The sequence below is a fragment of the Crotalus tigris genome, unplaced genomic scaffold, assembly GCF_016545835.1.
Source record: "Crotalus tigris isolate CLP2741 ecotype Arizona unplaced genomic scaffold, ASM1654583v1 scf7180000019802.547583, whole genome shotgun sequence".
NCBI lineage: Eukaryota > Metazoa > Chordata > Lepidosauria > Squamata > Viperidae > Crotalus > Crotalus tigris.
The window spans coordinates 115,963-260,141 of NW_024097717.1; the positions used below are offsets into that span (position 1 = coordinate 115,963).

The 144,179-nt window shown below is 35.8% G+C and overlaps 2 protein-coding genes across 9 annotated transcripts; one reads left to right on the forward strand and one right to left on the reverse strand.

Moving 5' to 3' along the window:
* Nucleotides 1-5,462: 5,462 nt before the first annotated feature.
* LOC120317736 (putative calmodulin-like protein 6) lies at nt 5,463-33,883 on the reverse strand. 2 transcript variants are annotated; one of them, XM_039364573.1, is made up of 3 exons: nt 30,385-33,883; nt 15,050-15,297; nt 5,463-6,094 (listed from the first exon to the last, which is right to left on the reverse strand). In XM_039364573.1, exons 1-3 carry the CDS (start codon nt 30,537-30,539, stop codon nt 5,850-5,852), a joined length of 648 nt encoding a protein of 215 aa, XP_039220507.1. In that variant the 5' UTR covers nt 30,540-33,883; the 3' UTR covers nt 5,463-5,849. The 2 variants fall into 2 exon arrangements, with proteins under 2 accessions (XP_039220507.1, XP_039220508.1); XM_039364574.1 differs by lacking the exon at nt 5,463-6,094 and adding an exon at nt 6,786-7,008.
* A 2,448-nt stretch (nt 33,884-36,331) lies between these two features.
* YTHDC2 (YTH domain containing 2) lies at nt 36,332-99,559 on the forward strand. 7 transcript variants are annotated; one of them, XR_005559306.1, is made up of 34 exons: nt 36,332-37,130; nt 38,302-38,392; nt 39,922-40,118; nt 41,320-41,519; nt 41,692-41,858; nt 43,743-43,845; nt 45,409-45,565; nt 48,661-48,768; nt 48,940-49,085; nt 49,895-50,030; nt 50,471-50,597; nt 52,112-52,177; nt 53,860-54,038; nt 54,634-54,730; nt 54,825-54,912; nt 55,002-55,082; nt 55,364-55,446; nt 55,701-55,806; nt 57,405-57,524; nt 57,646-57,918; nt 59,033-59,159; nt 60,008-60,213; nt 61,217-61,412; nt 62,499-62,608; nt 63,804-64,096; nt 65,078-65,140; nt 65,636-65,813; nt 69,224-69,427; nt 70,317-70,499; nt 70,776-70,878; nt 81,914-82,008; nt 90,416-90,504; nt 98,526-98,728; nt 99,417-99,559. XR_005559306.1 is itself a non-coding variant. In XM_039364571.1 (31 exons), exons 1-30 carry the CDS (start codon nt 36,923-36,925, stop codon nt 70,854-70,856), a joined length of 4,374 nt encoding a protein of 1,457 aa, XP_039220505.1. In that variant the 5' UTR covers nt 36,332-36,922; the 3' UTR covers nt 70,857-70,878; nt 81,914-85,024. The 7 variants fall into 7 exon arrangements, 2 of the variants coding, with proteins under 2 accessions (XP_039220505.1, XP_039220504.1); XR_005559305.1 differs by having other exon boundaries at nt 98,526-99,559; XR_005559308.1 differs by having other exon boundaries at nt 98,587-99,559.
* The last annotated feature ends 44,620 nt before the right edge of the window (nt 99,560-144,179 follow it).

The window sequence follows — 144,179 nt, forward strand, 5'->3', positions numbered from 1 at the left end:
ATATAAGTTTACACATACATGATACAACAGAGTTATCACTTTTAAAATCTGGAACCATTTAGCAACCATGTTTTTTTTAAAAAAATAAAAGTAAAGAAGATCTGTACTATAAAAAACAGTTTTCAAACATATGTTAGTTTTATCTTGGAAGAATTAAAAATTATTAGTTTTGAGTAACTGTATATATAAAGAAGCTTTGTTTTAGGCTCAAGTTGTTACCATTTACTACATTTTACTATTTATTTTTCACTAAACATTCTTTAGAAAATTAAAGCCATTATGGATATGTAGACACACAGAGTTGAGAGCCAATTTTTCAAATGTATGTCAAGTTTAATATTCTCTTTTTATGCAAATATTCTCTGCATGTCCCACTGCAAAAGACAATGCAATGCCAGGACAAAATTGGATCCTGATCCAAGGAAATGTAATGTTCTTTTGATTGGTCCCATATAGAAATATTTCTAAATGATCTAATTTTTTGGGGGGAAATATAAAAATATCCTGATTACTTTTTCACAGGAATTTCTAGAAAAATAAATAAAAATCCAGTGTTAAGCAGTTTTTTTATGGTAAAAGAACCATTATGCATAATTATAGAATTCAATCACGTATCATGGTGAAGGGAACAGACTGTTAAAACTCAACGCAGGAAGTTGATGGGCTTCATGTTTTGGGACTGTGTTATTTGCTGTGCTATCTCTCCCTTTGTTGTATCTATCCATACTCTTAGATTTGGTAGGAGAAGCATGCTCCAGGTTCCCTATAAAGTAAGGGAATGTTATCCAGTAGGACTAAGAAAGAAAGCCTTTTCTGTTGTGCTGACTGTGGAACTTCATTCACCCAGAAATTAGATTGACCCAATCCTCCTAGTCTTTCAAAAGGGCTCACAAATCTGGTTTTGTCATAATGTCTTGGGTCCAGATACCTGACTGGATTCTGTCATGGCTGTTTTAATTGTTGTTGCTTGTTTTTTGCTTGGTTGCCACGCATGTTATTTTGCTACTGTATACGGTTGTTATCTTATTTTTAAGCATTTTTAGCTTCCCAGAGTCATTTATTTGAGATGGGCAGCAACACAAATTGAATAAAGCCACAAATAAACAAATAAAAGGATGTATATTCTTACCTATATTTTTTTATATTTTAAATGAAAATTGTTTATGTAGATCGAAAAGCAAAAATAGAAATGTGGATGTCATCAGATCAAGCTCTGTGCTTCTTTATATTGTGAAAAAAAAATCAGAAGAAATGCTTTCTGTAAACCTGAGAAGAAAATCATACGTGTACACGTATTGGCATTTAATGTGGTATCTGTGTGAATGGGTTGTACTGTATATATACACACAGATCAAAATGCAGATGTATGTGGATATAATAGGCAACTTAAAACTAAGATCCTTTTCTAAGCATACATTCTAATGTTTCCATACCTCCTTGATGAAATAGCAGAGAGATTAATATTCACATAGCCCATATTTGGTTGCTGTTCAAATCAGAGCAGAAATGTGATTTTTTTTTTAAAAAGTACAATTTTGAAGTATACATTTCTTAAATAGGTAGTTTCCTTCTCTGTTTTCTTTTTTTAAATAATATCTGAATATTACCAGGTGCCCAGTCACCTTAGATAGAAAGATTTACCTCTCCCCGCCTCCCAAATAACCCAAAGATATGTACTTGGGAGCTAGAAACTGACTGGAATTATATAACAGTAACCCTCTGTATTTATTTACAAAAACCTTTGGGGGAAAACTAGTTATTCAAGAAAATAAAAAAATGTAATTAAAAAATATTTTGGGGCTTCTCTATTTTAAGCAAGGTGTTTTAACCACTGTGCTATTTCATTAATGCAGGTAAAACAAGATACACAAATATTTGTATGTATGATTAGCACTGGTTAAGTTGAAGGGGCAGTCCTTTTACTGCAAATTGGCCAATTAACTGATGATGTTAGCCTGCAGCAAACTGAAGCTATCTAGCCAAATGGACAGAAACATTTAAAGCAATATAACAGAAAAAAAAAATGAGCTTTGGAAATGGAACATAAAAACATGCATGAAGGTTGCTTGGAGAATCAGTGGAGAACTAAGAGAGAGCCACATCATTTATTTATACTCTCTAAAAACAGCTGCTATCCAGTTTTGATGATGAGATAAGCAATACATCATCATATGATTGGAATTCCCAACATATCTAGAAAACTGCAGATTGAAGAAGGCTACAGTAAGCTATATACCATGTTTTCCCAAAAATAAGACATGGTCTTATATTTTTTTTGCCTCCAAAAGAGGCAACAGGTCTTATTTTCAGGGGATGGCTTACCCGCTTAGCTTAGGACCACTGCAGCCAGGCCTCCCATGCCTCGACAGCTGTCTCACCTCGTTGAGCCACTTCTTCTGTGGCAGCTCGCTACCACTTGTGCACATTGCTCCTGGCCTCCATTTCATCATCCGTAAAGGCCTCTGCAGCTGAGAAACGAGCTCTGGATTGACAAGCATGGAGCCCCCGGCCTCCATTTCACCATCACAGGCCTTTTGGAAGAGCCTTGGATGGCAAAATAGAAACCAGAGACGATGTGCTTGAGTGGCGACGAGTAGCCACAGAAAAAGTGGGCCGGTGAGGCGAGATAGGTGTCGGGGTCTGGCTACAACTGTCCTAAGGTAAGTGGGTGCAGGGTGCATGGAGCAGCTGCTCCCCCCAGCCCTGCCCTAGCTTGATTTTTTACCCACGTACCTTGCTCCACCTCGTGCAACCAGGTGCAATGGAATGGGTGGGGTCTTAAGTAGGGCTCATTTTGGGGGTAGGGCTTATATTGGGAGCACATGTAAAAATCAAACCAGGTCTTACTTTCTGGTTAGGTCTTATTTTCAGGAGAAACATGGTGGTTGCCTAGTAATTTATGGTAATTAATTGATTTTGTTCTTTTTGTTGCCTTCATATCAGTCTTATCTCTTTGCATCTACATAGACAAGTCCTTACAGTTTTCATGGAAACATTTTCCAAAAATGGTATGTCACTGTCTTCTTACTCGGGGGCTGAGAAAGAGTGACTGACCAGTCATATAGCTAGCTTCCAAATTTAAGGCCAGACAACAATTCAGGTTTCCCTGTTTTAACCATTAAATCAAACTGATATTCTTGAAATGAAATTCTTGGAGAAAAAAGAAATGTAAGTTTAAAAAGTCAAGGAACTCTGAAAAAATTGGCTGTTGATGGGACAGAGCATTTGTATTTGATAGAAATAAAACTTAAATATGTTTACAATGTAATTAAGACCATCTTTAAATATAAATATATATATTTAAAATCTTTTAAATTTTAAGATCTGAATGGTCTTAATATTTTACATGTTTAACATAATAACCTGGCTTTGCTTGCAGTGAAAGATAATATTAGCAATGGCTTTTTATACAGCAAAAAAGCAATAAAGCAAGAAGTTTAGATGATACAGCCTATGTACAGTATGCCCTCTGCCAGTCACTTAGAAAAATACACTTAATGGAGACAACAATTAGCATTTGAACAGAAAAGATACTGAAAAACATGAAACAAATGAGATTCAACTGAAGCAATTCAAAGGAGCATGACAGTGATTCATTTTATAGTACAGTCTTGCAGTATAATTCTCAAAAATGGCAAGAAGTTTGTTATAGTGCTATTCTGCCTCATTATTATGCAAAGGAACCTTTCATATATTTCTTCCATTTATTTTCATAATACTTGAAAGAGTTGAACGGTTATTATGCAATTATGCAATAAAGTGAGACTCGTGTTCAGTATACATCAATTGTCAAATTTTATATATCAACCTCCTTATAATAATCACACACGCAGCAGAGTTTTCTGGAAAAAGAAAACATGTAGCCATCCTGACACAAGTTGAAACCAATTTTCTGTTGTTATACAGGCTTCCTTCGTGCAGACAATTGTGCTGTATATCACCACAACAAGAGACAAACCAAAAGCTCCCCCAATTTCAGATCACATAGCCAATGCTCCAATAGGAATATCAGATGCAAAATGTGACCATGTCAGGCTTAGGATGACCTGAGATAAGCCCAGGGCTGTCATGTTGGCCATGAACCCAAGCCACTCCAACTCCTAAGAAAGGGAGGTTGAAGTTCCCCAGAACCATAAATCTGGGGAACACCACTGTCAGCCCAGAAATGGAGTCGGGAAGGTTGCTATGCAGCAGGGATGTTGGTACTACAGCAACAATCCCAATGATCCCTACAAAGAACATTGGGACTACTGAAACTACCATTGTTAAGTTGGCACAGTCACGCCTTATTACAGAGTTCCCAGCTCTAATTACCATTGGTAAGCAAAGGCTTACCCGTATTCAGGAAAGCTCTTCCTTAGATAGAGAGGTACCAAGACCACATGCAGACTCCCAACCCTCTTCTATGGCCCCTAGATCTCTATCAGCACTGGCTGAAAACTGGCACCTCAGTTTTTCAGAATTTTGATAGAGAAAATATACACAAGCTGCAAGTTAAGTGTAGAAATGGGTTTAACAAAGTTCATCTGGACAAAGTGAAAATGAATATTTTTAAACTTAACTTATGCTGTGCCATTGTTCTATCCACTGTGGCCCTACAAAATGGTAAGCACAGCCCCTGACTAACAAAACCTATTCATCCTCCCTAGAGAAGTATATATCATGCACATACAGTGATGACACAACTGCCTTGAGTCCCTAAAAGAGAACTGGAATGAAGGATTGGATGCAAGAAATGTCTTGTCCATGGAAGAGTAAATGAGTGACTAAGTAAGTGACTCGATGGACAAAAAAAAGAAAGGTCTGAATAATTAAAATGGATGAATGCAACAACCTAATGTATCTTTCCAGACTTAGTTGCTTTAATGACTTAATGAACTTTAATGAACTACCATTCTAATTTATATGGTCACCTATGATTATATTAGATTCCTATGAGTATTTCCATTGATAATAAAAATAATAATAACACTCAGCTCATAAAATCATCTTACTTTTCCTAATGCTAGCTTGGGGATTCTGGGAGTTGGCGTTCAGACATCTTAAAACTGCTAAGATTGAGAATTCTGCCTTACCTGAGGTTATGGTATTAACATTTCTTTGACCTCTCTTGTATAAACTGGTTGTAATCTAATTACTCAGTTGGTTTTTAATGGATGTTTTGTTATTAAAAATCATCTTTAGGACAGCTCTCTATTTACATCTTTCCACTTTTCACAATTAATATTATTTCCCTGACAAAGAAGACACATCCATTCTGTCTTTTTTACTGTTGTCATTGTTGAAACACTTCTAAGCAATCTGATCAGTTCAGGACAAAAAAAAAGATTTTTGCCTAAATCTAGTTCTCTGCTGAGAGGTTTATTATATTTAGACATCAAGAACTTGCAGAGAAAGTAAATAAACACTGATATTTAAAGCAAAGTAAAATGAAATATTAAATAATGGAATGGATTAATTTCTGTATTACATAGACTTCTGTTGCAAGCTGACTAGTTTAATTTTTTTTTCAAGCACGACATTGCACCAATGATGTAGTTATAAAAATAAAATTAAGATTAAATAAAATTAAAATTATATGCTTGAGAGTCTTTCTTAAGTAATAGTAATAATGTGTAACAAAACCAATGCTTAGATGCAAATTTACAAAACCAAACAAACCAAAACGGGGATGGTCTCTCTGATAAAAGCATAGGGTTATTACTTTGGAGCTATCAGACGGGAGGGAATAGATACAGAAAACTCTTCTTGCAATCACATATGATATGTTTATAAAGCAGTTGCTTGATAACCTCTATGAATTGATGCAAAATACTATCTAAGTTGAGAGTGGGAGGAATATAACAGATTTAAAGAATTGTATCTGAAACAGTGGTACTTACAGTGTTGGCAAGTTCTAGATAACTTCCTCCGACTGAATTGCTTAGATTGGTGGCCTGTGTAAGCAATCTTTGAAGGGCAACTTGTTGATTCATAGTATTCCCACCATATTCAAATGCCTTTTGTAAAGTTGAACAACTGTGCAAATCAGGGCTTTGAAGATCTCTAGCTCCAGAGTCGTATTCCCAACTCTCTCTAGCTCCAGAAAGGGCACCTGGATAGATAGAAAAAGATATTTATTTATAAGAAGTGATGCAATAATTCCATACAAATATCTTCTGATTTTTTATAGTCTTTTTGTACTGACTCCCCTTTGTCTCTACAAGCATAGAGCAACTAGACCAGGGATGGGGAACCTTGGCTCTTTTATGATTTGTGGACTTCAACTCCCAGAATTCCTGAACCAGCATGGCTGGCTCAGGAATTCTGAGAGTTGAAGTCCACAAGTCATAAAAGAGCCAAGGGTCCCCACCCCTGAACTAGACATTGATCTGAATGAAGAATACCTTCTCCCCTCTCTGATTTCTAAATGCAAGTGGCTAATACCCAGCTGTCCTTAGGAATAAAATTTTAAGCAGCTAATAGAAAGTTTCTGAGACACAGAAAGTAATATAGAACTGTGTTGTGCATATATTTATGTGTCTCTAAGCCTGCATAACATGTGGTCTGAGAGTACTTTTAAAACAGGTACTTTTGTTTGCATATGTATATTAGTTATGGTTGTGCTGCTATATTTGTTTAAGGGATGATGTGAGAATTGGATGAGTACTTTCCCTCTAAATGGGAAGGACAATTTTTTCTTCTTTGTAATAGCAGTACTAATGACATATTCTCTCAAAATCCCAAAAGTACGATATATATAATAGAAATGAAAACAATATGGAACCATCCTTGCCTTGAAAAGTAAGCTGTTACATCAGAGGGAAGTTCCTATGGAGAATTCATGACTTCAGGCTCCTTCCCGTTACATCTCCCAATAGATGTACCTGAGCTATTTAGGCTAGTTAGGTAGATTAGATGAAGGAAAAGTGTCCTCTAGATAACCATCCCAGAGTCATTGACAGCTTTAAAGGATGTGACCAACATCTTAAAGTGAACTCAGAAGTATACTGGCATCCAAAGCAGCTCCTGCATCAAAGGTAAGACATGGCAGTGTTAAGACTGACCAAAAAAAATATAGGCCACTACATTTTAGATCAGGGGTCTTCAAACTTGGCCCTTTTATGACTTGTGGACTTCAACTCCCAGAATTCCTCAGCTAGCATGCCTGGCTGAAGAATTCTGGGAGCTGAAGTCCACAAGTCAAGTTTGAAGACCCCTGTTTTAGATCAACTGAAATTTCCTGGTAGCCTTCAAAGGAAGCCCTATCTTGGGCAAATTACAATAATTCAAATTAGATATTATAATGGCTTATCTACACCCTTTATTTGATGAAGAATAGAACAGAATATAATTCTTTATTGACCAAGTGTGATTGGACAAGTGAGTTGTAACAATGACAGTTTAAGTCTTAAAATTAAGTTTCATGACTGTCCTCATTGTATCTCATCCCAGTTAAGGCTAAACTGCTATACCAGTTGAAGTTGAATAAAGGCCCTCCTAAACACAGTCTTGCAGAACTCTTGAAGAGCACAGAAGTCCAGGAGGACCGCCAGACTGAGAATCTACTCTTCTTGTGGGAACACAATCACTAGAAAAGAAATATATAATTCAGCTGTCAAATTAACATCCATTCTATTTCTCTTGGGTTGAATCTACTTCACCCCATCCAGGCACTAAGATTCTGACTTTTTCCAAGCAATAAGGAGGACATCTACCACATTCCACATTTGGCCTGGTATAAAGATATACAATAGATATCATCAGCATATTGCTGATACTTCACTTAAACCAATGGATGACCTCTCTCAGCAGCTTTATGAAAATATTGACTGGGATAGAGGAGAGAACTATTATTTAGCAACCCATAATAGAGTATCTCTGAGTTTCATCAATAATTAAACCTATCCAAAGCTGTGATTCATTTTAACTATGGTTTATTGACTAAACCAGTATGAGTTTATATATTAACCATCATGTTTGTTGACATAAAGTGTAAGGAATTTGTATATAACATGAAGAAATCATGGATATAAGACAATGTGGCCTAGCACAATATGGAAAACAGTCAATGATTTCCAGTACTTTCTCCAAATGACACTACTCATTGTATATATCTTCTACCTCACACCCTCTGAACCTATAATCTTTCTGCAACAAAATAATTCAGTGTTATTCATTAGATCAGACATTTTGCTTTGAATGTGGCCCAAATTCTCCTTCCTTCCTTCCTTCCTTCCCTCCCTCCCTCCCTCCCTCCCTCTCTCCTCTTAAAGTTTTCATATCTCCCCTGGGATATCTGCCTATATTTATATTTAGCCTATATCCATATCAGGAATCTGCATGGAAGCTCCTTTTATTTTGGCATGGTCCTTATTGAGTAAGAATGCTGAAATATGGTGAAGAAGAACTATTAAACTTTATTATCCTCAGCTGAAGAGACTCTCCAGAAATTGAATGATTCCAGCATTAACATAAGGAATGGAAACTTTTCTTCCTGGGAACAAAATTTGATTTAAACATTCTTTATGGATCAATGGCAGAGTATCCCAAGGGTGAACTCACATTTGGGTCTCTAGTGGAGTATCAACTGTAGATTGCATGTTAGTTACAGCACTTTTGCCCTCCATTGCAAAGATTTTAGTGTGTCCTTTCATTGAGACAGTGATCACCTATCAAGAGTAGGCTCTTCTGTTTTTGACTCAACTGGTTCAAGTCAATTATTATTTATGATTTAGCCTTTACTGACAAATATATTATTCCTATCTGAAGAAACAGACTGGTCTCAATTTTTGTTGCCTCCTTGGCTAGTTTTTTGAGACAGTCTATATGAACAAATGATTATTCCCTTGAAATAATATCAATCTACCAGAGAATCATTAGACTTTCTCAAAAACACAGTCCATTCAGGCCCCCTTTTACATTGATCAATGTAAACCCCATTTTGACACAATTTTAACAAATGGCATAGCACAACCAAAGGACAGGTAATTCTTCCCCACCAGAACACCTGTATTATAACAACTCCCCCTCATATGAAAAAATTTACTCACTAAAAAAGAACTGTAAGGACTTTTAAAAGAAAAAAACATAGTTATGCTTTTAAGCAGAGTTCCTCAACCTTTAGGGTACCAGGAACCGGTTACACGGAGAGAGGTTTTTCCATGGACCGGAGGGGACATGGTTTTGTGTGCTGCCTGCATCCTGCTTCCCTTGTTTGTGCGGACCGGTTGCTGGCATGCCGTGACCCGGTACCGGTCCACAGACCTGGGGTTGGGAACCCCTGTATTATATAACCAATTCCAGTTACATATTACACATACATCATTCACTATCTTAAAAATTAGTGAAAAATAAATCAATGCATGAATATTGAAATGTTGTACTCTAACATTTCTTAAACAGAATCAAGATCATTTTCAGCAGACTGGTCAGCATAGCAATGGATAGTGAGAATTATAGGTCAGAAACATCTGGAAGAGCAAGGTTTACAATTTTCCGTAATAATAGCTACAAAGCTTTGGTAATATGTTTTTAGAGACAGCTGAGCAGAAAAACATTCCAGTTTCCATATTTTGAGAAAGATTACTTGTCATTGCCATTAAGTAATCAATAGAAATACTATGCATTTAATTTGTTTTCTGGCTGCTCTAACCCACAGCTTTGTGACCAATATTTTCCATATAATTTTAGCAGCATAAGCTAATGAGCTCCATTGAGATACCCTGGCTATAGTTATCCTTGTATTCATAACATCTCAGATTATTTACACGTTTGCCTTTGAAGGCTGTTCAGAAATCGCAGTTATTGGGAATGTTCCTTTCTTTCACATTAAATTTCTTCTGGTTCTGATGCCTTCCCCTGAGTTATTTCATCTTCTGAAAATAATAAACAGGCCTATTCAAATGTTTCACATGAATTCATGGAAGTGCACAAAAAATGTCTATTTTGGAATGATAAAAACAACTATGTTGTTTTCCAGGCTTGCACAGCTGCTTTGGAAGTTATCCTAACTGTCTCTGCAGTAGAAATAGCTCCCAAAGCCGTTTTGTGAGTTTGGAAAAAGAGATGGTGCTTTAACTATTAGAGAGGAGATGCTTTGTATGTAGCTCCACATATTCCATGTCTTTTGAAGGGTTAAATTGTAATTAGACATACAGAGTCTCTTCATTATACCACTTCATCTCATGTTTCTAATTGATGTTCACTTTGGTTCTTTTTGTTGTTGTTTATGCCAGGTGATCATACTTTTATTCATCCAACCCTTTTAGTTATGTAAGTCAGATTTCAAGCAGATATTCTTTTCCAACTGTTTAGCTGTGATTTGCTTTATTATACTATTTTAATTTTCAAGCAACTCTCAGTTGACAAGCATTTACAGTATGTAACATATACAGTATATTGCTAAAATCTCATTACTCAAAATTAAAATATAGGACCCAGAAACCAATTACTGGATATTTTAATATAACATAGATGGAACACAAGCATGTTGTTGGAAAGTTTCATGCTGCATCTTCTCTACTCATAACTACCATAATACCCATTTAATTACATCAGCATCTGAACAATTAAAGAACAGCTGCAGCACATTGAGCTGAGACAGGAGTTAAAGGCCAAAATCTTTATTGAATTCTATGCATAATGGTTATTTCGCTCCATATAATGTTAATTACTTTCAACTACAGCTGCACTGATGCATCAATAAAATACAATTTACTCAAAATGTAGTCATTGAAAAGTATCAAACTGCTGAAAAAGAAACCAACACAATACAAAAGTAAAACTATGACCACTATCCTAGATTCTACAAGAAAGTATTAGCAACGCTGTCTTTATAGTTTCATTGAACCCACATTGTTTTACTGAAGATTGAACAATGCAATTGTTGAAAGAAATAAAATGTAGGTTTTCCCAATAACTTAACTACTGCATGAAATAGGAAAACTGTCTTAGATTCATTCGGAATATGGTAATGGAGGTATATGAGTAAATTCAAGTATCATCTTGAATTTACTTTAGCTATACTCTTGAGATAAGTACGATTTCTGCCAAGTTTGATAAGAAAATAATTTTTTTCAAATTATGAAAAATATTTTCATAAATATTATGAAGTTAAGGAAAATTAAAAAATATATTTTACCAGTAAATTGTTTAGCTCTTTCATTTCATCTGTTGTAAAAATACTGAAGAAAGTAAATTATTTGGTGCAAATAGATTATATAATGATAAAAGATGAGATAGATTGTTACCTACAGTTCAGTACTTTCCAGAAAGATAGAAAGTGTCCATTATCCTGGAAAAAAAGCCTAGAGTAAGTTGGAAGTTGGTAGCATTAGGGAGCACCAGGATGGCTTCTAATTAACTGATTTTTACTTATTAGTCATTTTTGCCATTGTAGCCATTATAGAAATGGTTAGGTATCACATTGCAGCAGTTCTGAAATACATTCCGAATACACCTACAAAATCAAAATGTTTTGGGATCTTTTCTGAAAAATGTAAGAAAGGGGGAAGCAGGTCTTCCTTCCTTCCTTCCTTCCTTCCTTCCTTCCTTCCTTCCTTCCTTCCTTCCTTCCTTCCTTCCTTCCTTCCTCTCTTTCTTTCCTTCTTTTTTTACACTGATTGAGGAGTATTAGCTACATCAGGGGTCTTCAAACTTGGCCCTTTTATGACTTGATGGCTACATCGATCATTTTGGTCTAGTTTGGTCTAGTAGTTAAGGTACCAGGCTAGAAACCTGAAGACTGTGAGTTTTAGTCCCGGTTAATGTAAAAGCCAGACTAAAAATATATAAGTAAATAATCAATCCTTTTTCTTCTCTCTGCCAGATTACACAGCTGGAACTGACTGATGGTGAAAAGCACATATCCCAAAATGCCCCAAAGGGAAAAGGATGAAAAAGCTTTGGATTCCCAATCTTCTCCACTTCTCCAATCTCTTTTTACCAACCTCTGATTAAACTTTTTTTAGTAAGAAAGAAAAACCAGAAGAAAATATTAATTTATCACTTATGAAATGTGACATGTCCCCAGTAAGATCTGATGCATACAGGAATCCTCCACTTTTATTTATACTCTATCCATCCATCCATCCATCCATCCATCCATCCATCCATCCATCCATCCATGGATAACAGTATGCCATATAGGATAACACAAAGGACAGCCAACAGAACCTTTGGAAGCAGAAAAGAACAAATACATAATACAAACAATAGCTGTGCTTACATATGCAAAACTTATTATTATGACTGGTTATCTCTGCTTTGCTTTGCTTTACCTGTCTTCTTTTTTTAATGTGTTCCCCCCCCCCCCCAAGTACACTGCTCAATCAAACTGACACGGGGCAGCATGGAAATCTCATTAATAAAAATAGAAACTAGGCAAAAACTGCTTGGTGTATTTTCATGGTGTATGTTAATGCCTCAAGCATTCAGCTATTTTTATAAAGCAATTGGTTATTTTATTAACTGGTCTTAAAAGGATAGATATAAAATGGAAAAAAATATAATTTACCATAATGTATAATATAAATTCCCCAAGTTGTCCTGCCAATTCTTCATACATTAAATGAGCAATGTCAAAACCGTGATGTTTTTAATAGAACTTAAACAGACATTTCATTTATGTGATGGATTTTTTAAATAAGAAATGAGAAATTCATTAGAAAACATGATGGCTAGCTTTTATATAGGACTAGCAGTGTTTCTCAACCTTGACAATTTTAAGACATGTGGACTTCAACTCCCAGAATTCCACAGCCAGCAATGCTGGCTGTGGAATTCTGGAAGTTAAAGTCCACATGCCTTAAAATTGTCAAGGTTGAGAAACACTGGTAAGGGAAATGGAACTACATGATATTACGTAGGGAATATACTTTTCTCCTCCCTGCTCTACTGTTTTGAGATATAACCTAGGCAAGAAACATGCAGTCCTATAGATGTTCTTCAGTTCAAATCTCCCAGCATTTTTCACACTAACCATGGTAGCTACAAAGGTTTGGAAGTTCTATTTCAGCAACTTTTGAAAATTCACAGCATAACATAACATATTTATATATACTAAAAATGCAATACTGATAGCCACTTCACATTTTTTACAAATGCACAATTTTTGCAATCTATATGTTATTAACAAGCTACGGGTTGCAAAGTGCTTTCAACTTATATCAATAGTTTAAAAGAATATAACAGGCTACGTTATATAAAAGAATACACACAGGCTATGTAGGAAGGTAAAAAGTATGATTTTCATACAAAGTAGAAATGAAATGGCCTCAAGTTATCAAATAGAAGATAACAGACTAGGAAAAAAATCTAATTTCAGAGTCAGCAACATCGTATCTTTTAGAACTAATACTTCTACTACAAACTTCTTGAAGCCACTTTGGAAGGAGACCCTATAAGCCAGGCATGTCAAACTCACGACATCACATGACATCGTGTGACGTATTGGAGCTTTTTTCCCATTGCCAGCAATGGGGTGGGCGCGGTTTTGGGATGATGCGTCCGGCCCATGGGCTGGCAGTTTGACACCCCTGCTTTAAGCAATCAATGCAACCTCTTCCTTTCCTTTGTTGACTTTCCCCACTAGGAAAGCATTAAAGCACACCTGATCTTCCATCACAAAGGAAAACACTCTCAGCACATGAGTATGGGTGTGCATTGGAAGGAGATTCTTACTGTGTAGGAGACCAGAAGTATTAGGAGAAATTGTAGGCAGAAATGTGGAGCAGTTGCCAGGATAAAATGTAGCATAATAGGCACCTGTGAAGGAGAATTGGGGATAGACTCCAGCAAACCAATATCAGAATTCTTGAAAGAGAAAAGGGAGGCGGGCAGTATCTCTGTTCCAGCACAGATGGTGACAGTCTACACCAGCCAGTTGCTATTAAAGACACCTCTCTTTTTTGCCTCCCCCAAAGACTATGCAAAGCCAATGTTTCAGCACCACTGGCAAGAAGATGGCTAAATAGCAGCTAAAAACTTTGCAACAAGAAGAAAAAAGAACTGTTTTAGTATTCTTAGTATTCTAAGGATTCTTAGATAGCACATACAGCAGCCATAGAGATCAGTATAGGAATTGTATAGTGTAGATATAGGTTTAAAGGTAGGTATTAAGTGACAAGAAATAAGAGCTTTTTTTTGTAACAGCAGCCACACAGGAAAGATAAAGATATTATCCTTACTCGTGATGTCTATCTAAAAGACCCCCCTCATATTATATAAATAAAAAATAGTATTTTACAAATTAAAGGACAGGCTTCAAGTATAATATCTATTTGGAAGGCCACTTCTAGGCCATGCCTATACTCAGATGTTTTCTTTAAAAAACCCTGAAAAGTTGCAGCTCACTACTTTGGAAAAGTATCTAGCCCATCTATCACACAAGATATTTGCTAAATATTTTCAAATTGATAATTATGATCTTAAATGACATGTTTATAAATGCTCCAAAGTACTGCACACAAAAGTGAACAAACATCATTAAATACAGAAGAAAGTTTGAATAGCTTTGCATAGGATTGCACTTTTGTACAGAACTGCTGTCTTGAACAGGAGACAGGATCATACTGGAAGACCAGAAATAGTTGTAGGGTGGAACTTCAATATACCTTCTGGCCAAGGAATGATTTAAGATTGTGATGATCTCTATCGGAGTTACTTTAGGAGAGTGCTTATAACATGCTTTCAAAACTCCAGTTATGCCTAGTGATTTCTAATATAATATGCCTGCAGAAGACAGATTCTTAGGAACATGCAAAATAGTATTTTCTTTTCAGAGTTTTTAGTTTTAATAATTTAGGTTTTAAACATATTTATTGTAATTTACAACCCTGAGTTAGTTTGAACTGAGGTATAATTTAAAAGCAATCAGCACAGCTTGCAATAATATAGCTAATATTACAAGTATCGTGGTAGCTATTTCATACTGTATAGAACCAGATTTCAAAATATTTGATATCTATCAATCTTTTAAAAGAAATTAAATACATAAATATTGTACTTACAACTTACTTCCTAGTTGTATTGGATTTTAAGGTAATAGGTATAATTAAACCATACTGACCTAAACTGTTATTGCTGCTGGTTGGCCATGAAGCTATTCTATCCCTTAAAGTTTTCTTTTTACACGAGTCATCCAATTTCACAGAAAGCTCCACTTCTTCCTTCCTGATTTCTCCTACAAGTTGCATACGACATCGTGTGAAATCTTGAAAGGAAATTTTTCCATGTTCATCCGCACCAAGCTGATGCATGATCTCAATCACAGATTCTTCCATGTTCAGTTGGCGACACACCATCAGCAAATCATTCCTAAAGAAAGAAAAAATAAAACCCAAAATGAATGTAATTTAATAAAAAAATACCAATATGTCCACAGATATTTAAAATATAATAAAGTTACTGAAGGCTATTTTTTTTCTTAGTAAGAGAACTTAGAGATAACCAATTTAATCAGAGGAATAATGTCTGATTAAAAAAACAAATTTATATGCTCCAATATTTTTGCTAAAATCAGGATTCTGCCTATCCTATCTCATTTTTATTAAAAAGATTTGATGCTTTTTCAGATAAGAAGAAATGATACCATCTCTGAATTTATATGAGGGAAGAAGAATAGGGTGGTACAAAAGACAAAAATATTTTCTGAATCTTAAATTTTCCTTAATACATTCTGGATTCAAAACGTATATACTTCTCCCACATCCTCATCCCAGTTTACTAGCTGCAAAAGAGAATGCTCTATGACGATATTGGCAAATAACACCACAAATATTTCTCTATAATATATGTGCATTTTTATTTCTTTTAAAGTAGGCTGCAAAGTACTTGAAATACATTTCATGCATCCCCATACAAAAACGCTTTAAAAATATTCAGGACATGACTTCCGGTTTGCCATCGCAGCCACCACAGACACTGGAAGGCGAGCTCTGTCTTCCACGTTTGGTTTCGTTCCTCTGGGGGACCCTGGAAAGGGTCGAAAGTCACCCTGTAGGGACTACGAGCAAGGTGGGGACCCTCACTTGATCGCAGGAGGGCGGCAGCCCTTCCGCTCGATCAGGGCAGCCCTCCAAACCAGCAAAGAAAAGACCAGCCATAGCAATATGGCTTGTCACTAAGTTGCAGACAGCCAAAGTCAAATTTATCAGCAAGCACTTCTAAAGCAACGCGGATGAAACTGGGTGAGATCCGATCTTCTCTTTAAATTCTAAGTATTTTCTTTTCCTGTAAAAGCTGCCCAAAGTATCTTTTCCCCCTGTGAGGAGAGAAGGAAGGGAATTTCTACCCCACTCTGAGAATAGCAGCAACTGACTACCCAGGGGAGTTAAAGCACTAAAATAACAATTTTAATCTAATTGGATTCATATGTTTCTGAAACTTGGGGACCAAAAGTTTTCTTATTTTTACTGGAGACTTTTGTTTTTAATCTAAAAAAAAGAAATAAAACTGGAAAAAGGATTATAAAAGTTTTGGACTTAAAAAACTTTAAACAGCATTGGTGACATCTTGTGGCGAAGTTTGGTATTACAACTTGTTATTGCCTAAAAGAGACTTGGCTTGAAGCCCAGACTTCAGACAAAACTCTTTCGACCTTGACAGATACCATCTGTGAGAAACTCAACTGTAAAGAGAACTTTTGGGCAGCATAACTGGCCTGCTTGAACTATGAATGTAAATCTTTACTGACTTTCAGAGCTATATGTGGGGAATTGCTTTCCTATTTTTTTATCTGAGGAACATTGGTTATTATAGGAGATGATGAAATACCTTGGACTATAAAATCTTACTTGACAAACGACTTCTACTATAAAGACTACCTATAAACATGTGAAATAGAGGTCCCATACCTAGTTATAAAATTATTTTAACGTCTGATTTTAAAGTCCTCAACTTAACACATTATTAAGAGAATATGGATGAAGACCAGGAAAAGATCCTTTCCACGTTGAAAGCAATACATGGAACCATTATTTCAGCCTGTGACAAAATAAAATGCAACATAAAAGAACAAAATGCCAGCTTAGATATACAAACCCAAATTTTGATTACAACCAAAGAACTAACAATGCAGAAGATAACAGAAGTGGAACAATCAAATATTAAGACGGAGGACTCAATTGACCAACAAATACAGTTAATGGAAAATCCAGAAAAGGGAGTGACAACACTGAAAATGGAAAAGACTTTCTATATAAAGCAGAAGAAATTTGAGGAGAAAGAAGAACAGACTGAATGGAAGATAAACATATCAAGACAATCATGGGGAATGGAATAATAGGGAGATGATCTAACAGGCTAGTTAGCCCTTCCAAAAAAATGGCAACTAAATGGTCTCTCTTATTTCAATTAATATATATAATAATAGAGGGAGATCTATTTGATGATTCCACTGACATGGAAGACTAGTTGGCAAAGGAAGAAAGCCAGAATAAGACTGAAGAAAATTGGAGTTTTGATTTATTAGAGGGGATTTTATATTACTAATTAGAGGGGTAAAGGGAGAAGTTGAGATAAGGGGAATTTTGGTCATTAAATTTAAAATATTACAAAATTAGTTGAAAATAAGGATTTTATTTGTTTAATATTTAAAAATTAGATCCAAAAGAAAAAAAATGAATATGTTTGATTTATTGATTAACTCAGACAATATATATAATGGTTTTGATTTATTAAAGGGGATACTGTATTATTAATTAGATGATTTAATATGGTGGGAAATAGATAATTTTTTAAAAATAGAACAAGACTATACTCAAATAGATGTGTATTTTGAATATTAGATTCTGTTATGAATTGAGATAAGGGAAACTTTGGTTACCTAAAGCCTAGAAATTATAAATATCAAATATTAAATTTGAATATTGGTGGGAAACTAAAAATTAGTGAAAAATCAAGAACAGGACATGATTGTCTGTAAAGATTGAATGTAAAAGTAATTAAGATATAAATATGCTAAAAATTTATTGATAAATGTAATAATGGTATTTTTACTTAGTGGATATAACAAGAACTGTATTAGCTTAAATACGAGACAGTAGATATTAAGGGAAAAAGAGAGGAAATATTTGATGTTGTAACTTGAGATTTGTATTAAAGATTTTTGTATGTTATTGAACTATTGATTAACCCAGCCACCACGTTACTTTTTAAATACCTAAATGTAAAATTAGAAAATTAATAAAATATTATTTTTAAAAAAGTATTCAGGACACAAATAAAATGAAAAGTTATGAATATTTAAGGACACAGAGATTTCAAGTTTAACATCAAACTTTTCCTTCTGAAATATTAGGATTCTATTTTTTTTCTATTATTTCCTGCGCATGTTCCACACTTTTTTGTGAATTGAGTCTAATGTAACTTATTCTATAACTAGTTTTTAAATGTTGCATAGTAATATTGTTCAATGCCTTTCATATTGGAAAAATAGGTAATAAAATTGTCCATGATTGGTAAAAAAAAAAAAATCCCTGCAATGCTGGCTACTAGTAATATTTTGAAACATTTATATGAAGCAATTAATATACTAGCTTCTGATGTTTGTTCCAAGTATTCCTTTTCATCATTGCCTGCCTACTTTAGCCATTTATATTTGAATCTGAACAGAAGGAAAAGACTGGAAAAAAATGGTGACTGCTGTAATTCCTCTCTTTTGTCATTGATCACTCAGAGCAAGTAAACTATTAACACTAGTGATAAGAACTATCAAGAGTAGTGAAACAGGCTGCAGACAACCTTTTGGCATGCATATTAGCATAAGCCCAATAACACTGTTGTGATACCTTTCTACAGTATATTGCCAGAGCTGGATTAAAATTCAATCTTATGTTTCACAGAAGAACAAGAAGGAGATTTGGATGACTGGGAACTACAGTATAATTATTACAGATGTGCACAGAAATGGAAGAAACTTTCACAATAAAGGAATGGATTGTGAAGGTATTAGAATTGGCAGAAATTATAAAACTGACCTGCTTGGTCAGGAACAAAATAATAAGTATTTTAAGTACAATAAGACTGATAAGGTATTATGGCATTTCTGCTGAACATGAAAAAAAAAAGGAAATAATGATTTATAGATTTGATGAATTGAATACTTTATTTGGCCAAGTGTGATTAGACACACAAGGAGGGTCTAGGGCAACTCGGCACAGCCAGCTCACTGCTGCCAGCGTGCCTCTGCCAACTCACCATCACCAAGAAGCTGCAGGACAACTCCTTATGGCCAACTCATCACGGGGATAACTCACTGTGGGTGGCTGGAGAAAGAGCTGGGTGCGTGAACATGAGGGTTTGCAAAGAGCAGAGCGGTGGCAGCAGCTGGGAGCTTCCCATTATCACACCACCCACCATTGCCATCACTCTTGTGCCAAGCTCCAGGACAGCCCCACCGCCACCATCCCCAGCCTCCAGTCCAGAGGTGGTGGCAGTAGCTTGGGGTGTGAAAATGGGAGGCCCCTGGCCACCACTACCACTCTGCGTTCTGTCCACCGGCTTGCTTGCCCACCTGGCTCTCCCGTGAGCCACCTACAGTGAGTTATCTTCATGGCAAGTTGGCTGTGTGGAGTTGTCCTGCAGTGACTTGGCAGTGGTGAGTTGGCAAAGGCAACTTGGCAGTGATGAGCTGGCAGCGCCATGTTGTCCCATTTTGTACAAGGAATTTATCTCCAGTGCAGAAGTTCTCAGATATATGCAAAACAACAGAATAATGACAGTCATAATAACCTTTTTCATATTTTTTATATTTATTAATTTATGTAAATATTCTTAATGTAAAAATACTATATATAATTTTAATATAAAGTCTATCTATCTACCTACCTACCTACCAACCTACCTACCTACGTTTTAAACTTTTAAGAAGACAACAGTACCATAACACTGAATACACAGTGCTATTCACATAAATAATTCCATATATGAAGTAGCATATTTGTATTGGCAAGTTTGAAATAGTCTTTTTTTTTTAGCAATAGGACAAGAAAGAAGACTCTCAAGTAATATGTTTGAAGCTTTGTAGCTATCCTGTTTGTAAAATAATTTTCATGCTTTTCCTCCTATTATCTTTTTTATTATTCTGCTTATAAGCCTTGAGTTTGTCTTGATCCTTTATAGCTACTACATTAATTTATACTTTTTAAAATTAATTTAAATTTATATTTTAATTTAAAATTATTTTTAATAATTTAGCATAATAAAATGAAATAATATTAAATTAAAATTAATCTCTTATGAAACCAGGGTGAAAGTTGCTTGATAATTGGTTGCCCAGTACATTAGCTATGATGCCTTCTGAGAAACAATACTTAAATTCAACGCTGCCTTGATCTTGCATTTCTCTGTTATATTTTGAATCAAATAATGAATCCAATACTGACCTCAAAAGTAAGAACTGGCTCACGTTTAGCTTAATTTTCTGTCCCTCAAGAAACCGCATCTCAACATGTTTGAGCACCCTGGCTTTGTTGACAAAATTACTGCTATAATTTGGCTTCTATTGATCCATGTTCGAACTGGAACTCCAGTGGAAATTCATATATCATTAAATCAAATCAAATCTATATTCACTTACCCAACTACTTTTATGTTCAAGACTATTGGCAATCTTCTTTTGAATGGTGTATTCAAATAACTCATTCATTTTCAAAGCTGAACTGTTAAAGATTTTATGTCAAAATTTTGATTTCTAGAAAATTCCCAGAAACTGGGTAAGAGCCTCCTCTGTGGTATGAATTACAGTGTGCATTAACAGCAGAAATTACTTATATTTTATGTGTCAGTTTTTCAGTATACAAAGAGTCCTATTGTCTAGACTGGTCACTCTGGCTTGTGTGAAGATGTAGTCGTTAAATAGAATGATGCCCAGGCTTTATTGTATTTCTAGCCCTATTTAGAGATATTGATAAAAAGCAAATGTCCATCTATTTTTTTTTTTACCCTATTTCTTAGGCAACTTATTTCTTAGATTTGTACAAAGGTTCTGTCATTGCTAGCCATCTTGCCTAAAATATCCAATTACATGGTTTTATTTTGCTTTCTGCCACACTTGGCAGAAAAGAGAAAATAAAGGCTTGCCTATACTTTTTCCATTTTTTATAACTTCTGTTCTCATTTGTACTAATTTAAACTTGTTAGGAAAGCTTCTCAGAGAAAAAGCTTGGCATTTGGCCCACTATGAAAAGAACTCTTTGAACTTATAAAATGGAAGCAATCCAAAATAGAGTTTCATTATATTTCAAAGACATTCTACATAAGGATGTTCAATGGCATACTGTTATCAGTATTAAATAGTCCAAAAGATTGATTCTTGAATGTCCTTTTGTATATTTGCCAAATGTTATAGAGAACTTCAAGGATTATGTTTAAGCTTGGGGGAGGATGGAAAACAGTTCATAGGTCCAGCAGCCTTAATATGTGGGAGACCAAGAAAGAAGATGTAACTTCATCAACCTTCCCCAGCATTTCTCAAGTTTCAGCAATACCTTCTAAATCTCATTTATCGTCTGCAGTAAGAAATGTGGTTCTTAAAAAATGTCATCCATATACTATGCATTTGTATAAAGTCATTGAAACCCTTGTGTCACGTAACTTGATCTGTTCTTTTCTGTGTTTATGTATTCCTCACTAGAAGTCTCTGTATTCTCCACATACCCTTCAACCCCATTTCAGTTCTTAGCATTGAACAATTTTGCAGATCTTGTTCTCCTACATCATTTAATTTGATCTCCTGTAGATCAGTATCTCCCAAAACCATTCTTCCCAATTTTTAACAGGTGCAGCCAATTTCTTGCCAGGGATCTCTCATCTCAGAAATACTTTCCTACCTCTATCATGGGGCCTTTATTTTAAGATCTATACTTTTGTGGAATGAGACTTCTGTCTTTATTCCTCTCTGAACCCATTTGGAAAACACATTTGGCATCCTGAAAGATATTAGGATCTAGTTTCTTAATCAAGATATTTGTTTCCGGTTTGAAAACTGCTAGTTTGCAATTTGATCCCAAATTACATATAAAATTCATGTTATGATATAACTCAAATATAAAAATAATGGGTAAGAATTTTTACAAGGGAATATTTTAAATTAGTTGGTTTTTATGGTTGTTTTTAAGATTTTCAGAGATTTTCATTTACATATGACTTGCCCACAATATACATGTGACAAAATATACAACTGCAACATGTATAGGTAGTCCTCAATTTATGACCACAATTGGGCCCAAAATTTATGTTGCTAAGTGAGACAATCGTTAAGTGAGTTTTGACCAATTTTATAACCTTTCTTGCCACAGCTGTTAAGTGAATCACTGCAGTTGTTAAGTTAGTAACATGGTTGCAAAGTGCATCTGGTTTTCCTGTTGTCTTTGCTTGTCAGAAGACTGCAAATGGTGATCACATGACCCTGGGATACTGCAACTGTCATAAATATGAGTCAGTTCCCAAAAGTCTGAATTCTGACCATGTGAAGGCTGCAACAGTCATAAGTGTGAAAAACGGTCATAAATCCCTTTTTTCAGTGCCCCTGTAACTTTGAATGGTCACTAAATGAGTAAGTTGAGGATTACCTCAACTAAACAATGTATTAATTAAACAATGTTCCCAGATTCCTCCAAGGTATCTGAAATTTTAGCTTCTTTAAGAGATACCACATATTAAAAGAAATCAACAATTTAATTTTACAAGAAATTGAAAAGTGAAACTTAAATTATATATTTGGTGGAAAAAATAATTGAAATATTCAAGTTTGGAAAATGAAAGGGGGTGGGTATCAAAAAACATAACTTAACTTCTTGATTCACTTCTTGAGTTCATTTTTCAACATTTTTTCTCTTCTGTTTCTGAAATGGCTTTATGATTTAAAAATGAGAAATGCCGCAATAGATTTCCATGTGGTTAAAGGATTTAATTAATTCTACATTGACAATAAAGTGATTTTATATGGATTTTTTTCCTTTTTATTACGTTTTATTTTAATCATCATCATTGAATGTGGATTCTTTTCTTACTATAAAATCACTACTATAGGTTTTTTGTGAGTGTTTTTTTTAATTACACTATTAATCATTACATGCACACACATACATATCTGAAAGACCATTACTCTATTATGGCTCCCTCAGATGAAATTCCAGCCTTACCTGTCATCCACTGCATGAAAAACATTCTCCAACTGGTATGCACAATACTTGGGTTCTTTTTTTATTCTTTACAACACTAGGTGGAAACAAAGAGATCCTTTTCTATCCCTTCCTTGCCATTAAGTTGTCATTTTTATTTGTGTAGTCAAAATGCAGCAACTGAGTAAGTGATCTTGAAAAGCTAGTCAAAGCTTATGAAATTGAAGCAAGATTACCTCTTTCTCAAAGTTGTAAAATATTTGCTGCAATTATTGTCAAGCTTTTGGCATTGCCTCAACCTGAATGCAAGATTCTCACAGAACCTTTGTTAACCAGATTTATTGTTACAGCAATTTCAGCAACTGGATAAATTACCCATACAGAACTAATTCATCCCCTGAAATATCATAGGGTAGAGAGTAACACCATTTCTTCTTAACAACATTTGTGTTAAGTGTGATCAAAATGCAGTCCTCTTTGCGAATAATGAAAAACCTTGCAGTTGTTTATTTACCAAACCATCTCTATTTTATTAATCTACGAATACCCTGTAGTCGGAGAAACAACTAACCTATTTTATTAGCTACCTTTTACTAAAATAAGAAAGATAATGAGAAACAAGTCTGAAAAATTTATTATTGCTCCATGTTGCAACATGATGCTGCCATGTATGTGCAAATACACATTTCGTATATGAAGTGATATATGTACTATTAATGTAAACAAGAATCCACAGTATACACAGAAAAGTCAAGATAAAACATTGTTGTGAATTATCATTCTAAAAGAACAAAAGAAAGAAGTATAACACATAACTGAATTATTGTCATTCTAGTTCTTATCAATATAATTAACAACCTATAGTTTTTTTTAAAAAAAGGAGTTAGTATGCAAATTCATAATTATATATAAAGCTCTACATAAAAATCTGAAAAAACAATTTTAGTAAACTTTGAAAGCAATTATGAAGAAAAACATGCAAAACACCAACACAGCAATGCTGATATGATAATCACATCTTAAAATATAAAACTGCTTTATAAAATGTTAAGAACTTTATATTTTGTAGACAAGGCCACTTATATTAGCATTATAGGAAATTAACATGCATTGCTGGTCCAGCAAAAAAACAATTATATCCTGCAGACGTTTTTTCAGGTTTTTTTTTCCTAATCCATTTAACACTGTATTTGATCATTTTATTTTAATCATGAAAATATAAAACAAGTCGGAGAAAATGTAAATTTTGCCTTCCTTCCAATTACCTTCTCCCAGTATGTCTAATTTTAACGCCACTAATGTCACAGTTAAGAACTTACTTACCAACTTCTGTTTTTTTGAATAGATTCCCACCAAGATTACACTTGGAATCAGATCACTTTTAAACTTTAAAAAAAACACTAAAACATTTCTTTTCTATAGGCTCCTCTAAAATTTCTTTATAGTAAATTCTTGCTGAACTTTGATTATATAGGGCGGGGGTTTCCAACCCCTTGGCACGGTTAGGAACCAGGCTGCACAGCTGGAGACAAGTGAGTGAAGCTTCATCTATATTTGCAGCTGCTCCCCAGTGCTAGGCATCACCACCTCAGTTCCACCTCAGATCATCAGGCATTAGATTCTCATAGGAGTGCGACCCCCCTCCCGCGTGGAAAAATTGTCTTACATGAAACTGGTCCCTGGTGCTAAAAATATTGGAGACTGCTGATATAGGGATACCGATATTATTATATGTCATAGCTTGTCAGCTCAATTTATATTAGTTAGAATCATTATAATGAACAAGTGTTATAATTGTTGTTCTATAGTATCTGTTCTATGCTTAGTTGTAATAATAAATTATGAATATAATAAATTCTTATTCATCATTTTTTTAAAATCTACTTTAGCAGCTGCTACATTCTCTGACATGTAAGTTTGTCATTGAAGACTATCCAATTCTAAAATGCTCTACATGCAAAAGCTAGCTCGCATATTAATGGCCACCAGGGCATCCACCTGAGGCCAAAGAAAAGAGTTTAAGATAGATTAACAGGATCACCATCTTCCTCACTCGCCTCTCTTTCTGGCAAAGGTAGGCTAGGAGAAGAGCACAAGGAATAAGTAAAAAGAGAGAAAGAATCCTATTGCTCAAAATTTCATATGTGCCTTTAAAAATTAGTGGGAGCTGAGAAGAATGGAGAGGCTAGAAAGCATACATATACATGGAGTCCATGGGTTGTGTTCCTAGAGTTTAGAAGCTAATCATTAGAGATTTGGGATTATCTTTCTATATTTTTGCAGGAAACAATCTTTGAAACTGTGTCATATTTAATCCAAATTCCCTTTTTCTGAAATTATTAAAAATATTAACTCTCACTCCCAATAGGACAAATATAAAATATCATTTAAATAGGCATGGATATAAAAATATATTGAACTATTTAGAGTTTTAATTACACCTAATTTTTCTTATTTTATGCTCAAAACTGCAAGTTATTTTGACAACAGTTATTCAAATGTTCATTGTATTATAAGGAAATATTTTAAAGCATTAGTTCATTAGTTGAATTTTAAATTACACCCTTTACCGCCAAATGCAATTCCTTTTTAATATCAATAAGCAATTTTTTAAATCACATTTTAAAATGTCACCCTAACTATTCATAGTATGAAAATTAACTATTCTCTCTGGAGGTGCCTTTTCTCTCCATATGTAGTTTTTATTACCCAGCTAGTATTCAAAGAGTTTTCAATTTAATGTACCACAAAGGCTTTTCACAGCTGAGACACCTTATAACTTCATTAAGTATGCAAATAGCTTGTCTCCATACAGCAAATTAAATTGCATACAATAGGAAAGCACTTGGTTTAGAACAAGAATAAACACCAATTCTCCATAAAACTCATGTTTGTGAATGCTTTTAAGCCAAGAAACAACTTCATTCGCAAATGCACATGTGGAAAGAAGAGTACAAAATGCCTGCAAAATAGAAAATATGTTTAAGATTTAATATCCAGAATATAAAGGGTAAATTTCACACTTATAAGAAAATATATTCCTCACTAATTTGAATTTATATTTGCTTTCTTTTTAAAGCAGAGGAAGACATGTCTGAAAACTTGTATTTGGAAACAAGATAGTCAAAATAGGCTGGAGAGATCAGAGTTGACAGTATATATATTTATGGCACCTTCCCAGACATTCTATCCTGTGTTGCTGCAGATCCATATAAGAGGTTCCATACCCAAGTAAATAGCTAGTATCTGAAATGTGCTTCATTTGTAAGCTATTGTGCAAGAAGATTTAATGAACCTAAACTGTTTCATGACCAGTTAAAAAGGAAATGGCAATCATACTGATATAAGCAAGACAAGGGCTTGTACGTAGAAGTATGAGAAGAAATTATCATTTCTGAACAATGTGTTTACGGCAGGGAGGAAGACACACACACACACACACACACACACACACACAGAGAGAGAGAGAGAGAGAGAGAGAGAGAGAGAGAGAGAGAGAAATTTATCTTTAGATTTTTTTGACCCAGTATCTCAGAAATCTCAATCACTAAACAAAGCTTGTATTAAAATGATATCCTCGCTTAAGTCAACTGTAATCAAACCATGCATGAAAATTATAGAACAGTAACATCTTATGTTACTCTTCCCATTAAAGATTATTACTGTTTTGTATTTGGCTTAGGAATATTTAAGAATTCTGGCTGTGTATCTTCAGGGAAATCTCTAAATGAACAGATTGTCAGAATCAGTCACACGATGTTCAGCCTAATAACTCAATCCTAAATTCTTCAGGATAGAGCCAGACTGATGTAATGGTTAAGACATCAGGTTAGAAACTGAGAGACTGTGAGTTCTAGTTCTGCTTTAGGCATGATCTTGACCCTGATCTTGAGTCAGTCACACTCTCTAGGAAGCAGGCAGTGGCAAAACCCTTCAAAACTCTTGCCAAGAAAACTGCAGGGACTAGTCAAGGCAATTACCAGATATCAAGACTGACTCAAAGACACACACATGCACGCATAAACACGGCTTCTGAATGGGTGAAAAATGGCAGATTGATGTGCTTCCTTCTATTTTCTTAGAAATCTATCCTGAATGTATCAGCACCAAGTATATCAGTTAGGTAGACTATGTCTAAGGATAAACTTTATCCAGGATAGTTTTCTAAGAAGATATTTCAAGACTGGGCTGGTAAACTGCCATGAAGTGATAAATAGCTTTTTAGAGTGCTGGAGGGCAGGATACATTTCACAGTGAATGCAGCTAGGACTAAAACAATAACTGACTCATTTTAAATTATACTAGTGAATAATCAAAATTAATAGCATATATTTGTTTCTCCCAAATATTGTTATATTCAAAACTACAATTTAGTTGCAACTTTTGAAAGGACTGTAAAGATTGTACCCAAGGTTGGGGGGGATGGTGAGAGGGCTGTTCTGTGAATTCATGCCATGCCATGCACACATTTGAGTAGTTTCACAGAACATAGTAAAACTTGCTTTAAAATAGGTATTTTTATAATTGGTTGTAAGAGTTATACATTCTATTCTGTTTACAAAGTATTTACAAAACAATAATGTTGTTTTTAGATGGATACTTAAATATCATAACAGAATTTACAACTCTAAGAAGCAGTTCTAAAGATAGTTGCTCTCAAGCAAGTCATTTAATGGTAAAGTGTATGTATACAATTAACCATCATTTATAGCAGTAGCAACAACCCAAATCAATCCAGTGCAGATCTCTCTCTCTGTTTTCAATGAAATTGGATTATCACACCAAATAAATGACATGAATGTATTTTAATAGAACACCCCTCCAAAGAGCATTTTCCAAACATTTAAAAAACAAATGAAGCCAGAAATCAAAGCAATGAGAGTCACTGTGAAAAGAATTATGAGTTTCACTTAGAACAGAATGAAAAATGTAGGTTTTTTTGTTATGTACTCTGCAGAAACTGGGATTAGTTCATTTTCGTTGATAGTGTACTAGAAGTTCAGCCTTTTTCTTTTTTCTTTTATTTCTTCCTACTACAATGTAGGTAGTCCTCGACTTACAACAGTAATTGAGCCCAGAAATAGGGTTGTAAGTCGGGCCAATCATTAAGCAGGTTACCATGTGACTATATCTGATTTTACAACCATTTTTGCAATGGTCATTAAGTGAATCATAGTACTCATGAAACAAACACAGCCATTGTTAAGAAAACCCTTTGCCTGCAACGGTCCGTCACATGACCACAGGAACATTCCCCATCTCCAATAGTATCTATCAATCTCTGTCAATTCCTTTATAAAATGATACATGCATGCACAGTAAACATAGAACAATACTTTGTTAAATTGTAATTTTAGACATAGAGGGATTTAAGATAATGATCTTAAAGGGCTGATACTTGTCAAGGTAGCTGGATTCTAATCATTTCTCCTTTTTTAAGTGATGTCGAATATTTCAATTTGGTCCGTGAGAGCAAAATGTTTAAAAGCTAAAACTTGCTATTTATTCATCAGCCCGAGGTGTGTGTATGTGTGTGGGGGAAAGTTGCCTTATAATGTAATTTTAATGTGTAACATCAACTGAAGCATCCTGAAAAAGAAAGGAATTTTTCCCTAAATAAATCTGTGCATATTTTCAAAAATACATTTTCAGATTATATACTGAATACAATAAAACCATCATTTTTAAATGATCTTACCTCATCAGTTTGAACATTAAAGGAATTAAAAATATAAGAAGCTACTTTACTTTTCAAAACACTGTATACGTCAGTTATTCACAACAAATGAGAATTGTAAACCAAAGAGCATTAAGAATTTCAATATTTCATCAGTATGGAGGATAGTTTCATCCTGTGCATAAGTATTCTGGAAAAACCATCAAAGAGCAAACATCAAAGGATTCCATTATAGGTATTTGGTTTCCATTTACTATGCACTTCTGCTGACTAACAATCCAGTGATGTTCAAACTGCTTTTGACAGGTACTGCTTTTAACCATTTATAATTAACAGTGTATGTCCAGCTACACATTGATAGAACTCCCTAAGTAATTTATTACTGTACTTAAAAGTTTACCACCAATAACCATCTCCTGTCTTGCCTGAACACTCTTGTACCTTTTTATTTCTTAAGTCATATGCTTTTCAAAATCAACGAACAATAGTTTCAAAACTCTCTTAAAATTCACAGTACCTATGAATTCAAATCAGAAAGATATATTCGCCAAATATGAAATATGATGAGGTTGGATTCTTATGCTGAATTTACAATGCTCCTTTAGATCTATCCCTCTATTACAAAATGACACAGATTTTATGTTTCCTTATTTTTTATTTATACTTTTCAGTTCTTTAATTATGGCAGGACAGTCTGGAGCATAAACATTTCTGGGCTTCTTACATTTTTGTTGTGCTGAAAGGAGCTTTTACTACTGTATATTACATGTCACTATAAAGAATAGTCAATTAATTTTAGATATGTTGGGGGCTTGCAAGAATACCTTCCCCAATTCATACTTTGATTAGTTTTAAAATCTTAACCTGTGTAGTTTTAATATTTTAACATATTTTTCTACTTGTTTTATAATTTGTAAGCTACCCATAATCACCTTATAGGGGAGATGAGTGGCATAAAAATTTAATAAATAAAAATAAATAGATTCATTACTTATTGCAAAGCTAAAGGTAAGGATATGTAATGAGGAAAAAGTGAAACTGGAAACCTGTTCCCTTTTCATCTCCTTCAACTTCTGAGCAAATAAAACAGCTCAGTTTAATCTGAAGTAGCTCAACAGAGGTAACAACGAGAGGAAATACTAGTGTGGCATTTTTACCATTCCAACAAGTAATTCCAATCACATTCCTTACCCTTTTAAACTTAAAAAAGGGGCAAAGATCGCAGTCGGAATGCAAATCTTAAAAGAAACTTTTAAGAAACACGGACAAGAAACTGGGAGAGGCAAAATGGCTCGAAGGAGAAGAGCTTTTTCTGAGAACCATTTCTATTCGCTGGGAAAATGCCAGCGTGCCAGTCACTAAGCTAAGTAGTCAGAAGGTGCTCCGAGCTGGGCCCATTGGCAGAACTGAAGGCACCTCCCCTAGCCCACCATTCAGCGTGGGGCAAATCCCGATTCAGAAACTCCACTCAGAAACTTGCGAGGAAGTTGACCCGCACTTTACGGGGACTCATAGAGCACTTTACATCTCTTACAATGACATGCATAGGGATTGTTTGGCACGAAACGAAAGGTTGCAGCTGCCCTTCAGCTCTTCCCTCACCTGCTGATAAAGCCGTCGCCGTCCCCATCGCACGTCTGGAACAGGCGCCTCATCCTCTCCTCCTCGCCCGTGCTGGAAGTGTCGCTGCTGCTGCTCCCGGTGCTGCTCACGCTCACCTCTACCACCACTGCCGGGCCAGCCGCTGTCGCCATCATACGCTCTGCCCCGAAGAAGCGGCGACGGCGACTCAAGCCCGCTCAGGCGTCCAAGGCTCCCGGAACCTCCAACTCGCCAGGGACCCCCCGCGCGCTCCTCCCTCCCAGCTCAGCTGTCGCGCATACAAAGCACGAGAGGCGGCACAATGAAAACAAGTAGGGCGGGGAAATCCAGACCCTCCGCCGCTCCTTCTCGCGCACGAATTGAGCGCGGGCCGCCTCGTGCGCCAATCAGGCACATCCTAGGGACGGCGCGCGCATTGACTGGCGCAGGAGACCCGCTCTGGCCCTTTTCTTTGGAAGCAAAAGCCAGGAGTTCGTCGGCTTGCAACGGAAGAACACGGGAGAGTTGGGTGGAAGACGGTGGACGCAGAGGTGGAAGTTTGCGTGCTTATTTGTGATTTCGGCTCATTTTCTTGCGACATAAGCGAACGAACGGAATATCTTTCTGGAGCAAATGGAAAGAATACTGTATTTGTTTCCGTCTGCAGACTACATATAGATGGACGACTCCCGTAAAACATCGCTTCAGTCCGTAGTAGCAGTTACCTTTAAAAAAAAAGAGCCGCTGGCTTGGAGATTCGGTTTTCTTGGATCTTTTTTACTCCCAATAGAAATGCCTTTGATGCTTTTCCACAGTGAATGATTATTTGATGAATCCACAATTCAACTGTGTGATCCGTGCTGTTTGGTACACTGTCAACAGTGCACTGCATGTGAATTATGCTCGCAAAAGTTATGCTTGGGCTTGCTGATGATTTGCCTTGAGCAAAAATGTTTCTATCTGCGGTTCGTGCCAAACAACCATTATGTATGTCATATAAGAGATGTAAAAGTAAAAATGAATGAAATATTGCATCTGCCCAAAATGTACCTCTTTGTATTACATTATTCATTAACTATACTGTAATCGTAAATTTTCTTTGCCTTAAGTCAAATGTTTCTGACTATGTCTCTGATTTTTCTTGAAGTGATTAATGTTATTGCTGAGAAAAATATGAATGTTGCAAATGCATGTTTCATGAACATGGGATCAAATCTCCATCTTGATATATCAGTTAATTCATATTTTAAGTTTAAATAATTTTAGCCAATGTGGTGGCTTTTCATTTGTTTTTAATAGCTTTATTTTCTAAATGTTTTTCAGCAGCTGCACTGTACTTGAGTTTGTAAATAACAGAGTTGAAGTACCATAAAATGGTTTATAGAAGTGTTTTTGTTTCAGTACAGCACCATCTGTCTGGTTTATGGTACTCAAGTGGCATATGATGTTCTGCCCAGTTTATTTTTATGGAACAATTTCTCATCTTGGAGAGACTGTTTTATATCTTTTTAATAACTGTTTTTATTTTAAATAAAATAATTTTATATTAATATACATACCTCATCCCAATGGCAAATCATGTCTCTACACAGGTTGGTATCTGATAATCAACTATGTAGAGTGGATTTGGTTAATATTAACTTGGAATATGGAAGTATAACTGCTGAGATTTCAAGTTGCATACAGAAGTTATAGCACTAATATCTGCCCCATCTTTTTAAGTAACCACCTGGCTTCAGCAATAAATCAAAGACCTTCTGACATTTCATTGCTTAACCTAACTAATTGCTTTCACCAGTGTGAAAATTCTTAATCTTGGATGCATTAAAAACTTGATTGCAGACAACAGTGAAATCGTATATTTACCAAGAAGTGAAAGACTTATACTCAGTGGTTTACACTTGTGGTTTCCTTCTGCCCTTCCAAATTAATACCGGATGCAGAGTATTCTTATTTGAAAGCAGGAAGTTGTTGCAATTTACATAACACGATGTCTTTGACTTGGGAAATATTGATTCTTGCTTTGGTTACCTCAACACCGATAGATTATGTACCATCAAGTCAACGTTAACTCTTAGCAACTACATAGATTTTCTCCAGGAATAGATAAACCTGATTCTTCAGGTTTTCCAACAATGAAGCCATTACTGCCTTAATTGAATTCATCCATGTTGCTGCAGATCAACCTTATTTCCACATTTCTGAATTATAAATTACTCCAGAGACTTTCATCTTTGCATAAAAATGATCAAAGTATGATCATTTGAGCTTGGCCATTGGTGCCTTAATTCAAAAGTCTGAGTTGATTAGTTTAGCATGATGCATTTGTTGTTTGTTGCCTATTTCAAGTCTTACAACCACAAGCTCCAGAGTACAGTGCTCTTTTTATTTCACAAAAATGAGAAAAACTGGAACTTCTCAGACTCAGTTATATATGCATAAGACAAGCTATTAATTCAACACCATTATTTTCCTAGGTGGTGATCCTCAGCATCATTAAAAATGTTGAGTGTACTGTATACCTCAGCTAGTAAAAGGTACATTGTTATGCTATCTTTAATCAAGCAATTTTATATGTCACAATGGTTGGGATTATTTACAATTATTATCATAAACCATGATGTAAAAAACCAGTGGCAGTTGCACCATTTGCCAAAATTTGACAAACCACATTAGGAGAATTTAATTCTGATTTATGAGCACCTTGCATTTTGTTCCAAGTCATTTCGTCTCCTGATGACCTACATTGGTTTTCCAGCTGTATGCATATGTGTAAGATGCTTCTATAACAGTATAGAAAAGGCAACCTTCCCCCATAATGTAACATTAATAATACCCCTCTTCTATAGTCATACCCAAGCCATTATTTGGCCTGCAAACTTCCTTAGCAGAAAAACACTTAGTATTTTGAAGATGCACCTACCATAATTGCTTCAGAAAAGCAATCAAAGGAAACAAGTAGTACATTCCATGGGCAGATGATAGATGTAGAATTTTGATTGTTGTTTATAACTGATTATGGCTCATAGCTGCCATTTTGTGAAAGTTTGAACAAAACTTCTAAATCTATTCACCAGACTGAAAAGGTCTCCAACCTGTGGCCTTGTAAGGAACCACTCATGAATTTTACCAATCAATTACGTATCTTAACTCTACCTTTTCTTTTTTTAGAATATTTGCTTTTCCCAATTCTATATTTTTTCTAGTCACACATTTTCTCAATATATTTTTCCTTGATAATTCTAATTACATAATGTTTCTATTTCATATGCCTTCATCTAGCTACTGGCTATTTCTAAAAAAGGTTAAATATTCTGTGGAGCTAATAATTAGACTGTTTTCCAGCAAACAGGTTACCTCAATTTTGAAGCATATGTAGTTGCACTACCCTTGTTACTGCATTCTTATCAGGTTTTAATTCTTGGAATGTGTACTATTGTATGCTTGCAATTGGATTTGTTTTCCAGCATTGTGGTTAATCTCAGAAATGTCTTCCATCAAACTTCTTTACAATAAAATCCCTTCAGAGCATTTAATTACAAATCTTATCTTGACCTGTGTTTTATTTCTATTATTAGAAAGGGGCCATAACATTAAAAACATTGCAAAAACCAATTAGATCAGACTAAGTACCCATTTGATATAACATTCTGTTTTTCACAATAGCTAACCAAACAGTACACATATCAGGAAGGAGCAACCCTAACTTAAACAAAATAATGCCCTTATATTTATGCTCCCATTAGTGGAATTGGGAAAAATATATGATTTAGCAAGATTATCATATATCTGGATTTTTTCAAATAAATCCACTTTTTGCCATACTCACACTCTTTCTACCAGGTACAATCCCCCCTCCCCATGTCTAGAACTAAAGTGGCAGTGGTTGTCAGCTGAAGCATCCACAGATCTCATGGAGAATTCCTTTATCTATTCATCAGCTATGTTATTTTAACAAACTACATTTCTTTACTTGATTTTACAGGATAAGGGATGGGTACAATTGGTAAACATTTCAAAGATGGGCAAGGACTCTTCTGATCATGACTTCTGCCTGCTGATCCAGCAATGCTGATAATCCAGGGAAGTCAATGGTTGCACAGTAGCCATGAACTCGAGTAAACCCAACCTTGCTCCAAAGCAAGGAAGTTGAAATACAGCCTACCACCAGTTTAGCAGTAAGTAGGAACTAAAGGAAGAAGAAGCAGGAGGGCCAATATGCCTCCATCAATATGCTTTGTATTTGTGCGTATTGTGTCATGAAGGGTTAGAGTGCTAAATAGAGAGAGAAAGTAATAGCTATGATTTCTGTAAGAGGAAATTCCCAGGCCTTTCCCTCAATTGTTATCAATTTTACTTGAGTTACTGTGATCCTCTAATATCCTCTAGTAGGTGTCTGGAGAGATTACATGGGTAGCTTAATTTGGAGGTAGAGATTAATTCAGAGATCCAAGTTCCAAATTATATTGCATTTTACAGAACAAATCACTAATTGCTTAATGAGTGATGAGGACAAGCCAGTTAAGTACCAGAGAGATGTTCCCAATTAAAAAGCTCCTGGAATTAAAATTTTAAATAAATAGCGTAATAATATAAGAAATACACACATAAATATATTAAATAAAAAAGCCAAATGGATTATAAAATTTTATATCATACTTGACAACCCAAGCCCTGTTGGATCATCGTTTCAGAGATTTCTTTAACAGAAAAAAATGACCACAAATGGGCAACAAAACAGTGAGAGCAGGAGCAATTTCCAACTTCCCACTGAGTTTCCTTGTGGGAAGCTGGAAGGTAGCATCAGAAATCTTCCTTCCTTCCTTCCTTTCCTTCCTTCCTTCCCTCCCTCTCTCCCTCCCTCACATTCCTGACAGCTTTTGCATTCAGTTTGCTTGTGGGAAGCTTGCAGGGAGAAAATCAGTGGGGAAGCCAGCAGGAAGTAGCATGTCCATGTAAGTGGCTGCTACTGGGTAGGCGAACGACTAAGGGGTGCATGGAGGTGCAGGTCAGGAATGGTACTTGAGTACATGAGAGAGGTGCTATTGGGAAGGGAAGGGTGTGTAGGTGTGCACCAGAGATGCCATGTGGGTTGGAGAGGGCATGTGGATGGGCAGCATAAATTGGACAGAGTGTCTGGGGTGCACAGAAGATGCTATGCAGGTCAGATAGGTTATGGTATAGCACAGGTTAAGAATGGTGCATGGGGTCACGGGCATATACAAGGGGTGCTGTGCAGGTCAAGTAAGTGTGCGGTGTGGCAATGCGGATTAATAAGTATGGAAGGATACAGGGAATGGCATGAAGTCAGGGATGTCATGCAGGAGGGGATTGCCTGGGTTTATGAAAGATGCCTGGAAATGCTTGGGAGGGTACAAGAATTGCTATGCAGATTGGGAATGAGGCATAGGGGGTGGCACAGGTCAGGGTGTGTGGGAGTGCCCTAATGTGCCAAATAGATCAGGGAAAATGTGCATGGAGCAGCGCAGATCTGGGAGACGAGGTACATAGGAGTGAACAGGAAGTGCTGTGTGGATCAGGGGAGGCATACAAAGTGTAGTCTGAATATGAGAAGGCATGTGGGGGGGGGGTAGCACAGTTTGTGCATGTAGGTGCCTGGGCTGGGAAGAGAGCATGGGGTTCTTTTCTGTTTCTTTCTTCCTCTTTCCCTTTCTGTCCCTTTCATGCTGTTTCTCCCGAAAGCTTCTATGTTCAGCTGGATAGTTGGGTCTCTTTTTTTTTTATTGAAGCATAGACATCCAGTGATTCTGTAGATATAATAAAATATATACTAAAATATAACAGAGACTGGATTTTTTCTTAAGGTTAAATCAAGGGCTTCTATCCTCAGGATGACAGAAAACCCTACCAAGATGCCAAACTTTGATTTGGTTTAGCATGCTTTGTGAGGGCAGCCACTGTGATTTATTACTTAGTAGAAGTATGTTTCATTACTAAATAACTTATTAGGACAACGCTGGAAGTACGCCGGACATCATCATCTGAGCCACAAAGACTTATATGAAAATAAATGCATCCATCTGCATGGTGCCAGAAAAGGATGCGTTTTTGTTCTATTTATTTAACATGCTCAGAAGGCGATCTCCTTCGGAAGATTTCTGGATTCACATAACACGCTAACCATATTTTAAAAATCACCCTAATCACACAACACTCCAACTCGTATTTTAATTTAGCCCGCTCATAGGACCTAAAGCTTACAGTATTAGTGTCTATTTATTAGGCCAGAACGTGGCACCGACACATAAAACAGCCACCCTCAGTAAATCGAATCGTATTTGACTTGCAATAGAGTCGTGCCTGATGTTCAGAAGCGACCTCCCCTCATCAGCGCCAGCGCATAAGCCGGTTTCTTCTCTTTCTGCCATCCCTTTCCCGCCTGGGAGGCTGTGACGTCATTCCGCGCAGCCGAAAACTCCGCCCCTTGCGCTGCTCTTTTCAGTTTTTCGACGGAGTTTCGGGGTATTTCGGGCCTGGCGCCGCCCGACCCGGCTTCTAATGGCGGCGGCGAGCTTGAGTTCCTAGGCGGCGCTAGGAGATGTCCCGGCCGAATAGCATCTCGCCTCGGCCCTCGGGAAGCGGGTCCACAAGTGGAGGCCCCTCTACCGCTTCCGCCGCCGCCTCCTCCTCATCCTCCTGCTCCGGCGGTGGTCGCGCCAAGGGGCTGAAGGATATTCGTATTGATGAAGAAGTGAAAATCTCTGTGAATATCGCTCTGGAGCGGTTTCGATATGGGGACCAACGAGGTAAAGGCTCCTTATCCCGGAGGAGACCCACAGTTGATGGGGTCGTCCCTGCCTTGAACCAGGGTTGCCCTCCCCCCCCCCGCCGAGACAAGCTAATCCAGTGTTAAAAGGTTTGCAAATTAAGTGGTCCTTCCCGTTGGTTCTTACTGTGGATCGAGCTAGAAGTGCTCTCTCAGTGTATCCGACAAACAATGAGAATTGTTGTTCAACACAACTGGAGGATATCCCTTAGGAAGGCTTAATGGGAATAATCAATTGCTGGTGAACAACTGCCTGTATTGTTTTTTTACCCTTGAGGTCAAAAGAGATATATTTCTGTTGTGTAAAGGAGGCCAACCTTACCTCCCCTGCATTAATTACTCTAGGAAAGTACAGATGTCTTGGTTGCTGATTGTAGTTATTGCTGCAGAAATAATATAGCAGCATCAATAGACAGCATTTCTCAAGGACAACATTCAGTCTTCTTTTATCTATTAGTTACCTAAGGTCTTTCATTCTCTTGCAACTTACAAGGCAGTTTTCTTCCACTCCATAAAACTCTTTTAAAATACTTTTAATCAGATTCTTTAATACACAGTTGCTCATACTGATAATATTTTCAAATATTCAGAAATAAAAGATTTTTCTGCAGTTTTATATCAGGGGTATACTAAGGGAAGATCATCTGAGTTGAATCATTTGGCTTTGATATTTGCTATTGTTTGTGTGTGTTCGTGTGTAAACAGCAAGACCAAGCTGCAGATAAATAAGGCATGTTTCCAATTGTGCTGTCCCACATACCTTGAAAAGATAACAAGCAAGCGTGGTCATAAAGAAACCAGGAAGTTTACCAAGCCCTGAGTACCAAGCATTTCTTGGTTAAGAATTTATATACTTCTCTGATATAATATTTTTCATAGATTCATTTGTCCATTTATTTAAATGCCATGTAAAATAAAAGTAATTTACACATTTAGCAGTCAATAGTTTATTTTCTCCCCAGTGTATTACTAATCAAATTTGTTAATTGACATGTGATATAATTCTGTGTGTTCTATTCTGAAATAAGTTCCATGGGATTCAATGGAATTTTTCCAAAGGAGACTCCTTTCTCATCTTTGAGAAATATTTGTTCCTTTTTATGAATGAAAATAATCCCAGTGAATATTCCCGTTGTAATTTTCTCCTGCAGAAATGGATTTTCCTTCATCATTGACCAGCACTGAGAGAGCTTTTATTCATCGACTAAGTCAATCTCTTGGTTTGATTTCTAAAAGCAAAGGGTAAGTTGATATCTTATAAAATAAGCAGCTTCCATGTATTGCGAGTCAATGTGGATCATTCAAAATTAATATTTCTAATACAATTGTAGTTTTAAACTTCTGAAGTATATTTTGATGTTCTTCATGAGTTTAGTGTGCTTCTGTTTTAAATAGTGCTACATATAGTTACTGTATTGCTTTCAAGTCCTTGTTCATAATTCCTTGTTTAGATTGAATTGATAGCCAGATAACACTGGCTATCAATTTATCCTGTGCTGCTGCAATAAATATATTCATTTAGATCAGTGGTTCTCAACCTTTTTAATGCCGCGACCCCCAACCGGTCGTAAGTCGAGGACTACTCAACTGGTGCAGCACCGTTTGCAGAATGGGACTTTTGGCGGGCTCAGCAGGGCAGAGACAGCCTGGACAATTCCTATTGGCTTTTGAAAGCCAATAGAATTAGACTCTATTCAGGAGAGTCTATTCTATTGGCTTTCAAAAGCCAATAGAATAAAAGGGAGTAGCACAGCTAAGGAAAAGGGGAAAAAAATGGCGGAGTGCGTTGTTTGGTGACTCCCGTGAAATGGTCGTTGGACCCCAAATGGGGTCCCGACCCACAGGTTGAGAACCACTGATTTAGATTTTATACTATTTTATTATGTTAATATTTTTTTAAAAAAGTGATTATTAGATTAAGAATAGTATATTTAAGACATAAATTCTGTAGATGTTAGAAGTAAAATGCATTGAAATGAGCTGGACAGGATTTAACAGTAGGTTTTCTGGTCATTGACTATATAAAAATTCTTACTGTGTTTTATTCTGGGAATCTTTATCAGAGGCTAAAACTATATATAATTCTTTGAATAATCACAGTGAAGTTTCTTTAGTTATAAATAATTGTGGTACTCACTCATGATCTCAGTAGATGGCAGCATCTGACTGAGTATGTAAGATAACTAGGATCGCCCTGGTTAATGTTGAAATGGAAGATCACTAAGCACTGTAAACTAGACTGGGAAGTTAAAAACATTCCAGAAGTCAGCAGTGAAAAAACTTATATCAAGAAGACCGCATGGATGTATCAATGAAGATACCAAGATTCAAGCTCATTGAAAGCAGACTTTACTTTTACTCTTATGATTCTCATTAGTAAAATCTTAGATGTTCCTAAAAAGTTATTAATGCTTTAAAAAGTATGTGTTTAGAATGATAAATATTTCAGCTTATAGTATAAAAAGCCTTTCATAGAAACAAACTCAGTTCTATATATTTTAAATCCTATTCATTGAAATGTATACTAAGCATTTAAAATACAGTAGGGATTTGCTGTATTCAACTGTGTTGTGTTTGATTGTATTTCATAGTAGCTTATCTGTGCATTGTTAATTCAGAAATAATGAACTGTTATAGAGACCAAACTAAACAGAAACCTAGCATATTTTAATATTCTTTGAGATAATTATTTTATGTCTAGATATTCCGATTAATGTGAATGTATAAAGATCATTCCTGGTGATAAATACAACAGTGTGTCCATATTACAGGAAAGGAGCGAACAGATACCTAACTGTGAAGAAAAAAGATGGATCCGAATTGGCACATACAGTGATGACTTGTAGTTTGATTCCAAACACAAAGCATGCTATTAGAAGTTTAGTTCAAAGATTTCCTGTAACTAATAAAGAACGCACAGAACTTCTACCAAAGACAGAGAGGGGAAATGTATTTGCTGTTGAAGCTGGTAGGTTGAGTATACCCTGAAAAACTGCAGTATATTATGGCAGGAAAATATATTCCTGAAAGATATGCTTAGAAAATGTTACCATTACAGTCTGAGATTTTTATAAAGGTAATGATTGCTATCCTAATGAATGTAAGTTCAATCTATGTTGATGGTGCTGATTCACCATTTCCCCAATACTACTTTCTAGGGTTTTTTTTTTTTTTGGTTTTTTTTAAAGAATTCTCTAAACCACTAAAGAAGAAAAAAGGAGAGATTTGGTGGAATGCTTCCCTTTCCCTTTAATGAGTTCTAAACAAAACTCAGGATTCAGACCTATATTTTCAGTAGTAAGTAACAATAAGAGTTACAGAAATAACTTCATTAAGAATGGACATTAGGTGGAATTTGACATTGTTCAAGTAGGATTTCAGTACAGATTCCATATATCTTAAATTTTACTTTGAGGAGCCGGGGCCATACAGATGAGATTCTGAAGAAATCTGAGGAGCGCACCAGCCTGCTCTTTGATTCCTCAGAAACATTCTTGATTTTTTTCTACTATTGTAGTTTAAAGACCATTTTAAACTCTTTTTGTACCCTCCAAAAATAGCTATATGTTTTACTTCTGCCTCATGGTAGGCTTGAGCTTAGCTGTTTTAATCTCATAATCTTTACAATACTAAAAAAAGGTTTAAATCTACAGTTTTCCTATGTTTTGGAGCAACATACTGAACTCCCTTCTGTTCTAAAGTCTTAAATAATCCAAACTTGTCACAGACCAGGTAGTTTGGTGGCCACACAGGAAACAATTCATCACTGAAGCGATGAGACTAGTCCTCTAAAGCTTTCACGTGGGAGTGGAAGACAGGTTATATTAGTTCTGGCTGTTATTGTGTAATCACTAATCTATTTAGTATTTTGATCTTTTATTTGCCTCAGGTTTTCAGAATGAAAATGTAAATAAAGTATAGGTGTTCTCTATCCATTGTGAATAAATGGAATGTGTGTCTATTCTCAGGCTGAGCAATTCCTGTTTATTCACAATTATGTTCCACAGTGTTTTATTTATCAAAGATACTATTACAGTACAAGCTAAGTAATAGTTTGGTACTGTTGTGTTGTGTGATATTCAATTTCTATAACCAAATGGCTTATTTATGGCATGTTAAGAGTAGATAGATTTTCAGCTTAGCATAATCCTTATATTTTTTTCCCCTAGAGAATAGAGAAATGAGTAAAACAAGCGGGCGTCTTAACAGTGGCATCCCTCAGATCCCAGTGAAACGAGGAGAATCAGAATTTGATTCATTTCGGCAGTCTCTACCAGTTCATGAAAAGCAAGATGAAATTGTTAGAATTATTAAAGAAAATAAAGTAATTTTGATTGTGGGGGAAACTGGATCTGGAAAAACTACTCAGGTATGTTATATATAAGAAAAATTAGAAATGTGGAAAAGCTGTCCTAATAGATAAATAAATAGTTTTAATATTTTAAAATCAGCCAGTTTCAGACGGTAATATCATGTGATGTGGGATTTGTATATCTAGTTAACTGATTTTTTTTCTAATTACACTTATATTTTATGTTCAGATACCTCAATTTCTACTTGACGACTGTTACAAAAATGGTATACCATGTCGCATATTTTGCACTCAACCAAGACGGTTAGCAGCGATTGCTGTGGCTGAAAGAGTTGCTGCTGAAAGAAGAGAGAAGATTGGTCAGACTATTGGTTATCAGATCCGATTAGAAAGCAGGTCTCACCAAATGTTTTTTGTATACTTGGATTTTAGTATTTTAGGAGTCCTGCAGATTACAAATTGTGCAAGTAACAAGCTTTAGAGATAATCTCATCCTTTCCTTGGCACATTATTTTTTTCTTTTTAATCCTATCCCTCTATATCCCTCTTCTTTTGGAAGTGGGGAAAACTGATATACAAGTAGTCCTTGACTTACAACCATAAAGGAATCCAGAATTTCTGTCATACGTCAAGGCATCCATGTGACAGATGAAATGTTACGATCTTTTTTATGGCAATCATTAAATCAGTGGTTCTCAACCTTTCTAATGCCGCGACCCCATAATACAGTTCCCCATGTTGTGGTGACCCCCAACCACTTATACATCACCGGGTGCCAGGGGCGTGGCCAAAGAAAAGGGGAAAAAAATGGCGGACAGCCTTGTTTGGCGACCCCCATGAAATGGTCATTCGACCCCAAATGGGGTCCCGACCCATAGGTTGAGAACCACTGCATTAAATGAAACCATTGTCCATAATGATGTTTTTGCTGGAAACCAGAAGTAAATGCTATGGGACATTGCAAATGATCGTAAATGTGAACTGGTTGCCAAAAATCCAAAATGCGATCACATGACCATGGGGAGGCACCTGTGAGAATTTTGAATCTGGGTTATTGTCAGGTGTGAAAGATCAGGACAGTTTGTGATGTTCCAATTAAATTGATTTGTTACTAGTGATACCTATGTATAGGAAGCTACTAAATTAATGATTAGTGTTATTTGGCATTAGATAAGAATCAGTGGAATTCCAGAGGAGGTGGTTCATTTGTGACAATGTAGAGATTCTAGGCTGATTCCTCTTTTGACTCTGCCCCAAGATTCTATCACTACTATGGTCATAAATAGATTTTTAGGGGATCCATTATAACTTTGAACAGTCACTAAGTGAGCAGTCATAAGTCAAGGAGTATCTGTTATAGGTTTGTTTGATTATTAATGCTGTATTGCATTATAGTGATAAATACTAATAGTATGTACTGTTTCCAAATGAACGTCCATTTCATTATCTCCCAAGTCTATTTTTTGATAATGCAGCAGAACATAACAAAGTGATATTGTGTTCATGGGATCCTTTTCACAGAAAGTCTTGCCTCAGACTTTTTTTTCAAAACTTTCCCAATGCTTCATCTTTTTACATTTCCAAGGTTTTCAAAATGTAATTCAGTGATTGTTTTAATGCTGGTAGTGATTTCTTTTTCTCTCCTCATTATCCAGTACTCTAAATACTTTTTGTGATTCCTCACATTAGTATTCTTGATTATTTTAATCTTGTTAGAAATTGTGAAACTGAGAGTAGTTAAGATGTTTAAAAATATTTCTTACATGTTGCCATTGTGTGTAATGCTGATATTGATTTGTTGAGGAATCAGACTACATCCCTCATTGACTGAACATGAACTGTTTCATATTTTAACCACCAACTTCTAGTCTTAGATTTTGTGCAAGTAAGTTTAGAAAAAAACATTTCCGCCTGGTAATATGTAGATACATTTTGTTAGAGGAACTACATGTAACATACCTTTGTGTTTTTTTCTTGCTTAGAGTTTTTCTATAATCCTTTATAGAATCTTTTCTTGTGATAAACCTATATTTTAAAACAAGTCATTTGGTCTTTCAGAATAACATTGCACCTTTGCAATATAATTTGTTCAAAATTTATAGTGTTGAAGTGATAGCATTGTGATTAGAAGCCTTTATTCATAGCAATTTCAATGTCTATATAATTGTGCTTAATGTTTTTATTTATTTATTAAACAAATTTATATAGCTACCCAATTCACACATCAGTGATTTGGAGAAGCTTACAATTTTTTTTAAAAAAATAACTTTTTATTAACAGGGTTTCTCCAAAAACACTCTTAACATTTTGCACCAATGGTGTATTACTTCGTACGCTAATGGCAGGAGATAGTGCGTTGTCTACTGTAACTCATGTTATTGTGGTAAGTTTGGCCAATGCTTTTCAGAAATGGTATCCTTGTTAATATGCAAGCTTTTTAATACAAATTTATATTAAAAAATAAAATTAAGTTTTAAATACAATTTAAAAAAAAATGTTAACATATAAACAAACTTTCTTATTAGCATATTGGTGATCTTATTTATTTAATCAGTTTATAAGAGTGCCTTTTCCCCTGTAACTCTGGTACTTCTTCATTGTTCATATATTACTTTGAGGCACTTGCTCCTGGACCATATGGACTCCAATAGAGGAAGAGGTTTTGAATTATTTTTTAAAGTTCTTTAGATACATTGAATAGAATTTGGTTATTATAATGTTTATAATTATGTTTGGTTCTAAAGCTTGAACAACTATACTTACCTACTAGATATTTTTACCAGTGTTTGTAAGCTTGAATTGTAAAATAATATACAGGTAGTCCTCGACTTAAAAAGTTTGTTTAGTGACCATTCAAAGTTACAACAGCATTTAAAAAAGTGACTTGTGACCATTTTTCACACTTAACGACTTTTAGAGCATCTCCATGATCATGTGATTTACATTGGGATGCTTGACAACTGGTTCACATTTATGATGGCTACAGGGTCCCGGGATCATGTGATCCCCTTTTGCAACGTTCTGACAAGCAGGGTCAGTGGGGAAGCCAGATTCACTTAACATCCGTGTTACTAACTTAACAACTGCATTGATTCACTTAACAAATGTGGCAAGAAAAGCCGTAAAATGGGGCAAAACTCACTTAACAAATTTTTCACTTAACAACATAAATTTTGGGCTCAATTGTGTTGTATGCCAAGGACTACCTGTATTGATAAATTTGACAATTTATAATTATTTTAAATTATTTTTAATTTCTGATTATTTTGACGTTAAAGTGGTTTGATAAAAGCATTTATCTTCCAATATGAACATATATGGTACCTATAGGTTTGTCAGTTTTTTATGAAACAATATAATTTTCTGCGTTCAGCAATTTCTATATATAACAAGAATGTGAGATTTAAGGAACAGTTTTCAAATGAATCATGTAGAATTTGGGATTCTGATTGTTTTTTTAAACTGCCTTTTACATGAGCTTGAATGCCCTAAGCAAAGTATTGCCTAAAATCCCAACATAGGGCAGCAGGATGGATTATATATTGATTGTTTAGTCTATTAATATTAGATGGGACAATAGCTAGGTAATTCTGAGAGTTTAAGCCCATTCAATCATATCAACCTTTTTCCTTTTACTGCTGACCATTCTGGGCATAGCTGCTTTTTAAGTGAGTTTGATCGCATGATGTGGCTGAAATAAGTAAGGTAGAATTTTATGATCTTTGCCTTTCAGCAATATGTAAGGTTTTATATATGCTTATTTGTCACCTTTTCTGTCCAAGGAGTCTTATTAAATTTATACATAAATAAGACCTATGTATATTTGAGGTGTTTGCAAGAGGTGAACAACTCCAGTTAACAGATGACGACAAAAACAAATCATTGTATGTGATGTAACAAAATGCTCAGGTTTTGTTATAAAAAACATAGCTTGTTTATGTTGCAGGATGAAGTCCATGAAAGAGATCGATTCAGTGATTTTTTGTTAACAAAATTAAGAGATATGCTACAAAAACATTTGTCATTGAAACTCATACTTTCTAGTGCTGCTCTCGATGTGAACCTCTTTGTCAGATATTTTGGAGGCTGTCCAGTGATATACAGTAAGTTCAAATATTAAAAAGAATTATTAAATACAACTATTTAAGTATTAAATACAACTCAAGAAAATCTCTCTCTCTCTCTCCCTCTCTCTCTGTCTCTCTCTCTCTCTCTCTCTCTCTCTGTGTGTGTGTGTGTGTTATGGTATATACTAAACCTTGAAAACAAATGGTTGAATATCTGTGTGAAAGATACACATACATACAAATTTGCTGTTTTTCTCTTTGAAGCACTACCACTGAACTTGTATTTTTAGACTGTACTAGACAACCCATGACCTGTTGGGTCATCATTTCAGAGACATTTGCTTACCAAATTTCATCAACTCCTTCAACAGTGGCAGAACTTCTAACGTACCGATTCTTAAAAATTCAGGGAGATAATCAGAATTGTATCTGCCTTGAAAGTAACCCATGTTGAACTGTATAACACAATCCAACATAAGGATTCCATATTTTGGACACATGTTGTAAGTTAGCCCATTTGAGATATCTTGGTTCAAAAATTGTTGTCTTATGATGCACCATTTCATCCAGTTAAAGTTTACCCACAAACATGAAAATTTTAGTAATATATAGATTAGTATTTTGACATAGCATTGTTTTGGGAAAAAAGGAGGTATTCAGAATCCCTTAGCTGTCATATAATACAATTTTTATTAAATTCTGAGTATGTAATCATTACATATGCAGAAGTAAACACTATTTGGATATAAACTTAAATATTATTCTTAGTATATGTTAAGTGGGGCTTGAGTTAACAAGGCAAACATTTACCCTAATTTTTTTTTCAGTTGCTAAATCTAAAAGGATCATTGTGATAATGAAACAGCTTTGGCATTTGAGTTCCACAGGAGACAATTCTAGGATTTTGAGAAGAGAACACAGATACACACACACACACACACACACACACACACACATTTATGATGCCTTAAGAAGTAAAATAAGTAAGCATGGTTCTTCCATCATAAAACATGGCATATATTTATAGCATAGGCACACTTGTAGTAAAGTTTGAGGAAACATTGGTCATACTTCAGTTCTTGAGAAAGAACTTAGATGAAGGCAAACAAAGAAGGCAGAATTACAACAGAATTGATGGAGGAAGCAATTTGCCATAAAGGAAAAAAAAAGGCAAATTCCAGTGAACATGACTGAGACAGAGGAACAAGAAACAAGACTTTCTGCAGTGTGGGAATTTAGCAACAACTTTCAGGTCATCAGACAATAAATAGCCCAACAGGAGAATAACACCACTTAACCGGATAGAAGAGGTTGCCTCTCTGCTTGAATAGCAGGAGACTCATAACTGCTATTTGCAAGAGGATAAAGAACTGCAATAATTGATATCTTACTGTGAGGTTCAGAAACTAATGTCTGCTGGCCAGACTTACTGCCTTATTAAGAATTAGTTTTCATTTTCCAGGAACATGCACTACCGGTGTGCTGAAACAAGACTCCTCAAGCCTACTGATTTCTTGTTCATAAATAGGACAAATGTTATTACCAAGAATGAATGATCTCACCTCAGAATTTGAAATTTTAGGAAGGAAAAATATGAAGAGTTTGTAGTTCTGCAGGTGGTATTCCAGTCTATGAAAGAAAATTTGGAAGGAAAAAAATACTGCAAGTGAAATGACTGGCTATTGAAAATGTGCCAACAGAAGATTTATTGATGATTGATTGATTGTACTATGATTTGCATTATTTGTGTGCTAGCATAAGGGGGGGTTGCACTTCACAAAGGTAGGAATAATCATTAGGAGAGTCTTAAATTATTTTGTGGGTACTGGACCCAGAGTCCCAGAAATCAGGTGCAGGTTTATACAATTAAACCAAACTGCAGCTAACCAGATGTATGTAATTAAACTGGAGCATATTAAAATTATTAAATGAAGATCAATAGAACGATACTTAAGTAAAGCATGTTACCCCTACCTATGTATTAGTGCTTAGCTCATTGAGAATGACAAAGCAAACAGAACAGAAAGGCATATTAACAAGTGTAGCAGCAATAGGGACTACCTACTAAAGTTCACCTCTATACTAATAGCTAACTAATCAAATCAGTATAATAAGCATGATATATCCTTTGACTTAGTTAATTAATATTATCATTGAAGTCTGCTTCACTTGGTCATTTTATTGTGCTTTGTGAATATGCAAAAAAGCTAGAACAGTGGTTCTCAACCTTTCTAATGCCGCGACCCCATAATACAGTTCCCCATGTTGTGGTGACTCCCAACAACTTATACATCATTGGGTGCCAGGGGGGTGGCCAAAGAAAAGGGAAAAATGGCGGACAGCCTTGTTTGGCGACCCCCGTGAAATGGTCGTTCGACCCCAATTGGGGTCCCGACCCACAGATTGAGAACCACTGAGCTAGAAGATTTTGGGTTCAAATGCATACACCAATCAGAAGATTTTAAAGATTAATATACAAATGAAAACCAGGACTTCCTCTTGGGATTGTTGGATTAACAGCTGGAAAAAAGTAATGGAACTTTGTTTTTATATATGATAACTACAACTATTATTGTATGCATAAAGATAGAAAGATCTGGCAATACCTACAATGGTGGAATGGTTGAAGATGATAGAACTTGTTGAAATGGCCAAATTAACCTCTTTGATTAGAGAAAATGCAATATCTATGTTTATTACTTACTGGAAATCCCTAATGGACTTTTTACATAAAACAAAAAAAAATAGACTTATTGATCTATGGTTCTGATGATTAGATAAGGATATATGGAAAGAAGAGCGTCTTTCTATAATCTATCTAAGAAGGAAAGAAGTAAATCTACAGTTGTACTTAACTGCTATAAAGAAGATCAGAAGCCAAATCTTTATATCTTGTCTTTTCTATTTTTCTTCTACTTTTCTTTTTGCACTTTAACTTTATTTTTTATTTCTTCCTTTTTCTTTTCTCCTTTTTCTTGTATATTAATTTTTATTCTTGTTTTTAAAACTTGCAATAAAACTATATTTAAAAAAGATACATGTGTTCTCTAAAAACACATGTGTTTGTTACAATTCCTGATTGGTTGTTCAGAATGAACTCTGGGAATTTATAATAATCTTTGTGTTTTCAGTTCCAGGAAGACCCTTTGAAGTAAAGGAAATGTTTTTAGAAGATATATTAAGAAGTACAGGCTATACAAATAAAGAGATGATCAAATACAAGAAGGAAAAACAACGAGGTGAGTATCTAGTTTTGTAGTGGTTGGAAAATTAATGTTTTAATTGATACAAAAATTGCAAAATGGGAAGGGAAGAGGCTGTAAAATACAGTGGAAAAATCCTAACATAGTAAAAGCTATGGATCTAATCTTGACTTTTTTCTTTATGTAAAACATAAATATGCTACCTAGAAGAAAAACAGCAGACAACTTTGACTGAATGGTATTCTGCGCAAGATAATAGCAAACCTGAATTGCAACGACAGAGGGCAGTACCAAATGTAACTGAAGAATATGAACTGCTGGATGATGGGGGTGACACTGTCTTCAGTCAATTGGTATGCACTACTCTAAGATCTTTGATATTTTATATTAGATTTTACCTTGGATAGGAATGATTATGGTTATAAGCTCAGGCTTAAGTTCTGGTTGATATATCTGCTTCACAAATATCTTCATACGCATGTCCATGTTTCCAACTCTACAAAAAAATTAGAAGACAATGAAAGTCCAAACTTGCTACAACTTCCATATTGTATTATTTTGTGCTTTTCAATTTTTGCATAAAATTTTCATGATTTTATCATTCTTTTAATTGAGTTCATGCATTATTTACTTTGTATCATGTAAAATTGAATTTGATGTATATAAATGAGGAAGCAGCTTATATTGGCAGAATCAAGTACATGGATTTCTCCCAATTTTCCCGTAATAACATAATACACTAATTTCGGCTGGTGGGGTCCAGAACAAGAGCCTTTTCAGTTATGGCTCCCATCTACTGGAACATTGTGTTCTCCCAGATGAAATCTGTGTTCACCCTTTGGCCTTCCAAAAGTGATCTTGGCCCCAGTGGGGATGAGGCATTTTGGAGGTGATTAACGGATTAGATAACATCCCACCTTTCCCCCCCCCATGCATTTTGCTCTTTCCCTCTCTATCCCAGTCAATTTTATTTTAAGTGAAATTTAAATTTTAAATGTAAGATCCCTATTTATAGTTTTAATGTTTTATATTGCATTTTTTTAAACTTTTTGCCAGTTTCAGGACATATAATGAAATGATTTTTTAAAAAGTTTTTCAAGGATTTCCAAGTGATGATAAAGTGTGTTTTCCAAGTGACGATAAAGTGTGTTCTCATTTGCAGGCTGAAAAAGATGTTAATTGTCTTGAACCTTGGTTAATTAAAGAAATGGATGCTTGTCTTTCTGATATTTGGTTACATAAGGACATTGATGCTTTTGCACAAGTGTTCCATCTTATTTTAACTGAAAATGTCAGTGGTAAGTTCACAATAATTAACTTTTTTTACTGAATGACGTACTGAAATTCCCAAAGAGGCAACTGGACTGAGATACCGTATCATAAATGGCCATGCTATTTACAGAATAATAATCCAGCTTTGGTTTCTTAGAAGTCTGAATAATAATTTTGAAATGATGAATGATTCCTGAATAAATCAGTTATGTGACTCATGGATCATCACCATTTTTTCCAGTGTCTGAATTTTCTCAAACAAGCTTGGTCTCGAACAAGCTGACTAGTAAACGTTTATAGAATTGTACATAACAGCCAAAATAATCAATACTTAGGCAATTCACGTTTTAATGCTTTGTAACAATAAGAATATTTTGACAATATTGGAATAATAGTTAAAAGTTTGAGCAGTTCATAAATAATATTTCTAAAACTTATTTCCCATCTTTTCTCGCCCTTTCCCTAGTTGATTACAGGCATGGTGAAACAAGTGCAACAACATTAATGGTAGCTTCTGGAAGAGGTTTCTTGAATCAAGTGGAACAGCTGATTGGTATGGGAGCAAATGTCCATATCAAATCATCCAATGGCTGGTAAAAATACCATTTTTTTCATTGTTTTCTCTAGGGAATATATGTGATTTAAGATGGGGGAAGGGAGGAAAGAGCTTAATTCTAGTTTTTGATGAATATTTCTGTTACTGATCATGCTTTAATATGTGGTATCCAACAAAGCTATGGCAAATCTGGACAGCATACTAAAAAGCAGAGACATCACCCTGCCAACAAAAGTACATATAGTCAAAGCCATGGTTTTCCCAATTGCAATGTATGGCTGTGAAAGTTGGACCATAAGAAAGGCTGAGTGCAAAAGAATTGAGGCCTTTGAACTATCGTGCTGGAGAAGACTCCTGCGAGTCCCCTGAACTGCAAGGCGATCAAACCGGTCAGTCCTAGAGGAGATCACCCCTGACTGCTTTTTAGAAGGCCAGATCCTGAAGTTGAAACTCAAGTACTTTGGCCACCTAATGAGAAGGAAGGACTCACTGGAGAAGAGCCTAATGCTGGGAAAGATTGAGGGCAATAGAAGAATGGGACGACAGAGAATGAGGTGGCTGGATGGAGTCACTGAAGCAGTAGGCATGAGCTTAAATGGACTCCAGAAGATGGTAGAGGATAGGAAGGCCTGGAGAAACATTGTCCATGGGGTTGCAATGAGTCGGACACGACTTCGCAACTAACAACAACAACAACAATCCAACAATGAAAAAAATAACTCAGAAATAAACCTGCCACAGAATATAGCTCATCTTGGAAACCATTCTTGAATTATAATTCTATATATAATCCTCTATATAGATGAATTTGTACCCTATCTGAAATTTAGGTTCAATTACTATCTTGATCAATACACAGGAGAAAAGCCAGGTCTTCTAGGTTCTATGAATAGTTGATATAAAACTTGTGGGGATGGAGTGTGGGGGAGGGGAGCACATTCCAAAGGGCAGATACAATAATAAAGAAGATGCATTAGATAGTAAAACCTCAGTGAGGGGAATCTGGAACTTCCCCATTCAGTGCAGCCTTGTGAGGCTGGTAGAAATAGCTGTAGATAAGCAGTCCTGCAAATAATTAAACATATGACAACAGAGAAAAGTAATTTCATATACTATAGATTACTTGTAGTAGTAGCAGCGAGAGATCCTAAGTACTCTGCAGTAGTTAAAGATGCAACCTTAGAGGTTCAAATATTATTAAGAAGCTCTTTTCCTACTATTGGGTAGCTCATTAAATAATATCAGAGTAATAAAACAAGATTACAGATCAGACTTGTTCAAATTCTTTAAAATAAATGTTTTGCAGTACAAAGGAGCATGTAGAAAGCACATTTCTTGCAACTACTAAAGCAGTTGTGTTTTTTCTAGGCTTATATAGCTGTTTTCTAAGCTGTTTGCTGCTGTTTGCATGGTTTACATATCATTGTGAATCATTTGTTTGAAAAAATCTTCATAGACCTATTGCAAATACCATAATGAATATAACTAGAGAATATTGGGAACATTCCATTGTTGTGCATAAACCAAACATTTTATTAAATACTTTTACAGGACAGCTTTGGATTGGGCTAAACACTTTGGGCAGACAGAAGTAATTGACCTGCTGGAATCCTATTGGTAATGTATTTTCTTTACTTAACATAAATCTATCCAGGCCTTTGGAATACAGTTAGTCCTCAAGTTAGAGTCACAGTCAAACTCAAAATTTCCATTGCTAAGCAAGCAGTTGATAAGTGAGTGAGCCCCTTTTTATGACCTTTTTTGCCATGGTTACTAAATCACTGCAGTTATTAAGTGAGTCATGTGGTCATTAAGCAAATCTAGCTTCCCCCATTACTCTGCTTATCAGAAGCCATCTGGGAAAATTACAAATGTTAATCGCATGACCCTGGGACAGTACAACTGTCATAAATACATGTCAGTTGCTAAGCGCCCAAATTTTGATCAAATAACCATGGAGATGTTGCAATAGTCGTAAGTGTGAAAACTGGTCATAAGTCGCTTTTTCCAATGCCGTTGTAACTTCAAACAGTCACTAACCAAATGGTTGTAAGTCAAGGACTATCTGTATTTCTTGAAGCAGATTAAGCTTTTTCAAGTAGGAAATTTCATGATAAAATGAAATAGGAAAAAGAGTTACTTAATGATACTTGGAAAAACTCTTAATGTTTAATAAAAGTACTAAATATTTTTAGGATCATTCCCCAAGCTATTTTTATTGCACACATTGCACTTTGCAGTTTATTTTCTTCTTGATGTATATGTTAATTCCAGGTTTAAAGCCAAGCTACCTCTAAAACAAGGCATTAATGGTCCTTGCAAAATTAGCAAATGATTTGTTTCTGTAATTTAGCCTGTATTTAAAAGATATGAAATAGGATGAACTAGAACATTAGTGAACAGCAGTTGTAACACAGTATGGGAAGAGGTTTAAACAATGAGGTAATTTAATATTAAACATATTTTTTTAGTGTTGACCTCTATTAAATATATCCAGAGTGGTGGTTATATTTTATTTCACGTGCAGAATAGACCATATGAGTTGTTCTATCAGAACATTCTGAGTTAGCTTTTCGATTCCGTATTCTCATCTTTGAGCTATAGAAACTTGGAAGAGGCAAGATGGGGGGCATATAAGCTAATAAATAAAAGCTTAATCCCCTTGCCACTAGAGTAAATACATTGATAGTTCATACTGAAAGTGTTAACTGTATTGCTTTCTAGGACAGGCGTCCCCAACCCCTGGTCCGTGGACCAGTACCGGGCCACGGCAAGCCAGTAACCGGTCTGCACAAACAAGCAAAGCCTCATCTGTGGGATGCGGGCAGCACACAAAACCATGCCCTTCCAGTCTGTGGAAAAACCTGTCTCCACGGAACCGGTCCCTGGTGCCCAAAAGGTTTGGGGACCTCTGTTCTAGGAGATTAGTTTTTCAATGTTTTCATTGAGTAAATTGAACAAATAAAGCATGTGAGTAAGTTTATGGATTAATTGAAGTTAATTTTATAAACCTATTCTGTTCAGGTAAATTCAGTGGATTATTAACCAAGAAAGAATTACTATGAACACTGGCTCTTTAGGACTTCGAGAGTGAAAAGGAAAAAGACAAAAATCCTTGGATTAACTAATGTCTTTGTTGAATCAATGCCCTTGTATTCTTAGAAAGATTTCTTTGTAGTTTCCAAATATTTGTAAAATTGAAAACAAAATCATTTGGGACTTCTGGTTTTTTATTTTTAGGTTTAACACCTATTTCATCAGTGTTATCTTACCTTATTTATCTCTGCTATATATTTCAGTGCCTCATTAGAGTCTGGTAATCTAGATGAAAGTTCCTTAGTCCATGCTAATGCTGGTGAAATGAATATAGAAGATCGAGAACTCCTGAAAGCTTATCACTACAGTTTTGATGATGAAAAAGTAGATCTTGACCTGATAATGCACCTTCTGTATAACATCTGCCATAGCTGTGATGCAGGTAATGTCCATTTAGATATATCCCGCTTTAATGTATTATTTCATTCGTTATTGCATATCAAGCTATATTTGTTTGTTATTAATTTAAATTGTTTTTGCTAAATCCTAATCACTTAGTATGACTAGAAATTAAAAAATATATACGATCCTAACATTATAAACTCTGAAAGACCCGAGTCACTGAAGAATGGATTATTTATACTCCAGCATGTATCCCAAGGCCAGCATATATACAGAGATAGAGATTGACAGACCTATTGTCTCTTTTTTCTTGCAATTTAATAATGAATTATGAGCAAGGCCTAAATGCATACAAATGAAGTTGAGATTTGTTTCACATTCAGTTACATAGGCAAGAGAGCAATAAGGCTTGGTTTACTTTTATTTCTGTTGTAGCACATTCACATTCAGGAATGATTTGATCTAGCTGATAATAGAAAAACCCTTTAAGAAGTGTTCGAATTCTCAAACTAAAGACAGTATACATAATTCTACAGAGTTCTGAAGCTATTTATTAATTGTGAGAAATATGAGTGCAACAATAATTAAAATTGCTTAGGTTCATCTTTCTATAGCATTTGAACTTTGTTTTACAGGTGCAGTTTTAATTTTTCTTCCTGGATATGATGAGATAGTTGGATTGAGAGATCGCATACTCTTTGATGACAAAAGATTTGCAGATAATGCTCATAGGTAAAAGTTTATATATATTTATTTTGAAGGGCTTTTTGTTTTACTTTCAGAACTGCAATATTTTTGGTATTCCATTCTGATTTTTTGCTATCAGATTCCAGGTATTTATGCTGCACTCAAATATGCAGACATCTGACCAGAAAAAGGTTCTTAAGACTTCTCCTCTAGGCATCCGCAAAATAGCAAGTATCAAATGACTTTAGTTATTTAATGATTGTTTCCACTTTAACATTAAGCTGTCATTACAAGGTTGCTGTTTTTGTTTCTGCAGATACTTTCTACAAATATTGCAGAAACCAGTATCACAGTAAATGATGTTGTTTTTGTGATTGACTCGGGAAAAATGAAAGAGGTATGCTATCTTTAATGTAATGGGCTTTTTATAATATAATGTATATTTTATTTTAAAATTTATTTTGTAGAAAATTTAATTAAAGAAAATTATGTTGACATTACTTTAGTAAAATAAAAATAATTATTATAACATACACATATACATCATATATTGTTATATGACTTAATTACTAATTTAGTGTTCATTTTTGTATCATTAACTGCCAAATATTGGAGGAGTATAAATTAATTAATAAATAAATATTGATATTTTATAACAGATTTTTCTTAACTTTCTAGAAGTCCTTTGATGCACTGAATTGTGTAACTATGCTTAAGATGGTGTGGATTTCTAAAGCAAGTGCTGTTCAGAGGAAGGGCAGGTAATAAAAATGTAAAAAAATATTTTTAGAGGCTTGCGTTAGGGATGTTCAGCATTTTAAGATACATCATTAAAAAAAAGAAATCTTTTTCCAGACCTAGCAAGAAACCCTCACAGATATATAAAATTAAAAGTGGGAAGAAAATTTTCACTTAGGATCGAAAATTTAATGAATGAATTTTTAGTCTGCTTTGATAATTTATTCATATATTTTTTAATGTTTTAATTCAGCTTAAATAATTTTTTACTTCTAAGGGCAGGACGTTGTCGACCTGGAATTTGTTTTCGACTTTTCAGTAAATTAAGATTTCAAAATATGTTGGAATTTCAGACTCCTGAACTTCTAAGAATGCCTTTGCAAGTGGGTAATTTTTATTCTCTTGTTAAGCCCTTTTTAATACTGTGCTTGAGTTAAGCTGTGGTTTATTTTAACTATGATTTGTTGAATCACCTGTGAGAATGTGGCTCAAATTAACCTTAGTTTCTGTTACTTTTTGATATTTTTAGCAATTAAGTTCAAGAATTTGTTTCCAGATCCAAGAAATAGCCTGAGGAGAAAAGAAAGTATGAAGGTTCAGATAGCCTATCAAAATATCTGTATGTTTATGTATATATGTATAGGTTTACAAGACTGAGTGTGGCTTGTCCAACAAACCTTAAATAGACTCTGGTTGATTGCTATGTACAACAAATATGCAACAATATATGGAAAGCTGTTTTGGAGGCTTTGTATGGAAATCCTTGAAACCTTTTGAATATTAAAATAACAGTACTTTTCAATTGTGCTAAATGCTTAATGGGAACTAGATTTTTATGAGATGTTGAATAAATTAGATATCCTGCATCTCTGCCTCACTGTCTCTTGAACAAGAGTTTTCTTAATATGCACTGTAAAATCTGATGATAGTCACTGTTGTGGGTTTTCTTTTCATACCTACATATACAACATTGCTTTGAATAATCCTAAAGATTCAAGTAATACATTTTTTCTGTACTGGAAAATATTTGTTGACTAGAATAAAAATTTTAAATTATTGAAATCTCCCAGATTTTCAGCAATGAAAAGCTTGAAATTTTGCCTGACAATATCTGACACCTTATGTGATTTCAGGATTTCAAAAAGTATCAAAAATGTAAGGCACTGTAGGCAGTTACATTGCCAGTTTCTGCTTCAGAATGTCAAAAAAATCTAATATTTCTCTTAGATTTCCCTTTTTATAACATTTTAAATAAATAATCAGAATAGAGCTGAAAGGGACCATGGAAGTCTTCTAGTCCAGCCCCCTCCTGCTCAAGCAGGAGTCCCTATATCATTTTAGATCAGTGGCTGTCCAGTCTCTTCTTAAAAACCTCGAATGATGAAGACATACAACGTCTGAATATATGCAGTTGAATGAAAAACCTAGGCATGCTTATTTATCAAACCAATTGAGTTTGCTAGGCAGTTTGATGTTGTTGTTGCATTCAGTAACCATTTCCCAAAAATAATATTTGAATTTATATTATCTAATTATTCCTAAATGACAGAAGACAGATGTGGCTTGTGCAATGGCTTATTTAATCATCTGGTAACCATCATTAATTTTTAAGAAACATCACTTGAACTGCAAGATGAGCGGCAAAGAAATTTGATAAATAAAAAATAAAATAAAATATATTTATGATAAATGAAAGATTTATAGATGTTGAAGTGAACTGCAAGATTGTAGTCTAATGTTTTGGAAGATGTTTTCAACCAGGCTAGTTTTCTTGTCTGTCTGTCTGTCTGCCTGTCTATTTACCTACCTACCAGTCATATTTTTGAACCAACATCTCCCTCAGAGAAGAACGTAAGTTGCTACAGTGGATAGAAGAATTGATAAAAATAAACACTGTTCCATCACTGACATCTAAGTAGACATATATAAGATTGCACTGTGAATGAAGTCATGATCTGAAAAACATATCTTTATATTATAGGAGCTTTGTTTACATACAAAATTGCTAGCTCCCATCAATTGTCCAATTGCTGACTTCTTAATGAAAGCTCCAGAGCCACCTCCTGCTTTAATTGTGCGAAATGCTGTGCAGATACTTAAGGTGAGTAAATAGAACGCGACTGAATTTTTAACTAATTTGAATTTGAACCTTAATTATGGCCCAGAAAAAATTTAGATTATGCACGTCTGTCTATAACATTGCTTATAATTTGTTTTAATAGACCATAGATGCTATGGACACCTGGGAAGATTTAACAGAACTTGGCTATCATCTGGCTGACTTACCTGTAGAGCCCCATCTTGGGAAAATGGTGCTTTGCGCTGTGGTTCTGAAGTGCCTGGATCCTATTCTGACAATTGCTTGCACACTTGCGTATCGGGATCCTTTTGTGCTACCCACACAGGCTTCTCAAAAACGTGCAGCCATGCTGTGTAGAAAACGATTTACTGCGGGAACATTTAGTGACCATATGGCTCTTCTTCGGGCTTTCCAGGTATTATATGTTTATTTACTAAAAGGACATTTAACAATTCATATTTGATTATATGAAACAGATGAGCTATTTTAGCTAGATCAAATTATTTTGAAAAGTTACCTTAGGAATAATATAATTAGGGCAGAGCTCTTGAAAATCTAATTTATATTGTTGTTAGTTTCTGTCTCCTTTTTGCTGCTGCCAGCTAGCCTCTGCTTTCCATCTGCTACTTGTTTCCTTTTTTCATTGTTGCCAGCTGTCAAAAGACAATAGTGTTATGTTGATTCTATGTGTATTTTCTGCTTTTTCTTTATCACTTTCAAGACTTTCATTTTTAACCTGTGTTAAAAGTGAGAACCTCAGCAGCTTGCAGTTCTGGCTCCTGTAATGCTGTAATATGGTTAAATTGATTGCTGAAACTTTTAAAATTTCCTTAAAACTTGATAAAAATATGCATCTTATTTTTTAATTTTTTAAATCACATATTAGTTGAAATAATAATAGAAAAACAGTTCTAAAGATTATGCTGTGGGAAAAAGACATCTCTTGTGTATAAAAAAAGCATTGTATAGAGCTGTCCTTTGGTTTCTTTGGTGTAAGAAGAAGTTAATGGAGGGCTCAAGATGATTGTTTGATTTGAAAAGTATTCAAGAGCAATGAAGAGTGAAGTGCTCTCTTCATTGCTGTGTGGGAAATTGTTTCTATCAGTTTTATTTTCCAAATCTACTCAGTGGCTGTAGGAACAATAGGGACTTTTGGTGATCTCTCTGTCTCTCAACTGTTATGACTTTCTTGCCCTTAAGGGGACACAATTTTGGAAGACTTCTGCAACCCCTAAGAAATTGCCTCAGAGACAGTGCAGTGGTTTTTGCCTTTCGAATAGTGGATTCATTCATCTAATCTTCTGCACAAAGAGCCCGTAGAGCCAATATAGATAGATATTAGTTGTCTTTGATTGTAAGTTTGAGAGATGGGAAGACATACATTAATTTTTGGTAATCTAGAAAGGGGTTAGGTTTGGAAAGGCTACTGTAGACGTATTATGGATGTGTCTATCTCTATCTGTCTGTCTGCCTATCTGTGTGTCTGTCTATCATCTGTTCTAAGCATTTTAAACCAACATCTTTGGTAGGCATGGCAGAAAGCACGCAGTGATGGCTGGGAAAGAGCTTTTTGTGAGAAGAACTTCCTTTCTCAGGCAACCATGGAAATTATCATAGGAATGAGAACACAGTTGCTTGGGCAGCTGAGAGCCTCAGGTACAAATATATATATTCATAATAATCATAAATAATAAAGAAAGCCATCTCTTGGTTCCATATGTCGAAAGCTACAACTTTCCCTACTGTGTTTGGTTTGCTATGTTTGAAAGAATAAGCTGCTGTCATTTCTTCAAGCCATACGCTATTTTCCTAATACAAAAAGTAAAGGATATTAGTAGTTATATGTAGATTAATAGTCACGTGGAAAATAATAAAAATGTAGTTCTTTACAAAAATCTATATGTTATAATTTAAGTTAATTTATAAAGTTGAATCATTATTGTATCTAGAATAGTGTAAATTATTAATTGATGCTATTTTTCCTTTGATTCATTCTTCTAATTTCAGTTAAATATTAAAATAGGGAAACCTGTTTGCGTGTTGGAATGAATTCCATTTTTGTGTAATTTTCTGAACATCTGTTAGAAAGAAACTTTCAGAGGTTGCTTTTGTTCATTGTTTTAAGGAACAATATTTCCACACTGCACTGTCATAAGTATCTCTGATTGGATTAGGAACACCATTGTATAACTGCTAATGGTGAAAAAGTGTTTTACCGAAGGTTCAGAATTAACATAAATTTATATATCTGTCTGGCTTTGACAATCTGTATGATATTAAAATACAAAAAAACAAAACAAAAAAAAACAAGTACAAATCAACCAGATAAAGTGGAGGGCAAATCCTCTACTATCTGTTTTTCAGTAGAATTCATCTATGCTAAATGTACAGTTAATATATCTTAAAAATGAAGTGAGAGTTAAGAAACTATCCAGGCTAACAGTTAAATACAAGAAATAAAGTTGTTTTTTAAATAATTAACTAGTGATTTCTTTCTTTCCCAGGTTTTGTTAGAGCCAGAGGTGGTGGTGATATAAGGGATGTGAACACAAACTCAGAAAATTGGGCTGTAGTTAAAGGAGCCTTAGTAGCTGGAATGTATCCAAATATTGTTCATGTTGACAGAGAGAATGTAATTTTGACTGGGCCAAAAGAGAAAAAAGTCCGTTTTCATCCTACATCTGTTCTTAGCCAACCCCAGTATAAAAAGGTGAGATAAAAGTATTAGGGTTGCAGTCCTGGCCCATGGAAAGAAAGAAAGAATTGAGATAGCCTTCAAAGCACTTACTGTGGGCCTTCTAAAGTGTGTCCTTAGTTTAACGCTTGGCTCATGCATCTTTTTCAAGTGCGTTGCACACCTTCCTATTCAGGTTTGGAGGAAAAAGCAACTCACTCCCCCAAATATTTGGGATACCTTTTCCTATGAGGATTTTTTGCATAATTTACCAGGCTTTCAAACATTTAACTAAATATGAAAAGCGAAAATTAGTTTCCTAACTGAACAACTTAGAGGGAGATTATACAGTTCAACTTTTGATTAATTTCTATTTAGAGGACAAGTGAAAAGATAAAAGTCTTTCTAAAATCGAGTGTGATTTCATAGACACATCCATGAATTTTCTTAGCAGCAGTACATAAATTGTTTGCCAACAGGTCTTTTGGGACTTCTTTCACCTTTCCCATCCAGCCTAGACCTTTTGTTTTTCTTGAAAGTCTCCCACCTAAGAATTAAGCAGGTCTGAATCTGCTTAGCTGATGGAAGATTAAATAAAGACATATCATATCAAGTTACAAATTACATGAATAAACTCTATGTATATCATCTTTTATACTTGGCAAATATATGTGAAATAGTATTGTATTTCGCTACACACATGCATATACACAGAGATATATTTAATATTCATATTTTTTATGAATCATAGATTTGTTAAATTTGATATTTAACTGAATTTTTTGCTATAGGATATTCAGGTCTAGAATACAAATAGATAGTTTGGCTTTCAGAAAACTAAGAGTGACTTATATGGAGCTATTGAAATCTCCTGCCTAAAGTTTTAACAAAACTCTACACCTGCTTACATTAATAATCTGATAACATTAAGTGATCCCAATTCTTTTCTTGTTAATTTATGTAACATAGCTTAAAGTTAATATTTTTAAATTGCCTAATTTATTGTGCTGAACAAACCATTTTGCTGAACTGCTAACAGATTCCTCCTGCAAATGGCCAAGTAGCAGCTATTCAGGCACTTCCCACAGACTGGCTTATATATGATGAAATGACAAGAGCCCACCGAATAGCCAATATCAGGTGCTGCTCAGTTGTGACTCCAGTCACAGTGGCCCTCTTCTGTGGATCAGCTAGGTTGCCAAGTAATGCTTTACAGGAGCCTTCTTCCTTCCGAGGTAGGGTATTCATATTCCTGTAATTTATATTTAAAAAAATCCTTGACAGTTGATGTTTAAACTACTGGATCAAAATATATAAGGGATTATTTTTGTTCCATATATTATATAATGTAAATCTAAACATGATTTTTAAAGGGTTGGATGAAAGAAAAATGGATGGTCAGCGATTGATGACGTGGTGGGGAGAATGGTGCAGGAGCCGGTGGGATGGGAAGCAGGCCCAAAGCCTGCAGGGGACCCAATGGAACAAGATTGGGGGGGGGGAGATAGGCTGGAAATTGCTACAGTGTCCCTGTAATTGGTCATAGGGACGAATCAGCCTGAATTTTGTGCATGTGACTGAGGGGGCAATGCAGCAGCCGTAACTTCAAAACTGAGTTATAAGTAGCTGTTGGGGGGAGTTGTCATACTTTTGAATGATTGCTAAGCAACTGGATGTAAATAGAGGACTATTTGTAGTATGAACTATACTGTATTACTATTGATTAGGAAATAATGCCAGAATAAAATCAAGATATATAATTACTAGATAAATTGAATAGTCTTGCACATGGCAAGTTGAGTTTATTGTGTTTGAAAAATTTGGTCTCCATACATGAAAGATCATAGTGTGAACAACCTTAATTTTATATTTCTTTATTTGTCTGTGCGTGTGTACATGCATATACAATTGGATTTCATTTCAAATCATAGAAAATATGATTGCAAGTATAATATTTATATATTATTGAACTAACTTATTGTTAATAACAATTATACAGGTCTAAATTTCTAATATTTTCTGACAGTATGTTCTTTAAAAAATGTGTCAAGTCTCTATATAATATATCATAATTGTTGTAATTAAGTAAACTAATTTTCAAAGTAAATGAATTTGATTATATATACATATTGCATAATATACGGATTCCAGAAATGTTTTCTGTTTCCATGAAAAACAATGGTTCATTCTTTGTATTTTAGAGAAATTGAATATTTACTTTAGTGAGTTCTTAGTACAGATTAATCATTAAAATGTCAAATTATTTATTGAAATATTATTTACAAATGACTAATACATAAGATCTCTGTTTTCCAATATAGTTGATGGTGTCCCTAACGATAGCAGTGATAGTGAAATGGAGGATCGAACAACTGCAAACTTGGCTGCTTTAAAATTAGATGAGTGGCTCAATTTCAAATTAGACCCAGAGGTAACTGACTGCTAAAAAAAAACATTTAATACAGGTTTTTCCCCCAAAAGAAATATTTGCTTAAAGGCTTGTAAGATGAGGATTTCAAATGTAGATCCATGAAAGGAAAAAAAAAAAATCTGTACTGCTATATTTCCTTAAATTCATGGAACTACTATAAGTATTGTAGTATCTTGCATTTATCTGTGTCACTGTGTCTGGAATTCAGTTGCTGAAAAAAAAATGTGCAATTTTGAAAATAAAAAATTGAAAAATTTGAGTAAATATGGAAGGTTTGAGGATTTATTTTTTAAAAAAGGATGATATAGAGAGCATACCGTATATTCCGGCGTATAAGGCGACCTGGCGTATAAGACGACCCCTGTCTTCGGCGCCGAGTTGCATGACTAGAAAGTCATCTTATACGCCGGAAACTACCGTTATTTTCAGCATATAAGATGACCCTCGACTTCGGCACCAATTTTAAAGCTTGCGAAAGTCGTCTTATACGCCAGAAAGTACGGTATATATAAATATCTTTTTCCAGCACAAATATGAATTCCATAAAATTGATTGTCAGTAGGTTCAGATAATTCATAATAATTCATAATGAACATGACATTTTCTTTCCACACAATGTGGCAATAGCCATTGGCATACAAAGAGAATAGGTTAAAAGAGAGTAGGTTAAATCTTCAAAGAGATTATCAATCAAGAGTTGATTGCTCTGACCTCTAAGTGGAATTCCTGCCCTTCATCAGTATGCAATTCATATTAGACAATAATGTTGATGGTGTTAATATAAGGTTTCTTTTCTTTCTTATTTTGGTTGTGTACAAAAATTAAAATTGAGACCATTCCCAGTTATCTTCTAGCTATCCATTCAAGGTCATGTTTACTTTCAGGTCTTTTGCATTGTCCCTATATTTGAGGATGTTCAAGATTGGCTGTAGATTTGCAAATGTTCATGTTTATATATGTACATGAAGAAAAAATTGCAGCATAAATATCTATTTTGTGGCATAAGTATGGAATGCAAAAATATAGTATGTTTATGTCTCATATTACAGATCTTGTATTTTGTCATTCAGTTCAGTTAATAGTATTGGAGCTGTAGAAAGTTCAGTTTATAAAGTTATTTGTATCTGAATTGTCATGTTTCAAAAAAGCCTCAAAGTCATGTGTGTTAAAATAAAAGTTGTTTTTTTTTAAACAGGCTGCTAGCCTCCTCTTGCAGTTAAGACAAAAATGGCATAGTTTATTTTTGCGACGCATGAGAGCTCCTTCAAAGCCATGGTCTCAAGTTGATGAAGCAACAATACGAGCAATCATTGCTGTTTTGAGCACTGAAGAACAATCTGCAGGTCTGCAGCAGCCCTCAGGAATTGGGCAAAGACCAAGACCTATGTCATCTGAAGAACTTCCCTTAGCATCTTCTTGGAGATCAAACACCAGTCGAAAAAGCTCAGGAGAATCAGAGTTTGCAGATGATGCTTTTAATTCAGAAAGGTTAATAACTCAAATTTTATTCATGGAGAAACCCATTTTTTTTAAAGAGTCCAATAACAAATGGGGAAGTAGTTTTCAGTTTTTTCTTTTAGCAATGGCAGGACTACTGAAGCAATTTGCTGTTCAGCTAGTTGGGTCACCTCATGTTATGTATTATTTCAGGAAGATGTATACCTGTTTCTTGGTACTAGATAACTTATGTCATTTGTGGAAGTGAATTAAGGCATCTGTTGCTGTTTACTCCTCTGAAAAAAATGGATACTCCTGTAGTTGAATGAGATACATAGATAGATGGATGGATGGATGATGAACAGACATTTCACTACTACCTATATCTGTTTCTTTTGTTACTTTGTTTTCATTAATTAAAATCTTGAAAACCTGTTAAAGTGCAGTTTAGTTTTCTTAGGACCATATCAAAATTATTTTCCTAAAACATAAGCTTTAACAAAGAGTCAGATACTACATAAACTCTTTCACTTCAAAATCAAATACATAGGAAATAAAGGAATGCTTTATGAAAGATGCGAGTATAATTTGAACTTGGTTATAACATCATCTCTCAAAACTATTCTCCAGTTGTTTCTGCTAAAAATCCTAGGGTACATTTGACAGTGATTAAGCTTCAGGTCCTCTCAAGTATTGTGGTTTTGTGGGACTGATGAAAATGTGCCTTCTCTGTCATTGCCCCAAAGAGCAACCTCCAAAGAAACATCTAGTGCTCGTTCTGGGATTCTAGAAGGCCTTTAAGACCTCTGTTACCAGGCCTAGGAGTAGCATATTTGGGGAGTCCCTGCCATGCTTTTGTTGTTACTGTTATTTTTAGTCCCCTGCTTCCATATCTTGTTTTATGCTTTTAATCTTTAATTGTATATTTGGATATTGTAAGCTACCCAAAATCTTTTTGGAGTAGGCAGTCATAATGATGACAGTCATGATAATACCAGAAATTTACTTAGATCTTTACCTTTTCTCTTTCAGAAATACTCCCAAAGCAACTTTAAGCTATGATATAAACAAAGAGCAGAACAATACAATATTAAGGTAATGTTTCTCTTATAACACTTCTTTTACATCTTTCATTTACAGTGGTATCAGTATTGCTATTTTTCCAGGAAATTAAGGTAACTTTGCAGGAAGTCCAAGGATACCTTTAGGATATCTCAGACTTTGACGATATTAGGTAATAGTAAGTACTACATCAATTTCTTCCCATTCCCAAATCTTAAACCTAGCTTCATAATGACAGATCTCAGAAATACCTTGGAAACAGTAAAGTATTTCTATTCTTCTGAGCTGTTTACCTAACACCAGGTATGGTTATGCCACATAATTTATGCTATGCTACAATGAGCAGATTGTCTTGAGGTGCATATAAAATGTGTTTAGTTTGATGGACCTGAAAACAAGAGTTGAATCCCTTTAAGTACAAGTGCATGTTACTGCAGGAATCCTTTTAAAACAACATTAAAGCTGCAGTATCTGGTTAGAACCACAGTTTATTTTTATTAAATGCTGCATTCTGCTTTTCATTTACAGAGTCTTAATGAAATCTACATCTCCAGCATTTCACCAACCGCTAAAATACAAAGAAAGAGGTGTTGTGCATTCCAAACGAAGCACGGATGACAGGGCAGACCAAACAGCTGTGAAATCTACAGATAGTATCAGTTATCCCAGTCCCTGTGCCAGTCCTTCTCCTCCATCTTCTGGGAAGGTATAGTACTTTGAAATCCTAGTAAAAAATAATGCAGACTGAAGAACATTGGCTAACATTGAAAAACAAACTAAAATAAGTCTACTGTGATGATTAAAAGTTTGTGAACTCTTGAATTTCCATATTTCTGCATAAGTATGACTTAATACATGATACATTGTCTATACAAGTCCTAAAACAATATAGGGAGATCCCAATAACATCAGTGAAACGCATATAATATACGTTCATTGATTTATTGGGGAAAATGATCCAAATGTACATATTTCTGTGTAGCAAATGTGAACCTTTGTTTTCAATAACGTGTATCCCTCTTGGGCAATTAAACGTTTTCTAAAACTCTTGATCAGTCTTACACATCAGCTCGGAGGAATTTTAGCCCATTCTTCCTTACAGAACTGTTTCAACTCAGGAATCCAATTTTCCTCAATGAATGGAGGAACAAGCACGATGTTTTTGATTAATTTGTTTCACTGGGTTTTCTTTATCTAGTTTTAGATCATTTTATGCAGAAATATTGAAAATGCAAAATGATTGACAAACTTTTAAGCACTACTGCATGTTAATTGTGAATATACTGTGGTTTTCAACATTTTATGTTAACATTCCAGCAGGTACTTTATCAAGAAACCTGACTCATAATATTTACAAGTTTATGAGGCATTCTGTTATCTTTTTTTTTTTAATTAAAATTTTTTGAAATTTTACAATAAAAACCCTTTCCCCAATCCCTCCCAACCCTCCCCAAAACCCTCCCCCATTCTTCCCAGAGCTGAATACAGGCTTAACTAGAACTCAAAAGAAAATTTTTTTTTTAACCCAAATAAACCTTAAACCAATATCATTACACTCAGTAAACAGATTATGACATACTTTAACTCCATTATATATAAAAAACAGAAAGGAGAATAAAAAAAAATAAAAAAATTAAAGAATAATAATAATTACACATCTAAATAAATATCTTAAATTTTAAATATAAATTATTCAAAAGCTAGATGGTATTTTCTTATATCATACTTATATTGTATAAAATTTATCCATCTTTTCCACACCAAAAGGTACTTTTCTTGTGATTGATCTTTCAAGAAAGCCAAAATTTTTGCTATTTCCGCTAAATAAGATACTTTGAAAAACCATTCTTGCAAAGTAGGCAAAGATTCCTTCTTCCAATATTGCCCTATTAACAACCTAGCCGCAGTAATTAAATTTAACATTAAAATAATCTCTTTATCATCACAATCCGAAACAATACCCAACAAAAACAGTTCTGGAGTAAATTTTATCCTTCTTTTAAAAATTCTTTGAATATTCCACTATATCTTAATCCAAAAAGCTTTTATACTTTTACATGACCACCAAATATGATAATAAGTGGCATCCAAGCAACCGCATCTCCAACATCTAGGCTGCAAGTTTGAATACATACGAGACATTTTTTGTGGATCAAGGTGCCATCTATAAAACATTTTGTAAAAATTTTCCCGTAAATTTTGGGCTTGTGTAAATTTAACATTCCTCACCCAAATAATCTCCCAAGTGTCTAATAAAATCGGTTCATCAAAATTTTGTGCCCACTTAACCATACAGTCTTTAACTAACTCTGCTTCTGAATCCAATTCCACTAACACACCATAAATTCTTTTAATATGAGTTCGACTTTGATCTCTGGTTTGTTTTAACAAATTCTCATCCTCTCTAAACAAGCCCACCTTATAATCTATCTTCCACCTTTCCGATAGTTGTCTATACTGGAACCAAGAATAAATAATATTTTCTTGTACTAATTCATCCATAGATTTTAATTGCCAATGCATTCTGTTATCTTTTTATAATAATGGTTACAAGGTAGCAGTGAAGAAAGGCTTCAACTCTGTTTATAGGAGACTCACAGAAGTCCGTTAGCCTACTTCTGAGCAGTTTGAGCTGAAATTTGTCTTGTGTTTTGAAGTACTCCAAGACACTGGACTGTATCACTTTGCAGAGTGGTAGTTTTTTTGCTTGAGTGACAAAAAAAAGAAGAAGAAAAAAGAATAATACTGGAAGAAAGCAGTGGGAGTGAAGAGGAGTTATTCCATCAACGTCAAGGGATGGGATATTGCTTTCATTACAGCTTTGCAGAAGCTAGATAATCCTGGTCACATCACAGCATGACTAGAATCATACATACCACCTCTTTTCCCTGTCTATTCAGGTGCTACCCTGCTCTAGCATGGAGAAAATTGTTTGCCAAGGTGGCCGGCAAATTAATATTTTGCCTCTTGGGAAAATGCAAAGATCACAATAGTCAGAAATATGGAATGGATTATACAAATAAGTCACTATTCCACTTCACTAAGCATTTCATTTTAGCCTAATACTTGCTAACATCATCAGTTGCTGGGAAAGCAACAAATTTCAGGGAGGCATTAGCTCAAAAGAGTTTTTCAAACTTGGCAACTTTAAGCATGCTGGCTGGAATTTGGTGGTGTTGAAGTCCACACATCTTAAAGTTGACCAGTTTGAAAGCATGGAGTTAGCTGAAGGAACAGTAGTATGCATAAAGGAGGCAAATTGGATGGAGGAGTAAAAAACGAGGATTGGAAGAGCTGTGGAGTGCAAGCAGAAAGGCGGCAATAGATTTGGGAAATGCAGTCAAATAGGGGCTCTCTAGACTTGCTTTGTATCCTACCTAGAGCACCTCCACATTGCACTGATGGAATATGAGCATCTTGTTATAAAGCATGCGAACTGTGAGTGCTGACAATATTTTCTGATAATTAATTTTACTGGATATTTTAAATTATTTTATGCAATGTACCCTGAGCCATTTTTTACCACCATTAAATAAAACTACACCCTCCTACTAAAACTGTTATACAGGTATAAAACATTCAAGAAAACCAATGTGTTAGCAAGTATTAGGCTAAAATGAAATGCTTAATGAAGTGGAATAGTGACTTATTTGTGTAATCCATTCCATATTTCTGACTATTGTGATCTTTGCATTTTCCCAAGAGGCAAAATATTAATTTGCTCAGGAATCAAGAACAGTCTTCCATCTCATTTAGTTATGAAAGCTTGGCTGTAGTTTGGCTGTAAAATGTTTAAAACTAATAATATTAAATAAAACCTATTTCGAGATCTACATACTACTTTGGGAAGGTTAATGACAAGCCATAACAGAAGGACCAACATTTATTGATTCTATGCTGCAATTATACTGAAGTTCCAAAGTCACCAGTTAAATGACAGTGTGATTGCTACATTTGATTTTGTACTTAATTTGCAGCATATAGCATTCATTCAGTATTTTCATTCTTTTGATTGCCAGCTCTTGAATTACATACTGCAAAAATTGCTGAGTTCGTAAGGTTTTTACAAAACTTAATTATATATCCCAAGCATTATAAAATAAAACTGTTTTGCAGGGTTCCAAGTCTCCTTCTCCAAGGCCAAATATGCCAATTCGGTACTTTATTATGAAAAGCAGCAATTTAAGGAATCTGGAGATTTCACAACAGAAGGGAATTTGGTCTACAACTCCAAGTAATGAGAGAAAACTGAATCGTGCTTTTTGGGAAAGTAGTGTTGTTTACCTGGTATTTTCTGTTCAGGGATCAGGACATTTTCAGGTAAGAACTCTCCAAACTGACAAATTGACTGTTGACAGTTTCACTACATATTACTGACATGTAAACTTTTGTCAAGTAATTGACTTGTTAATTTAATTTTACTATTACTTCAGTACTTTCAGAAAAAAGTGCCTTTGTGATATACAGATAGTTCTCACTTAAAAACAGCAATTGGGATTGGAATTTCCATCTCTAAGCAACATAGTTGTAAAATGCAATGTCATGGGATTGTGCCATTTAGCAACAGAAATTCTCGCACTCCCGGATGCTGTCATTAAGTGAATCACCATGGATCAGTAAAAGCAAGGGTGTTATGTAGTTGATATTTGCTAACTTCTCCTGGCTTCCACATTGATTTTGTTTTCAGGAAGCCAGCAAAGAAAATTCCAAGTGGTAATTGTGTGACCATGGGATGCTGTGATGGCCATAAGCATAAAGAGTGGTTGCAACCATCACTTGTTCAGTGGCTTCTTAAATTCAAATGGTCCTTGAACAAATGGCTATTAAACAAGGAGGACCTGTACTCCTGTACACCCTGCAGATGTAAAGTAACATTGGTGGTGCAGTGGTTAGAATGCAGCCTTGCAGGCTAACTCTGCCCACAGCCAGGAGTTTGAGTCTCATGGCTCATGGTTGACTCAGCCTTTCATCCTTCTGAGGTTGGTAAAATGAAGCAATATGCTGACTCGGTAAACTGCTTAGAGAGGGCTGTAAAGAACTTTTATGTGATATATAAGTCTTACTTGCTGCTGCTATTTTATATCACGTGCAGTACGATTGTCATATAAAAACTGATTCAGACATTTATCTGAAGATTGTTTTGAACACAGAGCTGAAAATTAATACCTAAATTTTACTTAGAGTTTTAATCTTGCTAAAATTTCCACAGGGCTTTGCTCGAATGTCTTCTGAGATAGGCCGTGAGAAAAGTCAAGACTGGGGTTCGACTGGTTTAGGGGGAGTATTCAAGGTGGAATGGATCCGGAAAGAAAGTCTTCCTTTTCAATTTGCTCATCATCTGCTTAACCCTTGGAATGACAATAAGAAAGTACAGATAAGCCGAGATGGCCAGGTATACTAATTTTTACATGATAAAATAAGATTTTCTTGCTTCTTTTAGCCTTTATTGTCAAGAATGTTTTGATACAGGTAGTTTTTTTAAAGTGATAAATGGGAGTGTTTTGCACTTCTGGGAATGTTTCTGGAAAAAAAACTATTTTCATTATTATTAAAATGATACAGAATTTCATTGCCTCAATTCTGCTTACCTTTATAAAGTGATTTGCTTTTTATAAGCCAGAATTTAAATTTTAGCAATCTCAAAGCCTTTTTTTCTCCTCCCATTTAGGAACTGGAACCTCAGATTGGTGAACAGTTATTACAACTATGGGACCGTATTCCTCTAGGGGAGAGAAACACAGCAGACTAAAAATAAAAGAGCAGATTTTTAGGTAGGGGCTAGTCCCAGGTTGATATTACAAATGAATGTGTTGAGATTTTCTTCCTTTACTGATCTGTGTACAGACATTTAGATGAAAGTGTGACTTGGGAGAAAGTAGCTGCCATCAACGTATAGTTAATGTAATGTTAGATGGCCTATACATGGCACTATACTTAAAGCCAGAAGAGGGAGAGGCAGAGCATATGCTTTCTGTATCACAGTAATAACAGCAGAAGGAAAAAAGACTAACGTGGGAATGTATCTGTGAGATATTGCAACATTTACTTAAACCTCAAGACACTCTTCCAGAGCACACTAATTTTTGTACTGCGGATTCATAACTGGCTGACTGGCTGTACTCAGCATATAGTCCTCAATGGAACTGCATCTACATGGGGGGAAGGGAATAGTGGGATGCCCCAGGGCTCTGTTCTGGGCCCAGTGCTCTTCAACATCTTCATCAATGATTTGAATGAGGGGATATATGGGGAACTCATCAAATTTACAGACGACAACAAGCTGGTAAGAATAGCCAACACTTCAAAAGACAGGTTTAAGATACAGGAGGATCTTGACAGACCTGAACTATCTGACAAAATGAAATTCAATGGTGAAAAAAGTAAGGTTCTACATTTAGGCAAGAAAAACCAAAAACCAAGGTATAGTTTAGGACAGGGGTAGGCAACCCAAAACACTCAAAGAGCCACTTGGACCCGTTTCCCACCAAAAACAAAACACAGGGAGCCGCAAAACCATTTTGATATCTAAAATGAAGATAACACTGCATATATCCTTTTTTACCTTTATTATAGGTGTGTGTATGTGTGTGTGTGTGTATGTGTATACACACACACACACACACACACACACATTAAAAATAAAAGTAAAAATATGACTCTTGGGAATATCCATACTATTAAAACAATGCTCACCGAGAGAATGCTTTAAGAGAATAAAATTACATACACACAAAGGTAAAAAAAGGATATATGCAGTTTATCTTCATTTTAGATGTCAAAAGGGTCTCTCTCTCCCTCCCTCTCTATCTGCCCTTGGTCTGCCACTCCTCTTCCCCCACTCTCTCTCTCTCCCTCTCTCTTTCTCTCTCTCTCTTTCTCCCCCCCCCTCCTATCTGCTGCTCACCTGGCAAGCTTCAAGCTGTTCTCCAACAAGCTGGGGGGAGGCAACCTCGTCTCTTTTATGACTCATGGACTTCAACTCCCAGAATTCCTGAGTCAGCCTAGCTGGGCTAGCTAGCTCTCTCCTGCCCTTCCTGCTTCCTGCAGAGACGCAGCAAAGGGAGGAGCTCCGCCCAGAAAGCTTTTCAGCTCCTCGGAGAATACTGTGAGTGCACTCTCTTTTACACACACAGACACAGACACACACACACACACACACACACACACACACACACACAGAGAGAGAGAGAGAGAGAAGCAGGGAAGCGCAATTGCCTCTCTCTGTCTCTGTCTCTCTCTGCAAAGGCAGAGGAGGCTGGGAGCCACAGGGGAAGGCTCAAAGAGTCGCATGCGGCTCCGGAGTCGCAGGTTGCTGACCTGTGGTTTAGGAGGTACCTTGCTCAATAGTAATAACTGTGAGAGGGATCTTGGAGTCCTAGTGGACAATCACTTAAATATGAGCTAGCAGTGTACTGCAGTTGCCAAAAAAGCCAACACAGTGCTAGGCTGCATTAATAGAGGGATAGAATCAAAAATCACATGAAGTGTTAATACCACTTTACAATGCCTTGGTAAGGCCACACTTGGAATACTGCATCCAGTTTTGGTCACATGATGTAAAAAAAAATGTTGAGACTCTAGAAAGAGTACAGAGAAGAGCAACAAAGATGATTAGGGGACTGGAGGCTAAAACATACAAGGAACGGTTGCTGGAATTGAGTATGTCTAGTTTAATGAATAGAAGGACGAGGGGGGACATGATAGCAGTGTTCCAATATCTCAGGGGTTGCCACAAAGAAGAGGGAGTCAAGCTATTCTATAAAGCACCTGAAGGCAAGACAAGAAACAATGGATGGAAACTAACCAAGGAGAGAAGCAACCTAGAATTAAGGAGAAACTTCCTGACAGTTAGAACAATTAACCAGTGGAACAACCTGCCTCCAGAGGCTGTGAATGCTCCAACACTGGAAGTCTTTAAGAAGAGATTGGACAGCCATTTGTTCAAAATGGTATAGGGTTTCCTGCCTGAGCAAGGGGTTGGACTAGATGACCTCCAAGGTCCCTTCCAACTTTCTTCTTGTGCCATATCCGTTATCGGACGTTGGTGATCCTGTTTTTATCAGCAGCCAACTTTATTCCAACATTATTATTATTATTATTATTATTATCGATCATCGCACAGTCAGCCAGATGTTCAGACTGGATTTGGCATTTTGTCTACCTATCGAGTCCTTACCCAGGACCTGGGATAGGCAGATGTGGATGTTTGATGGTATTACAGATATCTTCGCAGGATGGAAGCAGTTCCTAGTAAGGCCGCCTTTTGCAATTGACTAATAGCGAATTTGTCAATGCCAATGGTGTTCAAGTGGTGCTCCAGTTGTTTTGGGATTGCACCCAAGGAGCCTATGACTATTGGTACTACCCTTGCTTGCTTTTGCCACAGTCTTTCTATTTCTATTTGTAGGTCTTTGTATTTTGTTATCTTCTCCAGTTCTTTCTCTTCTATTCTGCTATCTCCAGGCACTGCCACGTCCACTATCCAGACTTTTTTGTCTTTCTTATCGACAATTGTTAAGTCTGGGGTGTTATGTTGCAGGTGCTTGTCTGTTTGAATTCTGAAGTCCCAGAGCAGTTTAATTTTATCATTTTCTATGACTTTCTCTATTTTATGATCCCACCAGTTTTTGCTTACAGGCAAATGATATTTTTTGCAGATCTTCCAATGCACCATTGTTGCTACTTTGTCATGCCGCTGCTTGTAATCAGTTTGTGCAATCTTCTTGCAACAGCTTACCAAGTGGTCCACTGTTTCTTCAGCTTCTTTGCATAGGCGGCACTTACTGTCTGTTGCTGTCTTCTCAATTTTGACTTTGTATGCATTTGTCCTTAAGGCTTGGTCTTGTGCAGCCAGAATTAGTCCCTCGGTCTCTTTCTTCAATTTTCCTGCTCTTAGCCATTGCCAGGTTTTATTATTATCTGCTTTCCCAGCTATTTTTTTCATGTATTGGCCATGTAGTGCTTTGTCTTCCCATGCCTCTATTCTGTTCTTCATTTGGTCTTTCTTGTAGGCCAGTTTGGTCTCTCCAGTAGTTAGTAAGCCTTCCTGATATACTAATTTCAGTGCATCTTCATCATTGTTCTTCAGATATTCTTCCAAAGCCATTTTTTCTTCTTCAACCATCTGATGTACTTGTAGCATTCCACGCCCACCTATTTGCCTTGGTAGATAAAGTCTATCAATGTCACTGCGTGGATGAAGGGCATGATTCATTGTCATTATTTTTCTGGTCTGCCTATCCATTGCTTTTAGTTCTGCTTGAGTCCAGTCCACTATTCCAGCTGTGTACCTAATGACTGGGATTGCCCAGGTGTTGATTGCCTTTATGGTATTTCCTCCATTGAGTTTGGATTTTAAGATCTTCTTCACTCTCTTGATGTATTCACCTCTAATCTTTTTCTTGACTTCAGTGTGCTTGATGTTGTCAGCTTGAAGGATACCCAAGTATTTGTAGTACTCTTCCTCATCCAGACTCTTAATGTTATTTTCGTGGGGCATCTTGATTCCTTCAGTTTTCATTATTTTTCCTTGTTTGATAGTAAGTGTGGCACATTTGTCCAAGCCAAACTCCATTACAATATCTTGGCTATATATACGGACAGTGTTGAGCAGCGATTCTATTTCAGATGATGTTTTTCCATACAGCTTCAGATCATCCATGTAAAGGAGTGGGATAGTCTGGCAGATGTTTTTGATGTTTGATAGCCATGTCCTGAGTTATTCAGTATTGTTGACAGAGGAAACAGTGCAATAACAAATAGTAATGGTGATAATGAATCTCCTTGAAATATTCCTCTCTTGATATTAACCTCTCCCAGCCTCTCACCATTGATCTGCAACTGTGTCTTCCATTGTGCCATCGATCTTTGCACAAATTTTCTGATGTTTCTACTGACTCCTGTTATTTCTAGGCACTTTATTATCCAATCATGTGGCAGAGAGTCAAATGCCTTTTTGTAGTCAATCCATGCCACATTCAGGTTGGTCTTCCTTCTCTTGCAGTTTTCCAAGATCATTTTGTCTATTAGGAGTTGATCTTTTGTTCCTCTGCTGTTGGGGCGGTTTCCTTTCTGCTCAGGTGGAAAGAGATTGTTTTCAACTAGATGCTGTTGCACTGCATCAGCTACTACACCAGTTAGTAATTTGAAAGTTGTTGGTAAGCAGGTAATTGGCCTGTAGTTACCTGGTGTTGCCCCTTTTGCTGGATTTTTCATTATTAGGTAGGTTTTCCCAGTTGTTAGCCACTTTTCAATTTCTCCTCCTTGTAGTATATTGTTGAACTGTTGGGCAATGAGTGGGTGTATAACAGTTAGATGTTTCAACCAAAACCCATGCAGTTCATCTTCACCTGGTGCTGACCAATTTTTGATTTTCTTTGCTCTTTTTTCTACCATTTTTGTTGTTATTACTAGTTCTTTCATTTCAACTTCTGTTTTATTTGCATCCACCTCTTTTAACCAAGCCGCATCCTTGTTGTATTTCTTTGGGTTATCCCATATCTGCTTCCAGAACTGCACTGTTTCTTCCTTGTCAGGTACTGACTGATTCCTTGCAGTTTCTCCATTGATGGATTGGTAGAAACGTTTCTGATTGGATTGAAATTGGAGGTTCTGCCTATAGTTTGCAATTCGAGCTTCATATCTACTGATTTTCCTGGCTATAGCTGTTATTTGTTGCTTTATTATTTCCAGTGCTTCCTTGATCTTCCTTGTTTCTAAGTGGTATTTCTTGATTAGGTATTCTTTGGTCTTCTTGTTCTTCAGCTTCTTTTCTTTCATCTGTTCTAGCTTGCTTGCATGTGATCTTAACTTGCTGATCTTATTTTCTAGTCTAACCTTCCATTTTTCTGGTGCAGTTTGAAGCAGTACATTAGTTGCATTCTTTTGTCTTATTAATACGATTGCTATTTGCAAGGGAAGGCTCTTGTGCTCTGTGCTTTCCGGAGTTCAGGTTGCTGCCTAGGTTTAGGATTTCCTTGTGTTGTATAATGTGATGGTTCTTTCTTTTTTATACTTGCTTAGTATGAGCTTCAGTGAGGCAGTTGCCAAAAAAGCCAAAAGAACAGGCTCATTATGAGGATAGATCAAACTCACATGACCTGTTTGCCCTTTTCTGAATTTGGTAAGGCCAACTTGATTTTTTGCCCATTTGGTACTGTGTAAAAATTCTGTCTGTCTTAGAAAGATGTTAGATAGAAAAAATGATTAGGGTCTGGTTCTAAATTTCAAGGATGGTTTGTTCTTTGAGAGTCTGTTTAATTTTAGAATCCGAGTTTGGACATGTGATCTGTTCCAATATCTCACCTTTGCACAGTAATCACTGTCATCTTTCTATAAAGCACCTTTTCTTCCACAGTTAAAGGATGGGCCTGAGAAGGAGAAACAACCTGAGTTAAGGGATTTTTTCACCAGATATCCAGGAAACCAGTATCTAGCTGCCCTTGTTAACCCGGGCGACCCGAGCCGGTATGGCATTCTGAAATTTGGTCTCACCATATTTTTTTGGGAGAGACACTCTTTGTCTGACTCCTCTGATGAGACCTGTCCAGTATGGTTGAACCTCTAGCATAGCTCTCATCTTCCTCAGAGTACACAAGCCCCACAACCACGTCAAGGTAGTGCCTCACTGGGGGATTATTATTATTATTATTATTATTATTATTATTATTATTATTATTATTATTATTATTATTCATCGCACAGTCAGCCAGATGTTCAGGCTGGATTTGGCATTTTTGTCTACCTATCGAGTCCTTGGATAGGCAGATGTGGATGTTTGATGTTGTTGTTGTTATTATTATTATTATTATTATTATTACTATTATTATTATTATTATCATCATCATCATCATCTTTGCAAAACAACTGAGAAAATGTCAGGATTATTTACCAGAAGGTTGATATTTTGGTTATTGTAAAAGTAATAGTTAAATTTTAATTTCATACTTCTCCTCCACAGTTGCATCTCACGTGAAAGCAAATTAAAATCATCAATGCTCATACAGAAAAGAAATGCCGTAAAGAATAAGATTGAAGGAAACCAGGTGCATTTTTCAAGCACAAACCGAACTAAAGGGGCTAACTTTAACTTCCACTAGGAAATTTGTTCTTCACCTTGGAAGTTCTGTTGTTTGCACTTTGAATCAGACAGAAACTCTTGGTGAACTATGAATGATGTTGTAATTATATTTAATATATCTTTGGAGAAATAGATATGTCTACAGTGCATAAGCTTTCAATAAGATCTTGTTCAGAAATGCTCAAGGGGATAATAAACAGCATGGAAAGTTAAAGGTCTGAAATAATTGTATTGTTGGAGTAAATATATAAATGAGAGTTTTTCTCTATTTAAACTTGAATCAAACTATTTTAGAACTGTATGTATCTTAAAGGATCCTTTAAGTTGGTTTTGGGGTTTGGGGGTTTTTTGGGGGTTCAGTTTACATTCTGTCTAGTATGAGCTCACAAAAAAAGTGTTGGGTATTTTTGTATATTCTAGTAGCAGTTGGACCAGAAATAGTTTCTTCACTATCAGAGAAAAGGACACTTGAAAAAACCATGTGGTGTTAACTATGTAATAGCCTCAAGTACTTTTTCCCTCTCTTTCCTTCCTTTTAAAACTTTTCTTTTGTGTACTTCTAATTTTTCTTTTTATTTCTGTGGTACTTAACAATTTTTATTTACTTAATACCTAATCCTTACTTAATTCTTTATCTGATTTACTGCATTTTACTTTTAGAGTGGTATTGGCCACTATAACCTATAGTTTCTTTATCTACTGTTTTGAGAACTAGTGGGTCAGTTGAACAAGAGGAAAGGAAAAATGTCACACTAAAAAGAGATGATACCTGAGTACTTCTAAGCAATGTTTGAATATAGTTAAAGAGCCATTTAATTATTTGTCATGCTGTAATCTAATAATGAAAAAAGAATGATAATTCTTATCCAAAACCACTATGTGGAAGAAGAAATTATAATGGAAGGCTTTCATTGTCAGCAGACTAGTACAGTAGAGCTTTAGCCAAGATTCTGCATTTGTTGCTTTTTCATTCAAATGTTCCTTTTATATATGTATTTATCTACACTGTGATTATTTGTAATTTGTACACATTCATTTAGTATTCTCTTGTTAATGAATTGTAAATCATTATAACAATTGTAAATCAATTGTGAATCAATATCTTAAGAAGTTTTAAATTGAAAATAAGATGTCTTAGAATAAATTGTTTTGTTTTAGTCGTGTAGTTTGGAGTAATTTGTAATATTGCCCAAAAAATTATCAAAGGGTATATTGAAGACTATTGACCTAGAAATCTCTCTTTACCTGTTGATTGTTAAACTACATTCAAAATCTCTCTCTCTCTCTCTCTCTCTCTCTCTCTCTCTCTCTCTCTCTCACACACACACACACACACACACACACACACACACACACACAACCTGTGGTCATCGTGACCACGGGTGTCAAATTCGACCGTGTCACATGACGTATTGTGACTTTTTTGCCTTTGCAGAGCTGGGGTGGGCGTGGCCTGCACGTGATGCATCCGGCCTGTGGGCCACCAGTTTGACATCCCTGATTTTGACTAAGTGCATTGCAGTCAACAGTAATGAGTCGATATTGGCAACTGTCAGCCTTTCAAGGTAGTTCAGGTCAAGAAGTAGAAATCACTAAGGTTTCATAAGTGCTATTTTGTTGTTGTAGTGTATAACAACAGAATCCTGAAAGCCAATATCTCATTCTATACTAAACAAAAACAAAGGGGTTGAGATTTTTTTTGTCACACTTCTTTTAGCCTCTGGACTCCATGACTTCTTGTCCAAGTCTCTTGGTTCACTCATACCTTCCCCAAGGTTAGCTCTAAATTTCTTTAAAGTCTTTGTCCTTCCTCAGTTTCCTCCTGCATGTGAATCATAACATTTTCATAGATTATATCACATTTTCCCCTGGAAAGTGCTACCTTTCTGCCAAATTGCTTTGGTTCAGTTTCACCTTGTCCACCAATAAGATGGCAGCAAAATCTACAAAAGATAAGCAGGCCATCTCAGCTTTGATGCAAGGAGGATATGTTGATGTGTTCTATATCTCTCTTTTATTGATAAACCAAAAGTGATCTAGTAATGAAACATCACATTCTCCTATATTCTCCACAAATGTAAAATGATCCTCCCCTTTTTAAGATAAATTATTGAGGTAAATAGTCCTACTTTTAAGTAAATGCAGAAATAGCATTAAACCATACTTGGCCATCTTTTGTTAAGTATAGTTTCATGCCTCTCAGAACATATATTGTGTAGAGAAAAGTAGAAGAAAATTCAGTAAGCTCATCAAATTTCCAATTACTAAGAAATATGAAAGCAGAAATGGAAACAAATTACATGCAGAATTTGAATTTGATTATCTTCTGCATTGATTGAACAGGGCTTATATCTATGAAGGACTAAAGTCAGTTCATTAGAACGACCAATTACATTTCTATTCACTGCAAGATCTCAAGGAATTAATGCGTCTATTTGGCCTAGATATATTAATTATTTTTATTCTGTATAGCAGGAAACAGATTATTTTAAAATTGAAAATCATAATTTAGGATTGGCCAAGATTGTCTTCCAATTCCTTTATGTGGAAACTGCTATTTAAATTGGTCAAGCTGTTAGAAATTATGGGAATGAGAGACTACTGACCTTAGCAATGATGATTACTTCTCATAAAGTCATACTGCATCTGTTATGATGTGTTAGAAACTTCACATGAAAACATTCTGTCTGGTTGGATTCATTCAGTCCTGCAAACACTGGGATCAAACAATGTTGTATAAAAGAAAGAAATGCGATTTGTACTCATAACCACTAAATAGCACGTTGAAACAGTTCAATCAAAGGATGCCTCACCAGTTTTGATACAGAAAAAAATTACTGTGAACAGCTTAGAAACAATCTCTGTTACAAAAACTATTGTTTTCATATCAGTTTGCTTTTCAGAAAATATATTTGTAAGTAAGACATAAACTCAAGGAATTTGTTTAAATTGCAATGTTAAATCTGAGTTTTGTCTTGAGCAGTTGTGAAATGATCTAAGATTCAGAATTACTAATATCTGCCTGATCATTCCACAATTGGTATAAAGTTCTCTAGTGCCATCACTTCCCAGAGGAGAGACCTATTTTATTGGTCTACCCCAGACATCTAATGGAACTGTTAGGTTTCCTGATAATATTTGGGGAATTTCCAAAGCTAACAGTAGGTTTTAACTATTTACTGGAATGAGGGGACAATAACCTTGGATAAAATTGCACTCGAATGGCCCTTCCCAGGTTGCTGATACAAGATGGCTTCTTGGTTCTTTGACAAGCTCTGGAAATGAAACAAAGATATGTCTAGAGAGTGCCACTAGTTAAAACAAGGATTAGATATAACAAAGCAGAGATAAGATAAAGTTTGAACCTGGTTTGCAGTTTGAATGTTTTCTCAAATTCACGACTCCTATTTGAGGAACATGTAACAGTGTTCAAGGGAGACCTTGCACAATTTCATATTCCTTTCTGGAATAAGAGGCATTACTCATTGTCACTCCTGTCTTAATCAGTTTTGATTAGACTGATGTACATGGAATTGCCCTTGAAGAGCATTCAGAAGCTGCAGCTGGTTCAGAAGAGAGCAGCTCAAGTAGTGGGGGGGGGGACTCAAGATGTACCCATGTAACATCTTTACTCTGAGAGGTGTCAGTTGGCTTCTGGTGTAATTCAAGGTGTTGGTTGCTATTTACACCATTGTTTGGTCTTATTTCCCTTCTTTCTATCATAGCTGCCTGACTGAATGTTCCAACAGGTGAATTTACTATGTGTGCCTTTTCAGTCACTGGCCCCTCTAGAACAGCATCTCCCTCTCTCTCTGATGCATAATCAGCCCCTTCACTTCTGGTTCCCTGGAAGTTGATGAAAACTGGGTTGTTCCACCACCTCAAGGAGGCAGGACTCCTGCAATGATCTCTTGGTTGTGAGATTATTGTTAATGTTTTTATTCCTGACTTTCAATCGCACAGAAATACTTCTAGCTGTTTTTGAACTGACTATGTAATTTTAATGCCAGTTATGTATTTGAAAATTGTATGCTATTTAAAAGTTGGCAGACTGGAGCAGCTTACAAGACATGTAAATAAATATAATACAATTGGAATCTTTCTCTCATAAAGAGCAGCACAATTATGTTCTTAGCAGGTTTCTAGAGAATAGCACCATTATGCTAGGTGGTGCTCTTGTATAAATGTTTGCCTTTAAAAAAAAAGAAAAGAAAAACAGCTGCTTTATTAAATGTCTTCACAGTTATTTATGATGATGTGCTTCCTAGTACAGTGTCACTGAGCAGGATTTCTCAAAGTATGGGTTTCCCCCTGCTTCCCCATAGAAGGGACATAAGCAGCTTAGTTTTTTGGCAATGGTTCTGACATTTTTAATTCCTTCAAGCTGACCTTGGACTACTTAATATTACTAAACTCATAAACTCATCCTCCACCCTATTTCCTTTCCTCAGCATTAACTTTTCTGTTCATTTAAGATAATAAATTTATAGCTTACTACTACTGAGGAACAGCAATTAATTGATATCTCTTCTGACACTTCATTGAAAACAGTATTCTCAACAATGTATCTCAACGAATTTTGGGTCAAAATGAATACAAAGAATGAATGAGAAGGCTACAAACATACTCATTCCATTAGAATATTTTATTTTTATTTGGATCACTGCTTTATTTGATATATAAATCATTACATGGGGGCGTTTACATTCATTTACTTATCATTTTAGAGGTTTTGTTGTCACAACACCGGAGTACTCTGCATGAAGTTAGAACCAACAAGAAAACTATCAAGAAATCTAAATAGAATAAATCAAGAGACTGGGTGAGTTGTATCTCTCAGAAATACTGTTGTCCACTGCATTGCTAGCATTGTACTGCTGTAACAAATAATGCTAAAATGCTTTTATTTCTGAATTCTAACATTGTTTATATCAATGTTAGAAAATGCACTTAAACATGCACACTTGATCCTCTGTTAAATGGCTCTTGGTATTATTTAGTCAATCTAAGTAATAGTGTTGATACAAACAAATATAGCAATAGATGTTTCATTCATCAAATATTAATAATCTATGCCAAAATAAGACATAATGGGCCAGAGTGTTGGAAATGGGTGATTTTGTTAAGTATTGAAATCATTTAAATTCAGGCAAACACAAACTTTTGCATCATACTGGGTTTTTTTGAGAGGGGATGTCACTTATTTTAGCACCTACCTGACCTTGTCTTGTTCAGAATCTAAGGAAAATAGAATCTTGTTAATATGTGGAGGGGAGTCCTCCAGGAATAGAAGATTGATCAGCTAGACTGGGAAGCTAAAATGCAGATTCCAGAAGAAGGCAAGGGCCTACTATTTCCTTTTTCCTATCAAGGCAACGACATGGATCTATTGTTAAAGCCATTAGGAGTCAAAGTAAATTCAAAAGGGACTTTAGCTAAGGCTCAATTCTAAAAAAAACCAGGTCCTTATCACTAGAGCAACTCAACTTGACAAATTCTGTTCAGTACAGCTGAGTACAGAAGATAGTTTGAAAATCAAAAGCAAACCTGAAAAACTACAATGCCAAAACTGAGTATTTTAACGGGGCAACCTTCTGTCAATTACTGGGACAAAAAACTTTGTGTCTGAACTTGTGGGGAATTCAAAAGCAGAAACTGCAAGGGAATCAACTGATTCAAAATAAAGTATCATGCAAACTAGTGTTACTGAAGTGTCAGCAATATCAAGGATTAAAATGTGATCTATGAAAATACGCTCTATTTAGAAATGCACAGCATACCCACTGATCAAAAAGATTAATTACTATTGTCAGGTATCTGATCTACTGGAACTTATCTGCTTTAAAAAATATTTTAGGCTTTTATTTATATAAGTCTCTTTGTCTTCTACCCTTTGCAAAACTGTGCACGTAATAGGCACAATCTATTATCATTACTGTTATTAACGAGCCTCTTGATTGTTTCTATATGATATCCTTTTCAGTTACACTCGGCAACACTTTGGTTTGTTATGTATAGCAGTTTGCTCTTACTAAAATTCTCTTTTGATTCTCCTGTCAGTGCATATTTTTCAGGGCTGTCACAATTCTGACCTCAGGTTTTTTTCAATGTGTTTCTGTAAATGTGTGTAATCAGAGAAAAAAAAAGGTATGCTAAAGAAAGAATGCTAATCTCATGTGATTGCACTGGGGGGGGAAATAATGGCATTTTCCATCTTTTCATTTTATTGTAAACTATAAGAAAAAGAAGCTCTAGAAAACAAGTGAGCATCCTTTGAGGATTTCAGTTTTGCTCATTCTACTATATCTCACAAAGTTGGCAGTTTTGACTTTCAAAATTTTACTCTTCCTTCAGAATTTTGCTGGGAAAAAATTTGATTTTTTTTTTGAAAAAAAAATTGTGATGAAGATTCCCAATGGCATCATCTATCACCTTCCCTTCGCAGAGGAGAGATGCAGTCAGGTCTTGCAATTTGACTTCTTTTAACGAATGATGATTGGAAAAGATTCTTGTACATTTGTAGAATAATAACAGTGCTGTCATGAAACTGAAAAAGATAAGTGGTACTACAGAAGATGTTGAAGGGGCTACTCTGCTCTGCCAACCTACATTATTCTATTTACTGCTGTGGATGTTAGGAGTAGAAATAACAATAAATGCTTCTTTGTTTCTTCAGTGCTTTTCCCCATAAGGGAGACTAATATTCTTGTGCTCTCTCTTTCAGTTAGTTTTCTGTAAGAAGAATAGATCCCTTTTTCTTATACTATTCTACCATTCCAAGAGCATAAATCTTGGATATTGCAGCTTTCCTTAATGTGTCCATAATAAAGGAAAAGCAATTAAGGATTTTTTGTCCTTTAGGAATATAAGGAACCTAAGCTTCTCCCCATGCATAGTCCATCAACTATATATTCTGTTTTACAGACATCTCAATGAATGAATCTAACCAGAGGGACCTCAATATTTTCTCAACAATTGTGAGATTCTTGCCTGTATGTTTGGAGATTTCAGTATAACAGTATTGCAGTAAAGCAAGCCTAGAACTCACAAAGTTTGTACCAACATGTCTGGATATATTGAACCAATGCCTGAAGCTGTTCAAGGCTGGATAGGGAGAAGTAGACTTCAGTTTTATTCTGATAAGACTGAGTAACCATCCCTGTTTGGCTACAAACAGTTTGGGCCAGTGATATTTTCATTGTTGGTCTTAGATGGGCTTGTACTTCCCCATGCAAGATTGGTGTAATGATAGGGCTGTCCTGAGTTTGCAGCTCTTTCTTTCAGCATCAGTTGCACCTTTCCTTGACTAGAAGGCCTTTTCAATGGTTACTTATGCCCTGGTCACCTCACAATTGGAATATTGCAATGTGATTAACATGGAGCTGCCCTTGAAGACCATAAAGAGGCTACATCTGGTGCAAAATGCAGTAGTATGAACAGTAATGGGCACTTCACATTACATTCAACTGCCACAATTGCTATGCAAACTATACTGGTTGTCAGTTGGCTTCTGGATGCAATTCAAGACGCTGATGATCACCTATAAAACCCTTCAAGGCTTGGGGCCTATCTGAGGAACTACCTATCTCCAAATATATCATGTTTGGACAGAGTGGATATGCTTCAGAGCCCTTCTATTAAATTTTGCCATTGTGGAACCAAGAAAGCATGTATTCTCTGTCCCTATTCTCTAGAACAAAATCCCCCTGAGTATTTGGATGCTGACCACTTTCCTAGAGTTCCAGAGAGCTTTTAAGACCTGGCTCTGTTCACAAGCTGCAGTTAATGTATTCATTGATTTTTTTTTTGAAACACATTTTATTGGTTTTTTAAATCTTAAAAAAGGTGCTCAGGACACACCGTGGTGTTTGGGTAATCAAACATTCAACAATAGAACCATATATAAATAACTCAAATCAATATATTCAATGTCCCCTCTCTATTTCCCTCCACTAGCATAATACGTTTAAAATATTCCATTTCTTATTTAAATTTCTATAACTGCTAAACCTGTTTTAAAACTTTGTAGATTTACAATTACCATAATCAAATTTAACTTTAAGTCAACAAGTTATCAGTTCAGGTATCCCTTCCAGCTATATTCTAATTCTTAATCTCGAATATCCCTCATTTTATCACAAGTCTCATTTATTTCTTCTTCCACTACACAATACATATCCTAATTAAGATAAAATATTAATCTACCCTATACATATATAATCCATCAATCGATCAATCTCTTTAAAATAACAAAATTATGTAAGTCTTAACTCATTTCAATTCATTAAACAAAATTCAAATTTCATCCAATTGATTATCATGCCTTATTACATCTATATTATCATACAGAAACATCATCTTTCTAATTTAAAAGAATTAATTATTAAAACAATCCAACTCTAGAAAGCCAGCATTTTTTCCATTCCAATATGTAAAAATTTTCATGAAAATAAACCTATTATTCCAAAAAGTACATTCTTAATCTAATTAAAACATCTATTCTAATAATCAACCTTTTTTCTTACTTCTAACTCTGAATCTTAATCCTTATAACTCTCCATAAATCAACATTGCCTTTAAATCCATTACACAATTTTAAATTCCTCTTTTCAGTCTTATTCTGGCTTTTTTCTGTGCCAGGCAGGTTTCCATAACCAGGCTTCCCTTTCAGCCAATAGGTCTCTATTGCTTGTAGTACCCTTTGAAACAATAGGAATCCCATCCTCTGCCTTAGGCATCTATTTCTCTCATCCTTAAAGCTTCATTGCTTTAAAGTTTCCAGTCTCAATCTTTGATTCTTCTGGTCCTCAAAGCTGTAGATGGAATATTTATAAGATAAAGTAATTTCCTCATTTATCTCAGTTGTTTCCTCTTCTAGTATGTTTTGATTTATCGAATAGTCAGATATAGTCTGGAGATCAGTTTGAAGATTTGAAATACAACTTCTGGATCTTAATTCTGTAGTAAACTATTTCATTGTAGCACATATTTCTGCAGTGGCCTCATAAATCTTTTGCAGTTTGCAGTTTAATTCTAAATGAGCTTTCTCCATTTTGATAGTAATTAAAAAGAGTCTCTTTTTTCTCCTTGTGGAGGCTGTGTTTAATAAAAGTTAAACAGTGCCCGCTCCCACAACTCTCACAGCTGCATCAGCTTATCTTTTCTCTTCAAAGGTAATTTTAAGGTTCATCTATTCCATCTCCCAAAAATAGCCAAAAGTTGCAATAATAGATTTTTGCCACTAGATGTCCTCAGTAAGTTGAAAAAAACTTTTCCAGACACCATTTCCCCCCCTTTTCCTTTCTTTTGAAATATAATGTGAAAAAAGAAATAATCTTCCAGCCTAAAATGATAGTACAGCTCTTACAGTATATTGGAAACATTTGCAGAAAATAAATACATTAAGGAACTGTCCCTATTAGAAAGTGGGATATAAAAGGTAATAGAAAATATATAATAGAAAATGAAGGAATGTGAATATCTTCGCTAAGGTTTTCTTGTTTTATATTGAAAAATTGCATTCAGTCATCATATATATTTCTTATTGCCCAATTTTTTGGCTGTTATGATTATTTATTCTGAAAGCTGCTTGCATTTTTTTCCTCTTTGACATTTTGGAAGTCTCCCCCCCCCCATTTCTGTTCCTGACTCTAGTAGGAACTCCTCTTCCTGACGCTATTATTCTCTTAGTCACTTAAACTTTTGACTCCTCTCTATATATCACACTGGGAGGCTTCCACTTTTTAACATTCATTTGGTTTTAAAAAATAGAACTCAACACTCCCAACAATATGAATTATCAAAATATGGGAACAAATTTTAAACCAGTTTGCTTTTTGCTATGACAATTTTCTTATTGGGAGAAGCTATAATAGGGAACTTCTAAAATATGTTCGTTTCCGTTATTGTCTAAAGAACATGCAGTCCACTTGAATATCTTCTTTAAACCAGACCAGGCTGATGTTGGATGAGGTGTTGAATTCTGGGCTATAACATTTCAGAATGTAAATTTGAGAGATGTAATTCTGAAATTAACAAGATCTTTTCATAGGGTGAATCGGTATGCATTAGGGAGAAGGCTACCGTAAATCTCTGCCATGCAACAATTTACATAGTCATTTTTTCTCTCTTTTACTTCTGCAACATACAAAAAGACCTTGTCCAATGAATTCTGAAGTGGTATATTTTAGACGTCAACTGCTGTACCTTATTCTATGAAACCTTTAGAAAAACCTTAGTATTCTACTCCTCTTAGGCACAGCTTCTGATCTTTATATCTGTGTTTGATAGAAGATATCTCAAGCTAAAAGCTGCTATTTTCCTTTTCAAGATCATAGCTGCCACCTCAGTCATTTAAACTTTCCCACTCTTTGCCTTTAATATGTTCCCCAAATGTATGAATTTAGGAAGAAATTTAGCTCTGGCCTTAAGAGAAAGTGAAAGAGGTAAAACAGTTACTCAGCCCTTGGGAAAATTGAAAGTGGAGATAGAGATTTAGTACAGCCTTGACATGATCTTATTTTGCTTAAGAAGTGAAATACAGGCTTTCAAGATTCTGTTAATATGGTAACTCTACAACAATAAAAGGTCATACCTGGAACCCCTGCAGTGTGTTTCTTGAACAGGCCTATCCAAAATGGCTGAAAGAATGTGATCCAGGACAGAAATGGATGAGTTCTAAATTAGCAAATATCAGTCAGATCCAAGAGATAAATTCTTAGTCAAAAGGAGATATGGGTCAAGATTCAAAGAAGCAATCAGATAAAGAAACAAATTAGGCATTATCCTAGCACAAGTATTGGTTTTATAGGGCCAAGAGCAATGGTGGGATTCAAATATGTAAACAACCAGTTTTTTATGTGGATGCCGCTTCCGGAAGTCCGTTCTGGGCCTGGGCAACAAAAATTAGCTATCATTTCTGCTGAAGTGATGCGAACTGGCTGAATCCCACCACTGGCCAAGAGGACATGGAATTAGCTCTTGGCATTAGCCTCAGGCAAGCTGAAACAGAAGTCAAAATGATACCTCAAACAGAGAACACATTTGTGGGTGATATAATGGCAAAAATGCCAGGTATCTGATTGACTAGTTTAAGATATGTTTCCCTGGCCAAGTTTATTTGGGGATCCATATGCAAAAAATGTTTTTATTTTTCAGGATGGTTTCAAACTGTTATTATAACATAACATGTATAATTATGTGATCAAGTGTTTGCATGGTAGATATAATGATATACATCTGTGCCTTGCTTCCCACCTACAGGTAGTTTGGATTAGACATTCCTGTACTAAGGAAAAGCTTACTTGCAAGAGCTCTGTGTGATAGTTATGGTGAAAAAGAGAGAAACATGCTAGTTCTTTTTTAATAGTAATTATATTAAAAATTACAACTACAATGGTAACAACTTATGCAAACTAAAAAGAATAAAAAAATAGAAGATACAGAAGAGTAAAAACAAAAAAAAAATAGAATATAGTGAAGAAAAGGGAAAGAAATATATAAAGAAATGGTTTGTTGGTATGTATATACCTTTTAATAATCAAAATATCTCTTTTAATTATTAAGATATCAGTCATTTCTTTTGTATGTAAAATGTAACATTTTTTCCATGTCATTCTTGTAGCCTGTTGTTTTTAAATCCATTTTCAATCTACCTATAGTCTTAAAAATAAATCCTGGGTTCGTTGTTCAAAAATACCCTTCAATATGTCTAATATTAAAATATTTTGTTTCATTCTGTATTAGGAAATCAAATTTGAGTGTTCTTGTTTTATTTAATTTATTTTCTGTCCATCTCACCATAAGGCGACTTCACCTTTAACTATAACCTTTAGCTCCTATTAGTTCCTTTGGGTATCCAATTTTTAAGGTCTTATCTTTTTTAAAAAAAGAATTTAAAACAATAAGCATTTTCCCTCAGGAAGGATTCTTTATAATTAGTCCCAAAATCTTATTTAAAATTTATCTGGACCTTTGGTCCATTTGTAACTTTCTAAAAGTAAAGTTTTAGTCACCCTTTTGCTGCTTTTATTAAAGTAATGGTTTTTAAGTCCTTAAAATAATATTTAAATCATCTTTCACTAAGAATTGAAGGAAACTCACCAGTGCTATAAAACTTGTCCAGCCAAACTAACTGACTAAAGATGTGACTAACACATCTTTGGACCAGATCACTATGTACAGATGGCCTAGACAAGCACAGCAGGACATATCTGCTCTCCCAGTGCAACTGATAACTCACTTTTTAAATAATTGTTAAACTGAGATTCCCTGTTTTTCTTAGCTTAGGCAGATGGTAATGTTACTACAGATTATCTCCTTTCAAAGAATGACAGGTAGTCCTTCTAACTGAAACCAACAATAGATGTGAGTAGTATGCCAGGCCAATGTTGCCACTATTCTAATTTTTCAGATAGTCTTTTCGCTGACTGCACTATGTGTGGCCTTGTAGATAAATAGGACAGAGCTCTGAGTTAACATTGCAAAATGTCCTTGTCCCAAATTGATACATTTTTCTTTTTAGCTGTATGCTAAACAAACAAATATATTTTTATATGTACAAACATACAGAATTTTATATCTATATGAGTTCAGAAATAAATCTCATAGAATTAATGCTACATTTTCTGTAGGCGTTTATAGCTATCATCTTGATGTCCTTGACGTCTATACCCTTGGTACCCTTCCCATATGTTAAATCCACACTTGCCTTGATCACAGTGAAGGACTGGTAACATGCTGAGTGTAGATAGACAGAATAAATGTGAAAAGTGGCACATCATACATTAACAATCTCTTTCTCTCTCTTTCACTCCCTCCCTCCCTCTCTTTCATATTTTATTTTCCCAGACCTGTATGCTTCTTTATTTTAACTGTGAAGATCTCTTGAGTATCTCAATAGAGATAATTGCCTCTTAAGATAATTCTCTGAAGATGAAAATGTTACTCCTATACACAAATATAATTTGTAAATCCTACAGCATCTATATAAAGATTGGAATTTACAACTGCAAATTGAGGCTACCAATTTCAATTAATTTTTTCAAAAAGCAAATTTATTGGCAAGAAGGCTATCAATATGATGTCTATAAATATAGTGGGATCATGCTAGACATTCTATTTTTTGGAACTCACATTGGAATATTACTGGCATAAGGGCAGAATTTTTGTTGCAATGTCATGGTGTACATTTTAGCTCATGGCTGCCTATGATTGGGGATCTTTGGCAGGTGAAGATCTAAACACAATGAGACTGCTTGGAGAGAAGGGAAGGCAATCCGTTCTTTGTGGACCACTTTCAAGGAAAAAAAAAACCCAGGTATGTATGTATGCAAAAAAAGAATTCTCTGTGGATTTTACTCTGCTAGTCGTGGCTGATAATAATGATAACAACAACAACAACAACAACAATAATGATAATAGAGTCATGTAGCCAATCATGTGGCCAGCATGACATCATGGAGTTTGTTACCTTCCCAAGTAGTATTTATCTACTTGCATTTGTATGCTTTCAAACGGCTAGGCTGGCAGGAGCTGAGGCGAGGATGGGAGCTCTCCTTGTGTGGAGCTTGGGTCTCAAACCTGGGCTGCTGGCTTTCCAGCCAACAAGCCCAACATCTTAACCAATGAGCCACCGTGTCACCCTACACACACACACACACACACACACACAGAGAGAGAGAGAGAGAGAGAGAGAGAGAGAGAGAGAGAGAGAGAGAGAGAGAGAGAGAGAGAAACGTAATGAAAACTGCATAGAAAGCTAATTTAGTTTAGTTCTTGTAATATAATATTGAAGAATAGAAAGGAAAAGAAGGGGAAACAAAAAATAAAGAAATTATCACAACTGTAATCTTTTTCTGATTTCTTGATCTAACTTAAAACATGATCATTTTTTGCTTTGTACCTTTTTTCTTTTTTCCTTTAAATTAAAACCCTTCTATAAAAATAGTGAAAATTTTCTGACTATACAATGCTGAACATACCTCCAATTCCTTTTTCTTCTTTTTTTTCAGTCTGTTGATTATATGAAGTAACAGTTTTGGAAACTTCCTTATGTTTAATCTTTCTCTGCTTTTCTGCAGACTCATTTCCTTGCTCTTTATTGCTTTTCTCTTCTATCTGAAAGTTGTCAATATGCCCTCTTCATTTTCTCTCTCTTGCTATGCTCAGTTCATTCAAGGCTGTCTTGCATAACTTGTCTGCTAAACTTCTTAGTATTCTCAGCACTTTTCCCAAAATGCTTTCAGGTTTCTCTGAGCTTGATTTATCTGTGACATACTGTACCAACTGCAGACTCAGGTATCCTAGCTGTCTTTTTCTACTTCTTTGGTTTGTGAAAGGATGTCTGGTATTGTTCTTTCACTAATTCAAATTCTTTAATGGTTTGGTACTTACCATCTGTGAGTCTATTTTCAAGGAGACAGATATTCAAAATGAGAAGAAATGGTTAAATTAAGAAGCAAACTTTGGACATCAATCAAATGGGTGTTTTTTTTTTACTTTTCAAATATTTCCCACAGATGACTAATATAAAGCCCCAAAGTAATATTTTGAATTAAAGCAACATTTTAAAAATATTAAAATGTAGAGGATAGATTTTAAGGATAGAGTTTAAGGACAGATCTTAGGACTCAGTTAGAGATACCCTGACTGCAGCATTAAAAATTCTGAGATAAATTATGATTGTGGGAGGAAGGAATCTTTCCTTATTTCTACATCTAAGCAAGCTTTAGGCAAATTCTGGCTACAGTTTATGAATATATGGCAGCTTTATTCAGACAATGGCAGGGTGGTAATTTCATCTTTTTTCAGACAATATTAGCAATGGGCTTGGCTGGAATAAGCTGCTTCTCCTCAGCAATGATGGTGAGCCTGCATTACCTGCTGCAGTGGTTCTCAACCTGTGGGTTGGGACCCCATTTGGGGTCGAATGACCATTTCACGGGGGTCACCAAACAACGCAGTCCGCCATTTTCCCCTTTTCCTTAGCTGTGCTACTCCCTTTTATTCTATTGGTTTTTGAAAGCCAATAGAATAGACTCTCTTGAATAGAGTCTAATTCTATTGGCTTTCAAAAGCCAATAGGAATTGTCCAGGCTGTCTCTGCCCTGCTGAGCCCGCCAAAAGTCCCATTCTGCAAACGGTGCTACACGTTGTCTGCAGCGAAGGCAAGCTGTCTGGAAGTTTCCACCCCTCCCTGCTGAGCAACTACTAAAAATGTAAGTAAAAGAGGGCCAAGGGTGGGAGGTGAGAGGCCAGCGGGTGCAGGGAGGGTTGCTGGTGCACGTGGGGCCCGGCGGGTGCCTTACCTCCCTTGGGCTGGGCCAGCTGGTGGCCCAGCCGGTGGTCGGCCTGCTCCGTCTCTGCCACTTGCCAGCTACGCCTTGGCCGGCGCAGGGGGTGGCACAATGCATGTATGGTGTTCCCGGGCAGGGAAAGTCCTCGACTTATGACCGGTAGGGTAGTCCTCGACTTACGACCGGTTGGGGGTCACGGCATTAAAAAGGTTGAGAACCACTGACCTACTGCATTGCAAAAACAAAATACAGGAAAAAGCAGGCACAGTGGAAAATAACTGTGATGTTGAAGCTTTTAGATAAACCCATTTCTGCAAACATTATTATTAGTACTATTTATCCTTTCCTATTAAGTCAGCATACTAACCATACTATTTTTGAGAAATGGTCAGTGAATAGAAGCAATTTGATTTTGGGGCCATAATTCCTGATGAATTCTGCTTCCTGTCACCATTTAGGGTCAATTCAACTTGCTGAAAATATTCTTACAAGGACATTTTACATGAATGCAGCTCATATATGTATGGGGACCACCATCACATATGGTCTATACATTAGGGTAGGCTTTTTGATTCTGTGTTTCTGTTTTTCACTTCTGGGTATTTGTCATAGTTTGCTTTTGGTTCCTTTATTTTTTTATGCCTTTATCTAATTGTAAGGTGCTCAGAATTGCTTTGGCAACTGATTATTCATTTTCTTGATGGATTGATCAATGAAGTATAACACCAGTTTTGTATTTTATAGGATACAGCTGGTGGCAGTATCCAGCTGACCTAAAACAGAGCTAAGCAACTTACTCTTGGTTAGACCACTAGAAAATACATGGCTACAAAGAAAATTTTAAAACAATATTCCTGGGACAAGGCAATGGCACTCTTCCTTCAAACTGATGTGAATAGAACTACATAGAGGTCTTTGTAGTCATCAAGAGTTGAGCATAACTTGCGGGGTTTTTGTCTTATCTGATAAGAACATATTTGCCATCTGGTTCAGTCCTGGCCATTTCTAGTGAGAATGACATCTTAATTGAGTTGAGTGAGACTTATTCCTGAGTCAGTAAATACACAATTGCTGCCTGAGGCTATAACTGACACAGAGCCGTCTTAAACATCAGCCATGCTTTGCTCTGCTTTTAATTTTTTTTAAGCAACTGGCCTTATGTAGATTTCAAGCATCCAAATAGTCTAATTAACCATTTCTTCAGATTGAGGTTCTTAATTTTTTCCCCTCAAAGCTAACATGGCTGTTTCTGCTTTTTGTGCGTGAGAGAATGTGGTGCTTTAGTTCAGAAGCTGAACTACTGGTAGATCTCAGAGGCCCCACTTCACCTTCATTCCCAGATAGGAAAGGTCACCAGATGTTTTGGGGTCATTCCTGCTCTCTTTGCTGAACTTACCACACAAAGGTGGCTGTTATAAGGAAAAATAAGAGGAGGGAGTCTTGAATCTGCTGCCTTCAGCTGCTGGAGAAAAAGAGATAAAATACATAAAAATGGGTGATGATTCAAATGATAAGCATAGGGTATCAATTCATCTCTCCACCATGGTTTTCTAAAGATGTCCAAGGCTAGAAAAGTAGACAATCATTAGAGAAGGAAATGTGAGAATCATGACTGCAGTTTCCTCCTTTATCATGGAAAAAGTTCTCGGACAGTAAGGAAAGTTATTAAAGGTAGTCCTCAACTGAGCCCAGAATTTTTGTTGCTAAGCAAGTCAGTGGTTAAGTGAAATTTGCCCAATGTTACAACCTTCTTTACCACAGTTGTTAAGTGAATCACTGCAGTTGTTAAGTGAATAATATGGTTGTTAAGTGAATGTGGCTTCCCCATTGACACTGCAGCCATTAAAATATGAGTCAGTTGCCAAGCAACTGAATTTTTATCACGTGACCATGGGGAGGCTGCATCAGTTGTAAATGTGAAAAATGGTCATAAGTCACTTCAGTACCATTGTAACTTTGAATGGTCACTAAATGAACTGTTCTAAGTTGAGGACTACCTGTATTCAGTTTTTCTAGCCCAAAATATATTTCTTTTCCCTAGTCTTGAGAAAAATGAATTCATAATAGTTTATTGACAGTAATAGTTCCATCTTTTTGACAAAAAATGCTCAAAAAAGTAAGATGATTAAGAAGGGATGGCGCTTCAGTCACATGATTGTGACTGCCATATTGACTTGTTTGCTCCTTCCTGCATCTCTTTTCTTGGGTAGTATGATCTGAAACAATTTTGAAAGTGGCAGGTGCTAGTTCACTGAAATCCTTTGTCAATTTTTGATTATTTAATTTATTTTTACTCTGCTTTTCAAAATGGATTTTTGAAATGGCTTCTATTCTTTTAAAATATAAAAAACATCATCTTATTAAGATAAAAATAAATATATCAGACTAGCAATCCTCTCCATCTCTAAATGCCTTCCTTAAATTCCAGCTTAATCTTCAAATGGGAACTAGATCTGTGATTGATGAAATATTTTCTTCCACCATTTCACAGAGTATCTAAGAACAGTGGTAAGATGTTTAAGTCAAGATGATCAAATTGAGTATTAGATTGTTATTGATTTGCAATTTTGAAAACTTTCTAGAAATAGCATTTACAATACTGCATTCCACTGTGGCTGGGTGATACCAAACCAATCTACAGATTTGGCAGAATACATGAAGCCAATCTCTGTGTTCCAGTTAAATTTTATCAAATTTGCTGTTCTCTAACTGCTTTGGTCTGAACCTAAAATCAATTCCAGCAAACATACCTATGGGAATGATAGGTATTGTAGTCCAACACAATGGAAGAGTAAGATTGGGAACAGCTGTTTTAGTTGGAGATTGTATTCACAGAATTGGAGTTGGAAGGACATAGCGCACAGTTTTTGCGACGTATTATGACTTTCCCCCCATTGCCGGCAATGGGGTAGGTGCGATTTTGGCATGATGCATCCAGCCCGTGGGCTGGTAGTTTGACATCCCTGGCATTTGTTGTTGTTGTTAGTTGCGAAGTCATGTCCAACCCATCGTGACCCCATGGAAATGTTCCTCCAGGCCTTCCTGTCTTCTACCATCTTCTGGAGTCCATTTAAGCTCACGCCTACTGCTTCAGTGACTCCATCCAGCCACCTCATTCTCTGTTGTCCCCTTCTTCTATTGCCCTCAATCTTTCCCATTATTAGGCTCTTCTCCAGTGAGTCCTTCCTTCTCATTAGGTGACCAAAGTACTTGAGTTTCAGCTTTAGGATCTGGCCTTCTAAAGAGCAGTCAGGGTTGATCTCCTCTAGGACTGACTGGTTTGATCGCCTTGCAGTCCAGGGGACTCGCAAGAGTCTTCTCCAGCAAATTGAATCAATCAGCACATTACAGTCCCGGAAGTCATATTTTCAAGTCCATTTGTGCTTGAAAATATCCTTCTCTTTCAAGTAAAAAAAATTTGACTTCAAGTAAGCCCTCCATGTTGTAGATTGCACATCTACTGGTAGCTTTTTACTGGAGAAATTTCAGTTTTCATCAAAGAGAATTATAGAAATATAGATTTGAAATGAATATATATGTTGGAAGCAAGTTTGTTATTGGCTCAAAGATGGCTCATATAATCACTGTTTATTCAAGCTCTGAATTAATACTCAAAGATTATTTGAGTAGAATATAGTCAAAGATTATCTTCTGCTAACACCTTTTCAATGTTTTTGTCTCTCCCCTCCTCCTTTCGAACTGACATTTCCAATCTAGACAATCTTGCTGCTTTGATTTGACTTCATGAAGCGGGAGCCAAGGGCAAAAGCATAACTAATAAGTCTCCTGCTGGGGCACTAAGAATTGGATCTGCTCACATGAAGAAAATTATATACTACCACATCTGTTACATTTCAGATGTTTCTAATTTAAGCTTTAACAAATGATAGCTTTAAAAAACAAAACAACTGGCAATTTCTCCTTCACTATATATCCCATAATGAAAGTGAATGTTCTAAAGCTGAACAAAGAATTCTTTTCTTCTACAACTTAATTTTTGTTAAAAGCCATAATGGATTCAGCCCAACATCACAAACAATAGGTAACCTTTCAATATTCTCTTTTTCAGACGGCATATTAAAATATCACCTAAAACATGGCAGTCCTACCTGAAACCTGATTTTAGGGACTCTTGGTGCTCTCTGAGCTTGGTTGCTTTCTTGCATATTTTCATTACCAAACTAGGTAATGTTGTTTACTGTTAGCCTAGTTCCTTGATTGGGGTATTATTTGCTTCTTGACTGTTGGTCTAATGTTAATCTTGGTGTTAATCTCTGCTCATCTGTGGGTTGATTGCTGGTGAGGAGGTGTTTGGGTCTTTTTGTTTTCTTTTTGGCTTTTTGATTGTCTCTTTTGAATGGTATGTATGTGTTGTTTGTGTCTATGTGCCTGCTGATGGCCAATTTGAGTGTCAGGCTTCCAGAAATTCTCTAGGGTGCTCACAGTTTCCCAATTAAAAACCATGGTTAAGTCTGTCCATGTGTTATGAAATTAAGTAGTTTTTATAATGTCTTCTGACTACTAGTTGATGTTCAAGGAACTGCCAAAGAAGCTAATAGTGAACAAGAGCCCAATCAAGAAACCAGTAAGATCACTTCCTACTAGCACTAATGATGTTACCTAGTTTGGTAATGAAACATCTGCAAGAAAACAACCAGGTTTAGAGAGCATCAAGAACCCCAAAATTCAATTCTGAGCTACAAATATTTTCTTCTATCAGTACCTAATTTCATTGTTTGTCATCTTCTCTGAGTTCTGCTGATTCCTGTTATCCTCAGCCAGCATACTCAGTTGTGGATGATTGCTGTTGTAGTGTATTAACATAGAGGGTATTGACAAATAAGCTATCATAGAGAAGTTGCTGCTTCAAAATGTTTAGAAAGAAACAAACTAATGTAAAATGGCAAAATCCAAGATGCCCTAGGAGAATGACTGTCCCTCTTGATCTTTGGGGCAGAAAAGACCTCATATTTTATGGCTGCAAGGGAGTGCTGCGCTCCTTCCTTTGAAAATTAATAGATGTAATTAAAGTATTCTTCAGCTCAGATGGAAATTTGAGCTGGAGAACTTTGGAGGACTTTTTAAAACTGCACTCTTTTTTGAGATGCATTTTAATACACTGTTTTCCAACTTTGGACTGAGAAATACATCTCTGATATTCACATTTTATATATATATATATATATATATATATATATATATATATATATATATATATGTGTGTGTGTGTGTGTGTGTGTGTGTGTGTGTGTGTGTGTGTGTGTGTATCGGTGATCTCATTCTCATTCGCAGTGAGTGCTAGTGTGAAAGGGGTAAACAGATACTACCTTTGTATCAGCAGATACAGGTATTAGAAATCATGTGAACCTATAATGTTATTTCATTTGTTTCCTTATTATGCCACTGAAAAACAAATCGGATCACACATGTAGAAACTGCTTTGGGGCTAAGAAGTGCACTATTTATTGGCTTTATTGGCCAAATTTTGGGCACATGATGGAATTTAATGATGTGAAATGGGTGCATTATTTTGTCCTTGAAGACTTTCCTAAACCTCTCAAAACACGCTGAAAATGTTGGTTCACCCTGGCTTTGGATTTTCTGTGGAAGGGGTATACTATCACCTGCATTCCTAGCATAGCTCAATGATTGGAAATCAAAATATAGATTTCCAGAATCTTCTAGATACAACTTTTGGATATTTTTTTCTTCATTTATTATTAACAATGTTTTGTATGGAATTATCAGATGAACTCTTTTAATTCTGTGCTATGTTCCCTTTATAGCAAAGTCAACATTTTTAAAATTACTTCTTGTACTTCAAGTCAGATTTGTCAGACTGAAATTTAATGAAATTGTGTTCTTGTGAAAGAGATACAGGAATTCCTGACTTCCCTTTTCTTGCTTTTTGTCAAGCACTTTGATAGATGAAGCATCTGAAATCTGTAGTCCCCCATGAAGAGACAAGCATTTGTTAGGAAACTCAGCCACCCATCAATATGGCTCTTCTTGGATGATTTTTGCTTATGTTATTTCCTTTCAGAACGACAAACATCCAATTGTTTTCAATACACTGCAGGATCATTTTCTTCTCTGATTTTCAGCACCCTTCAGCAGAATCATATACATATGGAGATGCATACACATGCACAAACAGACCAAGGAAAACTCTCAACCTGCGAATTCTGTCTGAAGTGGCATTATGGAAATGTGACTCTGCTTTGGATGCAGCTCACATAGGAGAATGTAAGCAGATTGCCAGTAGAAAATCCCACTATAGAGAGCTTTGGTTTGATCAGCTGGAGTAGATTATTCCTTCATTTTGAATAATTCAGACTCCCTCTCTGCTTTGCAGGATATGTCCTCTCACTAGGAAGATGCAAGCTGCTGAACTAGGGGCTCCCTCAATTGTCTTCTTCTATTTGCCACAAAGTATTAGTTTAATAGTAATAATGCTTCAATACTGTTTTTAAACAAGCAATACAAACAGGGTGGATAATAAAAATGGATTTATATGAAATTTTCTACTTTCCCCATTCTTAAAAGGAAATGGATTATGCTACTGATTTCCTATCCAATTTAAAATATAAGAGGAAACAAGTTTTTGGTAAACCAGGTATTTTATATGTATTTACATCTGTTCTTTTTTTTTTTAAATCCTAATATATTATTTCTTAAAAAGATGCAAGATTATGCCAGTACAATACTGTTTCTTTTACCTAACTAATATAGAAAATAAGCATATTTTTTCCTGAGATTTGGGGAGGCCTTAATAAAATATCCAGTCCACCCTCTTGCCACATATTTTGATTGTATTTTTCCTAAGATGTGTTATGATTATTTATTATACGGTAATAACTGATAAAGCTCACATTTCCTTTGGAAAATCAAGACATTGCACTTAACAATCTCTCTTCTATTTTGATTCTTACAGCAACAAACCAGTGGAGTAGGCTGATTGAGAAAAAGGTTCTACATTTAGGCAAGAAAAACCAAATGCATAGGTATAGTATAGGGACCTCGGAGTCCTAGTGAACAATCACTTAAATATGAGCCAGCAGTGTGCTGCAGCTGCCAAAAAAGCCAATACACTGCTAGACTGCATTAACAGAGGGATAGAATCAAGATCACGTGAAGTGTTAATACCACACTTGGAATACTGCATCCAGTTTTGGTCACCACGATGTAAAAAAGATGTTGAAACTCTAGAAAGAGTACAGAGAAGAACAACAAAGATGATTAGAGGGCTGGAGGCTAAAACATATAAGGAACAGTTCCTGGAATTGGGTAAGTCTAGTTTAATGAAGAGAAAGACGAGAGGCAACATGATAGCAGTGTTCCAATATCTCAGAAGCTGTCACAAAGAAGAGGGAGTCAAGCTATTCTCCAAAGCACCACAGTGCAGGACAAGAAGCAATGGATGAAACTAAACAAAGAGAGAAGCAACCTAGAACTAAGGAGAAATTTCCCGACAGAACAATTAATCAGTGGAACAACCTGCCCCCAGAAGCTGTGAATGCTTCAACATTGGAAGTTTTTAAGAAGACACTGGACAGCCATTTGTCTGAAATGGTATAGGGTTTCCTGCCTTAGCAGGGGGTTGGACTAGATGACCTCCAAGGTCCCTTCCAACTTGATGATGATGATGGGCTCAGAGACATTGACTGAACTTCTGTAGCAGAGAGTGGAGTGGGCTTGGAGGTCCTAGATACTAATCTGAACACCTGAAGTCATCTTTCTCATGAACCTTTGGTACTCTAGAACTCAAGAAGCAGTTCTGCACCTTTTCCTTAATTGTCTTCCTGCAAAGTAGTTTTGAAACAAAAATATTTTGCTGTAGTCTGAGAATTTTTTTCTTAAATAAAAAGCATGATTCGAAAGCAAACATTCACAAATTCTTGGATTATTTTGAAATGGCTCTTAGTAATTTTTATGCATTGTGCTAAACTCTGAATGGGCTAACCATGGTTTATAAATAAACCACAATTGGCTAGGTTTTCAAATCACATAATACCCAAATCAACCAAACTATAGCTCAGGATGCTGTGTTAACCTAGTTACCATATTTTACTTGATGAACCAATTAAAATATACTTAAACCCAACTGCTAAAAAAAACCCCACTTTATTTTTTTCCTAATTGTAAAAAAAGACATTACAAGACAAAGATAGATTTCCAAAATTATATTTCATTCATAAAATTATTTTGAGAATGTGGGGAAGAGCATATTTGCACCAATTATTACTAGGTAGTTATGAAAATATATGGTTCCCATTTTTCCCTTCTTCTTACCACTTCCTTCCATTTCAGAGCTGAGCATTGCTTTTGTGATCCAAGGATAATAATAACAGACAAAAGAACTGGTTCAGGGCAGGGTTAATTATCCTATCTCCCTGAATTTGGGAATGCCCATTTATTAAATACACAGCAGTTGAAATAATCAAGTGGTTTTAGTGCCAACTAACACGATTGTAAAAACAGAGCTTCTGAGCAATTCAATAGAATTAAAATAATGGATTTAAAAAATGTTATATTTGATACTTCTGTGGACACCTTTTCATTGTTCTTTGCTTTAGTGAGGGACAGAAGCTTGTACTTCCAGCAAAGATTCTCAGCTTGAGTGGATACGAGCAAAAAATCCTGCTGAGATGCAATTTCTGTTAAAAATAGCTTCATTTCCTTTTTTCAGCATTGTTGCTTTGCCTGAAATGAAAAAAAAAGAAGTATGAATAGTACCCGCCAACAATGAGCTAACTGCAACAAATGCCCATAGCAACCTACACTAGATCTTGAGTATAAAACTTGTGAGTTTTTACAGTACATGCAGTACATAAAAATAATCAGAAGGGATTGGTCTTCAAAGAATCAAGCCATTACATATTTTCTCCATCAGTGTTTCTATTTGCATGACTCATACCAACAGAGTTTCAGTGCATTAGAACCAATTCTGTTCCAGTTCACAAGATCCACCCCAATCTGATTCATGTTACAGGCCATTTTCTTTTCCTTCCTGCTGTGTGACATGCCTGAAATCCTGCAGATTATAGTGAACAAAAATGCTAAATAGCCACAAGACGGGAGGAAAAATTGGTGGGTGTTGCTGCAGTTGCCTCTTTGATAGAATTTGTATCAAATCTAAAGATACTTGGAAAACCTGCAAATCACAACCTTACTTTTACTGCAGTGATTAAATCTAAACAAGGTTAGATGCCAATTTCTAATCTAAAACAATTTTATATGCATGTTCCTTATACAACTGCCCCAGGTGATTAAAGAATCCTTTGGATATAGGCCAGAATTGGTCTCTCTTGTTGATGGTCTATAATAGACCACCACGTGGGAGTGCAATTTTTCTGTTTCTGGCAAATCTTTGAAACCACCACCCATAATAAACTTTTGGCCAGCTGTGAGATTTGGGAATGGGGGGGGCATCTATGCAGTCGTTCACTTCTGTTCTGAGTGACTGGACAGTCCATTGTGCTTTGTAACTCTTTCTTTCCTAACATGTACATGAGATACACCCATCTTCAGCATGGGGTTTGAAGATAACCAGTTATATATCCTTACCCTGGGCTGAACAGGATATGCACTTGAGGTTCTGCCCCAGTGCCTAAAGGTTGTTATGGATAGAATGAAACAAGCTAAGGCTAAATCTCCCAAAGACAGAGTAAGGGTGGATTCAGAAGCCTACTGATCTGGAGTAAAAAAAATCTTTCTTTTTATGGAGTTGTACAACCTGCAATCTGGGAGTCCTTTTGGATTCCTGGGTTCTGCCTGAATAGCAAGTGAAGACCTAGAATTCCCCATCTCTACTATCAGAGCTGTACTGGCTACCGGTTAACCAGTAACTTTCAGTTGGTTGTTTGGGTGATTTTCACCTGTCTCTTGTTTTGGCAAAGGACTAGTTTGACTTCAGATAGCTTTATCTGACTTGTGAGAACTGCTTCTCTCACACAGAAATATAACACAGTGTTTATATTATTTGACATACACAAAAATTATTTTTTTCCACATATTAACATGCATTACATACTGCTAGTCCTTGATTTACAACTGCCGTTGGGATCAGAAATCCATCTGTAAGTGATTACAGAGGTTAACTCACTTCCATGTGATCAGAAGTCATTTTATGACCTGTTTTGCAGCAGTTATTAAGTAAATCCACAGCTATTAAGTCAATGCTTATAAGTGCTGTCATAAAGTGTGAATCCATTCGTTCAAATGAGTGTTTTCATGTGACTGTGGAATGGTGTGACTGATCATAAAAGTGACTGGTTGCCAAGCACCCAACATGAGTCATGTAACTATGGAGGGAGGGGTGCAACTATTTATGATGGCTCATAAATGTTTCATAGCTGTCATAAATGCAAATAGTTAAGCAACTGATCATAAGTCAAGGACTACTGGAAGTAATCTGAATTCATACCTTCTGGAAATTTTTCATCTGATGTAACAAATAAGTGGAAGTTGGAGGTGGCAACGTTCTATTTTGCTTACCCTTCTCTAAAGAAAGCAATTTACATCATCCACCTTCACACAAAGGCATAGCCTCTTTTGGGTGTAACATAACTTATAAACTGAAAAATGATACATGCCCGGGGACTTACAATTGGTCCAAATATTGATGTTTTCCCATGGTTTCAGGGAAAGAATTTCTGTTTCAAAGCACTTACTCTGTCTAAAACTGGTAGAACACAAAGAATGAAACAGGACTTCCGGTGGATTTGCGCGGGCGATGGCGGCTACTTTGTAGCCGTCCTCCTGGGTAAGTGTAATGTATCGCTATGAACAGCGGACATCAGCTGTTCAGAGGTTCAAAATCCCCCTCCCAGGCAAAGGGGGGGGAAGAGGGTTGTCTGAATAGTGGTAGAGCCACTCTCTTGCACCCCCAAGGCTTTTTTGGGGGGCTGAGAAGAGTGCTCCCACGGAGTTCAGACTGTCTCCGCTCCCCAGATGCTTTTGTCCCTAGGGACAAAACAAGCCGTTGCAACCACCTCCGCGTTTAAAGAGATCTGGTGAGTTTTTTTTAGAAGCGGACAGAGTTGATTAGAGGATTTACTTTTTGCTTTCTTTGACTTCATATGCATTTTATTTAAAGATTTATTTTCATACTTATATTCTCTCCTTTTACTTTTTACTTTTTGCTGAAAGGGAAAGTAAAATGGTGATCGGCAGACTTTCCGGCGTTTTTTTGGGGGGAAGCTAGAATGGAGATCGGTTTCTTTTACTTTCTCTCTTCTTTTTTTCTAATGTTTGGATGGATTTTAGAAGCATTATTAGTCTTGATTTTTTAGTTTTGCTTTTTGTATTTTTAACAGTCAGGCTTTTTGGTGTTTAAGCATTATTGTTTTTGTTTGACTTTTTCGCTTTGTCTTTTGTACTTTTAAAAGGCAGGCTTTTTTTGTGTTTTTTTTTCTTTTCTTTTTCCACTCCTCTTTCTTTTTCCTTTTAAGGATTGGAATGGATATTTTAATTCCTTTTTTCTTTTTTTCTTTAACTCCCTTTTTTCTTTTTAATCTTCCTTTGAGGGAGTTATGATTTTCTTTTGAAGGAATTTTTGTAATTTTCAAGAAGGAGTAAAGTTTTGTTTTTTTTTAAGATGGCTCCAAAGCGTCCAGGGACTACCACAGTTCCTAAATCAATAGTTCCACCCTCCTCCGTGGTCCAGCCAACAATTGTGAAGGATTTGCAAGATATGATGGGAAATGTTATAATTTAAATTAGGGTCGAAGTGAAAAAGATTTTAGAGGAAAATAATAAGATTTTGAGACAAGATATAGTTTTGGCTTTAAAAGGAGTTGCTTCTGTTCTTGAAAATTTGAATTCTCGTGTGGAAGAGGTAGATGAAAAAGTGGAATTAATGGAGGAAAAAATTGAAAGTATGGAAAAAGAAATGGAAAATGAGATTTTTACGCTTCAATATGGACAAATGGAATATGCTTTAAGAATTAGAGGCTTGGGAGAGTCCTTGCAAGGAGATATGAAAGAGATGGTTGCAAAGGACTTTGCTGTGATTTTGAATAAAGAAAAAGAGGAAATACTTAGTGAAATTGAAAAATTATTTAGAGTTAATTCTGTGGTGGCAGTGCAAAAGAACTTGCCAAGAGATGTGGTAATTTACTTTGGGAAAAGATCTTTACGCAATGAAATTATACAAGCCTTTTATAAGAAGAGATTTCAAATTGCTTCACAAGATGTCATAATCTTAAAGGAGATCCCATCTAAAATTTTAAGAAGAAGAAAGGAGTTTGCTTTTTTAGTAGACGAACTTAAAAAGAGACGAATTTCGTTCAGATGGGATGTTCCGATTGGAATGGTGGTGAATTACCTGGGGATATGTTATAGACTTAATACTGCTTCTCAAGCAAAAGATTTTTATACTTCGGTCCTGGGGGTATGTTCACCGCCATCTACTAAGTTTAAGGCCTTGGAAGAAGAGAAACCTTTGCTTGAGATGCCTCAACAAGTTCAGATTGAGGAGCAGAAGATAACTTGTGTAGCACATAACTGTAAAGAAAAGCGGCAACAGAAGAAGGCCAAGGAAGCCTCACATCTAGTGGTTTCTGAATCTGTGGGAGAAGCAAGACTTATAAAGCCTTTGGAGCAATCTTCAAGCGTGGAATTGTTGTCTGAAGAAATGGAAAATGGGAAATTTCAGCTTGAGGGGTTTCAACAAGTTGAGAGGAAGGGGCAGAGGACAACTCGTGCAACATATAATTGTAAAGACCAACAGAATAAGGAGTTTAAGGAATCCTCACATGTATTGGCTTCTGAGTCGTTGGGAGATTTAGGAACTTTGGAGCAATCTTTCAAGGCAGATCTCAAAGCATTTCTCTCGAGCTTGATAAGGATAAGGACGGAGAATGAAAATTAGAGATTGATAAGGATGGAGAATGAAAATGGACAATTGAGACTGATGGGATGGAGAATGAAAATGAACAATTGAGACTGATAAGGACTGTGTTTCTTGTGGATGGAATTTGTTATTGGTGAAGATTTAAATGTTTAATGTGTTTATTAAATTTGTGTTTTGGAGGGAGTTTATAAAGAATGATAATAATATCAGTATGATATCAAAAGGTTTGAAGTGTATTACAATGTGTTTAGTCTTTGGGTTTTTCTTAATTATTATTATTAAGTAATGTTTAAATTTGTGCTTTGGAGGGAATATAACTTGTTTAACTAAATGTATTCAGATTTGTTTATGATTTATATTAGATTTTATATTGTAGGTATAGTTGTTCAAAGAAAGTAGTGTTTAAAATTGTGTTTTGGAAGGAATTTATATAGAATGATGGAGAAGATAATTTGTTTAATTTAAGGTATTTAGATTTTATAATATAGAATGATGGATAATTTTTTTTTTAGAGAAGATAATTTGTTTAATTTAAGGTATTTAGAATTGTTTAGGATTTATATGTGTTTTAACTTTCTCTTTTCTTTTTTTTGAAACATTTTGGATAAGCCTGTAATCAACTCTGGGAGGGCCGGGGGAGGGTTAGGGAGGTTTGGGGAGCTGGGGGAGGGTATGGGAGGGTGGGGGGGTTTGGGGAGGGGATTTGTCTTGTAAAATTTAAAAAATTTTCAATAAAAAAAAGAATGAAACACAAAAGCAAACAGAATGGTATTTTCCATGCTGGCTTATCCCCACCCACCAACCCCACCGATGAAGAAAAGGGTTATTTTGTCTCTTCTTCCATACTCAGAAGAGAACAGACCCAGCTGGTCTATTGCTAATTAAGTCTATTTAATTTCTTCTGACTTCTTTGCCTAGGCTATGGAATGATTCAATGTTTGAAGAAAAGTTTGGTTTATTCTTTATTTGAAATTAGATCACATAATAGCTAGGTTTATCTCTGGTGAAATGATATTGGTAAACAAACTTTATAGGAAGAAAATCTAGTACTTAATTGAAGTAATTGAAAATGAGTGGGACGAAGGCTTAGAACTGAGGTAAGACAGCTTGTGAAAACTGATGCTGTTCTAAGAAGCACTGGTAAAAGAAGCATGAATTCAGAGCATGCAATAAAAGACGAAGACTTGTATAAATCTGAAAGGTTTATTTTATTGGCATGATGGAACTAATCACACTTTTAATTCTCTGCACACATATTTAGTTTTTGATAAGAAAGTAGATTGGGTGTTTAAGTCACATATTTTAAGAAATGCCATACTTCGAGTCTGGAAGAAGTATTATTACAAATTAAACTATAAAATATCCGTTTGGGAGATTCCTGGACAGGCAATTCAAGGGGTTTCTAAGGGGGTGAATTTTGATAATATTTCGTATAAAGAGTTGCTCATTTGGTCAGGTACAGATTGGCAATTAAAGTCTTTTGATTTGTTAAGGCAAGAAAATATTTTACAATCATGGTTTCAATATTTACAAATAATGGAGAGATGCAGGGTAGATAAGAAGGTGGGAATTACTTTAACAGATGAAAACTTGGTAACTCAGATTAAAGATCAGAAATTTGCTCATATCAAAAGAATTTATAATGAGTTAATAAAATTGGATTCGGAAACAGAGTTAGTAAAAGATTGTATGATCAAATGGGCTCAGAATATACAGGAACCGATCTTAATGGATTCCTGGGAGATAATTTGGGTTAGAAATGTTAAATTTACTCAAGCACAAAATTTGAGGGAAAATTTTTATAAAATGTTTTATAGATGGCATTTGGATCCTAAAAAGTTATCTTGTATGTATCCGAATTTGCAACCCAAATGTTGGAGATGTGGTTCCTTGGATGCAACTTATTTTCATGTTTGGTGGACTTGCAAAAATATTAAAACTTTTTGGATTATGATTTGGTGGAACATTCAAAAGGTTTTTAAAAGGAAAATTAAATTTACTCCCCAATTATTTCTTTTGGGTATTTTTGTGGATTTTGATGTTAAAGAAACTATTTTAATGCTGAATTTAATAACAGCAGCAAGACTATTGGTGGGTCAGTATTGGAAAAAAGATTCTCTGCCTTCTTTAGAAGAATGGGTATTCAAGGTTTCTAATTTAGCAGAAATGGCTAAAATTTCTGCTTATTTAAAGGACCATTTACAAAAGAGATATGTTTCTGTATGGAGACGATGGATAGAATATATTCAGAAGAAGTATGGAAGAAAAAAGTTTCATTTATTTTATGAATAATGGATTTTTATTAAATTATGAATTGAAGTTTGCAGAGAGTTAAGGGTTATTATGATTTTGGTTATTGTATAAGTCAGCGGTTCTCAACCTTTGGGTCGCGACCCCATTTGGGGTCGAACGACCATTTTACGGGGGTCACCAAACAATGCGATCCGCCATTTTTTCCCTCAGGGGGCACTGCCGCGCATGCGCGCCGCACGTGGGGGCGCCGCCACGCATGCGTGCCACGCATGGGGTGGCCCCGCACATGCACGCCGCACCGTGCATGCGCGGCACGTCCTTATGACCGGGGTCGCCGTATAAAAAGGTTGAGAACCACTAGTATAAGTAGTAAATTTAAGTGGATTATGTTTAGTTTTTTTTGTGTGTGTGTGTGTAACCCTGTACTGAGCTTTGGGAAGCCGGGGGGAGAAGGGGTGGGGGGAGGGGGAGGGGAGAGTATGGGTAGTATGTTCAATAGTTCAGATAAGTAGGAATAGTTTTATATTTTTAAGATTTTTTTTCTTTTTTTTTGGTGATAGAGGATTGCTCAGGCATTTTCCCCTAGACCGCATCCAATTGAGAAGAAGAGGAGAGGGATAAGCAAGTAGAAAGATGGAGGAGAGAGGAGGAGAGGAGGAGAGTGAGGAAGAAGAAGGAAGGGGGAAGTGAAAAGATGAGAGGGGGATGTGGTTTGGGGGGAAATGGGTGAGCAATGCCGGAATTTGTGTGTTGTATTTTAACTTGTTATGTATCTGAATTTTTATGATTGTAATGAAAATAAAATAATAAAATTTAAAAAAATCACACTTTTAATTCCCCAAGTTCTTAGAATTAATGAAATAATTACATATGGTCAGCCATATTGGCAGAGGTTGTTAGGGAACATTGTGGGAAATCACACCATAGAAATAAGAACCTACTCATTCCTCTCCCATTTCTCATACTTACTGCTCTTACATTGCTCTGAAAGCTTGAGTAAGTATACTCTATGCTCTAAAAGCTGAGGAAATCTATCAATGATCATTCTATCTATCAATTTTATTTATTTATTTATTTATGAGACTTATATACCGCTGATAATGATCAATGATCAAATCTTCTATCAATAAAAAACATCCCAAATCAGAAGCATTTGGTTTGTATCATATACAAAGCATGATGTTGTTAGTTGCGAAGTCGTGTCCGACCCATTGCAACCCCAATGTTCCTCCAGGCCTACCATCTTCTGGAGTCCATTTAAGCTCAGGCAGACTGCCTCAACAAAGCATGATATTTACCCATTTATCTGGCAGTAATTCAGTGGATTGCACCATTAATATTACAGTATGACATATTGTGCTAATCATGATCTCAGTTCTTTTGAGTGATTTTATTTCCTATACCGATATATATCAGCAGACTTAAAAAAATTGCCATATTTGGAGAAACCACAAACATTCTTTAGAAAAGTGATAAGCTTTTTTCTCCCCCTCTTCCTGGCACTCCCCAACATTCAACCCAATAAGCAAGTTGAATAGTCTGCCTGAACAGGAAAAAAACACTGGAGAAGAAGGATAAAATGGCATCTTCTTTGGATCTTTTAAAATACCTTGTCAAAGCATCTAGTAGTGTTTGGTGTGCAGTTACGAATCCCTTAAAAAACTGGGCACACCCAGAGTTTATTTGGAACAGATTACTCTGGTAAAGGAATAAAGAAAGAAAATAGTTCTAAATTGCTAATATACTGCTTTACTCCCATATATTACAAAACCACATAAATGAATTCAACAGCAATAATTTAGTTCTAAGATAGACAGAGATTTTAAGCCTTTATAAAGACACATATATTCTGTGACACATATATTCACCTTCATTCATTTATAAACTTTGCTTATTTTACTCATTTCACAGGTGCTTTTATGACATTCTATGCAAATTCAACTTGAAGCAGTTTACAAATATATGGAATACAGTGATAAAAACAATAATCCGAGACAACAGAATCTAATTCATTCAGAGAGGCATGGAAAAATATAACAGCAAAAGATCCATTAAACCTAATACTTTCTCTAAAATACAGAGACCTCAAACTTCAGGATAATCCAGGAAGACTATTTGTAGAGATAGTCTGTAGAGTTCAGGAAGATACAGTGTTGTTGACAGTTTGAGAAGCTACTGAGAGACTGAATATTAACTAGCTTTATTCTATAATCAAGAACAATAGAATAATATCTATCCTTTCACATTCCTCCTAAACTCTGGTGATGTTTTTGGTGAAGTTGTGCTAGCTTTGGTGAAGATTTGCATCTGGAATCAGCAATGGTCTAGATATTTGCATACTCTATAGTGCAAATCCCAGTGACATTTGTACATAAATAATACGTTTACGGTATTGCAGAAGAAACATTAAAATGTCAAGTTACCACCTGATTCTTTTTAATATTTTTTCCCATTTATGCTTTAATTCCAAATGTTGTTAATTCTTTCACTAATGGATTGGATATTAATTCTGCCCTATTGCATGATCAAAATTAAAATCTTACAAGGCCATCTGATCTCCTCCTTTAATGAATGTTTTCATTATGTATGCTATAACAATTGACATTCCATCAGCAATGTCCTAATGTGTTTTTAAAATGGATGGAGATTTTAAAAGTACTGTATTTCCCTTTTACTTAGTATCATTTAATATTTTTGCTGAAATTATTATAATTTTATTTGTTTTCAGCCAAAGTTCAAATACAGAGGAAAAGCATGACAAGAATTATTAACACCTAAGATATGTTGAAAGATACAGAAGTAATCTCTGGCTTACAACCATTTCTTTAATGAACGTTGAAAGCTACAATCAGTCACTGCACTTACAACCATCATAGCATCCCATGGTCATATGATCAATGTTTGGGTTCTTGGCAACCAGCATGTATTTACAATGATTAGCAGTATTATGGGGTCATGTGATCACCATTTGTGACCTTCCCAGCCATTTTCCAGCAAGCAAAGTCAATGGGGGAAGCCAGATTCTTAACGGCTTGATTCACTTAACAATTGCAGTGATTCATTTAACAACGATGTAAAAAAGGTTTAAAGTTGAGTGCAATTCACTTTAAACAACCGCCTTGCTTAACAATGAAAATTCTGGTCCCAGTTGTGGTCATAAGTTGAGGACTATCAGTATAGCTATTTTCAAAACCTAAGTCAGCTTATTTATTAGGGATAGTTGTGTTCAAAAAATAAAAAATATGCATATGTGCATTCGCATATATTAAGTATATCCATATCCAGAGTTCATATGATAATTACAATAGTTTTGGGGGGTGTTGAAAAAATGCTTCATTAAAAAAAATCAGTGAGATAGAACAGGGGTCCCCAACCTCCAAGCTGCGGACCACTACTGGGCCTTTGGAACTGGGCCATGGAAGACAGGGGCGAGCGCACAAATGCACATACGCATAGTGTGAGCAGCAGGTGAGTGTGAGTGGCAGGCACATGTGCCCGTCCCTTGTGCAAATGGAGTTGAACTCATGCTTGCCCGCCTTGCACGGAACCATCCCTTGTCCACGTCCCACCAGTCCACAAAGCCAAAAAGATTGGGGAACTCTGGGATAGAATATTGCATAAGTGCACCTTGCAAAACCAGATCTATACTTTCCCACATATCCCTATTCATGAGTGGAGATAACTGACATCTTATACACAACCTTTTCTTCAGTTTGATGCTCACGCTTGGAAGAAAATGAATTTTCCAAATATTTTTCCTATGTAGAGCTATTTTGGAAGAATGGAAATAGTTGAATGAAATTCTTCTGACTGAGAAATAGGATGAACATTACTGAGATATAAAATAAGCATTAATAAATATAAACAATAAATGACAGCCATCTCTTGCTTTCTTATACATTGATCAAGGCCAGCCTGTACAATCAACTTGGCTCCAACAATGCTATATTCTGACTGGATAGTCATTCCATGTTATTTGCAGACATTTCTGCCTGGAATATTGTAGGATCTCCTGAGGAAACTTTGTCCACTTCTATAGCAATTTGAAGATTCAGGATTTCACTATGACATACATTTCCTAAACTTTTATCTGACATGGTTGTGGAATTATGCAGACACTTTGATACCCATATATAAATATGTTGATAATTGTTATGAATAAATCATGTTTTTCTAAGCCCACGTTATTTTGTTTTCATGAGTCAGTTATACACATTAGGGCCCTAAATAATTTTCAATATCTTACTATCTCTATTTGTGTACTATCTCTATACGAACTTTTGCTGTGTTCATGTTTTCCAAGAAAATGACAGCAAAGGAACCAATATTTATGCCAGGCTGTTATTTCAGATACTATCTGGAAACTATAAAACAAGCCAACATATATAATTTAGCCGTTATATGTGATTAACAATTCTTCATTTCTTATATCTTTTCTGATATCTTTTGACAATATTTCATTGGGTTGATGAAATCTAACTGAAAATTGATGCCATTCATAAAGGAACTCAAATGCTGCTTCTTTAATTTGTGCAAAAATTATTTCAAAAGATTTTCTGCACCATTATGTTGTAAATCTTTAGTTAACACATTTAACATCCTATGTATTAGTGATGCTATATTCCTCATTAATTTGGATTACCCATTGGTATACATATTTTCAAAGATTATTTTTTAATAATCAGTCAAATATTTAACTTTTCTCTAACCACTGTTTTTATATTAATCTAAAAGTTGGTCTAGAGGGCTAGTTTTGTGTGGTGATTAAGGCATCAGGCTGGAAACCAGGAGACCATGAGTTTTAGTCCCATCTTATATACAAAGCCTGCTAGGTGACCTTGGGCCAGTCCCAGTCTCTTTTAGTCCTAGGAAGGAGGCAGTGGCAGATTACTTCTGAAAAACTGTGCCAAGAATAGGGCAGAGACTTTTCCAAGCAGTTTCTGAGAATTGGGACATGACTGAATGGAAGTGGGGGAAAAGGGTGGTCTAAGACAGTATACATAAAATGATGCTAAACTTTTGATCTGTGTTTTCCAGACTTTGGAAGAATTTTTAAAGAAAGGACTTTAAATTGTTGTTCCAATATTTGGAGGTTGTGAGATAAAGGAAAGAACCAACTTTTAACTAAAGAAATACAAAGGATTTTACCCATAAGAATTCTGACAGTAAATTCTCTTTTATCATACTGAACTGATGCTAGAAAGATGCAGGGTAATGTGTGTGTGTGTGTGTGTGTGTGTGAGAGAGAGAGAGAGAGAGAGACAGAGAGAGAGAGAGAGAGAGAGAGAGAGAGAGAGAGAGAGAGAGAGAGAGAGAGAGAGAGAGAGAGAGAGAGAGAGAGAGAGAGAGAGAGAGAGAGAGATAACCGCACCACCTTAATTTTCTTGGAATTCAAACCTAACCTGGCCATTAGACTTTAAATTGGTTAGACATGTATTGTTGTCTGTATCCATGAATGAAGATTTTAGTGTGTGTGTCCATGAGTGGAGAATAAACTAATGGTATTATAAATGTCCTTTTGATGGCTTTCCACTTATCTGTGTTCTATTTAAACATATTCTTAACTTGGTGTTAACAATCTTTATGAATGACAAAGATGATAACTTTTGTTACCCTATAACTTTTGTTACCTATATATGTTGATGTTTTCTTGGGGTAGCTTACAAATTTTATATTTAAACTAAAAAGAGCATATGATATACAATATGGCAATAAATCATAAATGTACTTTAAATAAAATTAATTTTATTTCATCAGTAATTTAAGGTCAATTTAGTGATATATTAGCATGTTAAAGAAAAAAAACCAAGCTAGCATTAAGACATTGTAAAGATAAAAACATAGCTACCATTCTTGTATTATTGGGGAGAGACTTGTGATCAGAGGCCTTAATAAGAAGGTCCATTCCTGGAGAACTGCCAACTAAACCCCATCATGAAAGAACATACGAAGAAACGGTCTGAAGATAACCTTAAGGTTGTGATAGGAGTATATGGAAAGAGGCATTTTTTTAATGTGGACCAAGTAAGGAAAAGTTTTTCAATTTAATACCAGCATCTTGAACAGTGTTTACAAGAACTCAGAACCACTGAAGATTATGTAATACTGTTATAATACAGGATCAAATCCCAGTCTATACCTTTGCCATTGTATTTTGTAAAAAAAAACCCCTCTATTATATATACAAAAAGAATAGAGCTACTTGCATTTACAGTTCTGCAATTTCCAATCTGCCGTTGTCCAAATGTGTTGGCTCCCCCACTAGCCACGCTGATTTAAGATTATAGGGGTTTTCCTTCCTCAACCCTATATGATAGATGTCACTGAGAGATGGTGATTAGCTCAAGAATATCACTGTGCAAACCTTTCTGCAAGCAAAGCTCCAAGCTATATTTTGCAATGGTTTTCTTCCATGATTCAGTTCTGTAATTATTTGGGATTGCAGAGAAGAAAGAGATTAATATAATCTGTTTAGAAATTGATTCCTACGGAGTAAAATAATTAGGGGTTCTTTTATACTGTGCAAGGCAGAAGGAAGTATACATAGTTAATAAGTAAGAAGATGGGGACAGTTTCTATCTCCCTAATTATTGTTACCTTTGCATTGTTCTTGAAAAATAATGCCTTTGTAGCCATAAGAAGGTGTTGAACAGTAACTCATTGTGAAACTTGGATATTTTTCTTTGGATTCAAGAGATTGAAGCCTGAGTATGTTAAAACAGACCACCTATACATTTAATCAAATCACTTTAACCAACCAAACCAAAAGTGTTTCAATTGGACTTCTTATAGTTTTATGTCATTCAAGCCATGCAGCTATATTCAGTACAAATGATAGCACTAGAAATGATTTACAGAGGTTATTAACTTGAAAAGAATGTTGGACCAGTTAGGAGAAATTTGGCAGCTTGAAAATTGCATTTGATGGGATATGAGATACAGCATGAGAAGGGAATTAAGAAATAAGGTTGGGAACTGAGAGAAGAACCCCAAAATAAAGGAATAGAAAATATACCTTGGCAGATAAGACATTTCTGGGTTACAGTAAAGAGCTATTTGTTTGCTATTTAGCAGAATCCAAAATGTTCTAAATTGAATCAAATTATCCATATTTACTGAATTCTTTACTTAGACTTGCTGGGACATTTTGCTTTGAGTTGTTGGCAAGCGTTATAAACTGTTTTGGAATGCCATTTGTAATGTGGTTATCTCTTTTCTCACACTGTAGAAATACAAGAAAGAAGTATTCAGGATTAGTATGCTATATGGCAGGATTTTAATGTCTGAATATTGCAGATAAGTGGCCCCATATTAAAATGTGCATTACTCTTTCTTTTTGCTAGGTTTGCTGAATGATTGTATTGAATTTCATATACTAGGATGGAGATACAATGGAGTAGCTGGTTTTACTAACTCCACTTTTTTTTAATGCTCTAATTTTTTTATTGGAATGGGCTGATCTTTCCAAGGCTGGTAAGTGCAATGTTACCATTATCCCTCATTATCTTAATGCTTGATGAATGAAATTTTAAAATTTGCAAGTTGTTTTATTAAATAGGAAGTTTTAATTATCCATCTGTTAGTCATTGCAGATTAGCACATTTTTTCCTCTACTCTGTTGCTAACATGTAGGATGAACATGCCACATGGCAGTAGGAAACATCCGTTGGTCATCAAATCATGCAATCAAAATTGGGCTTCTATTCAACAATGTTATTGAAATGTGTGAGAAAAGTAATGTTAACACTGAAATGAAATCTGTAGGCTACTGCAGAGAATTCACAGGAAGATTACAGAAATCATCAAAAAAATTAAAATTGACAATAGCAGAGAAATAAGTGAAAAAAAAGCCTCATTCCCTGTAGGAACAATTGGTATTTCACTTATACTTTTTTGAGTTTTTCCATATCACCATGAGAGGATTAATAGATCTTCAATCTAACACAACAAAAACTTTTTATTGTGTGTACTTTTTTACATAAGTTACTGAAAACTACTCAAAGAACTTTGTAGAATAAACTATGGGCCATTTTTAGCTTGGTGAATTACACTTGAGCTTTTCTATATGTTAATTAAAAAAACCCATTATTGCAGTACTCACTAATTTGGTGCATCCATCATGGATACCCAGAGGTAGGCAAGGGGGGAGAAAATGTATCATGACATTGTCTCACAAATGCTGTGACTAATTGTACCTATTTTAGATATTGTGATGCAAATGCATAATTGCAGCATTTGCATGGTGATATCACCTTTATACAAAGAGTATACTAATTTATCATGTAAGCAAAATTTTGGAAGTTGAAGGATGAAGTGATGTCATCCTTGCAAGATGCCAGCTTCAGTTTTTTGAGCTCAACTTTGCCAAGTCAAGCACTTTAGTGAGTCATTAAAAAATGTCCATATTCACTTCAGTGAGGATTTTTTTTTTTTTTGGAATAGTAAAACACAATGAAGGAAACATCATTTTATAGGGCACTAATTCCTCCTACTAATTCAGATACAGGTTTGAATTCAGTCCTTGGATCTCAAACCATCATTTGGATCCCATCTTGGGAGTCCTTAAACTTTGAAATTAAGGTTGCTGTTGATCGGGGGCAAAGAGAATCTAAACTCCACTTACAAGTTATGATTGAATTTGGTTAGGCTCAGATTTCTGTATTTACCTCAATTCAAGAATATACTGCTGGAAATACTGTTTATGATACCTCTGTCCATCAGCTAAGTCTAGTTTTATTCTGACTTGTTTGCCCAGAATTTTAAACCTCTGTTTTGTCTCAGTTATGCTCCTTGACTGACCCTTTGAACTTCTGTTCAATCTTTCTGGACCATAAATTCTCTTTTGTGAGCAAGTGATGTGAGATTTCCTGGATTTTGTCATTTAACTACATTATTCTGAATAAATTCAGGACAGGTCAGAGGCTCCAAACATATTTTAGATGTGAATCATCTAAGCAGCAGCATTCTTAAAAGACTAAAAAAAATAAGATTTTCTTTAATTTGCTTCCTTCTTGGAATTAACATACGTTTAACACAAAAACACATTACTTTCTAATATGATTGCATGACTTTTTAAATAGTATGGGGACAAGAGGGCTTGGGTGATCATATTCAGAGTCATGCAGAGAAATTTGTGGAACACCTGATGTACAATTCTTTGGATTTGTTCCCAGTTGGAACCCACACATGGTGCAGGCCCATTTGAGATGGCTGGGGAAAGGTCTTAACTGGTTACTCTGGAACAGTTCAATCTGTTGGACCTGATGAAGTGGACAGAGTCTTCAATGCTGTCAATGCAATCACCTGTCAATTAGCTCCCTGGCTCTCCTAGTTGGTGAAAGCCTCTAGTTCAGTGACAACCAGGCAGTAATCAATTCTTCACTGCAGGAGGAGATGTTTCTGTGATCTTTTAAGAAAGCCCTGGTTCGCCCCCTCCTTAAAAAAAATCTCTTGATTCCTACCTTTTGTACCACTTCCGTTCAGTCTCCCACCTTCCCTTTTAAGGGAAGATGGTAGAGAAGATGACTTCTTGGCAGCTTCAGGCTTCAATACCATCAGTCATGTATCCTTTAGAGCTGGCTGCAGGGTTTGAGACTGGGCGGCATTGTCTTGCGCTGGTTCTGCTCATTTTTCCAAGGCCAGTCCCAATCAATGTTGATAAGGAGAGATCCAGCCCATGGCCTCTTTTGTGGTGTGTCATAGGGCTCAGTAGTCTGTCCACTCCTTTTAAACATATATATGAAGCCATTAGGTGAGACCATTCACCACAATAGGATGAGGTACAGTTAGTATAATGATGATACTCAAGTTTACATCCTTATCCTGGGTGACTCAAGTGATGCTATCCTTGCCCTTTCACAGTGCCTAGAAGCCATAAGGGTCTGGATGCTGGACACAGACTTTAGCTGAACCCTTGTAAGACTGAGTGGCTTTGGATGTATGGAGCGTCTGTCTCTAGGACTTTTAATATCTTAAATCTGGATGGGGTTGCACTACCCCAGACAGTCCTGGTGTGCAATCTGGGGGTTCTCTGGACTCACAACCCTTGCTCAATAAACAGGTGGCAGTTGTGACTAGGGCAGCCTTTGCACAACTTCATGTTGTGTGCCAATTGCATCTGTTCCTAGATCACGTCAGATGCAAGAAACCAGGAGACAGGATAGAATTCAAAAGCACTGTGAGTTTCTTCCATGCAACTTATACACAAGAATCTGATCTAATAGTCAAGACAAAATGGTGCTAGATAAGAGTCAAAAGACTTGAAGAGGGGCTGGACTTAGGACACTTTTGGGGATGTAGGGACTCCAGTCTGATGATGCATTTGACCCTGTCCTTGAGCTCAGCCTGGCCATCTCCCACAATCAGGAGTCTCTGCACTCAGTCACTCAAGTCCTAGTCATCTTATGTTTGGATTACTGCCATGTACTCTACATGAGATTACCTTTGAAGAGCATCTGGAAATTTTAACTGGTGCAGAATGCAGCTACATGGACAATTCTTGGGGCTTCTAGGGTGGCCCATGTTACATTACTTTTCCGCGAGCTGAAATGACTGCCAGTTTGCTTCAGGGTCCATTCAAGGTGTTTGTTATCACTTTTAAAACTCTTCATGACACGGGTCCAGATTATCTAAGAAATAAGCTCATCAGGATGAGTTTAGCCCACCTCATCTGTGTCTGCAGAAGAAGAGCCTTTTCTGCTGTGGTCCTTGCCCTCTGGAACTTATTGCACCCCTGAGCGCAGATCCTCTCCCACACATTTGGCCTTCAAAAGGCTTTGAAGACATAGCTGTGCCAAATAGCCTGGATCCCAATGGCGGTGTGACATTTTTGACATGGCTAATAGAGTAGATAACACCTGTCTCTTCCCTTTGAGCATTTTGCTCCCACCCTCTTCAGCCTGCTTAGTTTTCTTTTAATTGAATTTTAAATTTAAGATTTTTATTTATTGTTTTAATGTGTTATAACAGTAACACAATAAATAAGCTTCTTAGAATCACCTTTGGTGAGTTGGGTGATATACAAGTTTGATAAATAAATAAATCATGAACTAATCAAATGGATTTTAGTTTAGCATTTGGTACACACTCAGTGCATGGTATGTAATGTGTCATGCAAATCAATAAGTCAACCACATTAAGATAACCATAGATAAAGACATAAGGTTTGTCATTGTATATTGTATACAAAGTATATTTTCTACCAGTAAACCACATCTCCTTTCCTAAATCAGGAAGGTTTTACTTGTTCCTGTACAGGTTTCTGTACTTATTGTACAGTATAACCAACTGTACAACCTATTAGTATAACTATTACTATACCTATTAGTATAACTGTACTGTACAACCTATTAGCAGCCCAATACTGGCTCTACTCATGTGACACTTTTATTCATGATTAATTCAACTACTAAAATGCTGAATTATAATTCAGACTGTCATGTGAATTCAACCACTCTGTTGTGCTTGTATACCTAAGATGCATTTCCTAGTACAAGCCATCAAACTCTGCAGTGATGCCAAACCAAGTACCATAAAAAGGTTAAAAGAACCATGCTTTATCAGATAAAACAGTGTTTTGCTTCCATTGTGATTGTCTTAACCACTTTGCTAGCATTGCACACTGAGTCACCAACTAGCCAACTGCATTGCAGCCTAGTGTATTCTGGCGTCATAGGGTTAGTTTATACTTTAGTGTCTCATACAAAGCTAGAATGCTGGTTAATGACATTAACTTTGGATAAATTAACTACAGGAAAGTTGTTGTATAAACATAATCCTTGTCTTTGTGAAGCTTCTAAATATGACCTAAGAACTATAGCACCTTCCTGTTCATTTTTCATACTAATAAGCCCTAAGGGGCCTTCTGCCCCTAATTTGGTAGAAAGCCACCAAGACTAGTAACTATTATATTATTTAAAACTGATAAATTGCCTTTTCTACTGTCCAGCATGGTGGCTATTATTGAATGTTGAGATAGTATGCAATATTTTTATAAATAAGTATTTCCCTTTACTTGAATATTTTGTGTAACTGGATGACCCTGAAAATTAATCTGAATAGCTAAGCTTTGCTACTTCTCCACATCTGTAGTCCATGTTATACATGTCTGTTTATTGTCTGCGAGTTAAAAAAAAAATGTCAGAAAATCACAATGGCAACTATTCATTTGGTTTTGGGAAGATCAATGAAAAAGCATTGTGGCATTAAGCTAGGCTGCCCTTTAAGGAAAGGGGCTAGGCCTCAAGTTGGGTGCCAGTTCAGGTGAGTATTTTTGCTAGTGGGAAACCTGCTTGCCCCCTACCCCTGCTCTGCCCAGTTCTAGTCTTCCTAATCCAAACCACTCTTGTAGTTATTCCACAACTGAACTGGAAGTAAATTTGCTTAACCCTCCAGCAAAGATGATGATAGCAATAACACTTAGACTTATATACCGCTTCACAGTGCTTTACAGCCCTCTTCAAGCAGTTTACAGAACCAGCATATTGCCCCCAACAATCTGGTCCTCATTTTACCAATCTCTGAAGGAAGGCTGAGTCAACCATGATGTAAGATTAAAAAAGTGAAGGTGATCTGGAATGGTGCAAATACCATGGGTGTGGATATCAAGGGAACACCCCCAACCTGCCCCCTTCTCCTTAGGAGACAGGATAGAATCATATCAAACTGAACCTCAAATCATGGAGCACAAATAACCATTTTGTTTTCATATGCAGCAATTTCTATGATAACAGATGGACATTTCATTTGTATGCTAGTCTCACTGGTAACAGATGGACAAATTATTTCATGAACAACAAGAGCTCAAAGATGACTCTCTTAGCGATACTCAGAATAATCACTCCAAAATATAATTTCAAGATCTTCTTTAATTGCCTGAACATACAGCTGTATTGTATTGTTTGTGGAACAGCTGGACTGAACCTGCAACGATCTATTAAATACTTTTAGATATGGTCTGCATAAAGCTGACTTTTTCAATCAATTGGCAAATGTTTAATGAGGAATATTGGTTGTTTCTTTGCAAAATCTATGACTTGTACTGTGTTCTTCTTAACACAACATGATCATTCACTTTTCTCCAACTCAATGCCTTTCTAGATTAATACAACTTCATTGTCCATAATTCCCAATCAACACATGTTGTCTAGAAATTAAGAAAGTGGTAGCTTTACAACTTCAAAAACAAATGTAAATATTATAATTATGTTCTACAGGTTTGGTTTCTTGAAGTCAGAATATTGTGCTAATTTACCTTATCTTTCTAGTGACTCCTGTGCCATTTTTGTTATGTCTGTGCCTGCTGAATCTGTCATTTTATTAATTCAACAATAGCTATGTGAAAGGTACTTAATTCCACCTATGTAATAGAATCATATTCAATACAGCTGAGTAAATGAATTGATTTTATTGCTACCAGTTATCTGAATATTGGCCTTGACTTTTTAAATATTTTTGTAGACATTTTAATTTAGTGGAATTACCGAGAAATGATACAATAGTACCAAGGAAAATTTTGCTTACTATAAACGTCTATAAACTACTAGCCTTCAATATATCTTGTGAGAAATCACTTTTAAACTCTTTAAAATAAAACATGATGCATATTCTGCTCACTATTATTTTCCAAATAAACTGTGGAACTTAAAAAGTAGAATTAAATTCAAGCTTTCTATCATATATTTGAGGGATGGTCTTCATTTCTTTGAAGATTGTGCACTGTTTCATTTAGTGACTTTCTAATAGTTAAGTTCATTTATTCATGGTTTGCTGGGAATGTTCATAACTCACTGCAAACATATCTTCAGGCCTCCAGCAATGTAAATTGAGAAGCCATCAGTGAGCCTGGAAAATTTTATTAGTAAGGACAAGTCAAGATAAGTTGGGAGGCTGGAGTTATGCATCATGTTAAGTGATAATCATAAATCACAAAGTCTGGGTTCACAGGATACACTTAAATAATACCAGCCAAACAACATTAGAACTCACAATTGTATGAGAACTTACAGCCACTTGATAAAGCTTTATTTCTCTCACTTGACTCCCTAAGAAATTTGTTAATAAATTTTGCTGTGTATATGATATATGTATTATTTACAATATTATAAATCATACCTCTAAAACAGAAATCAGTAATTGGTACCTAGAAGCACCTCAGAAAAAAAGGGATTAGATCAAAAGGCATTAATCCATACATCTTCACAGTGCTTTTTTTCTAAAAAAAAAAAAAAAAAAAAGACGCTGGAACTCACACACGTCATACAATCCGCCTTGCCTACCCTACAAGGTTCCTTCCAAAAAAGGTGCCGGAACTCCGTTCTGGGCGTTCTATGAGAAAAAAAGTCCTTCATCTTCATAGCTGTAAATATGACTTTTAAAGAAATAAAACCAAACAGAATTGTATATCTTCTAATACGTATAAGGATCTGCCATATGCCAAAGGAATGTTTTAATTGAATACATAGCAGGTATGTGTTCAAAGCTCTACCATATAGTCTCTGCTTATAAATGAACCTTTAGAAAGTGTGTAAGTATGCAGAAAGGATTGAAAATCCATGACTCTCAATGCAGGCTCTCTATAGAACTCCGGAAATCCTTAACTGAATTCCATGCTTTGGGATTCCAGGAAGCAGGATCCCAGGAAATAGTAACCTATAGAGAGCAAAGATCCTTTACCCCAATTTTAGGATGGCAGCTCTTCTTAGTGCATTAGATTAGATTAATTGGTTTCACTAGATATCTGTATATTAAATCAAAGAATTCAAGATTGCATGAAACATTGATAATATTCAAGCCAATGGAATGAGAAGAATCTGAGACCTAATTATTCCAACTAAACTAATGTCCTGATCATAGCAAAATATGATTTTTGTTGTGGTTAATATTCAATCACTTTTTGTTAGACCTCAGTAGAAGATGCTATTCCATGGATAGTTGTATTGTTTTGCCCTTTGAAATTTAAGAACATTTCATTCACTGCCCTTGGTTTGACAAGGTTGACTTTGCTTCACTTCACAGCTCTCATCCTTAAGGTGGAGTGAGGAGAAGCATACTTAAATAGATGCTGTAACCTTGTCATTTATATCTAGTTTAGTGCAATGAAAAAGTGGAACATCTGCAGGCTGCCAATCTTTTTCAATTCACCTGGGAGATCTTGCATTATCAGACAATCATGAAGATAACTCAAATTCTTCTTTTCAAAGATAAGTTGTCTTGGTGACAGCTCAGCAGAGGACAGTTCCACTTGCATCACACAGGTTTTCTGCCCTGGGAAGAAGGTGATAACATCTATGCTAGTTTAGATACATCCTTTGGAATGTTCAAATTTTGGTTTTCCAATCCATACATTTTTGAAAAAAAATGACTGAGAAAACATATCACTATTAGCCATTATTAAAACTTCTCTGCTTTTTAAAATAAACATAAACTACTAAGTGAATTTGAAATATTCTGAAAATGGAACATAACTGTACAGTCCATTAAAAATAGCCATGCCTATGTTCATCATTGCCAAATACAGATATGAACCTGGCCTTAGTTCAATTCAAAATTTTATATAAATAGTATAAATATATTAGTGTAATAACAATAAAGTGTTTATAGACAAACCAATTTATAGACTGAATTATTATTTTTTTCTTGGAACTTAAGTCACATAATATTAGAGATGCAGGCAGACTGATGCAGAAGCTTAAATCCAAAATTTAGGAAAATAATTCACTCAGTGGTTCTGAATTTGTTTTAAATTCTATGTTTCAGGGAAAAATCAAACTGTGGAAAAAACTTTTAATCTTATTTTGCTATTCCAAATAGTCTTGAAATAGCTAGATGAATTCATTAATAGACCAAGTATACGAAACACATATAATTATATGTTTTTCTAAATACCAAATGTTGCTTTAAGCTTTGGAGATGTCAGATAGAAGTACTTTATTCATCACTTTCTGTCATTGTCTGCAGCCTGCAACAATATCTTGTAGCAACCAAATATGCTGCCCAGAAAAGACAGGATACTATATAGGCATGCAGGCTGACCACTGAAACCCCTCTAAGACGAGGAACAGTGATATTGATAGCCTAACACTTCTAGGTTACCTATATAGCTCAACAGTCAAAGGTAAGGCCTGTGAATTATGCTGTAGAGTTGGAAGACCTCTCATGCTGAACCACTCTGGTAGATGCTGCCAGTTGGTCAATGAGGTCTGGTCAGGAGACAAGATCAAGAGATTGAAATGTTTGAAGATCACAAGTATCTTTTTGCTGAGCAAGGAAAATCTCTCGGTGGGAAGACAAATATACAAGCAAGCAAGATCTCTCTGTTTGGGGAAAGAAGGAAGGAAGGAAGGGAGGGAGGGAGGGAGGGAGGGAGGGAGGGAGGGAGGGAGGAAGGAAGGACTCTGCTAGGCAAGAAGATAGAAGAGACAGTATATAAGAGAATGGATTTCCTAGATGTCACTCTAAATATGATCTTGAAAAAATATTATATTATCAACTCAGTAGTACAACTGAATACAAAAACACTGCTAAGTGACCGAAGTGATATGACTACTTCATGTACAGTTTTTAATAAATTTATAATTAAATATATACTGCATTTTTCTTTGTTTTCTTGACTCACTAGACATTTTTGAATCAATGAATGATAGGGTTTCAGTGTTGTAGCCTGCAACTCTCTCCTCTTTACCCTCCCCTCTCTTCCTCTTTCCTCCATTCATTTTCATCAAGTTGTACAGTTTTCTGAAATCCTTAGGAAGGAAGGACAGCATATTTTCTAAAACTATGAATTCACTGTCTCCCACTCTACAGCCATCCTGGTTGGCATAGAACAGTTTCCCCTGCCCTGGTGGGGAAGTGCTAAATAATCTTGATGGAAGTGCTAAATAATCTTGGCTCAGTTGTCTTTTTCAAAATATACTTTCTGAACAATCAGTTCGAATTAGCATTCAGTTGAACCCCTCACATCATTGTGTATTCCTATAAAGCTGTTCTTTAGAAAAAGCCAATATATTTGTGTCACTTATTTAAGGATGTAGTTGCTAACATAAAATTTGATGGTGTCATAACCAGTCACCTTTGAAATGCTGAAAGCATTTACATTTGGGCTCTGGCATAAGGGATGTAAATAATTCTTTTCAAGCAATTAAACCAGCATAGGTTCCATGGTTTTATTAGTAAGCAAATCATAAAAAGAATTTCTAGTTTGGGCAACTAGAAAGTTCTGTTCTATTCTCTGTAGTTGGACATCTTGTCATCATCATTCATTCACTTTGGACCTTCTTCTAAAAACTGCACATTACATGCATGGTGTTATTCTGTATTTAGAGATGAATACAAGGGGGAGGGAAGATAATACAACTGACATTTTATTACAATACAACATATCTCAGAGATCGGGGGGGGGCAGAATAACTTCTGGAAAATATTCAAAATGTTGATGGAATCACATGCTTTTCTCTCACTGAATATTGTAGGCATACCACAATTCAAAAATGTGAGAGTACTTTTTAGAAAAGTAAGAAATCATTGTGTGAATGAACAGCTAAAATTGTTGCATTGGATATCTTTAGGGCCAAGATCCAGGAACATAATAACTATATATTTAAATAACTACGTTACCCATGCTTACAACATAACATGAACAGTACTTGATTTATTTCAGGCATATTTATTGATCGTTTGTATTTTCAATGTTATGTCAAATGACCATTTAAATAGAATATGAAGTAAGATAGGTAGGTTCCGCTGAAGATGAACTTGCCCTTGTTGTCCTCATCAGTTATATCATATTGATGTATGTATGTCCCTTCTTAAACCTCCTGAAGCTGCTTCTTTCTTCTGGTACTTCTGAAATTTTCTGAGAACATTTAAACTTACCTGCAAATTCTCAGTTCTGAGTTTCAGAAAAGAATGATATGAGTGAAGTCACACCTTATGATAATCAGCGATATTTTCAAATGCTGCTAATACAATTAAAGTTACACAGATAATTGTCAGTGCAACCATCAACCACCTTTTAAAGCTAAGCTTATCATTTCACATAGTAATAATTTCAAGTTTGCCCATATTTTACGATTTTGAGTTTATTTATTTATTTATTATTTATTTTTAAAATTTATAAGCCACCCCACTCCCGAAGGACTCTGGGCGGTTAACAATAAAAAACACATAAAACATAACAAAACAACAATATAAAAAGTTGTTTAATTATGACATTGCCCTAATAAAGATTATGGATTACTTGATGAGAGTCACACAGAGATAATTTTTGTCATTTTAAGTTAGAACTCTTTTTCTTGAAACCTTCTGTAGGGTAAAATTATCTTTCCAGGGCCGTAACAGAACACTGTAAAGTAGGACAGAAAAGTGACTTAAGGAACCAGAAGTTATAATATATTGGATTTTAATAGCTAAGCCACTTTTATTTTTATAGCAATATGATTGTATTGGTTCACCGTAGGACAAATGTTAGCTAATCCCAGTATCTTTTGGCCAAGAAAGACTTCTGATAAGATTAGTTGCCCTAAAACTATTGCCTTTCTGCTGTGACTTCTTAGTCCAGCAGTGAAACTTTTGGGGGTAGGTATATCAAAAATTTGGAAGATTCCCAGGTCGACTATGCTGGCATGTCTTTTCTTCTAAACAAAAAAGAAACAATTCTCATTCTTTCCCAATCTAGGCCAACATGAACAGCAGCACTTGGTGATAGTGCCAAGCTTGGGCCTGAAGTAGAGGCTTGGGCCTTGATTTCAGTCCCAGGGCCATTGCTCCACTCAAAAAAGCTGCGTGTGCATGAGCTTCAGGAAACAGCTTGATTTGTCCTGCTGCCTAGTGCTCCCCAGGGTCTGCCTCATGCTGCTTACATTCAGATGATGTTGTCTTTCTGCTGGCCCTTGCAGCTTTCCCAAGACTACTTTCGATTCCACAAGGCTTTCGTTCTTGAAGTGGCTTTGGAGAATGCTCTTTTGCAGCCTCTGCAGTGTATGAAAACCATATGAAAGCATGTCCCATTCTTACGTAATTTTCAGAGGCTCTGGAGGCTATGTAAATGTATGGCCCTCTCTGGTAACTTCTGAGACCAGGCAATAACACATCCCATTCTCATGCATCATCTATAACCTCCAAAAATAGTGCAAGAATGCGGGCTTCCAAGAATAGTTGTTGGGTGTTGGTGAAGGCTGGGGTGTCACCTAAAATGTTGTGGTGTGTTATCTTTGACACACAGGTTTGCCATCATTGCCACAGCAATAAGTCACTGGGAGCAAAGACTGCAATGCTTAGAAGTCTTGTGAATGAAATGAGTTACTTCTGAGGGTGTCTTTGTGTTTGTATATTCATGGTAAACATATAAACAGTCTCTCCTGAAATGGTTAAAAAATAAGCAAAATCAGAATAGAACATTATATTAAATAGAAGGTTCAGGTAGATTTTTTTTTAAAACCAAGAGTGATTAAGGAAGAAACACAGTGAAAAGGTATAAAATAATAATGAAAAAACAGTCTTTCTCATCACGAAATGTATTATAATTATTAGGTTTGTGCATGATTTGAAAAATTAAAAGGTACTTCAGAATGCATGACACGGTGAATATAGCATCTTTTTGTAAAGCAGATGCCTCCTTTCTAGTCCTCTGCATGAGACTTAAAAAAATAGATAAGTCTTCTTTAAGGAGTTCAGCCATCAAAACAAGCACATCTTTAGTGTATTGCCTTAAAGCTACCATCCCTTTTGATTTTTGAAGATACCCAACCATAAAAATAGCAGAAAAAATGACTAAGATGTAAAGAAATAAGCTTTATTTTTAATGCCTCATTTTTGTACCAATTTTGCAATTAAAATCCAGCATAGCTACAGTAATTTGTCTACCTTTAATACTGTTCACACACCAAAAAGGATTGCTTTGATTAATGGAGGTTGATTTAAATCTTTTTTTCTGTAGAATATGGCATAAATTTAGTATCTTCTTTCCTGTGTTATCCTCCTTTTGTTATTTATACTTACATACAGTATGTTAGCCAGTGCACTTGATAATTTACTACTAATTGTATAAATAATAAATGGCAAAGAAGATTGAAGGAAGATGAATTACTGCATAAATGAGCAAGCATAAAGGGTCTCCAGTTTACAATTTGCAGTTTGGATTATTAAGAGCAACAATCCCTGGGAGAAATTGGGATAAATCTTTCCAAGCATAATTAAGTGCAATGAGTGTCATTACAAACCTGTTCAAAAACACTCTCATATATGACACAGTCTCATTTTCTTTTAAAATGCAAACCAATGAATGCTTGTTGTTCGATCTGTTTCAACTAGACATTTTTTTTATCCTGTTTTCCATTAATTAATTTCAGATAATGTTAAGATAGAAAATACAAGAGCATGGAAGATGAGTGAAGCTCCCTATGTTGTTAAATTGCTTAGATCAAGGATTGGCAGAATCTCATCTTTTATTTACAAGAATTCTTTGTTTACTACAGATGCTCACTTACCCTCCCCCCAGCCACTCCTCCAAAGATAAGTAGGGGGAAAAAAGCAGTCTGGAACATTTAGAGGGGGCAGTGGATAGCAACCTTGTCAGTTTACATTCTGGTAAATGGAAGCATTGTAACTAATTGTGACCAGTATGAGGAACAGTTTATATATTTGCAAGCCTCTGAGAAGTCATTTTGTGAGAGTGCTCACAATATATGTTCAAAATTCTGCATAGCTACTCTGGGCTTGGAGGGCAATTTTTTTTATTTCTAATCACATCAGAGTGCTTTTCTAAGAAGAAAAAAATATATATTCTTTTTGCTCTGTAATACTAGTAAAGATTTCTACCGCTCTTAACTAATTAAGAAAAAGATACAGTAAGTAGATATATGGTATATATAAAAGTGGTTTCTAATTTAGCCCTGGGAAAGTGATTTATAATCTATGAAAGCTCATACTCTAAAAATAACATTGATGTTTGTAGAATTTTAAATACTAATGTTTTCTCCTCTTTGATTTTGTATTCATTTTTATTTCTTTCCCCCACTGAGCTCAGCTTAACCAAAAATTATTATTATTTTTTTTAAAAAAAGAAATGCTCACTGCCTGGCATGGGCCCTTGGTTGCCCTGGCATAAGGATGGATCACTAACCATCTCTTGTGACTGAGACTGCAGAATGGAAAGGTCTCCGTTCTGTTTGGCTTTTGGGCACTATGGCAGAAATATCCACTGCCCTCCTCAATGAGCTGCCTTTCAGAGCCATTTTGTCTTAAGCCGGTGAATGGCTGAAAGAAACCTAGAATGGATTAGTTGAAGATTGCTCTTTTTTTGGAGGGGGGTAGAGGTTTAAAGTTCATCAGTGAAGCTCTCCACTGGGTTTCTTCTTCTTCTTTATAATGTGTACTTTGATGAAAATTGGCCTTTCTAATTTTAACTAGAGAAATTGACAAGATTTCCAGTTTTATTTCTAGCTCAAGTGCCAGAATGAAAGACGAAAATTAGATGCTTGTCCTTCCTTCCTTCCTTCCTTCCTTCCTTCCTTCCTTCCTTCCTTCCTTCCTTCCTTCCTATTTTTTTGCTAGTGAATATACCAAATAGACGATGACAAGTATAAAATGAAGTCAACATAAAGGATTTCCTATGAAAGGTCCATTGAAAATAACTTGTCCTCACAGACCTGCGTGAAAAAATGATGAGCGGCTGTGCCACAATTGAGAGTGGTAAAGATACAGGAGTCCACTGAGGGTGACAGCAACCACAGTCTAGACAGGACATCATTGTGAAATCTAAAAGTGGACTGAAATTCAGACTGTAATGTTTTTAAACCAACTTCATTCCCAGCTTGTGAGATCTGCAGCTTAAGACTCCTGTGTAAAAGACTCCATTTAGCAGTCCTGTTCAATACCAAATAGTAAACAAATATAATCAAACCAAAAGGTCCCATTGGGTTTACTAACAACCAAATCCTTGCATGGCAAAAAGAGAAGCAGAAGCAGAACTAGCTTGGTGAGCTGTCACTGCCCAACTCTCAGTAATTGTTCATTTCTTCTTTTCTTAACCAAAATCACATGGATTCAGAAGAATGATTTTTCTCTGGAAGCTGGAAGATGGCTAGAAATATCATCTTCAAATTGATTAATTTACCTTCCATTTACAGAATTGAGAGAGGATGGAAACAGATGCTCATTTTTCCTTCCACTTTTCTACCAACCCACTTAAAAAGGGTTCTACTTAGGAGAAAAAGGAGACAACCTCTTTAAGGAAACCACAACTACTTCAGAAGAGATAACTTGGATTCACCCAAAGTTAAAGTTGACATCCAAGTGAGGTAAGTTCTTTGGAGGATGCAAAACAGTGGGAAACCAAGAGTGAGAGGCTGTATTTCTTGAGTGGATCAAACCAGATAAGAAAGGACCAAAAAATGCTTAGTCTTTTCCATTTTGAAGTGCCAAGTAAACAATGTAGAGTAGACCTAGGAGAACTGTCCAGGAAACATTTGGAAAACCATGTTGATTATTCTTCAATCACAGCCAGCCAGCACTCATAGTCAGCCATAGTAGCCAAGCCATACGGCAGTGCAGAATTCTAGATTCAGAAAAAGAGGAAAGTGGAAGAAAAAGAACTATCCAAGTTTAAAGGTTTAATTTCCAAATGTTTTTCCTACTAGCCAAAGAAACTCTCAGATTTAAGGTGCTTGCAATAAGCCAGAATTATATTTCATTTCCTTTATTTTTTTTAAGGAGAAAAGAAATATGTTATTACCATTATGAAGCTTTGGTAATTTACAAGAAACTAGGATAAAGCAATTTGACAGTTTCTGAAAAAAAAGTGTAGCTGGTCAATATGAAACCCCACTTTGCTCACCACTCCTTGCTCTGATTTGAGAAATTGGCCACGAAAATGACAGATAAGCAGACAGCTTTCCCATGTTTTCCATACAATGATTTATCTCCCAAGCCTAACAGGTTAAAAAGTTTACAATGTTTTTATTGCTTTTGAAGATAAATGTACAGCTAAAGCTATGCAATAAGGCAGACTTTATAGTTTTGGGGAAAAAGTAGGGACCCATGGCACAGAATTTGTGCATATATACACAGCTCTTTCTCAATAGCTGCTTTAGGTCAAGAAAAAAAATTCCTTCCATTCTTCTCATACTTGCCCAAAACTGCTGAGAATGAAGAAATGACATTTTGCTAAAACTGTATCCATAACTGTAGGACTCTAGTAGAAGAGAATATCTGTAGCTCAGGATTGAACTGTGGTGCTCTGGATGCTCTCTGAGCTTGGTTGTTTGCTTGCAGATTTTTCATCACTCAACCAGGTAGCAACAGGTGAGGAATGTTACCTTGTTGGAGAATAAACCATTTGCAAATGAGCCCTAAGAACTCCACTATTTTAGGATTATCAGATCTGGGATGCAAAAATCTTGATGACTATTAGATGCCAGCAAAAGACACCTCTGTTGTCATCTGCTGGTTACCTATATTTTTTCAGCCTGGTTTGGTAGCCCTATTCATCTCCTTGCTTAACAACAGAATTCCTGGTCTCAATTGTGGCTGTAAGTCGAGGATTACTTGTAGTTGTATCTCACTATAGCAGTTGCTCTTCTGCAATCATGGTGACAATTACATGGCTACTGTTCTTCAGAGCATGAATATGTGAAAGCAGCACTCTATAAAAGAGAAATTAGGAACAGTGTATTTGTTTCTGATATGGACTGTTCTGGCTTTTAAGGTAAATATCTGAATCTTGTATTTTAAAGTGTCAGGCCAAATCTCTAAACACTACTTTTGAAAAATCTAAAACATTTCTTTTTATAAACTACTCAGGCACATCCAATATTAGTCTTGGATTTACAGTATTATAATATTTACTATTTTATATACAGACAATAAGCTTTCAAATTTTGCAATACCAAGGCCTGTGAAAATGATAATCTATTTGGCTTTTTTATGGAGAAAGGGAATTGATTTTATTATGGTTATGACTGGACAAAAATATATCGTTTAGTTTGTGTGTGTGTGTGTGTGTGTGTGTGTCTTTTTTTTGACATAGTACGCACCAGAACAGAGTTCCGGCACCTTTTTTCGATGGATTTTCCAGAGTTGCGTACGGTGAGAGCCCCCCCAAGTGGGGTCCTCTCCGGTGCTGTCTGCCTCCTCTAGGAGGAGCCACGAGGCACTGGAGCACCACAGCCAGAACGTGGCTTGATTGGCTGGGTCGGGCCATGTGGTGTGGAAGCCGATGGTGGCAGTAGGAAACACATAAACATGGAGGCCCTTTCACGAGAGGGTGAGCGAGCCTTTTGCCTTCCCTTACAGAAGATGGGTGTGAGGTTAAAAAGAGGCAAAGTGAGAGAAAAGAAAGGCGGCTGGCATAGAAGCTTGCCTGAAAGCAAAACTTTGTTGTTTCAGTTCCTTGGGTTAGTTCAAAGGCTGGGATGTCTACAAAAATCTCTTTTTAGTCTTTTATACTTTATATTCAAACTGCAGAGGGGAAGAATAAGAATAAGGCCAATGTCTTGTGATTTGGAGGTAATAATAATAATAATAATATATTAATTATGTATTGGTCAGATGTAAAGGTAGACCTACAGTATGAGGTTTAATCAGATCTGTTTATTAAATTGGGTTTAACTTAAAGGTAAATTAAAAGTAATCTGTTCACTGAAAAAGTTTCAACTTTAATTTGTTTCAAGTCAATATCCATATTAAACTCCAAATGTAAATTTTTCCACCTTGTTTGACAACTTCTTAAAAATAATTCAATCTTTTTCAAGCAACCAAATTTTGTTTTATTGGGCCAATTTCATTCCACATAGAAAGCTGACATTTCCACTCATTAAACTAAATGGGTATGCCAGTGGTAAATGTCCCAAAAGATTAATAAAATGCCTTCTTGTAATTTAAAGCCACACAGTGCATGGTAACATTAATAGTATTAACTTACCTTGAACAAAACCCTAGTCTTTTAGATACACTTGGACTTGTGGAGATAAAATGAGGAGATCGGGCTTTTTAAAAAAACCCTGAGTATACTCTTGTCCTAGAAAACCTGTCCCACAGTGTGAGAACTCTTGATTTAAATCATTATGGGATTTGCTTACATCTGACTTTTTGTGTTGTATGAAATCATGGTATATGGCTTAGGGCAGTGGTGGGGAACCTATGGCACGGGTGCCAGAGGTGGCATTCAGAGCCCTCTCTGTGGGCATGCGTGCTGTCGCCCCAGTCCTAGGCCTTCAACTGGGTTTTATAAAACCTTTTCGCTTTAGGCCTCTGCTGCCGTATGCAAAAAAAGAAAAAAAGGTTCAATTAATCAGTCAATTTCAACTTCTTGCGGGGAAAAAAAAGTTTTTAGTCCCACCCAGTCTGCCGTTACCACCGTAGCCCAGCCCAGCCAATGGGCCACACCAAGCCAATGGGCCACACCCACCCAGCACCCGACGATGCGTAAGTGAGTTTTGGGTTGCAGTTTGGACACTCGGTCTCTAAAAGGTTCTCCATCACTGGCTTGGGGTGATATATACCAGGACCATTGCAGTTTAGATAACTGTGTCTGGGCTGCAAAAATCCAACCACCAGTAGAAGGCAGAAAAGAGAAATAAAACTATTTAATTCTGATTTCTATAGCTCAGATACAGTATATTTAACAAACTATGGTTAAAACAAATCGTTGCTTAGCATAATAGCTATGACTTTGGATCAGTTCCATGGAAACCAAGGACACCAATTTTTGAGGGCAGGGAAATGCAGGACACAGAATTAATAGGAAGAAAAGAGTGAACTTGAATGAAGGGTACCTTAGAAAAGGGTCTTAGACAGGCAGATTTCAGAGCCTTGGAGCTCAAATATCTTCTAGAAATTGTGATCCCAGGGCTCTCAGTGCTGCTTACAGTCAAGCAATCTTGTTTAATTTTAACTTTCTCGAAATGAGAATTCATGGATTCCTCTCTCCCTACTTCTTCCTTTTGCAGTCACACAAATGTGCTGGCAGCGTTTGTCAGCCTGCAGGTGCCTGGCTGGAGTTTGAAAGGAAAGCTGATCTATCCTGCCACAAAAATACTATTCTACAGAGAGATGGGAGGGAAAGGAAAGGAAAGCTTGAATTATATTTTAACCATTTAACATCTTTGTGACTTTTGGAGAAGCACAACAGATATTCAGTCTTGCCAATTTAATTGAAAGTTCTAAACTCTGCCCTTTGAATAACAATTGCAGTTTTACACTATGACCTTGAATTGCTGCAGTAAGTGCATATAGAAATAATAACAGTAACAATAATAATGTGCCTGGTTAATAGAAGCCTACTGCTGGATTTTAATCACTGGCTCTGTGCTCTGCCAAGCAAGCAAGCAAGAGAAAGGCAAGCTCTGCAGAGCTCTGCGTAGGCGGATGAATTATCTGAGGAATGCTTGCAGGGATTGCTCACATGTGAGCTTCTTTCATGAAGGATTTCCCTGGCTCCACATGCTGACAGGATAACCGATGGGCTTTCTGCTGCATTGAAGGGGAAATTCCATTTTGTCTTAAAAAAAAAGAAACCACAACCTCCATGGCTGAGGAAGGAATAAAACAAATCTAAGGCCATATCATGCAAGTTGGTGTTTTACTTTCTTTTCAGAACCCTGAATGTGTGTGTGTGTGTGTTTATATGTGTGTAAAGAAAACAGTAAAAGGGGGGGGGGGAAGCCAATATGAAAAAAGAAAGCAACAGGAAAAAAAGAGAATTCATTCATGTTGCACTCTGCAGTGACTGAATGTTTTAAATTAGTGGCGGATAATAATCCAAGTTGATTGATTAAACTGTGCTGGATTAACCAGGATGCTATTTTTTACGTGTTTCAGCATCCCTGCCTTCATTCTGAGGTCTGTCTGGATTACATGGGAGAAAACCCGAATAACCAAAGACCTACATACAAACACGCACAAAAACCTCAGAATATATATATATGTATGTATGTATATGTATATGTGTAGACACACACACACACACACACACACAGAGAGAGAGAGAGAGACACAGACACAGACACACACACACACACACACACACACACACACGGCCCAACCAAGAGGCGTAACAGAATTCATAGGAGCTGCATAAGATTGCACTGCCAGTCTTTTCTCTCACATCCTTTAGAGGCCATGCAGTAAAATATTCCAAATGAAAACAGCATGTTTTTCCTGGTTGCCACTTACTGCAAGATCAAAAGAATTGTCTGACAGTATTTGGTTGGACTTTAAGTAACAGATGTTAAAAGAAGCAAATACTTTTCAAATTTATTATTGTTGTCAAAAGACCTGTCTGTCTTATACTTTAATGAGATCTAGTTTCATCTAGTAGTAAAGATGCCAGGCTAGAAACCAGGAGACTGTGAGTTCTAGTCCTGCCCATCTTATGCATGAAAGCTAGCTAGGTGACTAGGAGACAGTCACTCTATCTTAGGCCACAATGTCATGCTTGGGCAGCAAGCTGATCGCTCGATTCCTGTTGCAACCAATGGGTCAATACTCGGTTTATCTGACAAAAGCAGACCCTGCACTTAACTGCAGTCAACAGAAGGGTTTTGAGCAGAATTTGTGAGGAAAAAGCACAAAAAAGAAAGAGGAAAACAATTCAGATACCAGTTCTTACATTTCATTGTTCCAGTAAGGGAAATCTATGATAAAAACAGGCTGAATTGCTTTCATTTTTGCCAACCTAAAAGTCCCGAGTCTTCTGAGGGAACACCACAAGCCATGTAGTATACCAATTTGATGACTTTTTGTGTGACCCTCCCTCTTCTCCAAGCAATTACTTACCCTGGACCCAAAGAACCCCTCACTTCTTCTCTGCACCAGAGGAAAACAAAATATTGCTACTATTCCAACCCACATTTTCAGTACATGTTATGTGTATTAATCATTCTCCAAAATATCGGAATGAACAATATCAAGAGTAGTTCGGAGTGGCAAAGTCATCATTGTTCCTGAGTTTTAAAGTAGCTTGAAAACTATTAAGGTGAAATAATAGCATGTCAGTCATTTTCCAAGTAGTATTTTTCTTTTCCATCAGTTACAATCATCTCTGCATACTTTAGTATTGATTGGAATGGAGGAGATAATATTTTAAACCATTATTTTTCAAATATGACAACTTTAAGAAGTGTGGACTTCAGTTCACAGTATTCTTCAGCCAGCATTTTAAAATCTTAAGCACTTCTTAACGTTCCATGTTTGAAAAACACTGGTTTAAACAATATTCACCTGCAAGGAGAAGAAGCATGAGCAAGAGGCTTAAATACCTTGCCAGGTAAAGAACAGAGTAATGGGGACTATTACTTCTAGAAGCAAAGAAGCAGAATGAGGTATAAATCCCCATCAATGGGGAAGCAGATGGCCAACAACTGATGCAGAGCTGCAATAATCCAAAGGGGAAAATAGCTGCACTCCAGTTTCAAATAATCTGGCATCCAGCCAGTTCCCCAGTCAGTTAGTACCTTTCAATCAATTAGTTTTGCAGCTGATTCTGAACTGGGCAAGGCAGTTGGAGCTCTACAGTGGGTCCTTTTGCTGCTCTCCCTCACAAAGCTACTCAGCGTCGATGGCTTGATAACAAGGAATTGCTGATCAAAATAGCAGTGCAGGGCAATGACAGTTCAATATGGAAGTATTTTATTTGTCTGGGCACCTGTTTGGGAGCCTATGCTTTATGACACAGGCTACTCCTGCTGCAGTTATTGAATTTTACGATTTATACACATGTCCATCAGATTACAGATACATCTCTTATTGATTTATCCTGTCTCCTTCTTTAGCTGCAAATCTTGTCCTATAAGGTTTCCTCTGAGGGATGAGGGCAAATTCTTTTATTACTGATCTATAATTCCATCATGGTTTGTGGTAACACAGTAAACTGTGTTTTATGATAGTAAATGCCTGTCACAAAATTCAGTTTTATGACAAGCTTTTGCCAATGCAGCAATTCTCCAAAGAGCTACAGTTGATGGTCTTTTTTTTTTTTTTGAGAGCCAGAACAACTGTGATGAACATTTTCTTCCTGTCACTACTGTCACTGTCAAAATTGTTTTTATAAAGAAGTTTCTTTTTATCATTTGAAGGTTGACTAAACCATGTCTTAGATTTTTTTTGCATATCTATCCATCCATTGAAATTAATGATGATAATATTTAATATGTCACATTTGAATATGCTGCTCATTCTCTCCTAACACTTACTTATTTCTCCTAGCTGAGTATTTGTTCTGACCCAAGTCACGCTGGCGAGGCATGTATTAATGAAAGTCAGTTTATTACTCACTTAAACAGTGTCCCACAACTCACCAATGATGCTGGTAAAGCTCCACCCCACTTTCTCTGTCCATATTCCCCTTCTGCCAGAACCATTGGTTCCACAAACTAGAGTCAAGTTGACTCACGAAGCACAAGGATAAGAAACACTACTCACAAAACTCTAATCTACAAAACAGAGTCCAAGGTTCCAAAAGCACAGTTCAAAATTCTGAAGGCAGGAAGACAACTCTTAAGTTCATAAGTTCAGAGTCCAAAAACACAATCCAAGTTTCAAGAAACAGAGTCCACAAATGCCAGGAAGGTGTGCACCAAATCAAAGATCCTTGAGAGTAACCTTACCAACCTTCTCTGCCTCCTTTGCTCTGCTCTCTGTGCCTCTGAATTGGGTAGGAGATGCAGCTGTTCCTTGTCAGAGGTGGTCTGGAGCCTGTCATCTCCCCTAGTCCTCTGCAGCTGTTCTGCTTCTGCAGGTGGTTCTCCATCCAGTTGGTTATCCCCCTCCCCCGGTGGACAGCCTTGGCACTGCCTCAATCCTGAACTGGACTCTGTGTTTGTTCTGAGGGAACTGTGCCATCCTCCTCCTCCTCTGAACTGGGATTCAACAGAACCATGACAGTATTAGACAAACTATCAGGCGTTTTATTCATACAATATATTGAAAGTAGCCAGGCCTCATTCAAGTAGTACACTCTTAAAAAGACTTGTCAAGCCTACCATGTTGTGCAATGTTTATTACTGATCTAATTAAGTCTATGTGTGTTATCTGAAAACTATCAAGGTGACCCTAACTTTAGGCAAACTGTGAGTCTTTTATACACAGTGTTATTGTGTCATATTACATCAGGACAGTAGAACCAATGTGATAATGGTTTATGTTGGACTAAGAGAGGGAAACCCCAGATTCAAACAAGGTTTCATGGATGATTTGTAGACTCTCTCATATCAATCTACTGCACAGAGATACTATAAATGTAAAATTAGAACTAGTAAAACCAAGATACTTCTTGAGCTCCCTATTTTTTATTATAATAAGGTGACCAATCATCCTCCTTTAGGGAGGACAGTCCTTCTTTTGTAAGTTCTATCCTCTCTCGAAAAGTGTCCTCCTACGTGTTCTCCTTTTCGATATTTGAAGACTAATCTGTAAATCTCCGTATTCGATCGAGGCCGATCAGATCCGTTGCATGTGATGTGACGTATTTGTATTTGACATGACGATTCGTCAAGGCTCGGTACAGTGCGGCGAGATGCAATTATGAGATGCATGCGCGCCACACAGGAGAATTGTTTTGAGAGAGTTCGCTGCACGCAAGAGTGCACCGCATGCAAGTGGCTTTGTTTACTTCTTACTGAAACATGATACAGCACACACACACACACACATTAGACTCACTTTTTTACTTGAATCTATTTGTGTCCTCCTTCTCATTGTAAAAAAGTTGGTCACTTTAATTATAAGTAAATGAAACTCACACAGGATGCACCAACAAAGAACATTTGGAATTTTCGTATGTTGAGGCTTTCTATCAAAATGTTGATTGGGGAGCATGCTATTACACAAAATGGCTACTATGTGGGATATATAACCAGTAATAATACACTGATTTATCTGAATACCCACTCCTATCTCTAATCCCTTTTCTCCACACAATATATTCCCTTTGCTCTTGTTCACTGTTGTCTATATTCTAGGCAAATAAGTGCACTTCAAAATAAAACATTAGTTTAAAACAATAACGAAAAGGCAAAAAATATATTGGATATGCTTATAATTATTCTATGCCTAGTTTATAGAGGCTACTATACCCATATCTGGAGTAACAAAGCCAATTTTATTTCTTGTTCCCCAAATCTGTATGTTGGGGATGTATGTTAGACACTGCTGCACAGATGTGTTAGGATTCTGATAGTAACAACCCCCTCCTTGCCAAATTATGGCTTCATTAACGAACTGTGCAATTTATGCCACAGACTGCATAAAACAACCTTTGCCCATGTAATTTCTAATTTTGTTGCTTCATCCTTAGTTAATTTTGATCACAAGTAGATTTTTAAATTATGGCCCATCTGGTCAGACTGATTTTTACCTGTTGTTGTGATAAGTCATTGTGGCATCTAAATGTTTTTCTCAGCAGTTGTCAGAAAATAAGTATCTGTCTTCAATGTTGGCTTGTGTTTGGTGGCAGCTGGTGCCAGATTTGATAGAAAAATAGTGTGCCAAGCTAATGAAACACTGAATCTGAAAAAAAGATTGAAGGAGGGCAGTCCCTGCTTCTCCATACATAAATGATTTTCAGCAACAGCAGGCTAACTTTTAGGGGAGAAGTTTTCTTTAGAGCAAAGGTCCCCAAATATTTGGGCACCAGGGACCAGTGCTATGGAGAAATTTTTTTCCATGCACCAGAGGCGGTGTGGTTTTGAGTACTGCCTGCATCCTGAGGATAGAGCTTTGCTTGTTTGTTCAGCCCACTTGTTGGCATGCTGCGGACTGGTGCAGGTCCACGAACCAAGGGTTGGGGATCCTTGCTTTAGAGGGAAAAAATAGTGTTTTGATCACTGTCTCTGTCACAATTTTCATTGTATGTTATTATACTTAACAACAATGAGTTTACAAAACATGCTAAGCCACAAAACAAATCAAAGTAAAACCTCACCAAGCTTATTAAGTTATGCCAGCAGTGCTTAGGTCTTTTACTAAGTCAGATGATATTGTCTTTTAAGTTATTTTCCTATATAACACTACATTAAGAAAACTTGTGGGATATTAAAAGTTTTGTTCTGATGGGAGAATCCTGAAAAATTAATCAAAAAGTAAATGACAATTATTTTTGGGGCAAGGGAGATCTAATTTTTCATATGTTCAGATGGACTTTCATTTTAGCTTTGTTTGGAATAAGTGACCCCAGAGCCCTTTTCAAGGCTGAATATAAAAGCTATTAAATATCCCTATGAAACCTTGATAAATATTGGAATTCATGTTTATCTGAAGAACAATTTCAGTGCAATTCACACTCTGCCAAGGTGAGCTTTATTTTTGGAGATAATATGTGGGTCCATAAGAAAATATTCATAGATATTATATTACTTAGCTGTGTATTAAACGAAGATAACCCCCTCATCACTTGTTCTAGTATACCAGGGATCTTCAAACCTGGCCCTTTTATGACTTGTGGACTTCAAGTCCCAGAATTCCTCAGCCAGCATGCCTGGCTGAGGAATTCTGGGAGCTGAAGTCCACAAGTCATAAAAGGGCCAAGTTTGAAGACCCATATAGTATACTGTATTACCTATGGATTTCATGTTTGTTCACTGGGAATGCTTGGTGCTGCTGCTGACTCTTCAGATAGCAAAACTAGAATATGCACAGAAATATTTCTGTTGGCATTTCCAATAAATATAAAATACTATGAATAGACACTTCCGGGTTTCTTAGTTTCCATTGACTTAAAAAAAAATTCCCAAGTCTAATTTGCAGAATCCAGAAGGCAAGCTATAACATTTTAATTTATCTGCAAATATTAAGAATATCTGAAGGAGAATTCCTGCATGTAATAGGTACCCTAAATTTCTTCCATCAATAAGAATGTGATGCCTAGAGTACAAGACCTATCTCATTAGAACACATGATAACACACCTGGTTGCTTGTAAGAATAATTAAACCAGACACTGGAAACTATTAGGATTATAATTTTTTTAAACTAGAGAAATAATGTGGTAATATCTAACAATGGACTGTACTATTTTGTAATCTAGACCATGGCATGAGAAAATATTCAAACAGAAAAATATATTTATATTTTTTTTCTAGTGAACTTTTAAATAATTGCCTGATGACATTTTTCTAATGGTGATAAAAATTAGTTGGATTAGTTCTTACATAGTTCATAGCAGCATCTATTTGATTTTAGCTGCTCTCAAAAAGGCAAGCAATGATGGGTCTGGTTAATATTCAGATGGGAAATCTCAACATTGTATGATAGCTTTATAAATTGAAAGCAATCCTGGGAAAAGACGACAAACTACTTCTGCATCATTGCCAAGAAAACTACATGAAGGTATCCACAAAGTCACCAGATGTGAAGGCTCAGCTCAGTTCAGAGGTGATTTTATCTTTTATGTGTTTTGGGGGCTGGAAGTCAGACAGTTTTATTTAGGGAACAAAATGTTGCAGTGAGCAGAAATGATGTAATATGGGGGAAGCCATACTTCAGCTATTCATAGGCTGGGATTCTCTTCTAGAGGGCTTGAAATATTGTTTTTCTATTGACTAGCTTTAATCTGTTTTAGGTTCTATGCTAGGGTTTTCATATGTTCCCCATGTTGAGATGTCAGGCAATTGGGTAAGTGTTTATGGCGTGCATATCACTGAAATTTGGTATTTTAATTAATGGAACTTCAGGACTAAAATAAAAAGAGGCTGAATGTAGTTCTAGCATCACAGATTGCCCACCCTGATCTAGATAAAAATTAGTATCCAGTAGTTTTCAACTTGTCTTTGATCAATATTTATGTTTTTATAGTTGGAGTTGAACAGGAAAATATAGCCAGATGTAACGTCTGACCTAGGATTGAACCTTTTGTCTTTATCAGAACTTGTGCTGTTAAATATGACAGGAATGATTAATTTAGCTGGTCTGAGAGGCAGGTTAATTGTTTAACTTATTAAGATTTGTTCCCCATCAGTTTATTCAGGTGTCCTCAGTAATGCTTACAGTGTTACAGACATTATTTTTTAAAGAACATTATACCATTTTTGAAGGGGATATGTTATCATTGACATCAACTGAAAGCACATGCTTTTCACTTTTTTTCTATATTCAAAATCAACATTTGCTCCTATGTTTTCTCTAGAATTCAGCTAAAATGGATCATTTGGTGAATCTGTGCAGGTAAGAATTTGTTTCTTTCATGGTGATATAAATTATTCATAATTTATTGCTATCAACATAAATAGAGGTTGTGAAATAATAATTTATTTTGGATTGCATTTTCAGTTTAAGAACCAAGACAATGCATTTAACATAATATCCATATATTACTTAAGAAAAAAACCCTAACCAATTTTATTAGCACGTAAACATTTCAGGAGCAGGTCATTTTATCAGATGATCAATAAACCAATTCCCAAGAAAGAGAAAGCTTATAAATATGCTCACAATTATACTCTATATGCATATAGTCCGGGGAAGATGGATTAAGTGATGGGGGAAGAGATGGTGAGAATAAGCAGGCATATAGGAAGAGAACAGAAATTATTCTGTTCACTTGCAGAAGAATTTTGGAATTAGGACAAGGATTGCATGAAGTTGGGCTGAAGGCCACTAGCAGCATTTATACCAAGAGGTTCCTACTATTTGTTCCTACAACAAATATTAATCTATCAGGCAAAGAGAAGATTAAAACTTTCCCAACAGGTGCCTTGGTTTTTCCCCCCAGAGGGGATTACAGATAAAGATATTAATGAAGAATTTTGTTTCAATCCTTCTACTCCCACCTCTCAATGAGAAATTTCACACTTGCGTTTGGAGTACTTTAGAATTTTACAAAAATCTCCAAATCTAAACCATTTAATCAAATGTAAGTAACAGGGAAATTTGAGCCCCTGACTTGGTTAGGATTTCCTGAAACCTTTGCCCCACCCCTCCATTTCTCGTTTTACATTGTTCTTGTTTCCTCATTCATCCTATGAACAGAAGGATGACTGAATGGGGGACAACAGGGATGAAGACTCTGAAATAGTTGCTACTGCTCCCTATATAATCACTAGTTGATGTCTCAATTTAAAAAGCAACCAATCAGAATACTGTAGTGTTAAAGATGAGAGTCCATTGACACAAGAAAGACTTCTTGATAAGTCTTTCTCCAAAGCTAATATTCTGAAATAAAATGCCATTCCTTACTGAAACCAAGATCTACAACAAATATTATCATGGGTGAGACTTGATTCAAGGGAACCTCTGTGGAAGGGAATGAAAGACTGATCCTATATTCCTGTACCCCCTATAGTTTGTCATATTGCAAAATATGAAATCACTGCCCCGGCTTTGCAGTTCCTAATATTGAAAATCAATAGTCTGCTCTTGGTGGTATATAAGGGAAGCAAAATAATTTTTCAACCAGGCTAGGAGTTAGAGGAAAAAAAGTTAGTGAATAGTATCAGTATCTATTTTTCTTATGTAATAGTGGTTAGACAAAACAAACAGGCTCAGTGGGAAGTCTCTACAGTGGAATCCATCATCAGAATAATCAGTGTTGAAGAGTAGCTTAGAACATCTTTCTTAGAATTTATAGTGAGTTGAATTTATTTAGGATTTATTGGAACTGGTGACATGGTCAGTACTTATCTGTTTGACTAACAAAATTATTCAAGGAAGAAGATGACCCACTCTGCTATATATTGTGCAGATGTTCTAATGATATATAGGTTTACTCATGCTTGAAATTATTCAATGAGATACCCTATCTGCTTGATGTTGAGTATCTCATGCTTCTGTGAGAAAATGTAATCAAAGGAGCAAGGCAGTATTTGTCCTACAGAGGGCACAGCTCCTTGTTCAATTATTTTAATGAGATGCTTGTGTTCCACATATAGTCTCTTATACCTTTTTTCCCCCAAAAAATAAGGAAAGAAAGGATTGCCTCATTACAAGATGTTTGAAATGTATTTTTTGATTAAGAAAATAATTTGAGAAGAAATTAAAGGTTTAATCAGAGGCAGGAGTAAATCGTACAATTGCAAGTTGAAGTGAAATACAAGGTCATTTGCACCTTTTCTAATTGTCTTGCTCCTTTGCTTTTTCAAGCATTTCTTCTATGGAGTACATTATTCATCTCCTTGGAGAGGCTATTTAGTTACACAAGGTAAAAGTAAAAATTGTAGCTAGCTGTTATTTAGGATAGAGGGAAAACAATATGCTGAAGAATAAATAGCTTGCAGGGATTTATTATGCTATATTTTAAAGGATCCAGGGGCAATACTGTAGATCAATTTACATATTATATAGTACACATATACACTTGATCTTAGCCAAAAGACCAAGAAGCTATATAGTACAATATTTATCAAGAGGCAACTATATTTATCTTAAGCAGGTTTGGCTTTGGTTTTTACTTTGTCCTTGAATACTTTGAATGCTTGTCCTTTTAAAACTGTATTGTTCAATACAGTCAATAACAGAATGCCTGGTGAACCACTGCAAATGCTGTTTTGAGTATGTTTGAACCCTAAATTAGTTTTACTCAGTAGCATTAAATCTCACAACTACTCCCCCCCAAGAACTTTAGCACAAATGAAGCTTTTGCAGCATTATCTTGTGATACTCAAAT

Bases quoted from the DNA above. Each gene is read 5' to 3' on its own strand.
- LOC120317736 (XM_039364573.1), bottom strand. From the start codon at position 30,539: ATGATGGCGACAGCGGCTGGCCCGGCAGTGGTGGTAGAGGTGAGCGTG. The intron at 15,298-30,384 runs GTGAGGGAAGAG...TTCTTTCTTTAG, and splicing joins GGCGACGGCTTTATCAGCAG to GAATGATTTGCTGATGGTGT. The intron at 6,095-15,049 runs GTCAGTATGGTT...CTATCTATCCAG, and splicing joins CAGCAGCAATAACAGTTTAG to GTGCCCTTTCTGGAGCTAGA.
- YTHDC2 (XM_039364571.1), top strand. From the start codon at position 36,923: ATGTCCCGGCCGAATAGCATCTCGCCTCGGCCCTCGGGAAGCGGGTCC. The intron at 37,131-38,301 runs GTAAAGGCTCCT...TTTCTCCTGCAG, and splicing joins TCGATATGGGGACCAACGAG to AAATGGATTTTCCTTCATCA. The intron at 45,566-48,660 runs GTAAGTTCAAAT...TTGTGTTTTCAG, and splicing joins AGGCTGTCCAGTGATATACA to TTCCAGGAAGACCCTTTGAA.